The sequence below is a fragment of the Xenopus laevis genome, chromosome 5S, assembly GCF_017654675.1.
Source record: "Xenopus laevis strain J_2021 chromosome 5S, Xenopus_laevis_v10.1, whole genome shotgun sequence".
Taxonomy (NCBI): Eukaryota; Metazoa; Chordata; class Amphibia; order Anura; family Pipidae; genus Xenopus; species Xenopus laevis.
The window spans coordinates 138,451,331-138,595,509 of NC_054380.1; the positions used below are offsets into that span (position 1 = coordinate 138,451,331).

Consider the following 144,179-nt stretch of genomic DNA (forward strand, 5'->3'; position numbering starts at 1 on the left):
AGGAACGGCTTTGATAGAGAGTGAGCTTTAACACGTAGGCACTAAAATTAGGTTTTTTCTGTGGTCAACTAACTTTTACGGTTTCTAAAACCACATTAAACACACACTTAGGGGCAACATTTACTAAGCTCGAGTGAAGGATTCGAAGTAAAAAAACGTAGAATTTCAAATTTTTTTTGGGGGTACTTCGACCATCGAATAAGCTACTATGACCTTCGACTACGACTTCGATTTTTAGTTCAAATCATTTGAATATTTGACCATTCGATAGTCGAAGTACTGTCTCTTTAAAAAAAAACTTTGACTACATACTTCGCCACTTTAAACCTACCGAGCTACAATGTAAGCCTATGGGGACCTTCACCGTCACTTTTTTAGGTTTTTTTGATCGAAGGAAAATCATTCGATCGATCGATTAAAATCCTTCGAATCGTTCGATTCGAAGGATTTTATCATTTGATCGAAGGATTTTTCCTTCGATTGTTCGATCGTAGGATTTGCGGTAAATCCTACGAATTCGATAATTCATAGAATTTTACCTCGAGGGTCGAATTCGAGGGTTTATTAACCCTCGATATTCGACCCTTTGTAAATGTGCCCCTTAGTGTTGAGTTTACATCAGACAAAGTGTCAGCCATTAACATTCATATGAACTATTTAAACTTTGGAGTTTCTTCTATGTACAATGGGTATATTCAAAAGACCCCTGGCATTCATGATTCGGATGTTTTATTTTAGAACCTAATCTGGGAGATGCTGAAAGTGCAAACTTTGAGGCAATTACATTTGGAATTCAACATAGATTTGTGGAAGTGGAAATACTCATTTAGATTTCATAGGAATGTGCACTTTCTAAAAATATATACAATTTTTATTGGTTCTACTTACATCGTATACTTTGGAAATCCATATACTTTGGGAATCCTATGCATATTGGGCATCAGACTTTTCAGAAGACCTTTGCCTTTAACATTCATGATATTTCATAACTGTATCTAATTACGCATGGGCTGTACGATTGTATAAACTGCAAAGCTCTGAGACATATTTTGGGTATATTTTATAAAAACCACAAACATCAGTATCTAATTGCAGTTTGGTAGTTTGAGCAGATAGACCTAGTTACCCATTTTAAATTCATTATAATGAGTTCTTTGTTTTCTGCGGTCAACTATTTTTTAGGTTCTCTTGTAATACATAAAATGCAGACAATGTGTTGCTTTTGCTGTAAACAAGTGTTAGCTATGAAAATTAATATAGATCATTTTAATTTTGGGGTATCTAAATGCCACATTCTTTGGTTATCCTATGCATATTGGGTATCCCACTGTTCAGAAGACCCCTGGCATTTATATTTATGATGTTTTATCTTTACATCGAAAAGACAGTGGTAGATAAGATGCTATAAACTGCCACCTGGTGGTTTTCAATTTTTTTTTTATAAAGTGGTCATTTTAGCAAAGCCTTGACATTTGGTATTTTGGAGAAGAAAGATATAGGTACACATTCTGAAAGGTTAAAAAAAAAAGCTGGCACTGAACATGTTTACTGGCACTTAAAGGGTTACAGATTTTTTATTTTTTTTTAAAATTCCATTTCATGTGGAAAATGAGCCAGCCAAGGCAGCTGGCATGTATCAATACATATTTATCTAAGGATTATTCATTCTTTAATAAGAGTAAGAAATACCCTTCATACCCATCAGATCTGACTTCCAAATAAACACATTTGACTTTATCCTGAGATCAAAAATATGTTTTCGTCCAAGGTAGAAGTAATTGGAACAAATGAGGCTCTAATCTCCATAACCTGTGTGTACAATGCATTGTTGATGTTGGCACCATAATGGAGTTGATGGAGAAGCATGTCAGTGACGCTTTTGCTGGAGATTTTGGTTCTCCAGTTCCAGTTACACAACGACACCACATTCCTTTAGTTCCCGTTAATCTTAACCATTTACCGGCATGTCATCATTACCTGGATCAAGAGCAAGTGAAGCCCCACAAATGTTTCCTGATATTTTGAAATCAATTCATGAGAATTCAAATTTGTGTTGTTTTAGAGGCCTTTTGAACCAAGACTAAACACACATTTTACGAATCTGCTTGTCCGAATATACAAAGCATGAATGAATAAGAATCAGAAAAATAACACAAAAACCTCAAAATCTTTATTTTTGCAAGAATTTTGATGCTAAAGGGCATATTTATCAAGCGTCGAATTCTAATTCAAAAAGACCAACCGAAATTAAGTCAAAGTTTTTTTTAGGTCTAATAGGTCAGTTTTCAATCGAATCGGTCCGTATTCGGCCGAATTTGAATCGAACTAATAGTACAATCAATTGAATTCGATTCAAAGTTTTTCCCAAAAAAAACTTAGATTTTTCAAAGTCCACCAATTTACTCCAAATGGGTTCAAGGAGGTCCCCCCATAGGCTAAAACAGCAATTTGGCAGGTTTTAGATGGCAAATGATCAAAGTCGAATTTTTAAAGAGACAATGCATTATAAATTTCGATATTACAAGTTTTAAAAATGTTTTCAAATTCTAATTGAATTTGACTATTCCGTAGTCACAGTACACAAAAAATAGCTCGAAAGTCAAATTTTTTTCATTCGAAAATTTCGCTTCGACCTTTGATAAATCTGCTCCTAAAATAAAAGGGACTCTACACTTTTACCTGACTTCAGCAATTTTTGATGGAGAAGTTTTGTATTAGAGTTTCTCATGGTTTTTATCCTAGGGGGCAGATTTATCAAGGGTCGAATTTCGAATTTAAAAAATTTCGAAATTCGAATTCAAAAAGACCAACTGAAATTTAATTTAAAAAATATAAGTTTTTTTGCTGGAGAATAGTCCGTATTAGTTCAAATTCGGCCGAATTAATAGCGCATTCCAAAAAGAAAACTTTGATTTTTCAAAGTCCACCAATTGACTACAAATAGGTTCTAGGAGTTTCCCCATAGGCTAAAAAAGGTTTTAGATGATGAATGGTCGAAGTTGAATTTTTAAAGAGACAGTATATTCAAATATTTTTCAAATTGAAATCAAATTTGGACTATTGCCCAGTCGAAGTACACAAAAATTTAAGGATGCACCAAATCCAGAATTCGGTTCGTGATTTGGCCAGGATTTGGCCTTTTTCAGCAGGTTTCGGATTCGGCCGAATCCTTGTGTCAGATTCGGATTCGGTTCGGTATTCGGCCGAATCTTTCACGAAGGATTCGGAGATTCGGCCGAATCCCAAATAGCGGATTCGGTGCATCCCTACAAAAATTTCCTTGAAATTCAAATTTTTTAAATTTGTATTTTCACTTCAACCTTTGATAAATCTGCCGCTTAATGAATATGAAAATTGTTGTGGTTAATAAATGATTTTTACTGCTAAAAAAGTTTGAGTCAGAGAAAGGATGAAAAAATGTAGACATTGGTAAATCCTCCCCTTCCCGTGTTCTCCATCAAACACCCTGCTGAAAGCAGCCAGATATTTATTGGGCAGGTTTCAAATTCCTGTTGTACGAGGACGACATTGACCCCCAACAAAAATGTAAAAAATAATTTTCAGGCCCCTCTCCATAGAATTGTGGGTGAGAAGCAACATGTGACATGGGCCGAGCTCCTTGTGTCCTTCCTTCATCGCCCGTCAGTCGGGGGGGGGGGGGGGCTTAGGCTCGGAATCTTGTTCTGCTCATGTTTATGGCTGAGGAAAAGGGATAAAAGGATTGTGTCCCGGCCTTGGATATTTTTACAATTATAATAACATTTTTGGGTGGGAAGTTGTTGTTTTAGGGATTTATTACTCCTTTTTAGTGATCCGACCTCTGAACTGTTTGTCTGCTCCTGGGGGCCCAGCCCTAATGTTGCCTGGAGCTTTCAGCCTGTCAATGATCCACACTCATACAACACACACTCATACAACACACACTCATACAACACACACTCATACAACACACACTCATACAACACACACACACTCATACAACACACATTCATACAACACACACACTAACACACACACTCATACAACACACACACTAACACAACACACTCATACAACACACACACAATAACACACACACTAATACAACACACACTCATACAACACACACACTAACACACACACTCATACAACACACACTCATACAACACACACACTAACACACACACTCATACAACACACACACTAACACAACACACTCATACAACACACACACAATAACACACACACTAATACAACACACACACTCATACACACAAACACACACTCATACAACACACACACACAATAACACAAACACACATACAACACACACACTCATACAACACACACACTCATACAACAAACACACACTCATACAACACAAACACACTCATACAACACACACACACTTATACAACACACACACACACACACACTCATACAACACAAACACACTCATACAACACAAACACACTCATACAACAAACACACACTCATACAACACACACACACACACTCATACAACACAAACACACTCATACAACACAAACACACTCATACAACACACACACACTTATACAACACACACTCATACAACACACACACTCATACAACAAATACACACTCATACAACACACACTCATACAACACACATACACACTCATACAACACAAACACACTCATACAACACAAACACACTCATACAACACACACACACTCATACAACACACACACACAATAACACACACACTGTACTTTACAGGTATATCCAGATCTCTCTAGACCAGTGATCCCCAACCAGTAGCTCGTGAGTAACATGTTGCTCCCCAACCCCTTGGATGTTGCTCTCAGGGTCCTCAAAGCAGGAGCTTATTTTTGAATTCCAGGCTTGGAGGCAAGTTTTGTTTGTATAAAAAACAGATGTACTGCCAAACAGTCTCCTGTAGACTGTCAGTTCATATAGGGGCTACCAATAGCCAATCACAGTCCTTATTTGGTACCCCAGGAACTTTTTTCATGCTTGTGTTGCTCTCCAACTTTTTTACACTTGAATGTGGCTCACGAGTAAAAAAGTTTGGGGATCCCTGCTCTATACAATCGGCTGCTTTCATACTGGGTCACCTCTATTTCAACCCCCTGGTTTGTTTATGCAGGAGATAATGACCCTCTATAGCAGGTTTTGTTTTCCAGGCAGCTGGAATGAGAGTCACTTATAAAGCACAAGAGTGTGAGGCCCAGGCACTGACTCCCATTACACAATGTTTCCTTGTACCAACAAGACCCCTTGTGCCGATGACAAACAACAGACACATGAATTCTCCCTGGGTTTGCGGCTCCAGGTTATCTCCCAGTTTTCTCTTTCATCTGATCCCATTTGAAATGTGGAAGATTTATGAAGGTTTCCAATTGGTTTCTAGTGCAGCCCAGCTCAGGTGAGCTCCTAATTGCCAGGGGTCAACTCCTTCTTAATGAGAGTTGTACAGAAACACCCAACCTGACTCTACAGGGAATTCCTGCTGTAACATGCAAAGATGGGGAAGAGCCCCCCAACTGTGTCACCTAACAGCCCCTAGGCGACATGAGTATCACTCATGTATTATAAGGGATAATGTACCCCCTACAGTAAATGATAAGGATATTAGAAGTCACTGAGGGGTTGTTCTGTGACCATATAAAGGCACAAGGCTGCAGGCTGAGTTATACAGGGAACTCTGAGTATCACTCATGTATTATAAGGGATAATGTACCTCCTACTGTAAATGATAAGGATATTAGAAGTCACTGAGGGGTTGTTCTGTGACCATATAAAGGCACAAGGCTGCAGGCTGAGTTATACAGGGAACTCTGAGTATCAGTCATGTATTATAAGGGATAATGTACCCCCTACTGTAAATGATAAGGATATTAGAAGTCACTGAGGGGTTGTTCTGTGACCATATAAAGACACAAGGCTGCAGGCTGAGTTATACAGGGAACTCTGAGTATCACTCATGTATTATAAGGGATAATGTACCCCCTACTGTAAATGATAAGGATATTAGAAGTCACTGAGGGGTTGTTCTGTGACCATATAAAGACACAAGGCTGCAGGCTGAGTTATACAGGGAACTCCGAGTATCACTCATGTATTATAAGCGATAATGTACCCCCTACTGTAAATGATAAGGATATTAGAAGTCACTGAGGGGTTGTTCTGTGACCATATAAAGACACAAGGCTGCAGGCTGAGTTATACAGGGAACTCTGAGTATCACTCATGTATTATAAGGGATAATGTACCCCATCTTTAAATAATAAGGATTTTAGAAGTCACTGGGGAGTGTTGAGACCATATAGTGCTTTTATACAAGTTATGAAATTCTTAGGTGAAAAGAATATATTATATATATGGTAATATACAGTAGTGAACATTATTTCTCATAATACACAATGAGACACGCAGCACGTGACTGTTAATAAGGATATTTCTGCAGCTTATTTATCAATGAACATTTAGTTTCAGCTTTCACACTACAGTCAGGTGACCAGTTGGTGCCATGGTTATTGCTCTGGAGTCAAGTCTAGATGTATTGGAGTAAATGTCAGTAAATAAATCTCTGCTACACTTTGTACATACAGTGGTGTGAAAAACTATTTGCCCCCTTCCTGATTTCTTATTCTTTTGCATTTGTCACACAAAATGTTTCTGATCATCAAACACATTTAACTATTAGTCAAAGATAACACAAGTAAACACAAAATGCAGTTTTTAAATGAGGGTTTTTATTATTTAGGGAGAAAAGAAATCCAAACCTGTGTGAAAAAGTAATTGCCCCCTGAACCTAATAACTGGTTGGGCCACCCTTAGCAGCAATAACTGCAATCAAGCGTTTGCGATAACTTGCAACGAGTCTTTTACAGCGCTCTGGAGGAATTTTGGCCCACTCATCTTTGCAGAATTGTTGTAATTCAGCTTTATTTGAGGGTTTTCTAGCATGAACCGCCTTTTTAAGGTCATGCCACAACATCTCAATAGGATTCAGGTCAGGACTTTGACTAGGCCACTCCAAAGTCTTCATTTTGTTTTTCTTCAGCCATTCAGAGGTGGATTTGCTGGTGTGTTTTGGGTCATTGTCCTGCTGCAGCACCAAGATCGCTTCAGCTTGAGTTGACGAACAGATGGCCGGACATTCTCCTTCAGGATTTTTTGGTAGACAGTAGAATTCATGGTTCCATCTATCACAGCAAGTCTTCCAGGTCCTGAAGCAGCAAAACAACCCCAGACCATCACACTACCACCACCATATTTTACTGTTGGTATGATGTTCTTTTTCTGAAATGCTGTGTTACTTTTACGCCAGATGTAACGGGACGCGCACCTTCCAAAAAGTTCAACTTTTGTCTCGTCTGTCCACAAGGTATTTTCCCAAAAGTCTTGGCAATCATTGAGATGTTTTTTAGCAAAATTGAGACGAGCCTTAATGTTCTTTTTGCTTAAAAGTGGTTTGCGCCTTGGAAATGTGCCATGCAGGCCGTTTTTGCCCAGTCTCTTTCTTATGGTGGAGTCGTGAACACTGACCTTAATTGAGGCAAGTGAGGCCTGCAGTTCTTTAGATGTTGTCCTGGGGTCTTTTGTGGCCTCTCGGATGAGTTGTCTCTGCGCTCTTGGGGTCATTTTGGTTGGCCGGCCACTCCTGGGAAGGTTCACCACTGTTCCATGTTTTTGCCATTTGTGGATAATGGCTCTCACTGTGGTTCGCTGGAGTCCCAAAGCTTTAGAAATGGCTTTATAACCTTTGAAATTGAACTCAGGTGTGATAAATCACAGTTAAGTTATTTTTTAACAAGGGGGGCAATCACTTTTTCACACAGGCCCATGTCGATTTGGAGTTTTTTTTTCTCCCTTAATAACGTAAACCTTCATTTAAAAACTGCATTTTGTGTTCAATTATGTTATCTTTGACTAATAGTTAACGGTTTTTGATGAGCAGAAACATTTAAGTGTGACAAACATGCAAAAGAATAAGAAATCAGGAAGGAGGCAAATAGTTTTTCACACCACTGTAAATGGCACCCCACAAGCTTGCTCTGATTAGTTCAGGGACCCAGTTCACCGCCCAGTGATTGCCCGTGCCCAAGGAAAGTGACACTGAGCACCACTTATGCTCCATTTCCCCATCCGTGTAACATTCCATAGGGCAGTGATATCCTCTGAGCCTCCCATAGTATCATATTAAGAGTTGCCGGTAAGACTACTCAATACTGAGCCATTCAGGGCAATTTGTTCAATTTTAATTGCAAATTTCCTTGAACTGTAATTGCCCCAGTACAATGACCCTTCCTCGTCCACCTTCGCACTCTTGGAGTCTCCAGGTTGAGATCTTTTTATTTGGGGCAAAACCCTCTGGAGTGATTTCACTCTCACCTGCCCCCAGTTTATCACATGACCTGTGACCTTTGAAGGTGCCTGAGGGTCATAGAGATAATTGCAAGTTCCTGCTCATACTTGCAGACCCAGGCAATGTTTTTGAAAGACAATATTTGGGTTAAAATATTGATTTTTGTGCAGTTTGATGTGCAGTGTCTTCTTCTCTGGGTATTCATCCTTAGGACTCCATTCATGGACCATGGCGTGGCCTGTATGCAATAGAGGACTGGTAATAACCATCACAGTTGTATATGATGGCAAAGCTTTTATAAAGTTGGCCAAACATGGAAAGGACCTTGTTTAGAAAGGAGCTGAGGACCACCCAAGTGTTGTACTAGGGTATTCCAGTTACCCCTTAGCCCAGAGCTTCTGGTCCACTTATACAAAATCAAACACAGACACCAGTTCCCCTTAACCCAACTGCTCAACCCAGGACCGCCATCAGAAATCGCAGGGCCCCATACGACAAAATTTCCTGGGCCCCCTGGGCTGCGCCCACCACAAGCCCCACCTACAGGTCCACCCTCCCGACCCCACAGGTCCGCCCCCAACCACACAGTAAAAAAAACAAAACAAATTGGTGGCTAGGGTTCCCACATGTTAATAAAAAGATATTGGTGGTCAGGGCCCCCCATAAAAAAACATTTGTGGCCAGGGCCCCCCCATTATAAAATATTGGTGGCTAGGGCCCCTCATGAGAAAAAAAAATTGGTGGCCAGGGCCCCTTAAACGTCCATGCCTTCCCGAAGTCAGCAGCTCTCAGAAAGATGGGGGGCCTGGCTAATCAAGTAAGTGTGGCGTGGCAGGGCCCCCCTTACCCTCGGACCCCCTAAAACCCTCCCCCCTGTCTCCCCCTGATGGCGGCCCTGGCTCAACCATATTGAGGAAATCCTACCAAAGAAATGTCCATCAAAAAAAGGAAAAATGGCAGTTGGATTTGGCGTTTGCATTGTGTGTTTTCATCCTGCGCTCCCAAGGATTCCTTCACACGGCACATCCCGTTTGTCCTACAAACACACAACAGTGAGAGGGATGGAAACAAGTTGTCACATCCCGCACATTATACATCACGGAGTGTTTGCTGTGGGATTACAGTGCGGGTGCTCCCAGCCAGGAATCAATATAAGGACTGGGGGATGGGACCCGGGAGCGAATCCATTCTGATATTCAGTGGAAATGAGCTTCTGTGGGTTTTTTACTCTTTCACTTTATTCTGTCGCTTGTAATCTGTCAGATGGATAAAAAGCACTTTATTGGGATTAGATTGTTATCCAGGCAAATCCATTGCTATACTGTGTTAACCCATTATTGCACTATAATTGATGTTTATTCCATGGTAAGACAGTTGTAAGGGGCTCCCTTGTATCTGATTTCACAAGGCAAATAACTCATTTTACACCACTGGAATCAGGACCCTGATTTGTGGCCCTTAGCGCTCACATACTTGGTTTATCCATGAATTAATGAGCTGCCACCTCTTTCCTTTCCTTCTTCTTCTCTTTGCATTTAAACAAATGGTTGTTTTTTTTTAGCCAGCACAGTATTTTTATAGAAAATTCCTCCTCTGCTGTTCATGTTCAAAAGGCTTTTTCTATAATACAATTGCAGCATCTAAAAATCACATATGATGGAGATGCCTCAACAGTCATGCAACATGGTAGCTTTAGTATAGAAGTACTGATAACAAAGTTATACTTCTAGGTGCGTGTATATTAGGGTGACTGTTACCCCAATGTTTCTATATATCTGTAACCTTGTTATGAGCTAAGGGGGCCCAGTCTGAAGGTCAGTTAGGGGGAGATTTGGGGTGAGTGTTTATTTGTGCCCTGGGTACCCCTGGAACTATAGCAGGGTGACACCCCAATGTTTCTATATATCTGTAACCTTGTTATGAGCTAAGGGGGCCCAGTCTGAAGGCCAGTTAGGGGGAGATTTGGGGTGAGTGCTTATTTGTGCCCTGGGTACCCCTGGAACTATAGCAGGGTGACTGTTACCCCAATGTTTCTATATATCTGTAACCTTGTTATGAGCTAAGGGGGCCCAGTCTGAAGGCCAGTTAGGGGGAGATTTGGGGTGAGTGCTTATTTGTACCCTGGGTACCCCTGGAACTATAGCAGGGTGACACCCCAATGTTTCTATATATGTGTAACCTTGTTATGAGCTAAGGGGGCCCAGTCTGAAGGTCAGTTAGGGGGAGATTTGGGGTGAGTGCTTATTTGTACCCTGGGTACCCCTGGAACTATAGCAGGGTGACTGTTACCCCAATGTTTCTATATATCTGTAACCTTGTTATGAGCTAAGGGGACCCAGTCTGAAGGCCAGTTAGGGGGAGCTTTGGGGGTGAGTGCTTATTTGCACCCTGGGTACCCCTGGAACTATAGCAGGGTGACACCCCAATGTTTCTATATATCTGTAACCTTGTTATGAGCTAAGGGGGCCCAGTCTGAAGGTCAGTTAGGGGGAGATTTGGGGTGAGTGCTTATTTGTACCCTGAGTACCCCTGGAACTAAAACAAAATTCTGTGTGCCCTAAGGGGAATACATATACAATATACTTTCACAGAATTAGAGACTGGAGCGCTCTAACCACCCGCCGTATCGTTAAAATTGCATACTGGAACGCTCTTCTGCTTAGCGGTCTACTATTACACTTAATCCAAGTTTGCTCACCGATGTCTGAAATTGGCTCGGGTGCGTATGCCCCGAGCCCTCCGCTTTAAATATCCCAATGTAATAAAATTGTGGGTCACTCACCGCTCCTGTTTGGTGGTCAGGGTGCTGCGCCCCGAACCCTCAGCATAGGGGAGACATCAAGGTATTGATATATTTATCACTTTGTCTATTCCCTGAATCCGTAAGTAGGCAACATTTCCTTGATTGCATTGGGAAAAATGTCTAGATACTGTGGTAGCACTGCAGTATCTAGACATTTTTCCCAATGCAATCAAGGAAATGTTGCCTACTTACGGATTCAGGGAATAGACAAAGTGATAAATCGAAGTAGAGGGGGAAACAAACAAAAAAACCTTTTGGAATTAGAAGTTAAATGGATTTTTCTATTGGACACACGAGAACCCAAGGGGCTAAATGTAAGATGGGATGTAAGCTGTCATACGTAAATATATACAAGAGAAAAGAAATAGAAAGAATAGATCAACATAACAAAAAATGTAAAAGAAAGATTAACGCGAAAATAATAACCCTCCGCCCCAATAAAAGTTTCAAAATCACCAAATAGGTCTGGAATTCATAAATCTAAAGCTACATAAGATAGTAAAGTGAAAGACTAGCAATTGAAACAAAGTAAATGAATTGATTGAAACAAACTTATTTTTAAAGAGAAAATATGTAAGAGATACATTAAACGATATGACATAATGTTGGTGAAGTTGAGAAAAACATAAATAATTATAGACTGAATAGAAAATAACTTGTAAGAATCTTTTTTATAAACGAAAATTAAAACTTTAGAACACAATCAACAGCTTTGAAAGAGTTAAGAAATTTTTAAGGAGGAAGTACGTCCTAAGTGACGCAAGCTTCCAATGCTTTTTAAACCATGTGATTGTAATTGTCATTAATGCCTATGATTACGTGTGGTAACATACGAAACGCGTTAGGTTGATATTTGTTTGTGCAATAAAGTAATAACCTTTTACCGTTACCTGGAGTCCTGTGGAGTGCGTGCCTAACTGCTGACGAATACATATACAAGACAAAACATAGGTCCTTCTCTATTTCTGAGTCTGTAAGTGATTAATGAGATATATATATATATATATAGAGAGAGAGAGATATAGAGATATATATATATATATAAATAAATAAATATAAATAGTAGAAACTCAGGGCTGAGAGAAACAACAGACAACCCTTCAGGAAGAAATGACATTGCAGAATCGGCTCCTAGGGGATTATTAGGGCAGTGCACCCGGCAATAGTTATGGGTTTAGCAAGTGAAGCAGGATCTCTGTAAGGAGCTTAAGGGATAAGCAGCAGTTACAAGACTCACTGAACCCTAAACATGGAAAGTGATTACTTAGAGCGTATTAACTGCACAGCGCTACTTATAAACTAACCTGCAGTGAGAAAACAGCGCCTGGAAATGAGCTGGGATGGAATTGTTCAGATGTGTTGTACGGGATTAGGTTTCCCAATCAGAATATAATAGAGAATATAATAGAGAATTGAGTGCAATACCTGCTTTTCTTTAGTTGTTATCATGTTCAGGGTGTTCAATGGAGGCTCCGATTTCTGGATTTTATTGCAGTAATTACACTCATTACCGGGATAGTTTCATAGGAGGATTAAAGGGGATGTGGCCTAAAATCCCAAATGTAGCCCGATGAAAGAAAATCTAATTCTAAGCAACTTCTCAAACGACATTCATTAAAAGTTTTCATTGGCTTTCAGGTTATGTGCACATGTAATGGCTACTGAAAGCAGCGTCTGTCTCGCCATTGCTCCACTCATGGCTCTGTCTATTGAGACAAAATTCATCCAAGACGGGTCTGTTACTCAGATGCTTCTGTTACATTGTTTCACTAGGCAAAACCACAATGGCAGAGAATAGCAAGGGACAGAAAGGACGAACATTTACAAACACCTTTAAAACCACTGAACATTTTCAAATCGTGTACGTTGGAAAGTTGCTTAGAATTTCATTTTCTTTTATTATGCAACATTTGACTTTTGGGTTTATATCCCCTTTAATATAGCTTGTATTGATGTGCGGGTCAGGAAAACCTCAATTTACTGTATCCAGCAAATCCTTAACCCACACCCAACCCTAACCTCCCACTGTAGGACTTGCACCCGATCTGTCCCAGCGCCTATTCACTTTTTTTGTACGTCCCTCTGATTACAAGACAGGGAATCTTCAGGAGCAGCAAAGGGGTGACCCCCATCCAGCCCTAACCCACCACAATGGTTGGCCAAATTTCAAGCTGTGGCTTTCTGGTCACCACTAGAAGCAGATAGTTACACGGAGGTGCTGTTTAAGATGGTTGATCCTGAGCTGTTGCAACATCCAACAAAATATTTGCTGCAGCCGGAGAAAAGCCAATCACATATCACATGGGTATTTGGTCCAGGAGAGGGTTACATAACCATACAACTGCTTGGTCTTTTAATTTCTCTTCTTATCAGTCAATACAAATGAGTCTGCCATGATGCCAATGGTATTTATCTCAGCTTTTTAAAAAATAATAAGCAGGAGTCATGTAGGGGTTCACAGAGGTGGTTCAGTATCAACGTTGAGCTGTTCCCTATTCCTGCCAATAGTCCTCATTTCTCTACTGGCTGTGATCAAACGGATTGTGTTGGATAATCATATAAAGGCTCCCAATGGAACATGGCCAAAGAACAAAGAGGATTAGACCCACACTGTAAGGCTAATAATGACAGGAGAACACAAAGTAGGCAGGAGTTTTAAATTGCCGCATTGGTGAATGCTGCCCAGCAAAGGCCTGGGCGCTTATAGTCAGGGTCATTTATTCTTGAGGTGATTAAATATCACTGAGTAGGAAATACACAGATATACACATTAAATGAAATGACAGTTCATAACCAGCAAATAATTTAACATATTTTTAATTTTATTTAAAAAAAAAATATCAAGCCCTCTCTCTAAAATAAAATGTCTACAGATGATCTACATTCCTCGTTACACTCATTGTTAAAGTGCTACCAAATGCTTTTGTTGTAATATTGGACAGATACAGAGGCTGCTCTACTGTAAACAGTTACAGTATAGTCTACAGAGTGCAAATTACAAAAAAAATATCACTTTATCATACGCAGGGACATGTGAAGAGGCAACTAAAGCTCTGGGAAATAGAGAACACTGCAGAGATCATAAAGTAGAAATACAGCTGCTTTATGCTTCCTAGTGTAACCCAACTCTATACAGAAGCCATGTTGTGTATGCGAGAGGACTTGGAGTCTACACAAGCTCCTTGTCATGTTTATCTTCTGAATATGGCAATGTTTGGTCAGGTCTTTAGCTGTCACAATCACAGGGTAACAATCACAAAGACATGGTAAAAAAAATACAAAATCAATACACAGAGCCGGTAATGTAAACAAGTCAATATGTTAAATTGTTCCAGTGTTTTATAATAAAGAACTCAACCCCCTTCTTGTGTAACAGAACTGCAGGGTATACTCAGGGTATAGTCAGGGTATACTCAACAGCTCAACAGGGACTTTCCCTTTTGGCAGAAAAGTGGTCCAACTGTGCTACAAAGTAGCAGACAAAATCAGTAGTTACTAGTTAAAGGGATAGAAAGTACATTCAGCAAAAAAAATGCAATTTTTAAGCCAAATGTACATTTCTTAAGGTGTATACTTGGGGACAGTGGGACGGACAACTAACAGGATTCAATTCAGGGTGTCCCCGAGCACTTGCTCCTTGGGGGTTGTTGCTCTCTACACCATGCACCGAATCCAGCTCTCAGATTGGTTGCACCTCCTGATGCAGTTGACTGATATCGGCAGAAGACTTGGATATCGGTCGGCTCATCGATCGGCCCAGTTGGAAAATTTTGATTGGGTGCCTTTGAAGGCACCTGAACTTCAGCAATTGTTAGTGCTGAATAGTCAGATAGAGATAGAATTCTATTGATTCTATATGTATATCTGACAATTCAGCTCTACACGTGTGTATTGAAACAAACCATCTTTCTTGGAAACATCTTTTCCAGGAAAGATCGTAATTGTGACATCTATGGCCACCTTTAATTGCACACCTCCCCCTGCCATCCCTCTTTGATTTACCGTTGACCCTTTAGAATTTGAATAAAAAGAGCTCAATGTCTTTAATTAAGCGGAACAGCCCATTACAGGGGACGGAGCCTACATTCCCTTTTTTTTTTTTGGTGGGCTCTTGCTCATAACACGAGAATGGAAGAGACCATTACAGTACAGTAAGTTGCCAGTAGTCGGAGTAGGGCATATTTATGGATATAATAATGTCCATTGTCTATGCATGATCGATTTCCTTATATACACATTTACCAAACATTTATTCCTGTACAGACCCATCATCAGGTCAAATTTACCAAGCACGGCTATTCCATAGGAATTATCGTCCATTGCTATTGAAGAGAAAAAAAGAAAAAGAGGCATTCCTGCAAGTTACATTCCAGTCCCTACCATGATACAGTGTTTCTAGACGCCTGGTTCTTTGACCAGTACAAGTCCTGGGCAATGTTTGTGCAAGTCCTTGGGTTGCTGGGAGAAGTTCCATACGGCAACATAATAAAATGCCTGGAAGAGTAACTGAAGATCAAGTAAAGCTTCTGTGGACAACATTGGTGTCCCTGCATTTGCCCGCTGGTCTCTGGATACGTCTTTCTATCCATGAAGGAGAGGACAGGCTCTAAAACCAAGAATATTTTCTCAGCAGCCGCTCGATGCGAGAAGACTTTTTATCCCTTCATTCCAGGTAATAAGTGAGGAAAGTGCAGGATCATTGCTAGTTAAGAGCTTACACGACTCACATGAATAGAATGTAAGAGGCTTATAGGCTTGCCGCCCCCAGCGGGAGACACTATATATGCACAGTATATAGCCAATAAAATTCTACCCTTCTGCTGCTATTAAATTAAACTCCCAACCCCCAGTCAAGAGAAGCTGAGAGTTGTAGATTAACAGCTGCTCGGGGGAAGCGAATTGGCCATAACAGCTCTAAAATGTGGTGTTGGAACGGGAGTGAAAGTAGATCAACAGATCATTGAGTTGCTCTATATACAAAAGATCTAAAAAAAATTTGGGAATGGGAAACCATTATGTAACCTAGGACTAGGACCTTCAGTGTCTTCTCTCTACACAGTTTCATCTTGGGTTAGATCAAGGTTTGGTGTAGACCATAACAACCATGTTCCTGGACCATAAAGAACAGTGTACTGTACATGAAAGGATAAGTAAACCTTAAAAAAATAAGTGAATGTAAAATTTATGAGGGGGCTATTCTAAGCACTTCTGCAATGTACATTCATTATTATTTTTTTACTAAGGAAAAAATGAGAAACCTCAGATAACTTTCACCACATCTTTCCTAAGCAGAAGAACATCAGCCTCTTTCTTTCTCCTGACAACTTCCTTGACTACTTGCTGGTCAGACTGGTGGGAAACTGACCAGCAGGTGGCGCTGTTGTAACAAAATTCATTCATATTAACAGTACATGTATCCCTTAATATCTTGGAATTAAAAGAAAATAAATAATGAATGTACATTGCATAAGTGCTTAGAATAGTCCCCTCATCCATTTTACATTCACTTATTTTAAAGTTTACTTATCCTTTAATGTCCATCTTTGAAAAATCAGTAGATTGTACGCATTCCATGATCCCAACCAGGGACTTTCCAGTAGGCCATGTCAGCTCTTCTAGATGTCAAGAGCAAATGATATATCAGCTCTTCTCAAGCTCTTTGTTTGTTCTACACTCCCATCAGGCACTTGTTGCATCCTCCTCGATGACTCGATTCATGCTGGTTCCATGAGAAATGTGAGCCAGGGGATTGGTCAAGTCTCTAATGCTGCCCTGGTGTGACTGCTCATTCAGTCTGTGAGTGCTACTGTGCCTCGAGTGGTCAGTCAAATGGGATATGCTACAGTGAGGGAGACGTTCTTCTATTCCTCTGTAACTGCACGGGGTGTACCTGCCAGCAAAAAGGATATTAGCATCACCGGCTCAATAATTGGAGATTAGGTGGACATTTCAACCTATCACTGGAAAACTACCCACCATACTCTTGTTGTTTAACAATGGATGCCCTATGCTGGAAAGACAAAGGATTTTCCATATGTCCTAACATTTTGTTTCTGGGCACATTATGGTCTCTGTAGTTCAGGGGTGTCCAAAGAGTAGATCGGGGTGTACCAGTAGAACTGGTGATCAGTAAATCTCAAGACTCAAGTCAAACAGCTTGTCTAAATCGCCCTCCCATTTCATGCTTTTCATTCAGATATTTATTACGTTAAGGTTACATAAGAAATAGTTGTTTGATGAATATAGTATACATTTTCTCATAAAACAATATTAAAGTAATATTTTCCATGGAACAGAATGGCAACAAGGCTTTTACGGATGTAGATCATAAGGAGACAACATCAATAAAAGTAGACCTCACATTAGTAAAGTATGGACACTCCTGCTGAAGTTCATTTAGGCCTGAGAAGGCAGCAATTTTTAAAGCATGGATAATTTAGATCCATAAAGGAAGCTCTCAATGGGAAGATTTATAATCGAATTACTATAGATTAGCAGAGAATGAATGGTAGAACAACTTACCGTCCATCCCGCGAGCGGTGCAAGCTGCCATGATAACTGCTCACTTTACTGTGGACGCTGCCCGCTTTGCTCCTCTGGTCGTCCAACATAGCCAGCTGAGTGGACGAAGCATGAGTAGAGGTTCCCTGAGTGGATGTCCCTCGAGATTTCCTGACAATTGGGGTATTTGGATCCCGGAGGAGCGACTGGGCAAAATCAGGCTCTTGAAACACTTGACGACTCTCATTCACGCCTCTAAAAGTATAAAGAGAATAACAACTCACCAATGAGGCAAATACTCTTGAGCAGATGTTATGAAGACCATAACCACAGCCACCAGATACAGAACATTGCTGCCAGCTCTACAGACCACTTCTCTTTGGTAAGTCTTTTGGAGTTCAACCATTCTTCAGTTACTACCTAGCACTAAGCCAACCCCTCTTCGGTAACTGTACCTGCGCCTTGGCCGACTTTTTTTTTTTTTTTACAACAAAAATGACAATAATGATAGAATAACAACATTTGGCACTTACAAAAAAGACTGGGTGCGGTTGTTACATATCATCAGTGGCTGTCATATGACATTAGAAGGCGCAAGGCCAAGGATCATCACATTGTAGATCGGCTTATACTTAAGGTTCAGTCATCTGGTAGAGGTACCTGGGGGTTGGCATCCAGCCATGGGTGCCATATTTTCCTGAACTTTTCGGGTGTTCCCCGAGCATTATAGGTCAGCTTGAGTAGAGGCAAGGTATAATTTATTAAATAAATCCACTGTTGGGAGTGTAGGGTAATTGGGGCTCATCAATTTCATAATTACCAGCTTTTTTGCGTAATACATGAAAGAGCGTAGTAGCGTTCTAGCTTTTTGTAGGGGCACTAAATCATCTATTACACCCAGTAAGTGGGTTTCAGGAGATCCAAGTCCAGGGAGAGATTCATTGCTATATCAAGTTACTTCTATCCAATACGGTGCTACTCTAGGGCACTCCCATATTAGGTGTAGGAACCCAGCCTCCCCTGTGCCGCATTTAACTCCTTCTAATCTTCCCATGGCTTTGAGCCTTCGGGGTGTGATGTATATTTGGTGGATCATCACTTGGCGTGACATCACTTCCACAAACCAGCCTGGCCCCCTACCCCTCACCACCCCAGCTCTTTCACTGGATTTCCAATGGAAATCCGTGGAAGAGGCTGGGCTATTTTATTTCTTTAAATTTCAAAAAAATTATTTATAGGCAACCGAGGGCCGCCCCCCAAAAACTGCCTCCCTAGGCACAGGCCATTGGGTGCCTTAATATAAATACGGCCCTGCATCCAGCTCCATCATGGCATATATTTATTGTTACCCCCAGACAGCACTCCATATATAGCCTGACCTTTATTAGTCACAACAAGCTTTGACCAGCCAGCAACATCTCTGCTCATTGGCTGGACTGCTACCCAGTTACAGGCTTTTTCCAGACTCTGGAGCTACTACACCTAACATTTTAATTTAATGCATAGGGTAGCAAGGGCATCAAAAAGTATTTCTTTAAAGAGACTCACTATATATATATATATATATATATATATATATATATATATATATATATATATATATATATCACTGTATTGTTTGTAGGGTAGGCACTCAAAGAGCAGATCTTCCAGGCAGTTGTAGTTAAAGTATTTATTGAAGTACATGTATGGATTACAGCCTTACGCGTTTCGTGTTCTCACAACACTTAATCATAGGCTCAGATATGATTAAGCGTTGTGAGAACACAAAACGCATCAGGCTGTAATCCATACTTGTACTTCAATAAATACTATTTTAACTACAACTGCCTGGAGGATCTGCTCTTTGAGTGCCTACCCTACAAACAATAGAGGGAAATAAGGAGTCCAACTACATACTAAGCCACAAAGGGGAACCTAAACCCAGCAGACCACAAATCTCTGGCTAAACACTTGTACTTACGCTGTTTTCTTACGGCCATGGAAAAAGCTGGCCCATTCAAAACACGTCTTCTTGCTTCCGACCCAGAACACAGAAGGTATTCCAACCACAAGCGCCATGAGGTATTTCATCAAAAAGAGAATTAGGTCCGGCCGACTTGTTTGTGTCACCTGCGTAAAATAAACATATCTTTTAGATTCATTAATTAAGCCTGAACGTAGAGGCGCTTGTCTCACTAATACAAAGCTGTAAGTGGTTTTCTTTTTGTAAGGGATTAGAGAAGATTGCATGAATGAAAGCACAACAGTGGAAGGTAAGTCACCTGAAAACGACAAAGCACAAACAGCTTTGGTGCATCCTTTCTACACAACACACACAACGTGTCCCAAACTGCAGACACACAGGCTACGATGCCAGGAGAAGATGGCAATAAACGTTATTGTTTAAACACAACTGAACAGCAAAGGAGAAGCTTTGGCAAAAAAGGGAGACAGTATGTCTCGCTGATGTTTGGTCCGAGTTCTCTTGGAACGGAACCAGATTGTGCTCCTTGAAAGGAGTGAATTGCACTTTCACATTCTTGAAGGCTCCTTGAAACATAGGAGGGTGGCTGTATGAACCATGTTTTCATTATATCGAAAGAGAAAACTTTAGCAGTGCAAGTATTGTGCTTACGGACCCTCGGAGACAATGATCCAATCCCAAGGGTGACAGTTTGCCCACCCAAGCCTCAATGGCAGCAGCTGCTTGGCTGGTTTGCTATTGCAGCTGGTAAAGTTTAAATCTGGATGAGAAAATAAGAGTTTTATGGTGTTTACTGAAGAACTCCCATGGGAAGAGCACAGACGATATCAGATAGTACGAGGTCCCTTCTGTTTCGGCACAACTGTATTCACCCAACAAGTACATTTTACTTTATACTCCTTTCCCTTGGTACATTTATCACCTAATCTTTTCCTCTTTGCGGAATCCCCAATTAAACGGAAACTAGGGGTAGGGTTCAATGGACGTTTTACTTGGCAGTATTTGTCCATATGGATTAAAATCTTTCTGCGCCCATTATTGAATGTTATTGCTTGGTTCAGGGCAGAGACACTTGGTCAGAGTCAGGGAGATTAGTGGCCCAGCGACAAATCTCCTCCTGTTCTTGGGGGGCGACTAATCTCCCCGAACTGCCTTCCCCTCGGCTAGAATGAAAATCGCTGGCAGGATGGCACTTGGCGCACTTCGTTTTCTGAAGTTGCCTCAAGAGGAAACTTCGGGCGACTTCGGAAAACAAAGCGCTCAGATTGCCATCCTGCTGACGATTTTCATTTTAGCTGGCGGGAAGGCAGTTCGGAGAAATTAGTCGCCCCAAAGAAAGGGAGATTTGTCGCTAGGCGACTAATCTCCCCAAATCTGACCGTGTGCCTCTGCCCTAAAACAGGCGAGTATTACAAAATTGTTTTTGGCTCCAGAAGGGCACGGGTTCCATGTTTTTAATACTTTCTCCTCAAAACAACCATTACTTCTAACCTGTTTAAAGGAGAACTCCACCCAAATTGGCTAATTTCATTGTAAGTAACTTCCCAATACACATTCATTACATATTGGTTGGCATCCAGCCATGGGTGCCATATTTTCCTGAACTTTTCAGGTGATCCCCGAGCATTATAGATCAGCTTGAGTAGAGGCAAGGTATAATTTATTAAATAAATCCACTGTTGGAGTGTAGGGGAATTGGGGCTCATCAATTTCATAATTACCAGCTGTTTTGCGTAATACATGATAGAGCGTAGTAGTGTCCTAGCTTTTTGTAGGGGCACTAAATTATCTATTACACCCAGTAAGCGGGTTCCAGGAGATCCAAGTCCAGGGAGAGATTCATTGCTATATTGAGTTACTTCTATCCAATATGGTGCTACTCTAGGGCACTCCCATATTTTCATTCTAGCTGGCAGGGGAAGGCAGTTCAGGGAAATTAGTCGCCCCAAAGAAGAGGAGATTTGTAGCCGGGCGACTAATCTCCCCAAATCTGACCGTTTGCCTCTGCCCTAAGACAGGCGAGTATTACACAATTGTATTTGGCTCCAGAATGGCACGGGTTCCATGTTTTTAATATTTTCTCTTCAAAACAACCATGACTTCTAACCTGTTTAAAGGGGAACTTCAACCAAATTGGCTAATTTCATTGTAAGTAACTTCCCAATACGTATTCACTACATATTGGTTGGCATTTATTACATACTTTCAATGTTTTTATTAGTATTCGTAACTGCCATTGCTATTGAAAGAAGCGTCTGTCTGTCACTTTCTGTTCTCTAAATCCGACTGACAACATTGGTTGCAGAAATCAGGCCTGTTAATCAGCCGGATTCTGCTACATGGTTTCCGGAGTCAGAGAATTTAAACACACACACAGATACTGGTTCAATGGCCATTGCATTTACAAATAACGTTGATTGAATAACTTGAATTCAATTGACCAGTGTTTAGTAGAATTACAATTTCTGTTCTTATGCAGGTCAGAAGTTGGGCAAAGTTACCCTTTTAAGTTAGAATTTCAACTTTGAATGCACGTGTTTTATGATACAGACATTAAATATAAATAAAACACAAAATCTCCTCTGTCAGAGCTGCTAAGGACGAGGGGCACACACTAGGAGAATGGAGTGTTACTCTTGTTTAAAAGGAATTATTCCAAAGTACACAACGTATTGTGTGTTTACTGGTAGAGCTGTACAAACCTGTAAACACAAAGTTCTTAATTGCTGTTGAGTATTCTATTCAATCCTTAATGCAGCCGAACAAATCTACTTGAAACTGCTGCCAGAGTCGTGTTAGTCATGTAACCTGAATCGTCATCTCCTTCATCCCTGACATTATGAACATTTCTACACCTGCAGCATATTCACTTATTATTTTATGGGCATAATATATCCCTAAAGGTTCATCTTTCAGAGATAGTAGCATATAAGCACTCACCCCAAATCTCCTCCTAACTGGCCTTCAGACTGGGCCCCCTTAGCTCATAACAAGGTTACAGATATATAGAAACATTGGGGTGTCACCCTGCTATAGTTCCAGGGGTACCCAGGGTACAAATAAGCACTCACCCCAAATCTCCCCCTAACTGACCTTCAGACTGGGCCCCCTTAGCTCATAACAAGGTTACAGATATATAGAAACATTGGGGTGTCACCCTGCTATAGTTCCAGGGGTACCCAGGCTACAAATAAGCACTCACCCCAAATCTCCTCCTAACTGACCTTCAGACTGGGCCCCCTTAGCTCATAACAAGGTTACAGATATATAGAAACATTGGGGTGTCACCCTGCTATAGTTCCAGGGGTACCCAGGGCACAAATAAACACTCACCCCAAATCTCCCCCTAACTGGCCTTCAGACTGGGCCCCCCTTAGCTCATAACAAGGTTACAGATACTAGTAGAAACATTGGGGTGGTCTACCCTGCTATAGTTCCAGGGGTACCCAGGGTACAATATAACAGCTGCAAGGCCCAATCTCCCCACTAACTAGGCCTTCAGACTGAGGCCCCCTTGAGCTCATAACAAGGTTCCGAAGATATATATAGAAACATTGGGGTGTACACCCTGCTAGTAGGTTCCCAGGGGTATCCCAGGGTACAAAGACTCACCAAATCTAGTTCCAGGGTACCCCAGGGCACAAATAAACCACTCACCCCAAATCTCCCCCTAACTGACCTTCAGACTGGGCCCCCTTAGCTCATTAACAAGGTTACAGATATATAGAAACATGGGTGTCACCCTGCTATAGTTCCAGGGGTACCCAGGGCACAAATAAACACTCACCCCAAATCTCCCCCTAACTGACCTTCAGACTGGGCCCCCTTAGCTCATAACAAGGTTACAGATATATAGAAACATTGGGGTGTCACCCTGCTATAGTTCCAGGGGTACCCAGGGTACAAATAATCACTCACCCCAAATCTCCCCCTAACTGACCTTCAGACTGGGCCCCCTTCGCTCATAACAAGGTTACAGATATATAGAAACATTGGGGTAACAGTCACCCTGCTATAGTTCCAGGGGTGTGTATGGAGAATGCCTTGGTGAAGGTAAGCAACAGATCAGCTTTCATACATAAGCAGAAACAAGACCACATCTCCTATGTACAGATGCAGATTCTATTCTTACAAAAAAAAAATGTAACCTCATATCTGAATCAGATTACATGAGATGAAGTTATGTTTTCCCTTTGTGTATGGCTTGGCAAGTCAAACTGATCATAAATGAAAGAAAACATATGGCAATCAAGAACTTGTTACAGCAACTCTTAGATTTATAGAAAAGAATAGGCTTTAAGTAATATTTGAGCAAACAGAAAGAGATATTTAAAAGATATTGCTCTAAAAAGCAAACAGGTGAGGTAATGTAGTGTAAGCCGGTCCTGGCACAGGTAGCCAAGCACTGGGTACGCAGGTACGAAACAGCAGGGACATTTGGGGGAAAGGGGGGCTTCTTGCGGTTGGTGAGTGCCCTATGGATAATGTTTGGGTTTGTTCACCTTTAATGATGATGATGTTTAGCTTCCCTTTAAGTCAAACCGAGATGGTTCCATTCATTCAGAGCGAGATGGTTCCATTCAATCAGAGCGAGATGGTTCCATTCAATCAGAGCAATTCCATACAATAAGAGCGACGCACTCCATTATTTATAATCAAGCAAAGTGACCTGGCTGTGAGCTGCACTTTGAGCAGGAGCCACACAGAAAGAAGCCATTGTTCCACCAGCGCCAGAGACAACGATGAATTAAATGTTATATCTATCGGGGGCACGAGGGGAAGAGCTTCCCAAGCTCAAGGTCTGGTCAGGCTGTAACCAAACCCTTGAAGAGATGTAAATTACAGGGCTGACAAGCCTTTCACCTTTAAAAACCATTATGGTCTGTAAATAAGCGTTTCTGATAGTGGGTGAAACAGTCGGAGGGCCCTAACAGAAAATGAGTTCTTGATTGAAAACAATCCCTCAATATCATATTGCAGAGAGCACTATCTCGAGGGGAAATGTTCTCTGCTGGAATGAATAGAAATTGCTTTTTTTCTAGAACAGGAATTACAGGTTTGTGACTGACCTCGGAATTGCCTAAACGTAAACTGCATGAGATCCTGCACCGTACAGACCATTCTTCATGCCTCCAACAACCAATTCCAAGCTGATTCTTGCCCTCACTGGAGACAATTGTGGGTTTGTTCCCAGTATAGAGAACTAGACAACACCTCACTGTCTAGAAGGCCTTCTATCTGTAATACATTAGATGTGTCCACTAGTGAAGTGTGGTCAACCCCACTACCAGTTTAAAAAAGTACTGCACTGGCCCAACCTTGACTGACCTGTACAACACTAGTGTCTAGTGTCAAATGTAAATTGGGTCAGACCGGGATACTTTACGCTGACAAGTTCTCTTAAAATTATCCCTGCAGAAGATATTGAAATAAAAAGATATGTGGTAGAGAAGGAGAAGGTAGTGGTGGGAAAAGAATAGGTTCAGTGGGATGGTTAAAGGAGAAGGAAAGCTACGGAGGCATTTTATTTCCAATAGATTAGCTGCAATAGTGCAAGCTAGAATGCTATATTTATTCTGTAGAATATTTTACCATACCTGAGTAAAAAGCTCTAGAAACTCTCTGTTTGTTTAGAATAGGAGCTGCAGTATTAATGTGGGGTGACATCACTTCCTGCCTGAGTCTCTCCCTGCTCTGGGCTCAGATTACAGTAGAGAAGGGAGGGGTGGGGGGAGAGGAGCAAACTGAGCATGTTCTTGCCCAGGGCAATGAGGTTTAAGCTGAAAACAGTTAGTCTGATACAGAAGCCCATGTGTACACAATAGAAGGAAAGAAATGCAGTATTTATTTTGACAGGGGACTCAGAGCAACATTACTTTGGGGGTTACTGGTATATTTAGATTGACCTTTCTGATAAGGCTTACTTAGTTTTAACCTTTCCTTCTCCTTTAAGTTGGACATACAAATAAGATTCACCTGTTTGACTGGGCTGGAAAGCAGAGGTCCAAACTTGGGTGACCCAGTTCTTTGGCACTTGGGCTAATGATAAGGGAAGAGAAGGGCAGACGCCTCAGTCAATGGGATGTTTCAAACCACTGGAAAGTCTTTCAATATTATCAATCAGACACAGGCTTAGCTTTGTGTTTATTCACAGGCCAAGAGGACAAATTACATGGTACTGCTATTAAAAAAAAAAAAAAAAAAGCAGACATAATGTGGGGTCTGGATGCACATGACCCAGATCTTGGGCATGAGAATCATAATCCAGAATGAGCCTTTTGTAAGTGCCTTATGGTATAAAATGCATGAGATTATGTGTATTTTGGTATCCTCCTGTAATAAATAATTTCATTTTTAACACCTGCTCCTGGAGTGCCAGCTCATATTCCTGGTCATGGCATCTACTCTACTCAGTAAAGAGAGAATGATTTGACAACCAATGTTTGCTTGACTAGAGCTCCCCATTGACGCGACAATTCTTCTTGCCGAACGACCGATTTTAGGGAAGCCCGACCAATCCTTCGAAATTATCGTGCGGTTAGTGGGATTCGAACGATCGTACATCTTACGATTTTTCAGCCGACATCTGTCAGGAAATTGATCGGCCAGGTCGAAAAATCTTTGTCGGTCCCAGTGCAATGTATCTATGTCTGCAGGGCCAAGCAGGCAGCTCCCCTTTGTTTTCTTGGCAAATTGGTCTTTTTAGTTGACGGTAAATTCGTACGATCGTTCTGAGAAGATCGTGGTCTCACGATCAGGATCTGATCTTTTAAAAATCTCAACATCTATGGCCAGCTTAGGGCCACTTTTGCTTATCCGGGAATTGTGTACTGCTGTGATTTCTCAGGATTTTAGACTCTATGTACAAAAATTTAAATAATTTATTTGTATACAGGCAAAACAGTAGGGCTTGTTTCTCCTTCACTGGCCTAACAAAGTCAACGTGCGTTTTTTGTGAGTCACAAAATGTGTCAACAATTTAGTCAAGAAATAAAATAAACTGAAAAGAAATATTTTTAAAAAAAGAAAGATATTTTAAGCACAACACTAAACGTTCAACGCAACACAGTAAGAATCGACTGATGGGAGTGCTTTTTATGTTGGTGGGGGGTTGGTACAGGGAGGTCAGGGTCAGCAGGTTTGTGTATCGGAATGGTTAGCAAAGCATGGCCGATTCTTGATTAAGAAGAAAGAAGAGGGGGAATTAAAACATAGGGTCGCAGTAAAATACCTGGGCAAAAATAATTCACTTTTTAGTTGCATGGGGGGTATCACTAAGAGATGATTCTCAATCTCTAGAGACAAATTTGTTTTCCTCGGAGGCAACAAAAGGGATTCATTAATCAGTGCTGAAAGTTATTGTAACTCTTGGAAAGGGAGTGTCCGGCTAGAAATCAATACTCGGCTTTTAAAAATTTTTCCAGTCAACAAAATAAGCAAGAGAAAAATTATATTTTGGGTGAAAAATGTCCTACAATGTGCATCAATATGAATTCTAATAATCCTTTAATTTTGATTACTGTCATGTCTAAGCTCGGACCTACAAGTAGGAGGTAATTATGATAAAATAGCTTTTCCCAAGTGCTTTCTCACCAACACCCAAAGGAGTGGTATCTTGTCATCGGGGCATCTGTTCACTTTCAGCTGGAGAAGGTCTTCAGGTTACAGAACAGTAATGGGGCTTTATGTGGTATGGACTGCAGCCCAGACAATGGAGACATTCAGAGAACATCCGATGATTAATAAATATTTCATTACTTTGGGTCAGCTGCTCCAGCAAAAGCCACAAGCAAACCAAAGCTCGTCTTTCAGTGGGACAATGATCCCAAACACAAGGCCAAAGTGACAATGGAGTGGCTCAAAAACAAAAAAAGTGAATGTCCTGCAGTAGCTCAGTCACTGCTCTAAGATCAGACATATTGAGTGTCATCCGATTAAAGCTGGCCATACAATAACTGATGCTGACTTGGTCCTTTCAGAACAGACCAGTATTAATACTACATCCTTTCAAATGATTTTCTGAACCGGTCAACATATATCTATGTAATATGAATACTATCTGTTCTAAAAGGACTCAGTCAAGCACATATAATGTGGTTCTGTCCTATAATCGTCCCGTACTGGGAAAGAGTATCAACACTTTTGAGTAAAGTGCTTTTCCGGACCATACCACTGGATCCCTGGATGTATATACTGGGTAAACCCCTTGAGGAGAACTCTAACGCAGACCAAAGGTTAATGAACCACATACTCACAGCGGCTCGGAGACTTATATGTTCAAAATGGAAACAAAGATTAGCCCCTACGATGACTGAAGTGCAAGATAAGGTGGAAGATATACGTAGAATGGAATACATGTCGGCTATACATAGCCACAGCAAGTCGGCTTACGATAAGATATGGACAAACTGGATATACCATTTTCCCAACATTTGCACTACAACTTAGTTGCTTCAACTTTTAGGAGGTTTGGGGCCCAGAGCGCCCTCACTACATTTGTGGTTTGTGGCTGTAGAGAATGGACACAATTGCGTTCCTCGAGTAGGGTTGATCTGCGGCTACTTCCTCTCCGTTCCATTTATTCTGGGATGCTGTAGGCCTCCACCTTCAAACTTGATAACCCTTTTTGACTGGTTTGCCCGGATATTACACTCCAAACTCTGCTGTAGGGTGGGTCTGCACCTTGTGAAACCTTATAAAGCTATGACATTGCATTGTATTTAGTCAATCATATCCACAACTATGCATACTTCAGTTTCTCAACTGTGTAATTTTTTTATTTTTTCCTTTTTTATTTTTATTTTTTTCTCTGTTTTCTTATGTCTTTTATTATGTCTTTTATTATGTCTTACTTATTATTTGTGTAAAACTCATAAAACAACTTAAATAAAGAGTTATAAAAAAAAAATAAAAGGACTCAGTCAGCATCAGTTATTGGTCCAAGTTAAGGTGGCCATAAACGATAAGGTTGCCAAACGAGCAGATCTTTCCCCCATATGCCCACCCATGGCAGGGCGATAGTGTGTTAATCTGAACATTCAGCCCTTTGGCCAAACGATCGTATAATACGAAGGAAATGGACGCCAAAAATTCGTAGACCGCATCAACTATCCGATGCGGTCCTTGATTGCAGGAAAAATCAAACCTGCCTGATGGATATCAGGCAGATTTTTGGCCAGATATCGATCGGGGAGACCCGTCAGACGCCCCCACACATGGGCAGATAAGATGCGGAACCAGTCTAAAGGACAGATATTAGCAGATTTAATCTGCCCATGTATGGCCACCTTTAGAAACTTCTTGGCCATGTATGATTTTCCCATCAGCATTTTAATGTGGTCGTCTCCTTACCGCCTGCATTGGCGACTATTAGGATCCAATCATTAGCCCGAGGGCAAGACAATTGTATCAACCCAATATCATCCATCTCATAGGGGAAAGAATGCCAAACAAGTGGACCTTTGGGTGCAAGGACAGCTGAATTTAAGAACCACAATTCTTATCCACCTCCTGCTGTTCCGATCCTTCAGCTGTCAGCCCAAATGATGGCCCCTTGACTATGTCTGTTTGCCATGCTTTTGCAAAGAAGAACAATTATTTTTTCCCCCAATTATTTTTTTCTAACATAAAACAAATGGTCAAAAGAAATTACTTTATTATTCCAAAGTGCAAAATTTTGGTTTTCGATTTGTTATTCAGTAAAATGTGAGAATTGTTAAAGGGTCTAAATTCTTCTGCAAGGCACTGTATATGAATAAAGAGTAATAATAATAATCCTCATATTGTCAACAGAAGTTTTTTTTTTTTGTTAATGAAAACATTTATTAGATCCGTACAAAGCAGTGTGTTTCTGGCACTTGTCGGGGAATGATTTATAGGATTATTATACTGACTTAATGTACGTTCTTTTCTTGCAATCAAAGGATCAGATCAGCTCTGCACAACCTCCTAGGTTGGCTCCTGTCCAAACTCATTAAAATTACACCGGCCTAGGGACAACAGACTCCCTAATAACTGCTCTGTCTGCCCTCCCTCTCTCCCCATCTGAAAGACTCTCATTTTCTCTCTAACACACATTTACAGGTACACACACACACCACTCTCTAAACCACTTAGTCTGCCCATCTTGTCTCCACCATCTCAAAGACTCTTGATACTAAACACACACCGAGGCAGTTACACAGACACATGATATAGACATATACACACGATATACACATACAGCCGTTCATAAATGAACAGATCTCTTGCACAGTCTCTTGAGCACCACTACAGCTGGCCATAAATGTGCAGATTTTATTCTTTGTGCTCGTTCGTTTCAGTCTAACGAACCATTAATCATTCAGATTAAAACAAGTAGGGAAAATAAATCAGACGATGTTATGGCCAGTAATTGACAGACAGCAATGGTACAAAAAGTCATGCCCGACAAATCATAACGACAGTTGCTCACCGATATTGCAATAGATGCAGAGATATAATCGTTATCGGACAGACACTTTCGAACCTGTCCAATCAAATAATCGACCGATTGCCATGGTACAAAAAAATGTCGGGACGTTCCGCACACAGTTCAAAAATCATGTGAACCTTACTTTCGTATGACTGTATCTTTGCGTCTATGGCCAGATTTACTCTTACACAATCACACTCACTCACATATAAACATCAATAACATATTACCTTTCCAAACAGCCAACTAGAACGAAGGAACATATATATACCACTCACCTCTCTTACACAAAGATCATTCACCAACTTGCTCACTACCTCCCCAACCAGCCAACTAGATCTAAAGAACAAACATAGCACTCGTCTCTAACACATACACACACCACTGATGAACCTACCATACCACCTCCCCAACCAGCCAACTAGATCTAAAGAACAAACATAGCACTCGTCTCTAACACATACACACCACTGATGAACCTACCATACCACCTCCCCAACCAGCCAACTAGATATAAAGAACATACATAGCACTCGTCTCTAACACATACACACCACTGATGAACCTACCATACCACCTCCCCAACCAGCCAACTAGATCTAAAGAACAAACCTAGCACTCATCTCTAACACATACACACACCACTGATGAACCTACCATACCACCTCCCCAACCAGCCAACTAGATATAAAGAACATACATAGCACACAAACCTGAGGAACCACCCGCAAATGCCAGGGAAAAGGACACAGACAAACATAAAATAACCAAATAACTTGCTGATTGGTTGCTATGGGTTGATGGAACTTAAGAAAAAATGTGCAACTGTATTTTGGTGACTTCTCATGAGATGACCAACTTCCAGCAACAACAATGACGAAAATGCTCCTGAACCAATCGCTACCAGCCTTTCCAAAACAAAACAGCATGACTGGAGTTACTCAAGGGGCTCCATTCACGGAATTCTTCCAGACACATGTACAGTATGTCACTGATTGGGGCAAAAGCTCCCAACATAGTTGCCCACATAATACCCTAGTTGAGCTGACCTGTGCATATCAGAACAGCACGATAAATATTTCTGTACTGACCATTGGGCACTTACAAAGGGTTATTTTTGGTTGTCTCCAAAAGATAGAATAATTCACCAAAAACAAACATACCTCAACCTTGCACAATCGGGCAAATACACAACAGAAATGGCCACAAAAAAAAATAACCACAAACATTTTGTAGAATAGAGAAAACAATCTTCCAAACCGTTGCAAGTATGTTTGTGTCTATATGTTCATATTCTGTCTCTTCTATTATAACGATAAAAGTGAATCTGGAAGGTATTGTTACATTCTATATATACATACAGAATTTGATCGATGTCTCCACGTATTTGTGCTTATTATATTATCTACGTCAGAGTCACATTAGCCCTGGCCCACGAGTACACGGCAGTGGGACCATAATTACATTCCAGCTCATTCCAGACCCACATGACATATAAAAGACATATAATGACGTTTGCAGGCAATAAATGCCACATCACATGCAGATATTTCTTCCCTGAGTATTTCCATGCAGAGGTAAGTCACCCGTAGGCTCAAATACCAGCTCACAGGACACTTTTTGCCTTTTATCTTTTTCGAAAGAGAGGTTTAATAAGAAACTGTATCTCCATAATATTTCCCTCATTAATCCGCAGACAGTATTGTGAAATTGTGCAAGAGAAACGTGATGAAATAGTGGCAGAGATTTAGTGGTGTAACAGTAACAGATATTGACATAAATGTAGGATTAAGGTACGTGTGGCATTTCAGCTATACTGGTACATGGTAACCCATTACAGAGGATGGGAAGTCACTGGCACGTTTCATTTCCTGGTGAATCGGATTTGTACGGAAGAGCACTGGGGCCAGCAAAAAAAAACAAAAAAAACCCAAAACATTCTGATTTATGACTTTTAAAACTCATAATTCTGACTTTTTAATCTCATAATTCTGAATTTAAAAAGTCGAATGACTTTTAAACTCATAATTCAGATTTTTAATGTCACAATTCTCATTTTAAAATTATGACTTTTAGAGGCCCATTTATCAAAGGTCAAATTTTATTTATTCTAATAAATATGAGTACACTGTACTTAAAATTCGATTGGGAGGTTATTTAAAGGGCACCAATCATGACCAAAATCATTTACTAAGTAAATACACTATGTGAAAGTTCAAGAAATCCGATTTTTAAAACAGTTAGAATTGTTTGTATAATGTAAATCATCAGCTCACTATTCCTTCTGCAAGATCTTCCCTATCTCCACTGCAGTTCTAGCTGAGGCAGCCATCTTGGATTTCACTGGCTCCTCCTACCTATTTTCAAATCAGCCAAACCTGTGTGTTAGCTGCTGTTCAGTAGTGCTGCCCCCTGCTGGAAGTTAGTGTGTGCCCTTCATTTGCATAATGACATCACCAGCAGGGGACAAGGTAGGGAAATCTCCTGATACTTCTAGTGGAGGAGTTTACTAAAACAAGGCATTCTGGGTAGAATACTCAAAGCAGTGTTACAATCTGAGCATGCTCCTGAAATTTGCATATTATAGTCTCAATATGGCCTCCCTCAGTGAAAGAACCCATTTGACAAAGTAAGGGATTTTTTTTAAAACCTGCAGTTTTTTCAAAAAACTATATATGTGGTTTGATTAAACGTGTTTAGCTTGTACTGGTCAGATTGTTAATATGTGTTTGATTTTGGCTGTGATAGGCGCCCTTTAAGAAAATATGTGAACGTCTAAAACTCGAACGAATATTACTGACTCGAATACTTGAACCTAATTAGATTTCGACTAAACTCGAATTGAGGTTTTTCTCCGAAAAAAACTTGAATGTCAGGAAGGCTATTAACATCTTTAAATGGGTCATTGGACCTCTCCAATTGACTTAAGGCGGCCATAGATGCAAAGATCCGCTCGTTTGGCGATGTTGCCAAACGAGCGGATCTTTCCCCGATATGCCATTAACAGGCATGGCTATCTCGGGGGTAATCTGATTGTTCGGCCGTACGGCCGAACGATCAGATTACGATGTGCCATGAGCTCCGGCGGGATCGGTCGGGTCAAAATCAAACCTGACCGATCGACCAAACGACCGATCTCCGCCGGACGAAAGAAGTCGGCACATGCCACACACGATCCGAAAATCGTACGAATCCTCGATTCGTACGATCGGATCTGTGTGTCTATGGCCACCTTTATACATAAACTCGGCAGGTTTTAGGTGGCAAATAGTCGAATTCCAATTATTCCCAGGGTAAAGGTTTGATAAATCTCTATTTTCGAATTCAAATGGAGTTTGGATTATTCCCTATTCGAATTTGTTCAAAAAAACTATTAGAAAATTAGAATTTACTATTTGACCCTTGGTAAATCTGCCCCTTAATCTAATAATTCTAAATTTTAGAAAGTGAAATTATGACTTTTAATCTCATAATTATGACTTTAAAAAGTCCAAATTATGACTTTTAACATTATGCGTTTAAAAGCCATAATAATGATATTAAAAGTCATAATTTAGATTTTTTTAAGTCAGAATTAGGAGATAAAAATCAGAATTATGAATTTTAAAAGTCATAAATCATCAGAATGTGTTTTCTTTTGCTGACCCAAGGGCTCTTGTGTACATTTGGGAAATCTCCTGGGCCAATGTTTCCCACTCCTTACCGATTCAGTGTAATGGGAACCTCTCTCTTCTCCAACAATCATGATTGTAGATTCTACTACTTCAGAAAAATCTATGTGAATGTAAAAATAACTGTTCCTTTGTAAGAAACCTTCAAAGCATAGGGTCAAAAAAGGACCAAAAACAAAATCTTTTTCAAGGGGATAATGACCAATAAAATTTACATACATGACATCATGCAATGCCTTATACAATCAAGCTAAGGCTCAATACATAGTTGTGAACCAATAGAAATGAATTACAGAGGTCACATCACACATATTAGCCAATCAAAAATGAGGGGGCGTTATCAAAAAGCTTAAGCCAATGGAAAGAATCAATGAGTGGAGAAAAATATTTGAGCAAGAACAACAACAACAACATTCTCTGTGACTGTGTAGAACTTAGAGTGCATGTATGGTGGAAGGCTATTGACTGATATTGGCAAAAGACTTGGATATTGGTCGTCTCATTGATTGGCCAAGATAGAAATTTTTTATTGGGGCGCCTTTGATGGCACCCCAGAGAATGTCAGATAGAGTTCGAATTCTATTGTTTCTACCTGTATATCTGACAAAGCAACACTTTTGTATATTACGCATTTGTAATGAAAACAAAAATCTTTCCTGCGACCTTGTCTGATCGATAAAAGTGGCCATAGATGTAACAATTACGATCGTTTTCAATACAAATGTGTTAAGAGCTGAATCGTCAGATATATGGGTAGGAATTCTACATGTATCTAACGATTCAGCGCTAACAGTGGCTGATGTTTGGGTGCCTTCAAAGGTGACCGATAAAAATTTTCCTGCCTGCCCGATCCACAAAGGCAAGTCTTCTGACGATCTCGGTCTGCTCGTCTCCCGTCATACACGCACTGAATATCGTACGAAACGAAGTTTGGTACGATATTATCACTGCATATATGGCCACCTTCAGTCTCACCAACCCAATAGGGTGTCTTCTATCAAAGCTGCAACATAGCTCAAGTCTCGCCTACCAGACTTCAATTTACAGAAGTTAAAAATGTTAAGGTTGATATGTGTTAACATGGGGCGGATTTTGGCCAAAAAAACATGCAATTTTGGTTTTTCGGGTCAAAAATGCATGCTGTAAAATTTTTAGGTCGACATTCACCCCAAGTGAGCATTGACAAGTCTATAAGTTACCGAGTGACTCCTGGTGCAGACATACCAGAGAGCAGAGGGGCAGTTTCTTGACTTGTGCTTATTTGCAGGCTGAGAAACTTCCCAGTGTGGCACTAGGCTTAAGCACCTTCCATGAACCCATATGGCCTTTATCATACACATTGAAGCTGTTTGCGGAAAGATGTCCGCATTGCATAGAAGCAAAGATCAGTTTAATGAATTAAGGAGGAATTTTAAAGGAGTACAGTTGGCTTTGGTCATTGAATGGCAAAGTACAGGAAAAGCAACAGTCTTACTGAAGGTAAGAAACATGAAGATTTGTGCTGCCATCCTATTGTAAATCATAATGAGAGTCTAAATTAAGCTGCCTGCAGATCAATTTAGATCAGCCTTAGTCTATAGTTTAACAACACCTCTAGGTCCTTGTAATTGTAATTCATAATTGCCCAAGGAACAACAACTTCCCAAAAGAAACAGCAAACATCATTTCTAAGGAGAGGCTGAGTTTACAGTACTAGCAGCGCACAGATAGTTATGAATGGTGGAAAATTAACCATGAAAGGAAAGAGGTTGGCTCAGTTTGATGGCATCATGTTCAGGTACATTTTTTCTTGGAATATTTGCATGCTGGATAAAGTGGGGGTTTCATTCATCTCTCTCTGGTTCAGTTACACTGTTCTCTGCCAAATCCTTTTGCAGAAAATGCCGTCCGGCACCTGGGCACAGAAACAATCCTTCCTTTCTACTTAATTACCTCCTCGGTGCAGGGAACTGGCCAAATCTATTTAGAGCTCGCTAGGTATTTTGTTGCACAGCAGGATCTTTGTCCTATAAAAATTAAGCGAAAGGCTGACGAGGTTATTTGCAGATTGGAAATAAGTGGCAGAGGAGCTGCTTCTCATATCTACACCGATTATGTTGTGTCGATGTGAAACATACATTCAAATAGAACGATTGAGAACTACAGTTGTAGACCCCACGGCAGAAGAGGTCCTGAGATACAGACGTGTGATTCGTTGGCCAGTGGCGTAACTAGATATTACTGGGCCCCACAGCAAATTATTTTTCAGGCCCCCAAAATGTTTAGAGGTTGACTTGTTTCTCCAATATTTATTGAAATTGTATATGAATTAGGGCCTCATGGGGCCCCTATACCTCCTGGGCCCCCCTGCAGCCGCAGGGTCTGCTTCCTCTATAGTTACGCCCCTGTCGTTGGCCACTAAGGGGATGGGGCTTGTGGGGAGTGGGCACTGTTCGGTAGACTATGGGCAGGGTTTTTATAGGGCAGTGGATGAGGGAACCATGTGTGTGTAACCATTTATTTTCATTGGGGCCCCATTCAGCTTGTTGCCATGGCCTCCACCCATGGAGCCCAGGTGACTTATGGGCTAAAAATGAGGGATCCCTTGGGTGGGAGAGCCCTGCTAACTTACTAGTATGGAAAACAGATTAGTGATGGTGACTCTGCCTTTACTACTTAGTTCTTTAGTCTACTGTTGCACCCCCAGTAAGCTCAGAGGTGATTAAAAGGTGGCTGTACACTGGCCAACCCATATGAAAAACTGACCGATCAGCCAGCAGGCCAAATGTGAATATACCATACAACCGATAACACACTGGTATGGTTACCTTTGCATTTTTAGGTTTGTTTGGGCTTATTGCAGAGCCACAGCTCGCCTTCACTTTCTTTTGGCTGACAGATGGAAATTTTCAGTATGGACAGATATTTCTCCAGGACTGCAGGATTATCGATTTTAAACCCCCCCCCCCCCAGAACTGGTCATAAATCAGGTGGTTGAGCAAACTGCCAGCTTAAAGGGTAATTTTCCTATGAATATTGAAAAGATGGCCAAACCCACTATAGCAGAAGGTTTCTAAGTAGCCTACTAGCATCATAGAAGAAATGGTGTATAAGTATGATATTAAAAATATCACTCACCTTATATGGACACGGAATGTGATATTCTCTGCAGCGCTCTTGTACCCAAGTTGTCTCCCACACCCCTCGGTAGGCTTGCTCATAGAAATAGCAGCCAATCAACACCAAGAGTGGCACAAGATAAAGAATGCTAAATACTCCAATGCGGATCATAAATTTCACTAGTTTGTCTTGGTTTTCCTTCTCCAAGGGGATTTCAATCCGGACTCGGTTCAGGGAAATAATTCCAGCGAGCAACAGAGAAACACCAACAACAACATCCAGGCAGAGAGGGGCAAGGACAAAGTATCTCAAGGCATGGACATCATAGAGTCCAACAAAGCACACACCGCTTATGTTGTCTCCTTCAATTTTGTTCATAGCGAGCAGGATGATTGTTAGGGTCCCAGGAATGCCCCATGCACTGGCATGAAACAGTAGTGCCTTCTTCTCAATGGCTTCACTCCCCCATTTCGGAACTGCTGCTAGGAACCAAGTAATGGTAAGGATGACCCACCACACACTGCCAGCCATGGTAAAGAAGTAAAGCACCATAAAGAGCATCGTACAGGCTTTGTTATGGGACCCCTGGGTTACAGTGGAAGCCTTGTACTGGCTAGGGTTTGCACCATTGCATGCCACTTTGTCCTCTAGTAAAAACCCAATAAAGAAAATCAAGGACACCATCATGTAACAGACAGCATAGAATATGATTGGCCGCTCTGGGTAACGGAATCTTGTGACATCGATAAGAAACGTCAGGAAGGTAAATAAGGTGGCAGAGAGGCAAACTATTGAAATGACACCGATGAAGTATCTGGCAAAGGAGAGCTCTTCTCTACGGAAGTACATGTGCGGGCAGGGTGGAGAACAGTCTCGTACTCCAAAAAAGGAGTAACCTAATTCAGGGTCAGTTTTAAGTTCCCTGGGGCACCAGAAGCCATAGTCCCTTTGCACAGCTAAAGGGGTTTCTTCGGATGGTTCTCCAGACAGGCCGATATCCACTATTCGGGGGTATGGCTCATCACAGTCTGGAAACCTGTTTGAAACAACAACAAAAAATATGAACTGCAAACCCAAACACCTGTACACAAATAATGTTCAATCACACAAACACTCATAGGATGACCATGACAGAGTTGGCATTTTACTAAACTACGTATGCAACCAAAAACATTGCCTCTTCTTGAATCAACATATGACTGAGGCTCACTGAGATATTGATCAGAGAACCTGGAAGGTCCTCTCAGCCATGACTGTATCAAGTCATACATGAGGAGCACTGCTGGGGACTGAAAGATCTAATCAGTCCAATTTGAACCATCTTGGATGGCCAAGTTGGGATGTTGGTTTACATATTTTACTGTGTGCTTGATTTGATGTCTGCACTTGTGTTTCATTAAACTAAGGCCCCTCACCCAGGTTGCACAACTGGCCATAAACATGGAAGGTTAAGCGTTCTGTTCTTTTGGACTGAACGCTCAACACTTGTAATGCCAGGTGAGTATCAGTCTAAATCCAAACTAGGCAATTACAAATATCTAAAAAAAAAAAAAAAACTAACTTGTGACAACAAATACTTACTGAGTCTAAAAATATTACCATGAGGTAATGCTTTGCAAGCTATGATGCAAGAGTAGCCATGAAACCAACTAACAAGTTAGAACACAATTAATTGTCTCTGGCTCTTCACCTCCACCAGATATACAATTATAAAGCTAACAAGATGCTGTAAATTTGAAGAAGAAATAAGATTTACTTATAATGCACAAGACACAGATGTGGGGATGAAAGCCTACCAATCATATATGGCTTCATTTATTATTTAGAACTTTGTCAATTCTGATCACGTTAATATATTGTAAATGGACATCACTTGAACAGGATTAAAGAACAACTCACCGGCTACATTCCATCTCTTCCGGCCAAGGCACGCCAAACATCTCCATAAGTTTGAAGCACTCATTATAGGCTCTTTGGCATAACTTGCGGCAGGGCAGTGTCACGCGTCCGTATTCCGTGCACACTGGTGCGTAGAGAGCACACAGGAAAGGGCGAAAATCCCGGGAACATTCCAGGTTCACCATGGGGTGGAAAGGCTGCAATAACAAATATGTTCAAAAAATGACTTTTTAGTGATGTTACAAAGGAAATGCTCCCTTTTACACACATTCAACATTTATATATGAACAACATGGCCGCTAGAATATGTCTCTCCAGCTATAACAAACAGATTGAAAAAAGGTTAAAAGCTAGAATAATCCCAACCCTAAAGATAAATAATGAAATGTATTGCTGAAGTGGTGAAATAAGTGGCCTAAGGGTATAATTCCAAAGCTTGCAGAGTGAGTAATTAATGTAATAAAACAATGTAAATCAAAACGTATCACAGTTATAATTTATGGCACCTCAAACAAATGTTTTTTTGCGAGAGAGGGGGATCATGTCAATGTAAAGGCTGAACCAATTTATTCTGAGTACACGCACTTCTTCTTGGTGTATGAACCAGAGGAATGTCACACGTGAAACATTAAGTCATATACGGGCAACTGCCTACACAGTAAATCATTATTATTACTTCTACATCGCATGTATTTCCTAGAGATCTCGTCTGTGTTTGAATGGGAAAACTTGGAATAAAGGTTTTGAGGTTTGGTTAGAAAATGACAGACACAGCCTAAAATGCTTTCCGAGATGCAGAAGCTCAAATGAACTCCCGACATATAGGTGCTGACAGAGGTGAGGAGGTTACATGCCATGCGGACCTATTCACTTTTGTTGACAAACAAGGAAATGTGGATAATACTCTGGCCAGAGCGGAACTATTTATGGTGTAACCAGTTATGTAAGTGCTGGGGCCCAAAGAGAGAACGCATGGCAGGCGAGGCTTTCCAGCAGGATATTTGTGCACAGATACTCACCTTGGGATCAGGCACAATGAGCTTTTAGCAAGGGAATGTGGGTACTGGGCTCTATACAGCAGTGAATGACTAGGGACCTGCATATAGTTGGGCTCCAAAGAGCTGCTGAAAAGAAAATTGTTGATCCAGTAGCAGGGCAAGATGGCAACAGTTCTGCCAAACCCATATCTATCAACAACCAAAGCTGCTGGGATATATAGTCAACAACATTGTGATTCATTGGGTCAGTAAAGGGATGGGACAGGAAAAAGGTGGGCTTGGGTGGGATTTTGGCATAATTGGGGAGTGAAATGGGATTGTTTGGAGACCCATCTTACTTGTTGACCGGGTCCACAACCTAGGAAGTGAAGGTGACCAATAGGCTAAAAATTGGGGCCCCTGTGGTGAGGGTCCGACTAACTAAGTAGCATTGGACCTCATCACTTGCCTCCCCAAGCACTCCGCAATTATACCAAAAGCCCACTCAAGCCCCACCTATTTCCTATCCCATCCCTTAAGAGACCCAATGAATCACAATGTTCCATCTCAGGGCCCCCCCTATGGTACTGGGCCCCTGATTGCAGTAGACCCCTAATGGCAGCCGTGCCCTCAGGTTAGAGAGTGCTAGGTCGTGTGAATAATGTGGCCCTAGAAAGTCTGTTTTGCCTAAGGCCCTGTGTGTGTGTTGCTGCCTTTGGGATAGACACGCACCTTTCTTTTCTGCTTGAAAGACGTTGTTTCAGTGCTTATCCAACAGCAAGTACATGCTCTGCCAACCATAATACATTTATTTTCACTTAGTGCTACGAACAATGCTTGCAGTCAAGTGGGTCTCACGTGAAAGGGCAAGTCCAGACACTCGTGGATATGAATGCAGAACATGCCCAGAACCTGATCCAATAAAAAAAATATCAATCCCTGATTAAGATCCTTTTCAGCAGCCTTTAAATGGATCATTTCCATGGGGGGGGGGGCCCAATTGGAGGGGATGGATGAGAAGTGGGTGAAAAACAGAACTTGGTGGTGAAAGGGAAAAGCCATCAATAGCAAAATGAATAGAAAAAGCAATAAAGCAGGGGCAGCACATTAAAGGTCTACATAGTTCAAGTCCTATGGGTGCAGGTGCTGGATCACTATGAGCCCTAAAACAGAATATGAGGCCTTGCACCAGAGTTAAAGTCTGGCTTAAAGGAGAAGTAAAGCCTAACCAAAGAAGCAGCTAGATATGTTGTACATTATATTATGGGCTTCTGTACCAGCCCAAGGCAACCACCTCTTTAGCCGGGAAGATATGTGTCTCCAAAGATGCCCCAGTAGCTCCCCATCTTCTTTTCTGCTGATTCACTGATTCACATGCTCTATGCTGCTGTCACTTACTGAGCTTAGGGAGCCACTCACAATATACAGTACACATAGAATAGAAATGTCACAATATAAGGCTGATTAGTAATTAATAAACATAATTACTACATGGCAGCACAGAAACCAGTGCAATTAGCATCAGAATTGAATAATCAGCAAACCTGTAGCATCAGCTTATATTACAGCCAGGGAAGCTCATTTTCTGCTGGATAATTAGTGACGAGCCCTAAGCTTAGCTTCTCAACAGCCAATCAGAGCCCACTGAGCATGTGAGTGTCACAGACACTTTCCAAGATGGTGACCCCCTGTGACAAGTTTGAAGTCCTGGATCATTGCTGCTATTGACAAGCTCAAACTTTAGCCTTGTGCAATAAGTTCACTATATAAAATAGGACATTTTTAGCCACATTCATTTTTAGGGTTTTGTTCTCCTTTAAAAAACAATGTTCATAGACGAGAGCCATAGGATCCCAAGGGATTATGGGATAAAGGTACAGTCAAAGTCCTTGCACCCCACCATAAAAAGGGGTAATTTTGCAGAGAATATGCCTAGATATAAGGAACAAGTAAAACTACTTGCCACCTCCAAGGCAACCATCAGAGATGAGGAGTCCCTGACCACCTCCTGTCACTTTAAAGGGATACTGTCATGGGAAAAAAAAAAAATTTCAGAATGAATCAGTTAATAGTGCTGCTCCAGCAGAATTCTGCACTGAAATCCATTTCTCAAAAGAGCAAACACATTTTTTTTTAAATTCAATTTTGAAATCTGACATGGGGCTAGACATATTGTCAATTTCCCAGCTGCCCCAAGTCATGTGACTTGTGCTCTGATAAACTTCAATCACTCTTTACAGCAAGTTGAAGTGATATCAGCCCCCTCCCCCCCAGCAGCCAAAAAAAGAACAATGGGAAGGTAACAGGGTCGGACTGGGGGGCCCGGGGCCCACCGGGACTGCTGGTCCAGGGCCCCCGCCCCCCACTGCGCCGCACCGAATTCGGCCGCTGGAACGCCGCCATGCGCATGCGCGATCGGCGCTTCTCGTGCGCATGCGCGAGCGGCGCTTCTTGTGCGCATGCGCGAGCGGCGATGCGCATCGGCGAAAACTTTTTTTTTCCGAAAATTTCTATATGTACGGGGGTCTGGCCCGGCGGGGGCCCACGAGGTTCGGGGCCCACCGGGTTTTTTCCCGGTGTCCCGCCGGGCCAGTCCGACACTGGAAGGTAACGAGATAGCAGCTCCCCAACACAAGATAACAGCTGCCTGGTAGATCTAAGAACAACACTCAATAGTAAAAACCCATGTCCCACTGAGACACATTCAGTTACATTGAGAAGGAAAAACAGCAGCCTGCCAGAAAGCATTTCTCTGCTAAAGTGCAGGCACAAGTCACATGTCCAGGGGCAGCTGGGAAATTGACAATATGTCTAGCCCCATGTCAGATTTCAAAATGTAATATAAAAAAAAATCTGTTTGCTCTTTTGAGAAATGGATTTCAGTGCAGAAGTCTGCTGGAGTAGTACTATTAACTGGTGCATTTTGAAAAAAAAAACATGTTTTCTGATGACAGGATCCCTTTAAGCAAGGCATCATAGATGTCCAGCCTTTAACTGTACAAACTACTACTTCCAGCATTCCCAATTGGCCATTATAGGGATGCGGCTATTTTTCCAACAACCAGTTTTTTTTAAGATACACTCCCCTCCCAGCTCTTTGTCCCACACAAGCACAGGGTAAATATTGGCACAGAATATTAAACAAGCCTTGGCCATTCTAAGAGGAATAAAGGGGAAAGAAAACTGAGCAGCCAGCGAGCAGAACTGGGCTGACACTTAGAATTCACTCACGGATAATAAAATAGGGGCAGAGGGGGGAAAAAAATGACTTGTATGAAAATGTGCAGATAAAGGTTTCTTGTTTTCAGACTCGTTAATCTTGTCAACTTTTGTCTGTTAGCGGAAAGAACGGCCATTGCTAAAGCTCATCTAATTTTCCACTGTAGAATTTTGGGTTGCAGAAAAGCTAAGGGAACATGCAGCCAGCACTGGGAGTGTTCAAATTCAAATTAACAGGGGTCTTTGTTCTTCCGCTTACATCCTCCTCCTCTTACATTGCCATCTTGGTAACCATGGGAACCTCCCCATGGGAACCCCCCCCACTGACACCCCTTCAAGCGTTGCAGCAGGCCAAGTTTAGCGAAGGGCGTGAAAAGGGTACCAAGTCAAAAGGGCAGATTTGGTTCCTGAGAATCCAAATGGCAGCCTTTGTCAGGCCACAAAACGATCGGTAACCATGGTAACACCTTTCTGTGGGGGGGGGCTGAAAAGATTTGCGGCACAAAAGGATTCCCCCCTTTACAAGTGGCCGGGGGGGGAGCTCAGCTACTTTTGTCTCATCTAGAATGAGAGAGAGAATGAAGGCGGCAGGGTTTTATTTGGGAATATACAGAATTATATCATTTTAAGGTTTTCTATTACATGAAAATTAGCTTTTTTTTTTCTTCTTTTATGTACAAACATTCCTGGCGGATATTAAAGGATTTTTAATAATGTATTGATAAAATATGTATAATTGTGGCAGAGGGGGTTATCCATGAAAAATGCATGAGCTGTATGGCTAGATAAAGGGGAAGTACTACTTATGTATTGTTTAATAGCTATAAATAAGCAGACATTACTAATCTCCCGGGGCAACAAGGCCTACGCTATAGGAAGCAATTTTGGCACTTTTGCCCGTTGTATTTTCCAAGCTCAAAACATGTTATCAAAATGCCTTAATCCCCCCCCCCCCCCCAAACCGCAACCAGTTGGTGTTCTGGAAGGGCAACAGTCACAATACACAGGCATTTAATATCTTCTCTGCTGTATTATTGTATAATCATAATCATTATCAAATTTTATGAGCGGTCCACAAAATCCCTACCAGAAAAAACAATGCGGATGTACGTAAATGTTCTTGTTTCCATTTCATGACGTTATGTCCCTTTAAGATTAAAGACACCTCTTTTGCTAAAGCACAAAAAGCTATATTTGTTCTAGGTTCAGGGTTAATATTTACACAGTGGATGGTCATGCAAATATCCCTTTCAAATATATCTGAATATATTCAGTGTAAGGTTCCAATGTCTGTTTAATGTAATCGCGTGCCTAAGCAATCAGTCCCTGGTGTTTAGTGCCTAGTGTGGTAACAACTCATTCGGCAATGCAACAGCAAACAATATTCTATATTGAAACAGCTGATAGCCAAAATGAGCAGATATTTGCCAGATTTCACCACCCATATGTTGGGCCCCAGACCTGCCAATGGAGGACCAGATCAACCAGCTAAAGAGGTTCTTGACATCATGGGTTTTCCATCCTGATAGATAGCTGGCTGATTTTTAACAGTCAGGTGCTCAGACAATAAACGGCCAATTAAATCTGGAGTCTGCGGCTTATCACAATCTTGCAAACCTTAAATACATTTAAAGGAGATATAAAGGCAGAATCACTAGTGGGGGAGCCATGGGGCACCCCATTATGGTTCTAGCAGCTTACTTCAAACCCTGGGCCATCACACCTCTTAATTCCAAAAATGCACTGGGCCTGGGATACTTTTGCTTTTGTTTTACACCGCCATACAATTCTGTCACTCCTGCTGCCCTGTGCATGTCCATTATAGGAATTCTTTGCCAAAGATTATTACGGCACAGCACTCAGGAAAGGAAAAAAAAAAGTACTCTGGACAGGTGCATTTTTGGAAGAACCGGCCCAGGTTCTGAAGAAAGTGACTACGACTGATGGTGCCTAACTACCCCCCAGCCATTCTTTCTTTCCTTATCATTTAAAAAAAGATTAAAACGTTTTTTTTCTCTAGCCAGGAAACAGGTTTGGGTAGGTCCGCACCCACAGCCATATGGGGAAGCCGTACCCTGTCTGGGAAAGGTGGGTGTTCGTCTCCAGCATTATCAGTGGCCACGTTCTAATGATATTGATATACACAATGGTTGCCTTGGGCAAAAGCCTTTACCGTACACAGCCCTGAGTCAGTCCAACAGTCTATACTCACGCCACCTGTGATCTAATTCATTAAGTCATTAGCAGGTGTATGGACGGGAGGGCTACCAAGGTGTCTGACAGGTGCACAAATACAGCTTAGGTTATTTGGCTGTGGAAGAACAATGTAATAAATCTAACGGAATATTCAAACAACTCTGTTGTCAGAAGACACACTCAAGGGTGTACATAAACCAACATCAATGGGCCATTTTCTTTCACGCATGTAGCGTTAGTTGCCTGTAAACTTCCTACTACTTTGTAGTAAAGCATTCATGTAATGAGATTGTAAAATAATGATCTACTCATGTACAATAACACTTGCAGATATATTTTTATTGGCTTATACAATAGAGAGGTTAAAGAAAGGGCTGGATACCTTTAGAGCAGAATCAGTGACTAATGAGCAACATGTTCCTCACCAACCCCTTGGATGTTGTTCCCAGTGGCATCAAGCAGGTTCTTATTCTTGAGTTCCAGGCTAAGGTTTTAGTTGCATAAAAACCAGGTGTAGTGCCAAGTAGAGCCCACTGTAGATGCCAGTCCAAACTGGGGCTACCAATCACAGCCCTTATCTGGCACCCCAGGAACTTTTTCATGCTAGTGTTGCTCCCCAACTATTTTTATATTTGAATGTGGTTCAAAGGTAAAAAAAAACAAAAAAACACAAGGTTGGGGTCCCTGCATTAGAGAAACACAAGGCTACTACTGATATAGTGAAATGTTCATCGTAGCGAAGAGGATTTTTTTTCTTCAAATATTAGTATGATTAGAATGGGCAGAAAAGTAGTTATGGTAAGAGACTCTGTCTCCGTGATTTTGATATACCTCTGATGTCTGCGCCTTCCAGACGATGTAGTTTCTGCTTCCATTCAACATGTTTCAGGGCGGTACAACAGATTTTAGATAAAGGATAGAAAAAAAGGGAACTCCGAATTTCCATTTACATAATAATGGATGAACAAAGCCAGGTCGAAGAAAGAAGGAAGTCTGTCATTGATAGAGAGGACAATCAAGTGGCAAAATGGAGCAGCTGAAGGTATCTGGCTGAAACCATATTGTGAAGCTATAAGTATAAGGGCAAAGACAACCTATTGTTCTGACCTGCAGCTCCTCTTCACTGGTGCACATGCCCTGACCAACATGGTATGTCAATAGATGAGCCTACGCCTACCAATCAACTGTCCAATGACCATAGTTACTTTGGGTTGAAATAAGACCATTAAGTTCAACGTCTCCAAACAAATCCTAGTTCACATAGGTACAAAGATACTGACTGTATCACCAACATACATGTATGGGATATTGTAACATCCACTGTTAGGGGCAAATTCACTAAGCGCCGAACGCTAGCGTCAATTCGCTAGCGTTGGGCATTTTCGTTACTTCGCAAATTCACTAACGAACACTGGCGTAAATTCGCTAGTGTTACTTCGCACCCTTACGCCAGGCGAATTTTCGCTACGGATGTAACTACGCAAATTCACTAACGCGCGTAGTGTACTGAACGCTACCTTTTACGCTAGACTTCCTTCGCCACCTCAGACCAGGCGAAGCGCAATAGAGTAGATAGGGATCGCTTCAAAAAAAGTTCAAATTTTTTCTAAGTCCCAAAAAACGCTGGCGTTTTTTCTATATCATGGGTGATAGGCTGAAAAAGATCGAAAAATTTTTTGGGGCTCCCCTCCTTCCCCCCTACATTTCCTGACTCATGGCAACTTACCTATACAGTGGGCACATGTGTAGGGCAAAATAAAATTTTATTTGATGTTTTGAAGGTTTCCCAGGCATTTGTAGTGATTCTACGTATTCCTCCATTGAAATTTGAATTTGGCGCCGTATGCAAATTAACCATCGCTAGCGTAACTTCGCTACGCTTAGTGAATCAACGCTAGCGCAACTTCGCAACCTTACGCTACCCCTGTGCGCAACTTCGGATTTTAGTGAATTTGCGGAGCGCTGGCGAAACTACGCCTGGCGAAGTGCGGCGAAGTTGCGCCTGGCGCAACTACGAATCTTAGTGAATTTGCCCCTAGTGTCTGGCCAGCTTTAGGGCAGAGACACACATGGAGATTCAGGGAGATTAAGTCACCCGGTGACAAATCACCTCTTCTTTGGGCGACTTCGGAAAGCTAAGTGCTCAGAGTGCCACCCCGCGTTGATTTAGATTCTAGCCGGCGGGAAGGCAGTTCGGGGAGATAAGTCGCCCGAATAAGAGTTGATAAATCCCCGGGCGACTAATCTCTCCGAATATCCATGTATGTCTCTGCCCTAAAGCTGGCCAGACACAAATGGTGGATGTTACAATATCCCGTACATGTATGTTGGTGGTACAGTCAGTATCTATGTACCTACCGGTATGTGAACTGGGGTTTGTTTGGAGAGGTTGAACTAAATGGTCTTATTTCAACCCAAAGTAACTATGGTCATTGGACAGTTGATTGGTAGGCATAGGCTCATCTCTTGGCATACGGTACCATGTTGGTCAGGGCATGTGCACCAGTGAAAAACAATAGGTTGTCTCCGAGTACATTGCCACTCATATATACATCCATTCAGCCATTATGACATACTGTTCTGGATCAACCAATGTATGGCCACCTTAAGTATATACACGGGGCCTGTGCACATAAAATCAAGGCTATTAGAATATTTCGCTCTAAAAACTATAACTAAACCACATGGGGCATCACACACCAAAGTCATTGGAAAATGGGAAGTAGGGAAGGCAAGTTTTTGGGCCCATATAAACGCAATTTAGCTACTAATGTGGTCAAGAGAAGATAAGTTAATGTATGTTGTGCACAGGCACTATGGGAAGATCATCTGTTTTATCTAAAATGATTTATGTGACAGATGGTCGGCCTGTGTGCATTTTAGTGAACAAAGGTCTCCACAGAGAGCTTCCAGGCACAAGCAATCCTTCACTAGCATGAGATCCCCCACATTGGGAGTGGGCATGACCTACATTTCTGGTGTGATGAAGCCCCAGTGCACCATAATCCTAATGCACCAGCTGTATTGGTAGGAATGAAGTACAGAATCCATAAGTTGTCCTTCAATATCTTCTGCCAACATTTCTGGTGTGATGAAGCCCCCCAGTGCACCATAATCCTAATGCACCAGCCTTATTGGTAGGAATGAAGAACAGAATCCATTACTTGTCATTCAATATCTTCTGCCAAAATGCAAAGGTTTCAAAGTAAAAATTCAGTTTGAAAAGGTAAATGTCCAATGGAACATGATATTTGCTTTCAAAACAAGTGTCAGTGTGAAAGATTTACAAGGTACTAAACAGGTAATTCATGTTTTCAGAAGGATTACCTGTGCAAATTGTTTTATGGCTTTATCCAAATACAGTAGAAAACCTTTTTATTGCCCCCCCCCCCCTTTGCTGGAAGGGATTGTACAGGCTGAGCTTCATGCAAATAGCTGGACTGGCTCCTTTGCAACGGAGATAAGGGTTATACCCAAAAAATAATGACATGTTTGGTGTGTAGTAGACTAGATTCAGTGTACGTCAATGGCCATTTTCACTAGCGGATGTATTGGCTTGCAAACTTGTTGTACCCATAGGGCAGATACAAAAGGAAATGCTGAATATTTCCGGGCAACATTAACATTGTCATTAGCCTTTGTCATTATCCTTTGAAGTGAGAATTCCCTCGGTGTAGTATCACAAGATGATGAGTGGGTAATCATTACTGAGCAGCTGTATAGTATAGGTCAAATGTTGATGATGGTTTCTTGCACCGGGATTAGTAGAATAATAATAAAGGGAAACTACTGCTAAAATAAAGAGTTTTCGCCTCCTTTTTGCATCTTCTTTGGGACTGTCCCCCAATTCAACAATACTGGGTAGAGGTACTTGACTATATGGTGGGCAACCTAGAGTTCCCAAATGTACGTAACCCGGAGGTATGTTTATGGAGTCTTGTAGATGATCTCCTCCCACTGAATAAATCTAGATCTCTGGCCAGGACTTTGCTCTTTTATGCCAAAAAAATTATTGTGATGACATGGATGGGAAACAAACAACCCAAACTGGAGCACTGGATCAACCTGGTTAATAAAACACTCCCTTCTATCAGACTAACATATGACTCTCGAGGCTCCCCTGCGAAATTTGAGAAAGTGTGGGCTCCCTGGCTTGATATTCATATTATCGAGGAATAGCTCTGCTTACATACTTAGATACATTTGAATTGTAGTTAGGCTGAATGTAAATTGTTCGTAGCGAGTTGAGCGTAATTTTATGGTGCTGAAGCATTTCCTTATGTACTATGATAAACGCTGTGCATTTTTTTTTTTTTCTTCCTCTATACCTCCTTTTTTCCTTCTCTCCCTTCCCTTCCTTGTTTATATACAAAATGAAAATAAAAACTTTTAAAAAAAAATAAAGAGTTTTAGCAAAAGCATTCAACATAATCATTTGTTGTGAAGCTAGAGACAACAAGGTAAAACAGAATAAGAACACAGGAGATGGCGCCTTAGCTTTTATGGGATATATCTCCCATCACTGGTGTCTCTATTGGAAAAAAACTTACTTTCTACACATTTGAGCCAAAACAAGGGGTGTTGACTCCGGACAAAAGAGTGACTTATTTAACCAAGGAATGCTTTGGATACAAAGCCTTATTCTCCCACGTTAAAAAGAGATGAATCCTCACTCCCACTGAAAGAGAGACCCCTGACTAGGCACAGCAGGACTGCTCAAATCTGTCCACCCTGTAGGGAGGAAAGGGGACAACAAAAGCCTTCCTTCTAGCACTCTCTCTCTCTCTCTCTCTGCACAACAGGCCTTTCACTGGAGACAGAGGAGTCTTGCTTTGTACAAGTCTAAATTCCACTTGAATAAAAGCCACCAGACCTTAATAAACCCATTGTTGTCCAATGAAAATCCAGTGCAGAAAGAACCCACTTTATCTGTGCGTGTCAATCTTTTCAAGGGAACATCCAGTAAAAGGAATAGATATTTTTTTAAAAGAAAGTTTTAGCCCCCTACTGTAAACTATAAACCACACAACCCATTGTGTTCACAGAAAAATTCCACCAGTCTATACTCATCCCATGTCTAAGCCAAAAGCATTTGGCCAAGGAGATGGGATTTACTTTAGCTTTAATGCCAATCTTTACAGTTCTCTGTAGACAAAGTCTGACCAGGTCTACATGGAAACATTTTTTTTTAAAATGTTTGTAGAATGTACTCAGAGATTATAAGGTCCAGTTTGCAATGGCATTTGGTGCATTTGCCAGCAAGACATTATTGAGATATTTGTGGTGAGGGATGAATGTGTACAATGAATTGGAAAATACCTTTTTTTTAAAGGAAGTATCATCCCAAATTTCCTGTTCAGAAGCTGTGCCAAACAATGTCAGATAACACAAATGTCCTCTTTCCTGTGAGTGTTAAGCCATGAAGAGAACAGTATGAAAGACAATGGGGAGATAAAGCACTAATAAGCGACAATGCAATTGGTTATTAACTAAAAGAGTGGGCAAGTGTTGTGTGATTAGGTAAAGGTTCCCATACTCTGGCCACACATGCAGGGAACAGTTATCCAATTAACTGATTTGCAAACAACTGGTCTATATAGGCCCCTGGCCATCGTCTACTGGTCCAAATGCAGCACCGTTGTCCCAATGAAAAATATGGGAATCGGGTTGAGTGCAAAGGGTATGTATGTGTATTGGATCCAAAAAAAATGTTGTGTAGTTGCCCCGACAAGTAGGGTTGATGAAGTTGATTATGTACCATGACCTAGCAAGTCCATGTCTTTGTCTAGCTGGCTGCTATAGTCAGAAATGCATAGCAACTGCCAATAACTGGACTGTCAGAATATATTGGCTGGCAGTGACTATGTAACTTTTATCATATCGACCAGGAGAAAGAGCCAAGAGAATGGGAGATGGGACCTCTTATCCAGAATGCTCAGGAACTTTTGGGATAATGAATCTTTCGGTTATTTGGATCTTCGTACCTTAAGTCTACTAGAAAACATGTAAACATTAAATAAACCCAATAGGTTTTTTTTGCTTCCAATTAAGGATTAATTACTGGATATCTTAGTTTGGATCAAGTAAAAGGTACGGTTTTATTATTACAGAGAGGAAGGAAATAATTTTTTTAAAAATTTGGATTATTTGGATAAAATGGAGCCTATGGGAGACAACCGTTCTGTAATTCAGAGCTTTCTAGATAATTGGTTTCCAGATCCCTTGAGACCCTCAATCAAATGTATCAAACAATACTCAGTATGGTTTTTATTTGCATGGGACTTTCCATTCAGAGCATTTGGGACTATCTATATTGTTGCATTTTAAATCCCACTTGTGTCAATTGGTTACCCAATTATATTGTTTATTAAAGGGGGGAAAAACGGAGCAAAACTTGGGTAGCTTTTTAAAGTAAAAAAGTAAACAGTGCCAGCAAAAATGATAAAATAATTCATCCAAAATGGTTTGAAGAATTAACGCGTACCAAGAAGGCAATCTCTATGATAAATGACTAGAAGAAATTTGGTTTGTGAAGTCCTCCTTCACACTACGCAGCAATTAAGGTGCAATTAATTATGTTCAACGTGGGTACAATTCACATTATCATGGTTGGCTGAAGCTTTAAAAAAAGAGTAAACCGCCTATTTCCAAACAGTCATGTAAGATGAAGCCTGGGAAGTGGGAATTTATCTTCAGTTGGAGCTAGAGAAAGAAAATTGGGATGGTTTAGTAATTTCTAATAAATGACCTAATTTCCTTAAACACAGTTAAACACACACAGCAATGCAAGGGAGAGATTACTGGGAATGTTAAACTTCACAAAAAGTCACTCATTGTTAATGCCTCTTATTTAAATCGTAAGGTTTAATTTACAAAAAAAATTTTTTTATTGGTTCATGTGTAGCTGCTCTCACTTTCCAAGTTGGCAGCCATTACGATTTCTGATAAAAATCGACTGGATATCAATAGGGAAGGTCAGAAAACCCAAATGGACAATGACCACATCGGAGTGTAAGTCCACTTTCACAGAGTCTTCCTAGGACCCCATTATGATTTCACTGGACAGAACAATGGATCATCTCAATTTGGTGGTCAAATCAGGTAAAGATCCACTGTTGGAAGACTTTGCCCAAATTAAAGGCCATGTAGCCATCTTCATTTGAAAGGCATGTAGAGAGGCACTTGATGCCTGCACTGCCCTCACAGATATGGTGCTGTGATAAGTAGAATTGACTATAAAACACAGGGTAGCAATGCTCAGGGCCGGATTTACATAGTGGGTGCCCCTAGGCCCACTGTAGTTTGTAGCCCCTGTCCCCTCCTCTTTATTCATGGAAATTTTCATCATCTGGACTGGAGCAATGGGTATTGGCGCACAGGAAATTTAAAAAAATGATTGTATCTCCAGTGCATGCCCAGTGTTTTTGAACCAATGTGGGTGTGGTTGGGCAGCATGCCGCCCTCCTAAAATCCTGCCGCCCTAGGCCCGGGCCTAGGTGGCTTTAAACATATCCGGGCCTGGCAATGTTGTCAGAAAGGGAGAGTGTAGGGAACAAGGCATCTAATCAATGCTACTTTTAAAGATGGGGGACCCTAGGGGGCCCCTCGTGCGTGTGCGCACATTGACATGCCTGGTAGTAGAGTTCTGCAGCGGGTAGGGTAAAAAAAGCGGGAACCTTGCGGGATAAGGGTGGGATAGTTATAGATGCGGGGCTGATCTAGATTTATTATCTGATATTATATTGTCTATATTTTAGAACACTTCTTTATGTGGGACTGGGTAGCAGATCCAAGCGGGTAAATATGCAGGTTTCGGTCACGTTTGGGTCTCAAATACTGGTTCTGCGACGGACTCTACCTGGTAGTGAAACTGGCACAGGGACTGATGTGAATGACTAAACATAAAATAATATGTTGGCATCTGCTTTTCTGCAAGGCATCCTAAACAGATATCACCAATAAACAGACCATTGTATCACTTTTTTTCTAAATGACTAAAGATTTGACATCTAAGACCCTTAAAGGCAACGAGTGATCCAGAACTAGCCACCCCCAGTTCTTTGATCTTGTGAGGCAGTGGAATGTGTTCTTTGCTCTTCAGTACCTATCACACGTGCATAATAATATCTTATTGAGCTCCGACATCCTTGTTACACCAGTCCAGTGAGGATTCAGTGCTCCCTATTATGATCTGCTCGCCGGCTGTTTCTTCATGGCCACACCCAGCTCAGCGTTCCCACCGTCACAGCTGCAGGGATGCTCCGATTTCCATTAGCCTCTTTTCCCCCTTCCCCTGGGAACAATATTGGCTGGCAAATATGAAGGCCTGTAAATACTGCAAGCTCTGAACAGAATCCCTCTGTCCTTGCCTGCACTTATGAGCACGCTCATTATGAGCAGGTTCCTTTTCACCCAGTTGAGATACTTAAAATAAAAAAAGAAATTACAAGTTACAGTGGAGTTTCATGACCATAAAAAAAAACACGAGGCGAAGGTGTGTAAGTTATTTTGCTACCAAAAAATATTTGTCTAGCTATATATTCTGTGCAGTGCTGGTTCTGATTCCAGAAACAATGTAGTAGAAGCCAGCTGATTAACAGAACGGACCTCTACTACAATTATTTCAGTGAATCCTAAATAACACACCTCTAGTATCTACACTAGTATCTAAGTGAAATGAGCAGCTTTGCATCTGGTCTACATTTTTTGGGAATGATCTGCATTTCTATTCTCTGCATTTCTATTCTGATACTCACCACCAATATAAAATGTTCCCTTAAGAGGCTAAGGAAACCATAATCATTTCTATTTTTTTTTTTTTTTTTTGGAATTTTGAAAATTGTGGGTGGCAGATTCTTCAATTTGCTTTGGACCTTTGGATTTCTGCTCTGGCCCAAGCCTTTTTGGTAGCTTACTGCTAGTTCTGCTAATTCCCAGTGCTCCATGTTGTTCTCAGTGACTTATACTTTTTTATTGCAACTCTCTGAATGCTGAAAATTCCATAAATTTGGACTGTGAAGTTCATAGCTGCTGTCTTGACCTATGAGCAAGTTTAGCATTGGGTGACTTGGTCCATAAACTCATCCTACTTGAGGGCTGAGTAAACACAAAGCTTTCTATGTATCCCTGGGGATCGTAAAGTTCATTTTGTCCATCTGTCTTTGACTAATGAGCAGGTTATGCATTGGCTAACTGCACCCTGGTCTGGGGTTATGCAAACACAATATTTTCTATGCATCGCTCCACATGTTTATCAAAGGTTGAGGTTGGAGATCCAACGTGGTGCACAATCACAAAGTCACAATTTTTAAAGACTTATGTCATAGTGAACTCATATCGATTAGTATTTAATTTCTTCAGTACAGATTTTACGAGCTATTGTTGAAATCACGGGATACCCTTGGGATTCGGATAGTCGATTTATTTTGGGGGTTTTTTTTTTGGAGAAATCAGTTATTTCAGTCTTTTCAAGATGTCAAATTGGATGGAGTCCGATTTGAACAAATTGGAGAATACCTTATCAACCAGCGCAAGGGAAGATTACTTAAGATTATGCATGATAACTCAAGGCGACTATATGACATTAATATATATGTCCCTACGTGTCTTTTATATAGATATAGCAGCATGCCAGGCTTGGGTCACTACAGAAGAAATGTTAAGAGAAGGGCAATTCTGCCCTGGAGCAATAGCAAAAAGTTGCAGATCAACCACATTGCAAAACAAGATATCAGTGGGTCTAACATGGAATGGTATTTAACCCAAACGAAAGACTCGGCTAACAGTCCATAACAGAAAAAATATCTACATGAAGGTCCAGCTTCAAAGGACAGACGCCCTAATGCCGGTTTCACTAATGGTCTGACAATCACCAGCAGACTGGCTTCAAAGCTGGGAATGTCACCTGACTGGTTTCATTGACACTTTGATGGCCGGAGGGGATAGACAACCGTTGACAATAATGAACTCTGCAAAAATTTACAAAAAAAAAAAAGCATAAAAGTCATATTTTGGAAGTTCTGATAATTGGTGCCTCCAGGCTCCAAAGCCAGTCTAGTGGAATCAAAAAGGTTTCAGAATTTGTTCTATGCATGACCATAAGACATGATCATAACTAAAGGGGAACTATCGCTTCAGTATGAGCTTCCTCATACTGAAGTAAGAAACTTTCTAAATACAATCAATTAAAAATTCTGTACCGTTTCTTAAATGATCAATTTTACCTTCGCCATTGCTCTCTCAGCATCAGCATTTCTGTTCATTCTCTCTTCATGCAGCAGTTGGGTGTCATTGACAGTTAGATCCAATATATCTTATAGGGGGAATTCCTTTTCAAGCAGATATATTAAGAGCTGATTCCAGTACAAACTACCTACCTTTTGCACAGATTCTGCATGTAGAGAGACATGATTTCTATAGATTTTAATAGAGTGAGCTCTAATACATCTTCTAGGCAAAAGGAGCCCCCTATAAGATATATATTGGATCATTCATCTGACATCCAACACCTGAATGAAGACAGAATGAGGAGAAACAGCCAAAAGTGTGCACTACAATAAACAAGGTTAGATGTCTGGGCGCAGCAGTCTGTAGATTATACAAACATCATATTACACCACATTCACGGGTCTTTGGTGATGAACAAAAAAAAAAAAAAAAAAAAAATTATATATATATATATATATATATGGAACATGGAGGAGCACTCACCAAACAAAAACACTGCATGCCTGGGTAAAATGTGTACAAAATAGCAAAAAAATACCGCACTCAACAGGCTCAATTAGAGTAACTGATTTTAATAGAAAAACAAAAGAAATTCCAAGGTGAAGATTAAGATATATCATAAATGGAAATATGATGCGATCACTCCCAAAGTTTTTGACATGCCATTACTCTATAGCAAGGACAAGGAATGTCCAAGCAATGGCCTTCACCAGAGACATAGGGGTATATTTATCAAAGAGTGAAGTTAATAGTGAAGTTCCGCCACTAGAGTGAAATTCCGCCACTCTCCATTAATTTCTATGGGATTTTTATAGGCGTTTTTATCAAAGGGTGAACTTTCACTTTCACCCATTGATAAATACGCCTTTCAAAATCCCATAGAAATGAATTGAGCGCTGCGGAATTTCACTCTAGTGGCGGAACTTCACTCTTTGATAAATTTACCCCATACACTTAAAGGGGAAGGAAACCTAGTCGGCGCAAACCCCCCACCCCCCTCCCGTGTGTTGCCCACCCTCCCTCCTCCCCCCTGGCCTACCCGTCCCGCTGGGCAAATGGCCCTAACTTGTTACTTACCCTTCTGCGCAGGTCCAGTCCAGGGAGTTCACAGACACCATCTTCTTCCACGCGATCTTCTTCCTGCTTTGAACGGCGTTTGGCGCATGCGCAGTAGGAGCATTTCGCCGGTACGGATCTACTGCGCATGCGCCAAAAGTCACAATGTACTTTTGGCGCATGCACAGTAGATCGTACCGGCGAAATGCCCCTACTGCGCATGCGCCGGTCAAAGCAGGAAGAAGATCGCGTGGAAGAAGATGTCGTCTGTGAACTCCCTGGACTGGACCTGCGCAGAAGGGTAACAAGTTAGGGCCATTTGCCCAGCGGGACGGGTAGGCCAGGGGGGAGGAGGGAGGGTGGGCAACACACGGGAGGGGGGGTGGAGGGTTTGCGCCGACTAGGTTTCCTTCCCCTTTAAGGCCATATTGGTCTGCGACTGATTTTTATGGTTCACTAGAGGTGGAACAATATTTGTTTATGCTTTAAAATCATTCTGTTCATTAAAATGATTATATAATCGATATTAGGTCCAATGAGCAGATCAGACGGCACTCCGGATAAAATTAGGAGAAGTTTATTGCAAAATTAGGGTAACAACATCGCCTTACACGTTTTGGGAAACATTCCCTTAATCATAGGCATACAGAGAGATATTCATCACTTCCTTAAATTTTATCCGGAGTGCCGTCTGATCTGCTCATTGGACCTATATTACAGGTGGCTGAGCACGTGGAGCTGATTGGAGGGATACGGAGTGGTGGGTCTAGAGCGGTCACATTCTATTTGACTTCCATATAATCAATATTAGTTTGATAACTAGTATCAATGCTGTATTTGTCAGGTACAGTATACAGTAACTTCCCTTTATTATACCTCCCTTTCTCATAAAAGTTCTATCTTTTGGTTCTTGTTCTCTAAATAAAAAAAACGGCCAATACAAAAGCTACAAACCGGAACCAAAGGCTTTAGTCTAATCTCGAGGAGGAACACGTTATCTGCAAAGGTGCAGGATAGAGCACGATTGTCTGCACGCTGGTAAATAATACCGGGTTACATTGGGACAATATTCATTTACAATAGATGGAGTTTCAGGATGTGCCGTCCCCTCCTTTGAGTCTAAAGCAACACATGAAATTAAATCTGATGACTTTCTGAATACGTCTAAAGACAATTCACTTTGGTTCTCAAAGACGGTAGAGATCCTACAAGATAAAAATGTATTCTAAATAAATATATTATTCTTATTATGTGTGTTGCTTTTGGCTATTTGCACAGCACATTAAAGAAGGCTAATTGGAGAAATAATATGCTGTGTTGTACAGAGACCTGTGTGAATGTGTTTGAAAAGGGATAAAGCAGATTTTTTGATGAGAATTATTACAAATGATAGGCACTTACCTCCATTGCTAAAGCCGCAGTTTGCTGGTCATAATGATTCAGAAGGTTTGGCATGAAGGTGGAATTATAAGGAAGGTCCTGACACATTCTTAATGTGATTGGTTCACAGGCGAACAGACTGTGCCCCATGCTTTTCTGGGCAAGTACCACAGATAACCAGACACAGGAGATTAAGTAGGCAGCCATGATAAGCACACACAATGCCACATGTACCTCTTAAATGCCGATGTCTTGCCTCCAAAGCACCAATTGCTCTAAAATCTATGAGGTTTCCAAGTTTCATCGACAAGAGAGATTTTGTTTAGCCCTGTGCAGGAGAACGGACATTAGGAATATGCACATTTCTTTTGTTTTCTTCACCCCTACCATGGGCTTCACCTTGTTGCTATACAGTAGCCAGAGAACTGAATGTAAGCTCCATTGCCTGCTCCGTTAGCCGTACTCCCAAACAACTGTCTCCATTGTAAAGTCCGAAAGTCTTATAAGCTGTAAAAACATAAAACACAAAAACTGTATTAAATAACTAACGATATCAGAATAACATAACCTCAAATTATGGTAAAGACATTAAAGGGATTCATGATTTTTATGATGTATTTTTTTTTATTTCTGAATGACACTGTAAATAATTCACTCTACAATATAACATTTCATTTCTGAACCAGCAAGTGTATTTTTTTAGTTGTAATATTGGTGTGTAGGTGCATCTCATTTAGCCTGGTCATGTGCTTTCAGATAGAGCCAGTGCTGCACTATGGAACTGCTTTAAGGCAGGCTGTTTATCCTACTCAATGTAACGGAATGTGTCTCAGTGGGACATGGATTTTTACTATTGAGTGCTGTTCTTATATTTACCAGACAGCTGTTATCTGGCTACCTTCTCATTGTTCTGCTGATGGAGGAAGGGAGTGATATCACTCCAACTTGCAGTACAGCAGTAAAGAGTGACTGAAGTTTACCAGAGCACAAGTCACATGACTGGGGGCAGCTGGGAAACTGACAATATGCCTAGCCCCATGTAAGAATTCTGCTGGAGCAGCACTATTAACTGATGTGTTTTGAATATAACAGTATCCTTGGTTATGCTTTATTCACAGAACTAAATTGGCACGAATATGCATTATACATAATGAGCACCATAAAAATCAGAATATCCCTTATACCGCTAAGGCTTTAAGACAAACCTATGTCCCCCAAATGGTTAGGAGTCACCAGTGAATCTTACAGGTTTTTTAATAAACGTTTTTCACCAATGAGTGAAATACACACATGTAGACACAACTGACTACAGCTAGCCTAGGCCTTAGGCTTACCTGTCCATTTTAATATCTGTCCATTTAAATGCTATGTGGCATATCTGTATTACAGGAAAACCTGAGGCTCCAATTGTTTAATAATATGCTAAACATCTGAATTACAGCTCATCTGACGCTCACTTGTGCATGTCCCAGCATTCTCACTTAAAGGGATACTGTCATGGGAAAAAAAATTTTTTTTCAAAATGAATCAGTTAATAGTGCTGCTCCAGCAGAATTCTGCACTGAAATCCATTTCTCAAAAGAGCAAACAGATTTTTTTATATTCAATTTTGAAATCTGACATGGGGCTAGACATATTGTCAATTTCCCAGCTGCCCCAAGTCATGTGACTTGTTCTCTGATAAACTTCAATCACTCTTTACTGCAAGTTGGAGTGATATCACCCCCCTCCCTTTTCCCCCCAGCAGCCAAACAAAAGAACAATGGGAAGGTAACCAGATAGCAGCTCCCTAACACAAGATAACAGCTGCCTGGTAGATCTAAGAACAACACTCAATAGTAAAATCTAGGTCCCACTGAGACACATTCAGTTACATTGAGAAGGAAAAACAGCAGCCTGCCAGAAAGCATTTCTCTCCTAAAGTGCAGGCACAAGTCACATGACCTGGGGCAGATGGGAAATTGACAAAATGTCTAGCCCCATGTCAGATTTCAAAATTGAATATAAAAAAATCTGTTTGCTCTTTTGAGAAATGGATTTCAGTGCAGAATTCTGCTGGAGTAGCACTATTAACTGATGTGTTTTGAAAAAAACATGTTTTCCGATGACAGGATCCCTTTAATAAAAAGGAACCATCACCCTTGTGCCCTGTAGAGATTTAAAGGATCCTAAATACACGAATGCTACAGTAAAAAGGGAAAGGACGTCTCTAATTTTCTCTGTATTCTGAACATTCTGATGAGGATTCGGTGTTCTTGAACGCAAGGCACAAGAATGAAATAGGTAGTGCAAGACGCAGGCTGAGAACAGCATAGTCTATGTTCTTGCAAGGGATGGAAACTATTGCATTCAAACAAAAATATGTGCTTTTCGCAAACTTGCACATACACGTCGCGAAAAGATGTGGTTTGGAAGCAGAGCAACAAAGGGTGAAAGATGATTAATACACATCCATGAAAAATCTATTTAAGTGCCAGAGGGCCGTGTAAAGGAATGTGACAACCATGTGAAACAGTTAATAAAAAAAACACACACAGACTAAAAGGTTCTTATATCAGCCCGTAAGGAATAAGAGTGGCCATAGATGCACCGATAATATTATACAAAACAAATTTAGTACCATATTCAGTGTGTCTATGGTGGGAGACGAGCCGACCAAGACTTGGATATCGGTTGGCTCGTCGATCGGGCACCTTTGAAGGTACCCGAACATCGACCACTGTTAGTGCTGAATCATCAGATACAAGTAGAATTCTATTGTTTTTATCTGTATATCTGACCATTCAGCTCTATACGTGTGCGTTAAAAAGAACAACCTTTCTTGGAAACATTTTTTTTCCAGGAAAGTTTGTAATTGTAACGTCTATGGCCACCTTAAAGGGATACTGTCATGGGAAAAAAAAAATTTTTCAAAATGAATCAGTTAATAGTGCTGCTCCAGCAGAATTCTGCACTGAAATCCATTTCTAAAAAGAGCAAACAGATTTTTTTATATTCAATTTTGAAATCTGACATGGGGCTAGACATATTGTCAATTTCCCAGCTGCCCCAAGTCATGTGACTTGTGCTCTGATAAACTTCAATAACTCTTTACTGCTGTACTGCAAGTTGGAGTGATATCACCCCCCTCCCTTTCCCCCCCCAGCAGCCAAACAAAAGAACAATGGGAAGGTAACCAGATAACAGCTCCCTAACACAAGATAACAGCTGCCTGGTAGATCTAAGAACAACATTCAATAGTAAAATCCCATGTCTCACTGAGACACATTCAGTTACATTGAGAAGGAAAAACAGCAGCCTGCCAGAAAGCATTTCTCTCCTAAAGTGCAGGCACAAGTCACATGACCTGGGGAAGCTGGGAAATTAACAAAATGTCTAGCCCCATGTCAGATCTCAAAATTGAATATAAAAAAATCTGTTTGCTCTTTTGAGAAATGGATTTCAGTGCAGAATTCTGCTGGAGTAGCACTATTAACTGATGCGTTTTGAAAAAAAAACATGATTTCCGATTACAGGATCCCTTTAAGTGTGTGGATTCTATGCTGATACAGAACCAGCACCTGAAGTCACATATTAGGTTAACGTGAGGTGAAGCTGCTCTTCATCGGCTGGAGATAGTGTAGGTCAACAACAGGATTACCATGTAAGGGCTAACCGTGCACATTACACCAGCCATTGTGTTCTTAGCATGGCATCATGCTTTTCTCTGATTTAAAGTGAGATGTTTTTTCTCATATGTAGTTGGCATTTTGCTTTGTGCTGCCTACTAGACTCTATATATCGCTTGTGCCTACAGAAAAGGGCAGCTGGTGAAATGAAAACTTGACCAAAGTGTCATTTTTACTCCAAGACGAGGCTCGTCAATTTCTGAAATGACAGGTGGTATAAAGGAGTCGGAGAGAACAAAAGAAATGTCAGAAAGTTTGTTTTGTAGCGTATATAATTTTTGTCTGCCTTACTTTGCTGCTAATTGCACGCAACTGTTTGAATATTTAAGGAAAAGCTGTACCACTGTATGAGCCCTTGTCATTGAGCCAAGGGCTATAATTCCAAATGTCTAAGGTTACATGTGTTCTTTTAAGCCATAAAACATGACACACCGTGCAAACGCCACACTCCAGGCAACATACTGTGTGTACTGCCCTGGCCACACAAGCATCCCCTGCACTTATCAGAGACAAAAACAAGAGATGTGTTCCAAGAGCTAGCAATTCAATATATCGTCTCATAAAGTACTTGGTTATGTTGGCCGACACATGTAGACTTCAGATCACATCCCCCTCGGTATCACTGTATCTGCAGTAACGACTTATATTAACATGGCCTCACAATTGTACAGCCCTGCAGATAAATATAATAATTACCTAAAAACTGACAGCTAGAGCCTGGGTTCATGGTTATTACGTGACAGAGTAAAGATGGCCACAGATGTACAGATTTGGCTACGGGATAATCTTCAAACCTGCCACTAACCATCCAGATTAAATAAAGTAGTAAAAGAACAAACCAGATGATGTTCTGCCCTTGACAGCAACCGTAGGAAAGTGATGTCCGACAAATAGAAGTGACAGTCACTCATTGATATGCAGAGAAATTATCGTTAGCCGACAGAAATCTTCTAATCTCTCCCAACAACTAAACGACTGATCACCAGGGTACGAAAATTGCCGGGTCCGAAAATCATACAAACCTTCGATTCATATGACATTAACTTTGGCCACCAGAAATAAAGACTTTTTTTCAATTGCTTTCCATTTCTCTTTTGTTATCGTTTGTCCACAACTGAAGTTTAAAGGAGAAGGAAACCCAGTCGGCGCAAAACCTTCCCCCCCTCCCGTGTGTTGCCCACCCTCCCTCATCCCCCCTGGCCTACCTGTCACCCGCTGGGCAAATGCCCCTAACTTGTTACTTACCCTTCTGCGCAGGTCCAGTCCACCGACGGCATCTTCTTCCACGCGATCTTCTTCCTGCTGTGACCGACGTTTTGGCGCATGCGCAGTAGATCGTACCGGCGAAATGCTCCTACTGCGCATGCGCCGTTCAAAGCAGGAAGAAGATCGCTTGGAAGAAGATGGCGTCGGTGAACTCCCTGGACTGGACCTGCGCAGAAGGGTAAGTAACAAGATAGGGGCATTTGCCCAGCGGGACAGGTAGGCCAGGGGGGAGGAGGGAGGGTGGGCAACACACGGGAGGGGGGGGGGGTTTTTGCGCCGACTAGGTTTCCTTCTCCTTTAAAGTTGAATGTTGGCGTCTCTGGTGTTTCAGTCTGGCGGCTCAGTGATCCAGGAGAATCTGAACTGTTATCATTTGCTACATTTAGTTGATACAATTAGTTGCTACATGTCTCAGCAGTATTTGTGGAATATCAGCAACTATTGTATCAATTATGACAGCTGCCTTTAATGAAACTCAGGGATTCTGTTCCGCAGGAACAAACATAACAAATGTTTCAACTAAATGTATAAATTTAGAATAGTTACAGAGTCGGCGACCTCCTTCCCAGAAGGTGAAAAAGTAAACTTTACACTTCAATATTAGAAAAACGATCACAAATAGAAACTAATTGCAAACAGTCTATTTCTGCTGAACTGTCGGAAAACAACTAAACTGCAAAAAGTGTTTGAAGGTGAACAAGCCCTTTAAGATCACATGACAATGAGTTCTAAAGAAGACAAGCGTTACTTTGACATGACACCTGTAATTTGGGGGGTGAAAATGTAGACACTGGATATGGAGTATTTTGACTCAATAAATATAGGAGTATTTAAAATATCCTTTATCTAGTCATACTATTTATAGTAGTTCACAAAAAAAACTCATACAAGAATACAGCACATAAACACATTGTTATGGGGTTAACTGTACCATTATTACAGCCACATCCAGATCTTTATTCTTGCACTAGTTACACTACACAAATTATACCCAAAGCCAATTGAATAAAAAACATATGGATTAAGAATTTCAACTCAACTCTCATCAGCACACTGAATGGGGATGGCGATTCTCAGGTTCTACTTGGTCTCAAGTTGCCAAGACCTAGTCGAACTGTAAAGCTTTAGTGATGCAGCCCTCCAGCAGGTGGCCAAGGTCATTGAGGACCTAATATAGGGCAGTCGGCTGACCATGTACACAAGACAAATAATTCAATTGCAAACCACCACCAAATTACCTTGACAGAAACATGGAGTAAAAGGAAAGTAATTCACATTGCAACAGCATGGCCTGGATGGGCATATTATATACCAAAAGGGGTGGTTCATCTTTAAGCTAAATTTTAGTATGTTATAATAAGGCCAATTGGTCTTCATTTCTTTTATAGCTTTATTTGCCTTTTTCTAGTGACTCTTTCCAGCTTTCAAACAGGGGTCACTGACCCCCATCTAAAAAAAACAAGTGCTACACACTTATTGTTATTGCTACTTTTGATTACATCTTCCTCCTTAGGCCCTCTCCTATTCGTATTTCAGTCTCATTCATATCAATGCATTAATTGCTAAAGTATTTTTAGAACCTTGCAACTAGGGATGGTTCGTCTTGGGATTCAGCCGACTCCATGAGCCTGGTCGAAAACTAATTCTAATTTGCATATGTAAATTAGATACAGGAAGGGAAATCACTTGACTTTTCATCACAAAACAAGGACGTAAAAAGATTTTTCCCACTTTTTATTTTCCAGACCCTCAATTGTATATAGGGTTGACAGCTGGCAGGTATTTTACTGGCCTGGCCAGTAAAAATTGATGGTTGATCCCAACGTTATTAATAGGGAAAAAAGATAAATATATAGGAAGGTCAGTGATCCCAATGTTATTAATAGGGAATAAAGATAAATATATAGGAAGGTCAGTGATCCCAATGTTATTAATAGGGAATAAAGATAAATATATAGGAAGGTCAGTGATCCCAATGTTATTAATAGGGAATAAAGATAAATATATAGGAAGGTCAGTGATCCCAATGTTATTAATAGGGAATAAAGATAAATATATAGGAAGGTCAGTGATCCCAATGTTATTAATAGGGAAAAAAGATAAATATATAGGGAGGCCGGTATTTTTTCCAGAAAAGGTGGCAACCCTATTTGTATATGCAATTTAGAATTTGGATTTGGTTTGGTAGTCAGCTAAATCTTTCACGAAAGATTTGGCCGAATCCCAAATTGCGGATTTGGCGCATCCCTATTTGCAACCAGACTGTTGAAATTGCAAACTGGAGAGCTGCTGAATAAAAAATACATCAAAAAAGCACAAATAATAAAAAATGAAAACCAAATGCAAATTGTCTCAGAATACCACCCTCTACATCATACTAACAGTTAACTCAAATGTGAACAACCCTTTTAACAATATTCCTTGTATAGGGAGGACCAGACTGGCCCTTTATTAAAAGAGAACCATAGATAGTTTCAGATTGCCTGGTACACAAACATGCAGAGTAATGAGTGTGACCTACAGTGGGCACTGAGCAATGATGGACCCAAAAGGAAGATTGCTGTATTTTCTTATAGCTGAGAACAGAGAACAGCCAGGCCCATCAAATTCTTTTTCTGCCACCAGCACGGATGGAATTCCCAGAAGCAAAGTGTTAAGGAATAGAACATATAAAATCAACGTTCACTGAGCCGTGCAATGATAACACAACAACACTGTTTATCCTTTTGCGGTGAAACATTTGGCAGTTTAAATAAATGTACAGCTGAAATGGTGCAATACACTTAGGTCGGCGGCCCTCTGATCCTGTATCCCAATCACTCAGAGTTTAATAAACAGCAGCAGCAGCAGAATACACACACAACGTGGGCCTGAAAAAGCAGCCAGTTTCTCTAATGAAAGAAAGGCAATGGGGAATGTCACACAGAAGCATAAAATGCCTGTTACACATACAGGTCTGTACACATTGTGTCTGACACGGCCAGTTGTCCTCATAGTATATTTAAATAAAATAAGCTACAGTTGACACAGTAGCAATCTAGGATAGATAGATAGATAGATAGATAGATAGATAGATAGATAGATAGATAGATAGATAGATAGATAGATAGATATTCCTGGAGGTGATATGAGGCCCATGACCAGACAGCAGAATCAGTGTCAGAGGATGTGATGCACATGAAGGCAACATGGGAGCAATGAGACTATGGGTTAAATAAAAGCAGGGTGAGTAAGGGGCCGACATTGTAGCAATGATATCAGTATTACTGTTCTACACACAGGCCTCTGGGCAGCTCCAGAGATCCCACAGATCCCACAGATCTAATGAATGCTGTACTGTAAGTCATACAGGAGTTGTTACTGCTGGACATTGAGTCACTGTCATAAGCCGATTAATTTTGCTACACGTGGCTTCCTGCCTCATGTCTCTATATACACGCTCCATATACACGCTCCATATACACGCTCCATATACACGCTCCATATACACGCTCCATATACACGCTCCATATACACGCTCCATATACACGCTCCAAATACACGCTCCATATACACGCTCCATATACACGCTCCATATACACGCTCCATATACACGCTCCATATACTCTCTAAATAAACTCTCCATATATACTCTCTGTATGAAAATACTTCCATTCATGCCATGATATACAGTTATCTATACTGACAATAGGGAAGAGAGGGACCATGAGAAATCAATGCAACTGTCTTCTGCCCAATGGCACATGTGATTCTAATAGCCCAGAATGTCACATGGACTTACACTAATGACAAGTTTCATTGCCAAATGCACATTCTAATCATCTAATGCCTCATTTTATTACATGGAAATTCAATACTCAACAGTGGCCAATGATATCTCATGCAATGCCAGTGCCCAATAATGCCAAGTGCAGTGCCAGTGAGTAATGAAGGCAAGAGCAGTGAGTGGGAGCAGTGAGTGGGAGCAGTGAGTGAGACTCCAGTGAGTGAGAGTCCAGTGAGTGGGAGCAGTGAGTGAGAGAGCAGTGAGTGGGAGAGCAGTGAGTCCAGTGAGTGGGAGCAGTGAGTGAGTCCAGTGAGTGAGAGAGCAGTGAGTGGGAGAGTAGTGAGTGAAAGCCCAGTGAGTGAGTAGTGAGTGAGTGGGAGAGCAGTGAGTGCAGTGAGAGTCCAGTGAGTGGGAGCCCAGTGAGTGAGTGAGTGGGAGAGTAGTGAGTGAGAGTCAACTGAGTGAGTAGTGAGTAGTGAGAGCAGTGAGTACAATCCAGGCAGTAGATTCCAATTTCCCAGAATGCCCGGGGCCGGTTACATTGAGTAAAAGCGGGACAGTGAGTAAAGAAGAAGAAGAAGTAGATAGTAGATGTAATATAATAGGCAGAGTCTCGGGCAGGGGGAGAAAGATCTTGTGATTAGAAGAGACAGGGGGTCGGCCGTTCAGCCCACACGCTAAATACATTGATTATTCAGCAATTACTGAGAAGCAGCAGCTCCAGTCCTGCCTCAGCCCCTCACCCGCCCACAGCGTCTCTTCCATCTGTTCCTACATCTGCTGCTGCCGCTATTCCTCCGCCCGTTACACCTGCACCTACCGTCACTCCCTCGCCTCCCTCAGCGCTGACACGTTTCCCTCTCACACGGAGCAGCAGAGACGCCACACGCACCGGCCACTGACTCTCACCCAACTGCAACGCATCGACCCGCCCACTCGCAGCGCTGAACCAGCCCCGCCCACACAACACGCCCACCTCTGAGCTCCGCCCTACCAGCGATTCCATTCACTAAAAGCAGAGGGGAGACCGAGAACCCTCCACCGCCCCTTTCGCTCTTGCACTACTTCACCCCATCTGTTTTATCTCAGCACTAATTACCTCTTCCACCAACGTTAACTTAGTTCAGGCGATGGCAGAGGCGAGCATTACCTTTACTGATACAAAAGAGGCTAGAGATGGAGCAGGTGCGAGCGAGCTGACCTATCAGGGCTCGGGATAGGGGTTGCCGCAGCAACCGTGAAATGCTAGTAACCTCTAAGGCGTGAGGTGATTGGTTGGAGGCTGTGACGGTGGGGCGGGGGTTAGTGCAGTTTCTATAGCGACGCGCTGTGCCGCTCTGTGGTACTGACAGTCTGGTAATTGTTTCTCCTGTAGACAGGGGCGTTGTTATTGTACATTGTGATTATAATAGTCTTCTATATGACAGGTTATATATTATATCTCTCCGTGTGGGGCATTAGAGAGTTACACTTGCTGCTCCATTTATACTGTCTGTGCTGTACTATAGACTGTTAGTGCTGAGGGGCCACAGCTCGACACATACTGACTAATAATTCACCTTTAGCTTCATGTACAGACTCTGAGGCTTTCATTTGTTATTATTTGTGCTGTTTGACTTATTTAGCTTTTTATTCAGCAGCTCTTTAATTTGCAGTTCCAGCCATCTGGTTGCTATGGTCCAAATTACCCTAGCAACCATGCACTGATTTGAATAAGAGACAGGAATATGAATAGGAGAGGTCTGAATAGAAAGATGAGGAATAAAAAGCAGCAATAACAATACATTTGTAGCCTTACAGAGTATTTGTTTTCAAGATGGGGTCAGTGACCCCCATTTGAAAGCTGGAACAATTCAGAAGAAGAAGGCAAATAACTCCAAACAATAACAAATAACAAAACGAAGGCCAATTAAAAAGTTGATGAGAATTGGCCATTCTATAACTAATTGAAAGTTAATGGTCATGGGTGGATTTTAATGAAGGCTCCCCAAACCAGCACCCAGCACGGTAAATATCATTAAAACTGGGGGATTTGAAAGACTGATTCTAGCAATACCTTGCAATAGAAATCAGTAACTTTGTTTCACTTGCAGCTCCCGTAGTCTCACACGGGCTGAGAGATCAGCTGACTGAGGAACGGGAGGGGGCGGGACCTGCACAGATCAGAGCTGATCTCCCTGGAAGAAGTGGCAGTGCTGTATGCTAAATGGAAGCTCAGGTTTAGCCATGTGCAGCATCTCCAGGACTACAGTGAGTTAAAAAGATGCCAAGTAGTTATAGATATTTATTTATTCCACAAACCAGGTTGCCAGTTGCTCATATATATTTATATTTATTTATTATATCACTGAAAGATTGCATATACATTCAGAGACTAAAGGTGGCCATACACGGATAGATCCGCTCGTTTGGCGATGTCGCCAAACGAGCGGATCTCCCTCCGATATGCCCACCTTGAGGTGGGCAATATCGGGCTGATCCGATCGTGGGCCCTAGGGCCCAACGATCGGATCCTAGCGTTCGCCAAACGGGCGGTCGGATCGCGGGACCGCATCAACGAACAGATGCGGCCGCGATCCGACGGGATTTTTAACCCCATCCGATCGAGAACTGGCCGACTTTCGGCCAGATCTCGATCGGGAAGCCCGTCGGGGCCCCCATACACGGGCCAATAAGCTGCCGACTTGGTCTGTCGGCAGCTTTTATCGGCCCGTGTATGGCCACCTTTAGGCAATGAGAAGGGAACAATTATTTGTGTATTGTGTATAACTATTTGTAGCTCCCTTTATCCCATGGTTAGAAATATGTATTTAATCTGAGTCAACTTGCTGCAGGTTTACCCCTTCCTGACCTGACTGACATGCCAAGATGTGCTTCTCACATGGAATTCTGCTGACAAAACTAAAGTACAGGGAGGAGGACAGTGGGTGAAATTGAGCAGGGAAACACTGGTGTGTGTGTGTTTTTATTTAGAGAGACTAACCTCTGTATCTGTCTGTCTGTATCTGCTCCATTTAATCACATGACCTTACATTTTGGGGAAATATATTTTCTGAGGTGAAGGCTTCCACTAGGTTCACAAAATGTATTTGTGACATACTATGTTATTATACTTGATGTTTACTCTGCATTTAATTTGCTGCGTTTGTCAGGGATGTTATACACTATACACAACACTGTTTTATCTCTGCTCTTACTGGATTGTATAATGTATAAAAGTTGGTATACAAAACACACATATATATATAATTGTTCAAGAGTGTATTCAAGAATATTTATTGCAGCATCACTGTGCTTTTATGGAAGCACAGTGATGTTGCAATAAATATTTGGTGAATTTAAAAAAATTGGTGTGCTGGTCCCTCTTCAACAATTATATACATTTACTTGGCCAAGCACCCGTAAAGTGGAAGTCAAAGACAGAGTGCGGGTACCTTCCGTATTAATATATAGAGAGAGAGAGAGAGAATTCATGCAGGGATACTGACTATAGCTTTGGTTTAAATGATGCCTATAATCTAAAAAGTGTTTCACCAACTATAGATACATTCCAGATGGGGCACACAATAATATTTGTTTTAAAGGAGAACTAAAGCTAAACTAAAGAAGTTGGGCAGAAATGTTGTACATTATGTTTTGGGCTTGTGTACCAGCCGAAGGCAACCACAGCCCTTTAGTGGGGAAGATATTTGCCTTCAAAGATGCCCCAGTTCCCTGTCATCTTTGTTTATTCACTGCACATGCTTTAGACTTAAGGTGGCCATACATGGAGAGATCCGCTCGTTTGGCAATGTCGCCAAACAAGCGGATCTCCCTCCGATATGCCCACAATATCGGGCTGATCCGATCGTGGGCCCTAGGGCCCAACGATCGGATCCTAGCGAACGGGCGGTCGGATCGCGGGACGGCATCAACGAACAGATGCAGCCGGGATCCGATGGGATTTTTAGTCCCATCCGATCGAGATCTGGCCCACTTTCGGCCAGATCTCGATCAGGGAAGCCCGTCGGGGGCCCCCATACACGGAGCCAATAAGCTGCCGACTCGGTCTGTCTCCAGCTTTTATCGGCCCGTGTATGGCCACCTTGTGGCAAAGACACACAATATACTATAAATATATATATTACAAAATAAGGCTGATTAGTACGTAATTCGGATTATTGGTACATAGCAGCACAGAAACCAGCACAATTAGCATCATAATTTATTCATCAGCTTCGTAATAAAACAGGCTTACCTATTTTCTGATTTGCAAAAACTCCTAAGCTTAGCTAAACAGCTGCTCAAAGCTCACTGAGCATCTGCGTGTAAAAGACTCTCTTAACAAAATCCAAGATAGGAAGTGCCTGTGACCAGGGCCGGACTGGGAGTAAAAAGCAGCCCGGGCAAAAAAAATCAAAGCAGCCCACATGTAAACACACAATGGTTTTGTACTCATTCACACATATATTGGGGTAAAACTGCAAAAATTATGTGCATAAAGAGCTGCCTTTCTCGCTTAACGGTACTTAATGTAAAATATTACAGTCATTAACAAACTATTATTATTACATTATAGTACAGTAACATTTTTTACGAATTTTCGCTAGCGATGTAACTACGCAAATTCACTAACTTGCGCAGTGTACTGAACGCTACCTTTTACGCTACACTTCCTTCGCCACCTCAGACCAGGCGAAGCGCAATAGAGTAGATAGGGATTGTTTCAAAAAAAGTAAATTTTTTTTCTAAGTCCCAAAAACGCTGGCGTGTTTTCTACATGATGGGTGATAGGCTGAAAAAGATCAAAAATTTTTTTGGGGCTCCCCTTCCTCCCCCCTACATTTCCTGACTCATGGCAACTTACCTAGACAGTGGGCACATGTGTAGGGCAAAATAATTTTTTTATTTGCAGATTTGAAGGTTTTCTAGGCATTTGTAGTGCTGATACGTATTCCTCCATTGAAATTTGAATTTCGCGCCGTATGCAAATTAGCCTTCGCTAGCGTAACTTCGCTATACATAGCGAATCAACGCTAGCGCAACTTCGCAACCTTACGCTAGCCCTGTGCGCAACTTCGGATTTTAGTGAATTTGCGGAGCGCTGGCGAAACTACGCCTGGCGAAGTGCGGCGAAGTTGCGCGCGGCGCAACTTCGCATCTTAGTGAATTTGCCCCTAAGTGCTGTAGTTCCATGAGAATCCAGAACAGTAAATAAGTAATCACCTAAAGGACACAGTGCCAGTTCCAGCAGTTTAACACATGTATGATTCCCAGCCGAGTGGGTGGCAAAATGTTCAAATGTGATTTTTAATAGACACAGTAATGTTCTGATTCACTATTCAGCCCACCCAAGCCCCACACCCTTTTCGTTGTATTGCCAACTTGTAATTTTCAGTACTCTGAGAAATGCCCCAGCAAGTCCCCTTCCCTCACCCTTTTCACTCACTGTGTGAAGCAGTGAAACAGACCTTTCTGCAGTCGTGCTGTTTGCCCTAAGCATACCCCCCACCCTGAAAGTATACCAATCCTTAACTGCAACTGTCTTTTATTATCAGTACAGAAACTGTCCTTGTACTTCTAACTGATCAATCATTGGCACTAGGATTGGATCATCTATTGTGGCCTGTGGAGAACCATCGTATTACAGACAGAACAAATCAATAGAAGAATCGCCAGTTTAATGTCATTAAATTAAATGTGAAGCAGTGAAACAGACCTTTCTGCAGCCGTGCTGTCTCCTGTACTTCTCCTAATAATCAGCTCTCTGCTGGCAGGCTGCAAACAGCACACCGTTTCTAATTGATGCTCACTCTGCAATCCACTGATCATGTCTGCTGTCTGCAGCCTGCAGACTTGCCAGCAGAGAGCGGATTATTAGGAGAAATACAACAGGAGACAGCACGGCTGCAGAGAGGTCTGTTTTACTGCTCCACACAGTCAGGGAAAAGGGCGAGGGAAGGGGACTTGCATCAGTGACTCCCGGACAGCAGATCAGGAGCGCCCCGGCCCACTTAGCTAGAAACAGAGCGGCCCCTCGGGCAATTGCCCGTATGGGCACATGGTCAGTCCGGGCCTGCCTGTGACAAGTTTGAAGTCCTGGATTATTACTGCTATAGAGATGCTGAACCTTTAGGCTGGTTCAATAAGTTCAGTATATAAAATATGGCATTTTTAGCCATATTAAGTGTTAGGGTTCAGTTCTCTTTTAAGAAAATACCCCTATCAAGCACTGTGGCTTGTTCACTAGGAGGGACCTCCTGGTATGGAAGGCCTCATTGGGGCACACACATTTTCTTACTGAGTGAGGTAACTATAGTACTCTATAGGGGACTTTTCTTAAAAAATGCTATTGTTTCCCCCATCTGCACTGAAGGCACTGTTAGTCTGCACCTCCGGTAGGTGAAACAATTTTTTGGTGATCTTTGATTAGCCTTCCCAAACTCAAAAGTCAACCTCCGCCTATGTTAATGGTGAACTACCCCTTTAAAGTGCATGTGTGCTGCAGATTACGCTGAATTCCCGGGAGCCATGCAGAGTGCACCCAAATACTGATACCCCTCATCCAACCCAGGGAACTGAACCTCAGCTCTGAATGTGCAACTAGAGTGACATCCGGCTGCACGTCTGGATTGTATCCTACTCACTAAAGGTGGCCATAGACGTACAGATCCACTTGTTTGGCGATGTCGGCGAGTGAACGGATCTCTCCCCAATATGCCCTCATTGAAGTGGCCGATAGGCTGATCTGATCGTGGGGCCCTAAGGCCCAACAATCGGATCCTAATGGATACGATACGGGTGGTCGGATCGCGGGACCACATAAACGCACAGATGCAGCCACGATCCAACAGGATTTTTTAACCTGCCCAATCGAGATCTGCCTGACTTTTGGGCAGATATAGATCGGGAAAGGCCATCGGATGGCCCCACACACGGGCCAATAACCTGCCGACTTGTTCTGGCTGCAACTTTTATTGGCCCGTGTATCAGGGCCCACCGGGGCTGCCACATCAGGGCCTCCACAACCCCCAAGGGCCCCCCTCCGCAGTCACAGGCCCCCCTCTGTCCTCTCCCGCCTCCCCTCGCGGTGCATACCTACATCTGGCTTGTTTGTGGACGGGACAAGTGGGCAGGGCAAGAGGGCGGATCAGGAGGATCGGGCGGGGCAACCAGGCGGAGCCAGGCACTATGTGGAATGGGTCTGGGCCGGTGGGGCCCACAAGGGCTGGGGCCCACCGGGTTTTTTCCCGGCATCCCGTCGGCCCAGTCCGACGCTGGAGTAAAACGGAGCAATGGTTTTGGAACAGTCTATTTGTTAAAGCGCAGGGCCAGTGGTGTTACTAGCAGAATCATTTTAGAATCCCACTAAGACATCTTATAAACATATAATAAAACCCAGGGTCAGACTGGGCCAACGGGATACCGGGAAAGAAGCCCTGGGTCCCAGGGCGGCTGGAGCAGGGGCCCATGGAGGTGGCAGGAGGCCCAGTGGGGGTGTTTGTGGAGCCCCTGATGCCACGGCTAAACTGGGCCCAGACACCCCCCCCCCACACCTGTCCTGTGCCCCTTTGCAGTAGCAGGGTCTGTTTACTTTAGTTACTCCCCTGTTTATACTGTGTCAACTCAGGGACCATGGGGGTCATTTACAGTGCAAGAGCACTTAGGGGTGCAACATTGGGCCCCAAGGGTTAATTTGACCTAGCTTCGAGTAAAATGAATCTCCATACTGGATCCCAGTGGCATTAAAGCCCAGTAGTAAATTATCCACAGGATGACTAGTCTGGATTTGAATACCATCAGGGGTATATTTATATTTATCAAAGAGTGAAGTTAGAGATCACCCCAGTCTGTTAGACTGAAATTCCACCACTCTCCATTCATTTATATGGGAATTTCACTCTAACAGACTGGGGTGTTCTCTAACTTCACTGTAATAAAATTACCTGGTGGTCTAGTGGTGCGGCGGCGTGGACGGCCGCCACGCCGCCGTGCTCCTTCTCCTGTCTCCAGCGCCGGCGCCATCTTGGTTTCCTAGGGCGCGCGCCTGCGCGCCTCTTAAAGGTACAGGCGCGCTGGCGTGATTACGCCAGCGCACATTGGCGCACGTTTTGGCGCGAAATTTGAAAGTATTTAAGGCCCATTCATACTCCCAGCCAGTGCCCGTGATAGAACTTGTTTCTAGTGGTTTCCTGAGCCTTGTGCATCTGATCTGAATCTCGTCTGTCTGATTATCCGTGTTTGACCTTGCCTGTATCCTGACTATTCTGAAATCTGTATCCTGACCCTCGCCTGCCTACGACAACTCTTCCTGCTTAACCCCTTGATTGACAACCCGGTTTGACCCTTGCCTGCCTGACGATTCTGATATCCGCCTGCCTCGACTCTGCTTGTCTGACGATTCTCTTGCCTGCTCCATTTGTACCGTGACCTTCGGCTCAAAAGACCCTGCTAACTGCCGTGCCCCTTCGCCAGCCAGAACATCTTGCCTTGCACCCCTCGTTAAGTCCAGGTGGCACCCAAGTAAGCTGAGGGCTCCTCCCGCAGCCCAACAGTGGTCACACTACTGGTGAAGCCGAGCCAGAGACCAGGGTGCTTGGCATTTGTTCTGGTATCGGGTGCCGGTCGTGACATTATCACGGGCCATGGAGGTCGAAAGTCATGACGATGTTGCTGCTGCTTCTCCTACCGCTTCAGTTTCCCCAACTTCCACCGAAGCGCTTCTTTCCACCTTGTTACAGCGCTTGGAGGACCACGAGCGGAAGCAGAACTTCCTTCTGCAGGGTTATCATGATCTAACCCATCAGCTGGAGACTCCGCAAACTCCGCAGCAGCTGCCAGTCCTCGATCCTGCTCCTCCTGTGGGTTCTTCTGCCATGTGGGGCAACACTACTAGGCCCCATGAACCCAAAATCGTATTCCCCGAGAAATTTAGCGGGGACAGGACTAAATTTTTTGTCTTTAAAGAGGCATGTAAATTGTACCTTAGTTTCCATCCAACCGATTCGTAAGTTGCGCCAGGGGAAAAGGGATGCGGAGGTGTATTGCACCGAGTTCCGCCGGTGGGCAGTGGAAACGGGGTGGAATGATTTGGCTCTACGGAGTCAGTTTCGTTTGGGGTTATCTGACTCAGTAAAGGATAGTCTTGTAAATTACACCCTATCTTCCAACCTGGACGATCTTATGTCTCTGGCCATCCAGGTAGATAGGAGACAAAGGGAGAGAAGGGGTGAGAGGGGTGTTTCTACTTATTCTGGGGTTACTAATGTTAAGTCTAATATGGTGACCAATGTTAAGTTTTCAGACCTCTCTGTGCCTCTACCTCAGGAGGAACCTATGCAGTTAGGCATTTTTCATCTAACTCCTGAGGAAAAGGCACGCAGGCGCTCCCAAGGTTTATGTATTTATTGTGGGGAGAAGGGTCATTTCTTGAACCTATGTCCTAGGAGGAAAGGGAGGCTCCCTAACCTAAATGGAGAAGTGGAGCTCCATTTGGGCGCAGGAGTTTCCTCTCCCCAATCTTCCTCTAAGGTTTTATTACCAGTTAAACTAACCTGGCCTACGGGCTCTGTTAAGGTGTCCGCATTTTTGGACTCAGGGGCGGAGGGTAATTTTTTGGATACTGCTTTTGCAGCTAAATTCTGTATTCCTGTAGTTCCTCTAAATGCTCCCATGAGAATAATGGCTGTGGACAGAAGACCCTTAGGGTCAGGTGTAATCTCTTAGGAGACGGTAATTCTTTCCATGTGTGTTAATAACTTGCATTGTGAGGAGATAGCTTTTTACCTCATAGAGGGTGCTTCCTCTCCTCTTATTTTGGGGTTACCGTGGCTCCAGAGGCATAACCCTCTGATTGACTGGGTCTCAAGGGAGGTGGTTCAATGGGGTACTCTGTGTGGTGGGGTATGCTTTCCCTCTGTATTAGCAACTACATCTCTTGAGGGGTTACCTGCTGCATATGCAAAATTTGCTGGTGTCTTTTCTAAAAAGGCAGCAGAAACTTTACCCCCACACCGGCAGTATGACTGCCCTATAGATCTTGTCCCTGGGTCAACTCTTCCTCGTGGTAGAACCTATCCTCTTTCATTGCCCGAAGCCCAGTAAATGAAAGAGTATATAAAAGAGAACCTAGAAAGGGGTTTCATCAGACCTTCTAGTTCCCCTGCGGGGGCGGGCTTCTTTTTCGTTGGGAAAAAAGATGGTGATCATCGCCCCTGTATTGATTATAGGGGGCTCAATAAGATTACCATAAAAAATCGCTATCCTCTCCCTCTAATTTCTGAACTTTTCGATCAAGTTAAAAATGCAAAAGTCTTTACCAAGCTTGATCTTAGGGGGGCTTATAACTTGATTTGAATCAGGGAGGGGGATGAGTGGAAAACAGCGTTCAACACCAGGGATGGCCACTACGAGTATTTGGTAATGCCATTCGGTCTTTGTAACGCCCCCGCAGTGTTCCAGGAATTTGTCAATGACATCTTTCGGGACCTGCTGGGGATATTCGTAGTGGTCTATCTTGATGACATTCTTATTTTCTCTTCTAATCTAGTTGAACACAGGAATCATGTATGTGAGGTTTTACGTAGACTGAGAGAGAATAATCTGTATGCAAAACTTGAGAAGTGTACTTTTGAAGTTACCTCTGTTAAATTTTTGGGTTTTAACATTTCTAACAGGGGTCTTGAAATGGATCCAGGGAAGGTGAGAGCTGTCCTGGAATGGACCCAACCCCTTTCTTTACGAGCAACCCAAAGATTCCTCGGTTTTGCAAATTATTACCGCCAATTCATCAAGAATTTTTCCCTGGTAGTTGCTCCAATCACCAACTTGACCAAGAAGGGTGCTGACCCTAGTATTTGGCCCCCAGAGGCAGTTCAAGCTTTCGAACGCCTCAAAAAAGAGTTCAGTTCTGCCCCTATTTTGCAGCATCCTGATACTGCTTTACCATTCATTGTGGAGGTAGATGCCTCTGAAGTGGGTGCTGGGGCAGTCCTTTCCCAAAGGCACCCGATTACCAACAAGTTACATCCCTGCGCCTTTTTCTCTAGGAAGTTTTCGCCTGCAGAGGCAAACTATGATATTGGGAACAGGGAATTGTTGGCTATCAAGTGGGCCTTTGAGGAATGGCAGCATCTACTTGAAGGTGCTAAACATATGGTAACCGTATATACAGACCATAAAAACCTGCTTTACATTGAATCAGCCACACGGCTAAACCCTAGGCAAGCTAGATGGGCATTGTTCTTCACCAGGTTTAATTTTTCTTTAACATATAGGCCTGGATCTAAAAACACCAAAGCTGATGCACTCTCTAGGAGTTTTGAATCTACCTCTTCTGACTCTAGTGAGTGCATCCCCATCATTCCTAGGGAGTTGATTGTCGCCGCATTGGATTCTGACCTCTCCACCTAGTTGTCCCCTGTCCAATCTTCTGCTCCTGCAGACACTCCTTCTGGGAGAATGTTTGTGCCTGAGGAGTTGAGGGAACAAGTTCTCGAAGAGGTTCATAACTCCAAAATGGCTGGGCATCCTGGCATTTCCAAAACTATTTCTTTGTTAGCCCGTCATGTGTGGTGGCCTTCTTTTAAACAGGATGCTAAGGTTTTTGTAAATTCTTGTCCAATTTGTCAAAGGTCTAAATCCTCTCGTCAATTGTCACAAGGTCTGTTGAATCCGTTACCAATCCCTGAGAAGCCATGGTCCCATCTTTCGATGGATTTCATTGTAGATCTGCCTCCTTCCCAGGGTAAAACTGTAATTTGGGTGGTGGTGGATAGGTTTAGTAAGATGAGCCATTTTTTTTCCCTTCCACACCTCCCTTCTGCCAAAACCTTAGCCGATCTGTTTATCTCTCATATTTTCAGGTTACATGGGTTCCCTGTTAATATTGTATCTGACAGAGGAGTTCAGTTTGTCTCAAAGTTTTGGAGAGCTTTTTGTTCGTTAGTTGGGATTGATTTATCCTTCTCAACTGCTTACCATCCCCAAACCAACGGACAAACGGAAAGAGTGAATCAATCCCTTGAGCAATATCTCAGGTGTTACGTTTCTGATAACCAGTCCTCTTGGGCTGAATTGTTGCCTTGGGCAGAGTTTGCCTACAATAATGCCACTCACTCCTCCTCTGGGGAGTCTCCTTTCTTTATTGTAAATGGGCTACATCCAAAAGCATTTTCTTTTTCTGGTTTAGATTCCTCTGTACCCTCTGCTAATTCCTCTGTCAATCATTTTTCTAAGGTTTGGGCCCAAGTTCATCATTCTCTTTCTGCAGCTTCCTCTGCTCAAAAGAAAGCTGCAGATAGATCTCGTAGAGTGGCTCCTCAATACAAGGTGGGAGATTCTGTTTGGCTATCTACCAAAAATATTAAGTTGAAGGTCCCCTCTCTCAAACTGGGGCCCAGGTTTATTGGTCCATACCCAATAACTGAAATAATCAATTCTTCTTCTGTTCGTCTCCAATTACCTGCAGAATTTAAAATATCTAATTCTTTTCATGTTTCTCTTCTCAAACCAGCCACTCAAGTTCATCATATTCCTGTTCCTCTCCCAGTGTTAGTTGAAGGTCAGCCTGAATTTGAGCTCCAGGAGTTCCTCGATTCTCGTCTGGTACGGGGTAAGCTCCAGTATCTTATTAAATGGAAGGGCTATGGCTCTGAGGAGAACTCCTGGTTCTCAGTCGATGATATCAAAGCTGATCAACTCAGAAAGAAATTCCATAAGAAATTTCCTGGGAAGCCTGGGGGTCCAGTGGCCCCCCCTAGAGGGGGGTAATGTAATAAAATTACCTGGTGGTCTAGTGGTGCGGCGGCGTGGACGGCCGCCACGCTGCCGTGCTCCTTCTCCTGTCTCCAGCGCCGGCGCCATCTTGGTTTCCTAGGGCGCGCGCGGCGCGCCTGCGCGCCTCTTAAAGGTACAGGCGCGCATTGGCGCACGTTTTGGCGCGAAATTTGAAAGTATTTAAGGCCCATTCATACTCCCAGCCAGTGCCCGTGATAGAACTTGTTTCTAGTGGTTTCCTGAGCCTTGTGCATCTGATTTGAATCTCGTCTGTCTGATTATCCGTGTTTGACCTTGCCTGTATCCTGACTATTCTGAAATCTGTATCCGGACCCTCGCCTGCCTACGACAACTCTTCCTGCTTAACCCCTTGATTGACAACCCGGTTTGACCCTTGCCTGCCTGACTATTCTGATATCCGCCTGCCTCGACTCTGCTTGTCTGACGATTCTCTTGCCTGCTCCATTTGTACCGTGACCTTCGGCTCAAAAGACTCTGCTAACTGCCGTGCCCCTTCGCTAGCCAGAACATCTCGCCTTGCACCCCTCGTTAAGTCCAGGTGGCACCCAAGTAAACTGAGGGCTCCTCCCGAACCCTCACACTACTGGTGAAGCCGAGCCGAGACCAGGGTGCTTGGCATTTGTTCTGGTATCGTGTGCCGGTCGTGACATTCACTCTTTGATAAATATACCCCCTTGTGTGTCCTACACAAAATAGCTGAGCAACCTATGCAATATGTGATATGGTATAAGACGAGTACTGCTATTGTTACTACTATCTGTCCTGGGCTTAATATGGAGGGGGCCAGGAATATTGATGGTTGAATGGGAATCCTGGCAGAATTGGAATGGCCCAGCAGGATAACAACTCCCATTGGACCTTGGTATCAGTAGGCCCTCCTGCTCAACCAATCATTTTCCTTGTATATTAGGATCATGGCCTTTCTTTAGGAAAACAAAGAAAACACAACATTTTGTATCAATTCTGACCTGAACACACAGTTTTTAAAAACTGCCCACACACAGGGCCGCCATCAGGGGGGGACAGGGGGGACAAGCGTACCGGGCCCGGGCATGAAGGGGGGCCCGGCAGCGCTGCATTTTTTTGAAGATCCGGGCCCCCCTTACGAGCGCCCGAGCCGTACGTCTTGCCTCTTCAGTGCCGAATGCGGAAGTGCCGAAAAGCCGAAGCCGATGCGACGAAAAGACCCGAAGTCACGGAAAAAGCCGAAGTCCCGAAGTCACGAAGCGCCGAAAAGACCCGAAGTCACGAAAACAGCCGAAGCCGAAGTCCTGAAGCAGCGCAAAGACCCGAAGTCACGAAAACAGCCGAAGCCGAAGTCCTGAAGCAGCGCAAAGACCCGAAGTCACGAAAACAGCCGAAGCCGAAGTCCTGAAGCGGTGAAAAGACCCGAAGTCACGAAAGGAGGCGAAGTTGAAGTACTGAAGCCATGAGTTCAATTCTACTGAACACCAGTTTGTGTTTTTTTTTTTTTTTAATCCCCTGGCCACCAATGTATTATTTTAATATTCTATAGGCCCCTGCCACCAATCTTTTTTTAAAACTTTTGTTTTTGGGGCCCCAATTTTTTTTTTAACTCGTAAGGGGCCCCTTGCCACCATTGTTTTTTTTGGGGTTTTTTTTTTTTTAAAAAAAAAATTAATTTTCTTTTTGGTGGCCCCAAATTTTTTTAACTTGTAAGGGGGCCCCTGCCACCAGTTTTTTTCAAAAAAAAATTTTTTTTTTTTTAAATTTTTTTTGGGGCCCCAATTTGTTTTTAACTTGTAAGGGGGCCCCTGCCACCATTTTTTTTTTTTTCAAAAAAATTTTTTTTTCTCCAAATTTTTTTTTTGGGGCCCCAATTTGTTTTTAACTTATAAGGGGGCCCCTGCCGCCAATGTTTTTTTTTTTTTTTTCAAAAAAAATTTTTTTTTCAAATTTTTTTTTGGGGCCCCAATTTGTTTTTAATTTATAAGGGGGCCCCTGCCGCCAATGTTTTTTTTTTTTTTCAAAAAAAAATTAATTTTTTTTCAAATTTTTTTTTGGGGCCCCAATTTGTTTTTAACTTAGAAGGGGGCCCCTGCCACCAATGTTTGTTTATTTTTTAGTTTTTTTTACATTTTTTTTTGTTGGGGCCCCAAGTTTTTTTTAACAGGGGGCCCCTGCCACCAATGTTTTTAAAAAAAAAAAAATTTTAATTTTTTTTTTTTGGGGCCCCAATTTTTTTATAAGGGGGCCCTGACCATCAATAGCTTTTTACAACTTGTGTGGGGGGGGGGTTACTTTTTTAGCGCTGATGTCTGTGTGGTCTTTTAACTGCGATGTGGGCGGGATATGGGGCGGAGCTTGGTCGTCAGTGTGGGCGGGGCCCAGGGGGCCCCAAAAATTTTGTTGTACGGGGCCCCGTGATTTCTAATGGCGGCCCTGCCCACACACATTGGAAAAATAATGTTTTGGCACATATAGCTGAGAAGGAATTAGAGGAAACACCCTGAGTGTTCTGTAGCCCAAGTCTATTGCACTTTGGAACCCTGGAATTTCAGCCACATTCAGGTGGTAGCATTAAAAAAACAACTACTCTTGGGAATTTACATTTTGGGTCCACAAAGGTTCCAGTACAGCGATTCCCACGGAGCGAATGAGAATCAGCTTTTCTCAGATCTTTTCCTCAAAATACACACAAATCAGCGCTTGTGACATCGCCCTAAAGGCTAAAAGGCGCTTCAGACATTTTCAGGAAATTCTTTGCAGAATTTATGACATTAAATCTTTGTGGATGAAGGTTTTGCAGTTGTGGAGGTGACATCTGTACGGATGCTGTGGGTGTAAATCTTGCGCTTGCAATGAAACTTACACTCACCTAACTTACTTAGAACATGTCATAGTGACTTTATCTCCTGTGCAGCCTGCATTTTACTTTGAAGTCCACTTCAAAACTGGTGTTTCCTTTGATGTCAAGGTCTTGCTATGGTTTCGGCATATTTGTACTCATTTAGTTCCCAGGCAGGTCACTGTAACTGCAATGTGATCAATCAGTTTGCTCTTTCCTCTGGAGATCAAATATTCTGCAATTTATACAAAAATCCCTTTCTGTTATAATAGATTTCTTATTGTAAATGAATAGTTAATGTGCATTAAGGCAGAAATTTACATGCAGATGGTTAAAGGTATTTCAGTACACTAACAGAAAATGTTTTGTCACCCAAAGAGCTACAAATAGAATTTCATAGCATCTGGTGAAACCTACAATACTCATGGGAGCTGCCATACTCTAAATTAGAATAAAATTAGAATTAGAGTTATACTGGAAACTCCGAGTATCACTCTTGTATTACAAGGGATAATGTACCCCCTACTGTAAATGATAAGGATATTAGAAGTCACTGAGGGGTTGTTCTGTGACCATATAAAGACACAAGGCTGCAGGCTGAGTTATACAGGGAACTCTGAGTATCACTCATGTATTATAAGGGATAATGTACCCCCTACTGTAAATGATAAGGATATTAGAAGTCACTGAGGGGTTGTTCTGTGACCATATAAAGACACAAGGCTGCAGGCTGAGTTATACAGGGAACTCTGAGTATCACTCATGTATTATAAGGGATAATGTACCCCCTACTGTAAATGATAAGGATATTAGAAGTCACTGAGGGGTTGTTCTGTGACCATATAAAGGCACAAGGCTGCAGGCTGAGTTATACAGGGAACTCTGAGTATCACTCATGTATTATAAGGGATAATGTACCCCCTACTGTAAATGATAAGGATATTAGAAGTCACTGAGGGGTTGTTCTGTGACCATATAAAGGCACAAGGCTGCAGGCTGAGTTATACAGGGAACTCTGAGTATCACTCATGTATTATAAGGGATAATGTACCCCCTACTGTAAATGATAAGGATATTAGAAGTCACTGAGGGGTTGTTCTGTGACCATATAAAGGCACAAGGCTGCAGGATGAGTTATACAGGGAACTCTGAGTATCACTCATGTATTATAAGGGATAATGTACCTCCTACTGTAAATGATAAGGATATTAGAAGTCACTGAGGGGTTGTTCTGTGACCATATAAAGGCACAAGGCTGCAGGATGAGTTATACAGGGAACTCTGAGTATCACTCATGTATTATAAGGGATAATGTACCCCCTACTGTAAATGATAAGGATATTACAAATCATTGAGGGGTTGTTCTGTGACCATATGAAGGCACAATGCTGCAGGTTGAGTTATACAGGGAACTCTGAGTATCACTCATGTATTATAAGGGGTAATGTACCCCCTACTGTAAATGATAAGGATATTAGAAGTCACTGAGGGGTTGTTCTGTGACCATATAAAGGCACAAGGCTGCAGTCTGAGTTATACAGGGAACTCTGAGTATCACTCATGTATTATAAGGAATAATGTACCCCCTACTGTAAATGATAAGGATATTAGAAGTCACTGAGGGGTTGTTCTGTGACCATATAAAGGCACAAGGCTGCAGGCTGAGTTATACAGGGAACTCTGAGTATCACTCATGTATTATAAGGGATAATGTACCCCCTACTGTAGATGATAAGGATATTAGAAGTCACTGAGGGGTTGTTCTGTGACCATATAAAGGCACAAGGCTACAGGCTGAGTTATACAGGGAACTCTGAGTATCACTCATGTATTATAAGGGATAATGTACCCCCTACTGTAAATGATAAGGATATTAGAAGTCACTGAGGGGTTCTGTTAGAGGCCTTGATAAATGTTTCTAAAACATATTCTCCCATTGCCTGGATGGCTTTATATGACTGTCGAATCTTTTTAATTTTGAAAGAATATATTTATTATATTTCTGTTGTCATGTCATTTGTAAATGGACTACACAATGGTGAAGTTACATTACCTCAGTCCATAATATGTCTCACATGTCATATTTGTGAAAACGTTGGTTAAACCAACTGTTTTAGAAGTCAGACTTGCTTTAATTACACAGTGGAATGAGGCAGAGAGATCCCATTTGTGTCTGTGCAGATCTAAAACAAACAGTAGACTGTGTGAATTTCAGTCTTACAGACAGGACTGCAATTAGAACTCTAGGGGCCCCATTCTACCTACCATTGTCCACTCCAAGGGCCCAGATTATTAGCCCACTTGGTCCCCTATGGGCCCTGCCATCTATGTGCTAAGTGCTATGGGGCTCTAATTTTGGGTATGAACTAAATAGACCATGCCCAACCACACCTCTGATCTGCTCTGAACACACCCCATTATCACTAATTATCCCCAATTCTGGCCGTACCTTGCCTGTCCTGCTCCTTTTAGGGCAGAGGCACAAGGGACTGCAATTCATGTACCTCTACCCTCAGGGTTTGTGATTCTGGACCATTGGCCGCTATCGGCCCATGATAGTATTCACCCCTGTGTTCAACAATGGATTTCATACTGAATCTCTATTCTATTTCTTTTCAGATCACTGCAGCCTACCTGCCATTTAAGGGTCATGGCTTTTGCGGCCCCAAAGCACATGGAGGGCCCCAAATTACAAACCAAAATGAGTACATGGACCCCATTAAACCACCAGCTCATGAATGACAGAGTAAGTTCATTCAGCCTTTACATGACAGAGGATTGTGTGAGTTGTTTTTAGTTTATACAGGGGATGCAGTGCTTTATAGAGACAATGGGAGGACACCAAACTCTTACAGGGGTTTAATGTATAGAAAGGGTTCCTGCCCAAAAACTGCTAAATCTGTGATGGAAACACACAGAGCCGCAACAAGAGGGTTAGAGATTCATCATGGCTGGACTTGTACTGTACCTAAACACATGTATTAGCTGGTTGCTCCTCAGAACAAACACATCGCGGCACATTTATTAAGGGTCGAATTTTGAATTCATGTCAGTTTTTATAAACTCCCATGAACTCGAAAATCGACCAATCGAAATTCATTAAAAAACTCGGATGAATAGAATCGGCCCGAAAACTCGAATCGACTTTGAATCGAATTCGATTCTAATTTAAAAAACTTGATTCAAGTTTTTTTCTCCAAAAAAAACTCGAAGCTGCAAACAACTGAAAATTGATCCTTGGGCCTCACCCATTGACTTAAACAGCAATTCAGCAGGTTTTACTGTAGGTGATGGTGAATAGTTGAATTCGAGTTCTTAAAGGGCCAGAGTATGATGAAACTTGAAAATCACATTTTTTTAAAAACTCAAATCAAATTTGAATAACTACCTAGTCAAATTTGATAGTTTTGACCATAAACGTGAAAATTTTAATTTTCAATTCGACCCTTGATAAATGTGCCCCATCATGCAGGGCCGAAATCAGGGGTGCACAGGGGGAACAAGTGTTCCAGGGCCATAAGGGGTCCTCCTTAACAGTGCCAAAGCCGTGCCGCCTCCTTCCGAAGCCCTGAACATGCGAATGTGGAAGTGCCGAAAAATCCGAAGCGGCGAAAAGACCAAAAGCCACAAAAACAGCCGAAATTGAAAAGACCCAAAGTCACAAAAGGAGGCGAAGTTGAAGTCCCGAAGCCACGAGTTCAATTCCTCTGAACACCAATGTTTGGGTTTTTTTAGTCCACTGGCCACCAATGTATTATTTTATTATTTTATATACCCTAACCCTATAGGCCCCTGCCACCAATGTTTTTTTAAAAAATATTCTTTGGGGCACCAATTTTTTTTTACTTGTAAGGGGGGCCCTGGTGCCAATGTTTTTTAAAAAAAAATATTCTCTGGGCCCCAATTTTTTTTAACTTGTAAGGGGGGCCCTGGTCTTATAATGTGTTTGTGGGGGGTTATCTTTTTTAGCGTCTGTGCGGTCTTTTAACTGTGATGTGGAGTGGGCGGGATCTGGGGCGGGGCTTGGGGTCGGGGTTATAACAAGCCCCGTGATTTTCTAACGGCGGCCCTGCCATCATATATAATGTATCATGTATAATGTATATGGAAGTATTAAGTGCGAATATACACTGAAGCTTCCTTATCAAATGACTAGAAATCAGTTTACCTCTTGGCACAACAAAATGGCCCATTTGTTTTGAACAAATGAATTCTAATGGGAATATCATTGAAGGCACCAGTGTATGTTTTGGAGGCTTATTTCAGATTTTAGAGGTTTTGAATTTATTAGAAGTTCCTATTATAAAAAGTACGAATGAAAAAAGTGCCGAACAATAAGGGAAAAAAAAGCTCTAAAAATTAGTTCTTCAATAATTCGTAGCGAAGAAAAATCCAAAAACCTCTTAATATTCTGATTGGTTTAAAAATGGTCCAATCATGATCCAATGGGATCAATTCTCCTCCCATTGACGTCTACAGCACCTCAACAACTTTCACTTGGCGAACTTTGGCTTGAAAGGCTTTTCGTGTGTTTTTTTTCAGAAAAATAGGAAAACAACACATTTTTTGTGATTCATGAACAAAATAGCAATTTGATTATTGGAAAAGGGCTACTTAGGGGCAGATTTATCAAAGGTCAAGATGAATTTTCAAATGTAAAAAAATGTCGAAACAACATGTTAAATAGAAAAACCAGAAAAAATCTCGAATTATTACAGCTTTTTTTTTTAGAAAAATAGGAAAACAACAAATTTTTTATGATTCATGAACAAAATAGCAATTTGATTGTTGGTAAAGGGCTACTTAGGGGCAGATTTATCAAAGGTCGAGGTGAATTTTCGAATGTAAAAAAATGTCGAAAAAACATTTTAAAAAAATTGTAAAAGTTATAATTTTACTGGCTAAGGTGACAGTTTTAGTATTTTTCAGGTTACTTTAGATCCAAGTGGTTGGAGGAATTTTTAGGGTCTGGCCACACGGGCAAATTCGTGGAGATTAGTCGCCAGGTGACAAATCTCCTCTTCTTCGTGGCGACTAATCTCCCTGATCTGCGTTGCCCTGCCTTTCGCCAGCTAAAAGTTAAATTGTCTGGGGCAGTCACACGGAGCGATTCATTTTCCGAAGTTGCCTGAAGTTTCCTCGCGAGGCAATTACGGGCGACTTCAGCGTTCCGCGTGCCTGCCCCCAGGCGATTTAAATTTTAGCAGACTAATCTCCCCCAATCTCCCTGTGTGGCCAGACCTTTAGACCAAATTTCAAAGACTTTTAGACAAAACAGAATACATTATAATATAAATTCATTCCTGTGGGTTGTCTTGTTCCTAAAAAGAAAATCCATTTTGCTTCTTGTTTTAACAGTCTGTCTACAGTATTTCCGCCTCTAATGTGCAGTGAAATTTGTTCTACACCAATGACTGAGAAACAATTGAGGGACCTATTTTTACAGCCACTGTAGTTGTGCTGTTTTCATTTTTAATGTTCAGAATACGCGTAAGGCCACCCTCTGAGATGTTCCTTTTTGCGTAATAAATCATTTTTTATTTGCATTGTATTTTGGAGTGAAGTCCAGTTTTTGTGCCAGCCAACCATTGAATTGAGACTACATCAATAATGTAAGGGTACTTATTTATGGAAAATTATAAGCTTATGAAACGCTGACCCCTAGTGGTAGCAACATAAAAAGTAATGGCATTATTTTAGGCTGTGCACTAATTCTAAAGGTAATTTACATTATTCATTGGTAGGATTTTTTTTCCGTTAATCCATTCCAAAATATATCAATCTTTTTTTGAACATGGTGCCAGTGTGTCCAGCATATAGCTATACTCGCTTTCAATGCATAGTCCTAGTTGCAGCTCCTTGTCCCGATTCTATTCAGAACATTCTTTCACTCAATATTTAGAAATGTATTTTGTTATATTTACAGGTGAGGGCTGTCATATCGTTTCCCCTAGATGGTATATTAGATGGTATAATTTACTGAATACATTGAAAAAGGTGAGGATGAAGGTAATTTTGAAAAACATTACCTAGAGAGCTGTCGTTTTGCTGAGAGAATTAAGCGAGAGGAGAATCCATTCTTTGCAGTCAAATAGTGGAAGTTAAAGGAGAACCAAACCCTTTTTTATTAAAATCCCCTATCCCCACGGAAATAGCCGAAGTGCTGGAAGAAGACCTGAAGATTACTGAAGAGAAGAAGATGGCACCCGTGAACTCTGATGCCCTGAATCTGCAACGAAGAGTAAGTAAAGAGTAAGGGGCATTTACACAGGGTAACAGCTAGGCTGGGGGGGCAGGGAGGGGGTCTATGTAGTATAGGGGGGTAGGGGATTTTAATAAAAAGGGTTTGGTTCTCCTTTTACTTAGGTTCAGCAGCCCTTTAACAGTAATGATGCAGGCCTTCAAAGTTGTCTCCCACAGCTCCCCATCTTCTGATTTTACATAGTAACAAACATAGCAAGTCAGGTTGAAAGACACAGGTCCATCAAGTTCAACCTTTTAAAGGAGAACTAAACCCTAAAAATGAATGTGGCTAAAAATTTCATATTTTATATAGTGAACTTATTGCACGAGGCTAAAGTTTGAGCTTGTCAATAGCAGCAATGATCCAGGACTTCAAACTTGTCACAGGGGGTCACCATCTTGGAAAGTGTCTGTGACACTCACATGCTCAGTGGGCTCTGATTGGCTGTTGAGAAGCTAAGCTTAGGGCTCGTCACTAATTATCCAGCAGAAAATGAGCTTCCCTGGCTGTAATATAAGCTGATGCTACAGGTTTGCTGATTATTAAATTCTGATGCTAATTGCACTGGTTTCTGTGCTGCCATGTAGTAATTATGTGTATTAATTACTAATCAGCCTTATATTGTGACATTTCTATTCTATGTGTACTGTATATTGTGAGTGGCTCCCTAAGCTCAGTAAGTGACAGCAGCACAGAGCATGTGCAGTGAATCAGCAGAAAAGAAGATGGGGAGCTACTGGGGCATCTTTGGAGACACAGATCTTTACTGCTAAAGGGCTGTGGTTGCCTTGGGCTGGTACTGAAGCACAAAACATCATGTACAACATTTCTACCTACTTTTTTAGTTAACTTTCCTTGTCCTTTAAGTCTACATATAACCTGCCTAACTGTCAGTTGATCCAGAGGAAGGCAAAAAACCCTATTTGAAGCCTCTCCAATTGAAGCCTCTCCAATTTGCCTCAGAGCCCGAAAAAATTCCTTCCTGACTCCAAGATGCAATCGGAGTAGTCCCTGGATCAACTGTGTGCTCTGAGCTGCAGTTGGGAAGCTAAACTTAGGGGTTGTGGGAAACATGAAAACATTAGCAGAAAGCAGGATTCGTTTTTCATAAAAGCTGATAGTACAGGGCTGATTATTAATTAAATCTTGACACCGAATGAACTGGTTTCTATGCTGCCATATAATGTGAATTAGAATGAATTACTTGCATTGTGTGGTTTATATTGTAATTATACTGTAAATTGTAAGGCCAGACAGTAGCCCAGAGCATGTGCTGTGCATCAGAAGAAAAGATGGGGCAGCTTCAGAAGCACAGACCTTCCATGTTAACAGATAGTAGGGGCAGCATCTGTAATGTCACTATTTGCTTAACTATAACTAACTAAAAGATTTAGTTCCCTTTTATGGTGGTGGGTCCTGGGGCAAAATACTTTGTGCCTTTTTGAGATCTCATTATTTATAGTAGATACCTTTCATTACGGTTTTTTTTTATAAAAATCCAAATTTATCTCATTATTTTCTAAAATATATTCTGACCAAAGCCACACAGGTTATTTCTGCTTATTTATTAATCCAGTTCGGAACATAACTCGAAAAGTTTACGGATTTTCCGCTTGAAAAATAATTTTTTTGCACTAAAAGAATGAAATCTTCAGATTATTGCACGAAACCCAGCGCAGATCCAGATAACTTCGGGACTTCTCCCATTGACTTATATACAACCTCGGCAGGTCTGAGATGCTGGATTTTCGGATTCTGACTTTTTCCTTCCTCGGTGTGTAGTAAATCCCGAAATATTCAATTTTTTTCACAAAAAATTTGGATTTTATAGTCAAAAAAACTCAAATTTTTTAAGTTCTTGGCATTCAGACTTTAATAAATAATCCCCTAACTATAACCCCCAACAATTAATGAAGAAACTCTTAAAAGTTTTTATTATAATGAGATATTAGCCACTGGCTGTTTGTAATGGACACAACGTAAAAAGAATCACTTATCTTCCTATTTAGCCCTTACATTTTCTCTCCATTGTCTCATTCTGATCTTTATCTCACTGTAAAATAATAGAAAACACATTTCTAGACAAACCTTCACACTTCCATTGTTGGCTGCTGCGTGTTGACTTCATTCTGACAGTTGTGAAGATGCTGGCGACCCCGAGTCTGGCCAGATAGATGATATCACTGGGATGACAGCACGAAGGCTTTGTAACATATATTTCTGCACTTGTTTATAAAAACTTTAGTAGTACTAAGATGGATCAGTATTATGGTGCAGCTAGAGAAGGATGGGAATTATGGTGCAGCTAAAGATGGATCAGTGTTATGGTGGATCTAGAGATGGATGAGTATTATGGTGCAGCTAGAGATGGATCAATATCATGGTGCAACTAGAGAAGGATGGGAATTATGGTGCAGCTAGAGAAGGATCAGTTTTATGGTGCAGCTAGAGATGGATGAGTATTATGGTGCAGCTAGAGATGGATCAGTATTATGGTGCAGCTAGAGAAGGATGGGAATTATGGTGCAGCTAGAGATGGATCAGTTTTATGGTGCAGCTAGAGAAGGATGAGTATTTTGGTCCAACAAGAGAAGGATCAGTGTTATGGTGGAGCTAGAGATGGGTAAGTATTATGGTGCAGCTAGAGAAGGATGTGTATTATGGTGCAGCTAGAGATGGATCAGTATTACAGTGCAGCTAGAGATGGATGAGTATTATGGTGCAGCTAGAGATGGATGAGTATTATGGTGTAGCTAGTGATGGATCAGTATTATTGTGCGGCCATATAGCTTTACTCCAGAGCCACAGTTGTGGTGTAAGGTAATGTACTATTTGCCTCTCACCCCAGACACACTCAGGTTCTATTATGGCAGAATTACATGTCAAATATTCCCAGATGGATTGTTTTCCTGCAGCTTCATTAAAATAATACAACATTTTCCCAGCAAGTGTATCCAAGTCTTTAACTAGAAAGGTGAAAGGTGCCCTTCATGTTGTGCTGCAGGTGTCATTCTGGCCTTTGTAAATGAGCACTTAATCATATGATTGCCCCTTGCAGGTTACTTTGTCTTCATTTTTCTTTCTTCTAATGTTCTTTTGTACGTGTTACCCAGGAACTCATAGGAAATAGTGCAGCATACTGGACCACATAACAACTTTCCCTTTTTTGCCTTTACCCTTCGACCTCAGGATAATCAGATGGATTGGCATTGTTAATTAAATCTTTATGTTTTGTCTGAAACTTTTTGTCATTTTTAGTTCAGATGACTTCAGGTAAATCTTTGAAAAAATGATAGTCAGTTGCTTCAATAGGATAATCAGACTGTTAAACAGCCCTGTCCTGCTTAATGGCTGAGATTCTAGCTATCTGTATAACAGAACATTCTGTCCCAGTGATCCTATCTGATCCCCATTGTAAGCAGCAGTCCTGTCCTGCTGTATGGCAGCTGAGATTCTAGCTATCTGTATAACAGAACATTCTGTCCCAGTGGCTGCACAGATCTTATCTGATCCCCATTGTAAGCAACAGTCCTGTCCTGCTTTATGGCAGCTGAGATTCTAGCTATCTGTATAACAGAACATTCTGTCCCAGTGGCTGCACAGATCCTATCTGATCCCCATTGTAAGCAACGGTCCTGTCCTGCTTTATGGCAGCTGAGATTCTAGCTATCTGTATAACAGAACATTCTGTCCCAGTGGCTGCACAGATCCTATCTGATCCCCATTGTAAGCAGCAGTCCTGTCCTGCTTTATGGCAGCTGAGATTCTAGCTATCTGTATAACAGAACATTCTGTCCCAGTGGCTGTACAGATCCTATCTGATCCCCATTGTAAGCAGCAGTCCTGTCCTGCTTTATGGCAGCTGAGATTCTAGCTATCTGTATAACAGAATATTCTGTCCCAGTGGCTGCACAGATCCTATCTGATCCCCATTGTAAGCAGCAGTCCTGTCCTGCTTTATGGCAGCTGAGATTCTAGCTATCTGTATAACAGAGCATTCTGTCCCAGTGGCTGCACAGATCCTATCTGATCCCCATTGTAAGCAGCAGTCCTGTCCTGCTTTATGGCAACTGAAATTCTAGCTATCTGTATAACAGAACATTCTGTCCCAGTGGCTGCACAGATCCTATCTGATCCCCATTGTAAGCAGCAGTCCTGTCCTGCTTTATGGCAGCTGAGATTCTAGCTATCTGTATAACAGAACATTCTGTCCCAGTGGCTGCACAGATCCTATCTGATCCCCATTGTAAGCAGCAGTCCTGTCCTGCTTTATGGCAACTGAAATTCTAGCTATCTGTATAACAGAACATTCTGTCCCAGTGGCTGCACAGATCCTATTTGATATGAATAATTGCTCATCTTTTGATTCTGGCCATACCCTATAGCAGCCTCCTTACTGTTTCGTGCTTGAGGGGAACATAGGGATACAGTGAAGGATGAGTGATCATTACAAGGTTTCCTATAAAACATTCAGACTATTTAGGGCAGGTGAGAAGCTGCTCTTTGCAACTACCCTGGATATTTGTTGACACTTAAAATGAAGAAAACCAATTAGGGGTATTTATGAGCAGAGATATCCTCAAGCACTCCTAATTGCTCCAGCCGTAGGCCACTATATTATCTTCACAAAGGTGAATCACCTTGAAACCAGACTCAATTGCTGCAAATTTTTCTGTAATTACTGCAGATTTTTTTGTAATTGCTGCAAATTTTTCTCCTCGTCCCCTGAGGTGTTTGGCCGGGGGAAGGGATGCTGGGAGATGTAGTTCTATAAGAGTTCGCTTTATGGCACAGCATGCTGGGACAACTGCCCTGGCAATGGAAATGTACATTGCCTAAACCAATGGAAGAAGCGGCTAAGGGATTCCAGTTTTATGGAGAACAGTAGAAGCATGGGGAATATGTTCAAGTCTAAGCAAGTATTCCATCAAGGTTCTAAAATAATATATATATATATATATACTGTATATGTCATACTGAGCAGCCAGTGCTTTATTAGGAGACATTGATACTCACCTGTACATGATCACTGCTCTGTCCTCAGTATGTGGGGTTTGCAATTACTCATGTAATATTGCCTGTATAAAAGCTTTTATTTGCCTTACATCACACATATTCCTTTGAGTGTTACTTCTAATAAATATACAGTGCTGGGGAATGTCAAGTCTTTATGATCAATGGATTGTATGAAAGGAACCAGCCGATTGCAGGCAGTTCCCTACATTTACCATAGGAAATGCAGAAATCTATCAGCTTGGTGGGACAATTTCTAACATCCTCCTCTCAGGCACAACATGGCTCTTCTGCTGCATTAAAGGGATTCTGTCGTAGTTTTTTTATAGTGTTGCTTTTTATTCCTAAATGACACTGTTTACACTGCAAATAATTCACTGTACAATATAAAATGTCATTCCTGAACCAACAAGTGTATTTAGTTGTAATATTGGTGTGTAGGTGCATCTCAGGTCATTTTGCCTGGTCATGTGATTTCAGAAAGAGCCAGCACTGCACTATGGAACTGCTTTCTGGCAGGCTGCTGCGCTCTCTGCACTAGTGATGTGGCCCCCCCGACCCCCGTCTGGCGCTGAAGGTGAGTGCCGTGGGGAGGCAGAAAAATACGAATGCCGCCTCGGGCTGTAAATTGGGCAGGATCGCCCTGTACGGAAGAATCAGATCCATGCCAGCAACCTAACTCCAGCTGGGCTAGGTCAGGACCTGGAGGTAGGTTGCTGGCATGGATCAGCTGCTGTGTAGCCATGGGGGCCGCCATTGAAGCACAGGATACACAGTAGATAACAGATAAGTACTACTATAGTTTATATAAACAAGCTGCTGTGTAGCCATGGGGGTAGCCATTCAAGCACAGGATACACAGTAGATAACAGATAAGTACTACTATAGTTTATATAAACAAGCTGCTGTGTAGCCATGGGGGCAGCCATTCAAGCACAGGATACACAGTAGATAACAGATAAGTACTACTATAGTTTATATAAACAAGCTGCCGTGTAGCCATGGGGTCGCCATTGAAGCACAGGATACACAGTAGATAACAGATAAGTACTACTATAGTTTATATAAACAAGCTGCTGTGTAGCCATGGGGGCAGCCATTCAAGCACAGGATACACAGTAGATAACAGATAAGTACTACTATAGTTTATATAAACAAGCTGCTGTGTAGCCATGGGGGCAGCCATTCAAGCACAGGATACACAGTAGATAACAGATAAGTACTACTATAGTTTATATAAACAAGCTGCTGTGTAGCCATGGGGGCAGCCATTCAAGCACAGGATACACAGTAGATAACAGATAAGTACTACTATAGTTTATATAAACAAGCTGCTGTGTAGCCATGGGGGCAGCCATTCAAGCACAGGATACACAGTAGATAACAGATAAGTACTACTATAGTTTATATAAACAAGCTGCTGTGTAGCCATGGGGGCAGCCATTCAAGCACAGGATACACAGTAGATAACAGATAAGTACTACTATAGTTTATATAAACAAGCTGCTGTGTAGCCATGGGGGCAGCCATTCAAGCACGCCGATGACACAACTGTGTTGGGGCTCATCAACCACAATGACGAGTCGGGGTACAGAGATGAGATTCAGCAGCTGGCAGTCTGGTGCAGTGAGAACAACCTGTCACTGAATGTGGATAAAACTAAAGAGATGATCGTCGACTTCAGGAGAACTCGTCCTGCTCACACACTACTCAACATCAACGGCTCCACAGTAGAGACAGTAAAGAACACCACATTCCTGGGACTCCACATCTCGGATGACCTCACCTGGACCACCAACACCGACTCCATCACCAAAAAGGCTCAGCAGTGTCTTCACTTCCTAAGACGACTGAAACGGGCCAGCCTTCTGCCTCCCACCCTCACAGTGTTCTACAGGGGCACCATAGAGAGCGTCCTGATGAGCTGCATCTCCATCTGGTACAGAAGTGCCAGCTCTGCTGACCGGAAAAGTCTACAGGGGACTGTCAGAGCAGCTGGCAACATCATTGGAGCGGCTCTTCCATCACTGCAGGACATGTTCCACAAGCGCTGTGTAAGAAAGGTCTCCTGCACTGGACTCCACACACCCCTCACATGGACTGTTCATGCTGCTCCCACCCGGCAGACGCTTTTGCAGCATTAAAGCCCAAACAACCAGGCTGAGCGAAAGCTTTTTTCCACAAGCGATCAGACTCCTCAACTCACTGCCTGTCCTCCCACTACATTCCACACTCACCTGAATTGTGAACTGAACTTTGTCAACTGTTAATTTATTTGCACAATTCTAAAGGTTTACACTTGTATTTATCCAATCTCTGCCAATATATTGCACATTTCATGTTTACATATTTATTGTGTATTTTTAAGTCCCTGTTTGTGATATGTACTAGCTGGAGCCACGTCGTCTCGTCTCACTGTGTATTCGTATACTGCTCAGATGACAAGTTTACTTTGACTTTGATCAGGCAAAGGTCCGATGGACCTGTATATAGGCAGCTTTCTATCAGAGCACCCAGCCTGATCTTTGTTTTCTCATCAAAAGTGGGGGAGATAAGAAAACAAACGTTTAATTATAGTTTCCCTTTACTTGATCGCATCCTCCCAGGCTTAATATAATTACAGGTTTAGCTAAGGATCAGTGATCCTGCTACAGCTCCAATCCTATTGCTGGAAGGGGTAGAATGAAATAGATTTCCTTATAAATACAGAGATAAAGAGACATCGGCTTTCAGTGTTACTATAGATATAGAACAGAAGCACACATTCTCATGTTTAAGATAATTGTTGTGCGAGAGAGATTCACTTCATTTTAGGTAAACTTACCCTTTAACTGGTAATGTAAATAGGGATGCACCGAAAACACTATTTGAGATTCAGCCAAATCCCCATATTCTTCATGAAAGATTTGTCCGAATACCAAACTGAATTTGCATATGCAAATTAGGGGCAGGAAAAAGTGTAAAAAATGTTGTGATAAAAACTTATGTGATTTTCCTACTAGCCCCTAATTTCCCTATGTAAATGAGGATTCGGATTAGGATTCGGTTTGGCCAGGCAAAAGGAAAAGGCTGAATCCAAATCCTGATAAAAAAGGCACAAAACATGAAAAAGGCAGAATCCCAAACTGAAATCTTAACTCTACGCATCCCTAGTTATTAAAGGACCAGTAACGTCAAATTTGTTTTAAAAAACAAAAATGTGTTTGTATAGAACAAAAAAATGACACCAAGACATATGTAACTTTAAAATAGCCAAGTCTTTATTAAGAAATAACTTACAGAAACTCCACTTGCGCAACTCTTCAGAAAAGGCGACGATCCATCGTGCGGTGCTTCGATTTCTCCTCCCCGCCTTCTATAGGAGAGAGCCAGAGAGGAGAAATCGAGCGCCGCACGATGGATTGTCACCCTGACGGCTTTTCTGAAGAGGAGCACAATCGGAGAATCATTAAGTTAATTTTTAATAAAGACCTTGAGATTTTAAAGTTACTTATGGCTCTGTGTTTTTTTCCATCAATACAAATGGATTTTTTTTTTTTTAAAATGGCGTTACTGGTCCTTTAACACCAGTAAGAGCATTGTGCTCATGTTCTAACTTGCAGAAGCCTGTTTCAAGCATATTGCTGTTTGGTTGCTATTGGCAACTGCACTGGTGCAATTTAGCATCTGTGTTTATAAATCATCAACTATGGCTTTAATAGGGTGTCTGATTATTTCCTCTTTCATTTCAGATTTTCAGCCGAATAGCATTTCTATAATGGGTCAGCGAGTCGGCTGCTTATCGCTTTATGTGCGGCGAAATAAAGACACACAGATATTCTTGCTACAACAGATGCCTAAGATTCCTTATTGCATGGCTGCAGAAGGTGCAGGTTCCCAGGTGATAATAAGCCAATATGCCTGAATTAAAATAAAAATACACTTTGCACTTTTTTTCTGTCATTTTCTGAAACTTTCATGGTGGCAATGTGAATTATTGCCCAGTTCTTGTAACCCACGGCAACCAATCACCCTTTTCTGGTGGTTAATTAGTCAATTAAGTGCTGTGATTGGCCATTTGGTGGAGTTCCAGACTACAGCCAAAAAGCTGTTTTGAGTACAGGTATGGGATCCATTATCTGGAAACCCATTATCTAGGAAGCTCTGAGTTACGGAAAGGCATCTCCCATAGACTCCATTATAATCAAATAATTCAAATTTTAAAAAATGATTCCCTTTTTCTGTGTAATAATAAAACAGTCGCTTGTACTTGATCCCAACTAAGATATAATTAATCCTTATTGGAAGCAAAACCAGCCTGTTGGGTTTATTTCATGTTTATATGATTTCCTAGCTGAATAAGAAGGGTTTCAGATAGATCACCAGAAATAAAGACTTTTTCCAATTATTTTCTATTTTCTATGTTTTTCTAATATTGAAGTGTAAAGTGTCATTTTCACCACCTTAGGGTCAGGGTCACCCGGCGACAAATCTCCCTGAATCTGCCTGTGTGCCCTGACCCTAAAGCAGCTCTGGGAAGGGGTCGCCGACCATGTAAACTGTTTATACATTTAGTTGAACCATTTCTTATCTTTGTCCCTGCTGAGCAGAATCCATGGGTTTCATTACAGGCAGCTGTTAGACTTGATACAATAGTTGCTGATATTCCACAAATACTGCTGAGCCATGGAGCAACTAATTGTTGCAAAATTGTAACCGATGAAAGTTTGCGCCTGAATTACTGAGCTGTCAGAGTGAAACACCAGACACAAGAATATTAAACTTAAAACTTAGATTTTGGAAAAAACTGTGAAAAAATTAAAAATGGAAGGTAATAGAAAAAGTCTTTATTTCTGGGGAACAATCTAAAAAAACAAATGAACTGAAAAAGGTGTTTGGAAGGTGAACAACCCCTTTAAAGTATGATGTTCCAAAGGACAGAAAGATCCTGTATCTAGAAAATCCCAGGTCCCGAGAATTCTGTATAACAGGTCCCATACCTGTAGTGAAATGTCTGGGTTTGCAGTCAGCTGATAAGATTAAGTGTGGGTGAGAATGCTCTGGGCTTGTTTTGGGGAGAATGTGCCCATAAATACTACATGAGTCTCAGATCAAATCAGGAAGCCTGTGAGTAATGCTGTGAGTAAAGCCTGTGAGTAATGCTGTGAGTAAAGCCTGTGAGTAATGCTGTGAGTAAAGCCTGTGAGTAATGCTGTGAGTAAAGCCTGAGAGTAATGCTGTGAGTAAAGCCTGTGAGTAATGCTGTGAGTAAAGCCTGTGAGTAATGCTGTGAGTAAAGCCTGAGAGTAATGCTGTGAGTAAAGCCTGTGAGTAATGCTGTGAGTAAAGCCTGTGAGTAATGCTGTGAGTAAAGCCTGTGAGTAATGCTGTGAGTAAAGCCTGAGAGTAATGCTGTGAGTAAAGCCTGTGAGTAATGCTGTGAGTAAAGCCTGTGAGTAATGCTGTGAGTAAAGCCTGTGAGTAATGCTGTGAGTAAAGCCTGAGAGTAATGCTGTGAGTAAAGCCTGTGAGTAATGCTGTGAGTAAAGCCTGTGAGTAATGCTGTGAGTAAAGCCTGTGAGTAATGCTGTGAGTAAAGCCTGAGAGTAATGCTGTGAGTAAAGCCTGTGAGTAATGCTGTGAGTAAAGCCTGAGAGTAATGCTGTGAGTAAAGCCTGTGAGTAATGCTGCTAAAATCCTATTCATTCCACCGGCCATTTGTCTGTGTAATCAGGAAGAAAAGCAGCCGCATCCATTTATTATCATAGGCTAAAGCGGCGATGTGGTGAAAGGATGAATCAGCCGGATGTTGGGCAGTTAAATGTGGGAATATTGCTGAAATCTCCACTCACACAGCGAAATCCCCAAACGAGCAGATATTTAGGGGAATGGTTTCAGGCCTTGAGGGAACTCGTGCAAAGGCTGCATATGTCTTGTCTGCCACTAGATGGCGGCATTGCCCAGGAGACAAATAGTGTGACATATTCAGAGTACAGAAACATGCACAAGCAATACCAGCCCCTGGACCAAAGAGCTTGCAGTCTGTTCTGTGCAGTCTGAGACACAGGTAGAGAAAGGAAATTACCCAAAGTGGATGGCATAGAATTTGAATGCAGATAAATACAGACTGTTGGAATCTGTGTTACTGTGTCAGGAACATGAGTTTATTAACACTGTCTGTTGTTCCCATTTAGATCGCTGTGGTCGCTGTTATGTGTAAACCCCACAGATGCCCCCACATTCATTTTTACTGGGAATATCTGTGTGTGAGTACTGCTTGTGTCTGGGGTGTTAGTACCTCCTGTGCTCATGTCTGGGGTGTTAGTACCTCCTGTGCTCATGTCTGGGGTGTTAGTACTGCCCATGCTTGTGTCTGGGGTGTTAGTACCAACTGTGCTTGCGTTTTGGGTGTTAGTGCCGCCTGTGCTTGTGTCTGGGGTGTTAGTGGCACCTGTGCTTGTGTCTGGGGTGTTTGTACCGCCTTTGCTTGTGTCTTGGGTGTTAGTGCTGCCTGTGCTTATGTCTGGGGTGTTAGTACTGCCCATGCTTGTGTCTGGGGTGTTAGTACCACCTGTGCTTGTGTCTGGGGTGTTAGTACCGCCTTTGCTTGTGTCTGGGGTGTTAGTGCTGCCTGTGCTTGTGTCTGGGGTGTTAGTACTGTCTGTGCTTGTGTCTGGGGCCTATGGGGGTGTCTTTATATTTGCAGCATTTTATAATGCTACAATATACTTTATACAGAATTGGGCACAATTGGGAATGGTGGGGTGGGGTTGGGGTATAAATCAGCTCAGGAGAGTGGGGGCTGCTCAGAGGTGTCTCCCCATTTACAGCAGCGTTTCCATTTCCCCAGGTACTGCCCCGGGGCCCCGATTCTGATTTTGAATACTCGACAGTCATACACAGGATACGAGGTAATAAATCAGTGGGATTGTTCTACAGAGATAGGAAACTAATTAATGGAACAGTAACTGCTCTTCAGGTTGCTTGGTGCTTGATTTAAATACTTCCTGTACATTAAAGAAAGGCATTAGGTATTGTGTAAACTGTATTTTGGGGGGAGCCAATAAAGAACAAAGGGGCAACAAGATCAACCTTCGTATTAGAACAGCTTAGACATGGATGAAACATTTCAGTGTTACTGTGCCTTTAATTCAGCTTGTTCAGATTTACTCTATAGGCCAGTTTGTAAGACAAATTTGATCTTCCAGGACTTTTTATAACTGCCGTAAAGTTTCACAGACTGCTTGAGTGAATCCCAAAGGGTGCAGGGAGTCGGAGTTGTATCTTAACAGGATTATCTTGGGTTCTTAATGGGTCAGGCTTATGCCCAAAAGGAGGTGTCACTTTACTATGTCACCTTGCTTTGTTAGCCAACATCAATGAGAGCCATCTGTGCTCAATACGACCCCTCTCTACAGACCAGACATCATGTGGAACAGGTACATCATTGTGTTTGTTTAATTTAATATGTATCGCTCATGTATTATAAGGGATAATGTACCCCCTACTGTAAATGATAAGGATATTAGAAGTCACTGAGGGGTTGTTCTGTGACCATATAAAGGCACAAGGCTGCAGGCTGAGTTATACAGGGAACTCTGAGTATCACTCATGTATTATAAGGGATAATGTACCCCCTACTGTAAATGATAAGGATATTAGAAGGGATTGATCAGCCTCCTTGTATTTAGATTCATGTTCCCCTACACTGGGATTGGGACAATTTTGGGGGGCAGGGGGTGTGATTGTGCTGAAACTCTGCAGATAAAAGAGAATCTTTCTGGAATAAGTTTCCCTAAATTCTGAGATTCCTTGGCCAATAGCAGTTGGTCTAGAAGTTCCCATGGGTTGGTCTGGGGCGGGTGAAATCTGATTGCAGCTCAGGGGACCAGTCATTTTGGGTCTGTAGGAGGAATAGAAGGAAAGTGACCCCATTTAGTCAGTTCAGATCTGATTCATTTGCCCAGAGAATCAGATATAGACACAAATAAACAGAAATAGGAACCCGCTGAGCAGAACTGATGACGGTTAATTGGCAGCGTCACCTACTGTGAAACTTCTTTTCCGTCTCTTTTTTTTGTCATTTATTTTACTGAGTCATAAAATGTCATTTCTGAGTGTTCGGGTGTTGGGATTCAGCCAATCCACATTCAGCAGCTTTAGGAGGAAGAAAATCATCCACTGCTTTAAAGGGATATTGTCGCGGTAAAACCGTTTGTTGAAAACACATCAGTTAATAATAGTAGTGCTCTGGCGGAATTCTGCACTGAAAGCTGCTTTTCAAAAGAGAAAATAGATTTTTTTTTTATATTTACATATTGTCAGTTCCCCAGGTGCCCCCAGTCATGTGACTTGTGCTCTGATAAACTTCAGTCACTCTTTACTGCTGTACTGCAAGTTGGAGTGATATCACCCCCCCCCAGCAGCCAAACAACAGAACAATGGGAAGGTAACCAGATAGCAGCTCCCTAACTCAAGATAACAGCTGCCTGGTAGATCTAAGAACAACACTCAATAGTAACATTGAGTAGGAGAAACAACAGCCTGACAAAAAGCAGTTCCATCCTAAAGTGCTGGCTCTTTCTGAAATCACATGACCAGGCAAAATGAGCTGAGATGCACCTACACACCAATATTACAACTAAATACACTTGTTGGTTCAGGAATGACATTTTATATTGTACAGTGAATTATTTGCAGTTTAAAACTACACCATAAAAATCATGACAGAATCCCTTTAAGTACTTGTTACAGGCCCCTCCTACTTGCCCGTCATGATGTCCCTATGTGTCACATGGTATAACCGAATCAGTAAAGGCAAAGCACCCGTAGATATTTAGAACACGTCATTAGAACTACTTACCAACTGCCATATGATGTAGGTGCCAACTATGCCCTCACATAAAGGGGTAGAGCAAACACATTGCAGCTGGTTTTCATTTTTTTATTTGTAGTTTTTTTTAGTTATTTAGCTTTTTATTCAAAGGAATACATTTATTAAAGTAATCTGGTTGCTAGGGTCGAAATGATCCTAGCAACCATGCATTGATTTGAATAAGAGACTGGAATATTAATAAGAGAGGCCCAAATAGAACAGCGAGCATTTAAAAAAAAGTTTGCTTCAGAAACACTACTATAATTTATATAAACAAGCTGCTGTGTAGCCATGGGGGCAGCCATTCAAGCACAGGATACACAGTAGATAACAGATAAGTACTACTATAGTTTATATAAACAAGCTGCTGTGTAGCCATGGGGGCGGCCATTCAAGCACAGGATACACAGTAGATAACAGATAAGTACTACTATAGTTTATATAAACAAGCTGTTGTGTAGCCATGGGGGCAGCCATTCAAGCACAGGATACACAGTAGATAACAGATAAGTACTACTATAGTTTATATAAACAAGCTGCTGTGTAGCCTTGGTTCAGCCATATGGAACAGAACATTGGTTTCCGGTCATAAGATTGCTAAAATTAATCTTTAAAAAAATATATGCAGATGAAAAGGGTGAAATCCCGGGATATGCCCCTTTTTCAGGTTGGAACCTGAGCTCCACTAGGGGGCAGTAGACACTGGACTGTTGAGTGGAGTGAGAGCTGAATATGGAATTGTGTAATTGTCAGTAACTGGTAGTAATACATTAAGGATAAGTAAACCTTTAAAATAAGTGAATGTAAAATTGATGAGGGGGCTATTCTAAGCACTTCTGCAATGTACATTCATTGTTTATTTTCTTTTAATTGCAAGATATTAAGGGATACATGTACTGTTAATATGAATGAATTTTGTTACAACAGCGCCACCTGCTGGTCATTTTCCCACCAGTCTGACCAGCAAGTAGTCAAGGAAGTTGTCAGGAGAAAGAAAGAAGCTGCTCTTTCTCCCCTTCTTGGCTCACAGGTTAGTGTCAGGCGAGTGCTTTGCTTGTAACCAGGTACAACATGCGTGTGCCCCAGTGAGTGCACTAATTCTAATCACCACTGACTGTGCCGAGAGAATGGATTGGCCAGGGCTGGACGTGGGCCCAGTGAGGCTTTGGGAAAGAATAAAAGGGCTGCTTATCTCCGTGCTTCATCATTATGGCCAATAAAAAGCTCTTATCTCTGGCACATGCGTCTCCCAGATAAACGTGCCAATTCCTCTTGTCAAGAGAAACAGACTGTGCCACAGTGATCGACTGCAAGCTCCCGGGGAAACAACCCCCTAATAACCCATTCTGTGCCACATTCTAAATGCCAAGCTCCCGAGGAAACAGCCCCATAATAACCGATTCTGTGCCACATTCTAAATGCCCCCCCCCCCTTGCATGGCCCTTGGGCAGACAGGCACAGACTCTCAGCGGGACCAGCACTAACAGGGAATGACCCAAAGCATTCGGAGCAATCAGCAGAAAATACTTGAATTCAGCCGGCCTTTAATTTGTCCTTTAATTTCAGATGCATAAATAATAGCTGCATTCAGCTGCAAATTGTCCCCATGTAAGTGGCAACTCCTGGAAATCCCCATTAGCAGCAAAGTGCGGCGCTGTCTCCTGCCAGGTGATTGGCTGCCAGTAAGCGTCCGGGCTGTCTCTGGCACAAACAGTTAAATTAGCAATTGAAGGTTTCTAAATCAGGGAAGAGGTTCTTTGTGGGTCATCAGAAGTCGCTTATCTACGTGACAAATTAATTCCCATGTCGTTAGAAAGACTGGATGAACTTGGAGGAAGGACAGACAGGATTATCTCTCGGTGCCGCACAGATCCAGAGCCAGTCTGATTCATACTGCATCTTACACACAACTACGTAACCCGCTGCAACACTCTAACTGGGGGTCCCTGTGCTCTGGCTTCTCATCTGTTGTTTCTGTGCCATTGCTTAAAGGAGAAGGAAAGCTACCGAAGCAGTTTATTGTCAATAGATTAGCCACAATAGTGCAAACTATAACACTTTATTTATTCTGCCGAATGCTTTACCACACCCGAGTAACAGCTGTAGAAGCTCACTGTTTGTTTAGTATAGCAGCTGCCATATTAGCTTGGTGTGACATCACTTCCTGCCTGAGTCTCTCCCTGCTCACTCATAGCTCTGGGCTCAGATTACAGCAGGGAGGGGAGAGAGGAGCAAACTGAGCATGCTCAAGCCCTAGCCCTGGAGGTTTAAGCTGAAAACAGGAAGTCTGATACAGAAGCCCATGAGTACACAATAGAAGGAAAGAAATGTGATGTTTCTTTTGACAGAGGACTCAGAGCAACATTACTTTGAGGGGTTACTGGTGTATTTATATAGACCTTTCTGATAAAGTTACTTACTTTTAGCCTTTCCTTCTGCTTTAAGGTACCCGGCACAACATAGGGCAGGTGATGGTTGCAGGGTGCAGTGCAGAAGGAAGCAGGTTGGATCCCTAGGGTGCAATGGGGAGATGTAGTGGCAGCCTATTTTAGGCATCATTTGCTGTTGATCAGAGGGTGCTGGTTTTCATGTAATTTTCTGCTTTCAAAATCACATCCGTGTATTACATAAGGCATCAATGTGCTCCTATGGGATCTGAGAGACCCCTGAGCCATGAAACGCAGCAATATTCCGGGTCACGGACAGGACCAGTTTAATAAAATGGGGTCGTTACTGTTTTACATCCACGCACCACGGATCTGAATGATAACTGGAGCAACGTGCAACTGTAATATTGGCCAATAAGTGCAATTTCAGGGTCACCAGACCTACCCTATCATTGTATTTTTATTTCAGGCTTTTTATGGAAACCTTTTTACGTGAAAGCAATTTATAGTGAGCCTATAATAATAATAGCTGCCGGTGCAACAGCTGTACCCATAAAGCACAGGGGTCTCTTCATACTCTGCTTGATGGTGGTAACACTTTATATCCACATTGCACCAGCCCCGCAGCTGATATTGAACTGTAACATTCACTCCTCCCCGTGCTCAAGTGTCATCTGTTCAACAGTCCTGCCCGAGGCACTGGCCTAAACAATGTGTGTGAGTAGATGGCTACACTGACTTGGGTGTCTTTAACTAATAACAAGGTGACAGAGATAAGAAAATACTCCTGTATTCAGCCATTGTCCCAAGCAGGGCTGTCATTAGAAATCACGGGGCCACGCAAACCCCAACCCCCAAGCCCCACCCCATACCCCGCCCACTCCACACCACAGTTAAAAGACCACACAGACATCAGCGCTAAAAAAGGTAACCCCCCACACACACTAGTTATAAAAGCTATTGATGGGCAGGGCCCCCTTATAAGTTTAAAAAAATGGGGCCCCAGCAGGCCCGGATTTGCGGCAAGGCCGCATAGGCCCGGGCCTAGGGCGGCAAAAAAATAGGGGCGGCATGCCGCCCAGCCGCACTATGGGGACGCGCGCGTCCCCATTCAATTACAGCAGCTGCGCCGGCGAAAAAACGCCGGCGCGCTGGGAAGGGGAGGTGAGGTGGGCGCTAGGACCGCGCGGCCGCCTGGTCGGACCGCGAGGCCTAGGGGCGCCGCACATTGAAATCTGGCGCTGGGCCCCAGAGAATATTTTTTAAAAAAACATTGGTGGCAGGGGCCTATAGAGTATTAAAATAATACATTGGTGGCCAGGGGATTAAAAAACACACATTGGTGTTCAGTAGAATTGAACTCGTGGCTTCAGGACTTCAACTTCGCCTCCTATCGTGACTTTGGGTCTTTTCGTACTTCGGGACTTTGTCTGTTTGGCTTTTCGGCACTTCCGCATTTTGGGACTTTGGAAGGGCAGCACGGCATAGGCGCTGTCAAGGGGGCCCGGCTCTTTGAAAAAGTTCAGCGCTGCCAGGCCCCCCTTTCAGGCCTGGAACACTTGTACCCCCTGTGCCCCCCTGTTGGCGGCCCTGGTCCCAAGGATATCTAAAGCTTACGTTTCATTCCACCCCACAGACTCACTGCTAGGGAGACATTTTTCAAGTCACTCTTATCTTTCTACACATTCAACCTCTTGCCTGTCTAACTAAAGGTGGCCATAGACCTAGATAAAAGCTTATTGCCCGTGTGTGGGGCCCTCCGACAGGCTTCCCTGAACAATATCTGTCCCAAAGTCGGCCAGATGTCGATCAGATAGGGGCTAAAAATCTGTTTTATTTGATTTTAAAAAATCTGTTCATTGATGCCGTCCCACTTTCCGACCGTATTGCCTGCATTAAAATCCAATTTTTAGGCCCTAGGGATCAGCCCGATATTGTGCACCTCAAATTTACGCAAGCGGATCTCTATGTGTACGGCTACCTTAAATCAGGGAATAGGTGTCCAGATCTCAGCCTGACTGACCTTGAAGCTCAAAGAGACCTATTTTTTAAAAATATTTTTGCAACTGGCCCTCAATTTGAGCCCCCAGCCAGTACTGCCATCTGAATTTGCAGGGCTCTCCCCAGAGCCCACCCCACTGATGGCCAGGGCTCCCTGTACATGTTAAAAAACAGGGTCAGGGCCCCTACACATTCAAAAAAACATTGGTGACCAGTCCCCTCCCTGTATAAGTTAAAAAAATGTTGGTTGCCAGGGCCCCTACATTTAAAAAAAAAAAAAGAAGACATTGGTGGCCAAGCCCCTCCCCACAAGTTAAAAAAAATTGGTGGCCAGGGAGCTGAAAAAAAAAATGAACATTGGTGTTCAGTGGAACTTAAACTTAATTTTTTAATTTTGTCAGGTGGCCTCCATCCTCCTCGGCGATCGGTCTTCTTCGTTCTTTTCCATTGCAGATTCCTTGTTCTTTTCCATCGTGGCATCTTCGTTCTTTTCCATCGCGGCATCTTCGTTCTTTTCCATCGCGGCATCTTCGCTCTTTTCCATCGCGGCCTCTTCGTCCTTTTCCATCGTGGCTTTTTTGTTCTTTTCCATGGCGGCATCTTCGTTCTTTTCCATCGCGGCCTCTTCGTTCTTTTCCATCGCGGCATCTTCGTTCTTTTCCATCGCGGCCTCTTCGTTCTTCTTCCTCTCTGACATTTCCTCTGCAGCATTCAAGGAAAAAAACAGCAGCACACCGGATCCAATTGAAGTAATGTGCAAAATTCAAACTTTTATTAAGCCCATATGCAAAGGCAACGTTTCGAGCCCAACCGGCCCTTTATCAAGCCTTGATAAAGGGCCGGTTGGGCTCGAAACGTTGCCTTTGCATATGGGCTTAATAAAAGTTTGAATTTTGCACATTACTTCAATTGGATCCGGTGTGCTGCTGTTTTTTTCCTTGAATGATATTTTGGTCCAAGGACAGGAGTGGGTCTCACAGTTCAGCACCTGGCACTGCGAAAGCGGATACTGGAGGGGTGAGCACTCTAATTTCGTGATTGATTTCCTCTGCAGCATGGCCGGGCACTTTATTAGAATCTGAAATCGCCCTGGAAAACAGTCACCCCTGTGCCCCCCAAATGGTGGCCCAGCCCCCAGCCATTGCTGTAGCCCAATTAGGTGGCCAACTCTACAGGTTTGGCACCACTGCATTAAGGCATGGACCATACAGGCAACTATAAGACCAGACATTGTCTTCTCTGGGTGTCCAGCAAGAGTGACAACATATCTAGTGTATAGGAGTGCTGGGTTGGGGCTAAATGAACTGGAGCCTGTAGGCAGGTGAGCTATTGTCCTGGGATGATACTTCTCACCCTCTAACTGGGATCCACTTGATATATCATGGTGCAGTTGGAACACTGCTGAAGCATTTACCTTTACACATCTTTGCTGCTCATCCAGGGTTTTTAAGCAGTGAAACTTACTGTCAATTCCTCATTATTGCTTTTCCAGTAGCTTTTGTTGGGCCAGTTATTACTGTTTCATCCTGTAATGACTATAATCACAGCACACGATAGCAAATCTCTAAAGAAAATGAATTATCCAATTCAGAAGTGGGTTGTTTCTATTGGGCATTCCATGGGCTGCTAGAAAGTGGCTGCCATGAGCAATGATCTCTCGTACGGTCGTCATGTAGAGCGGAATGCTCCCCCATTATGTGCCATTGTCTATAAATCACACCCATTGTTACGCTTGGGAATGTTGGGGTCCTTTGTAGAAATGACTGTGCAGAAAAGAGCGGAGGATATAGATTTCCAATTGAAGCTCTCAACTCGATGAAGAATAAAGAAAACGTTCTGTTCTTTTGATGTTGCCTCCTTTTCTGGCAAAAGTTGTTTTTTGAAAACAATCACAGCGACGGCCTCTTTTCAACTCAGCTTTTTGGCTTTTACAATGGTTTCCTTTATTTTGTGCTCATTCAAATAGACTTACCTAACTGCCACCCAAAACAAGGAAGGCCTAACCCATAACTGGCAGTTTTGAACTGTGTGTAAGTGGTTTTTATACGTTGGACAAAGGATCCTTATTCCAGCAGGTGGACTTGCCTTCAGCTGAATTCGCCTGTAGAATATGCATCTGCATTATTTGGTGGTCCATGAGGAACACACTTGGGAACTTCAGTGATCGAGGAGATGCTACTCCTCAAATTGCATCTGTCCCATTGATGGGATATTCTTCTGTTCAATATAACATAACTGGTTGGGAGCAGATAGCACTGCTCGTCCAAACAGACTGATGTTGCATATAAACTTGCTAAACCAAGAGTTAGGGCCCCCTATGTTGGAATAGCTATTGACGCACTTAGTGCTAAAGAAGGGATGGAGCAGTGATGGTGGTACAGTATGTGATATCATTTGCTCTCAAGCAAAAGTGGATGGGGTCATAGAGCTGGAAGCTGGAACTTACCTGTTCCCAAACTTAACTTAGAATATGTTGAGCTGGGATCCATACTTGCCTCAATTCTTGGCCTGATAAAGAGTTGATCTAGGGAGTAATTGCTTGTGTTTACATGGAGAGTATCTGAAAGAGTTCTTTGTGGTCTCTGGGTGAATGATAATTGGACAAAATGATCTGCAGTGTTGAATCTCTTGCTGGTTAGCAGGTTGGAGATACAGGTGTTTGCCACCATATGGAGGTGTGTAACTCTGCATCCATTGCTGTATTTTCATGTGATATCACCCCAACTGGCAGTACAGCAGTAAAGAGTGACTGAAGTTTATCAGAGCACAAGTCACATGACTGGGGGCAGCTGGGAAACTGACAATATGTCTAGCCCCATGTCAAATTTCAAAATTAAATAGAAAAAAATCTATTTGCTCTTTTGCAGAATTCTGCTGGAGCAGCACTATTAACCGTGACATTTTGAAAAAAAAACATGCTTTCCCATGACAGTATCCCTTTAACATGGATATAATAAAAAAAATATTAAAAATATCAAAGAAGAAGCATCTTCCTGGTGCTCCATGAATATTCTATACATGTTGGTGCAACTCGCTTGATCCAGAGGCGTTGGTCACGTGAAAGCGCTGGAAGGAGCCGGCTTTGGCAGAATTTGGGTGAGCGTTCTCCATGTAATCATAATCACCTGTGATACCTATTCCGATGAATGAATCCCTGGTTACATGTGTATATTTTTTAAGAGCCATTAATGACGTGATCCCTTTACATAAAGGTCCTGGTTTCATTTGTTTTCAGTGATGATTTATGCAGTTTCATGTTTTAACGTTTCCTCGCTGCAGAATCACAAATAATTGCGGATTACAGAGAGTCCGATGAGTCAGTTAGATGCTTCCTACTAATTATGTCTCAGATCTGAACAAATTGGGAAGTAATTGAATTCCTCCTCTTTGCTCTTCGAGTGCTGCTGTGGCCCTTCTAGTCCCGTCAAAGTGAAAAATTCTCACTTTTCGATATCTCATTTCCCACGCTATCGGTGTTTCTACATTTAGTATATATGTATTTTATCATTCTAGATATTCTGAAAGGAGCAATACCAAGTGCGTGGGCATCACCATTGAAACCAGGCCAGATATTGCCTAAAGCGCCATCTGAGTGAGTTATGGTTGCACCAGACTTGAGATCGACGTGCAAAGTGTATATGAAGATGTGGCCAGAGATACAAACAGGTGAGTGGACGGACATCAGATCATTGTGCTGTTTTCTTAGAGTTGTTCTCCAATAATCTACTTGACTTCTACAACTTTTTTACCCATTGTCATCATGGCATTGTATAGTGATGTCACAACACAAATTACAGAGACTCACTTTTATCCAAATAATCCAAATTTATAAAAATGATTTCCTTTTTCTGTGTAATAATAAAACAGTAGCTTGTACTTGATCCCAACTAAGATATAATAAATCCTTATTGGAAGCAAAACCAGCCTATTTACTTTATTTAATGTTTATATGATTTTCTAGTAGATTAAGGCATGAAGACCCAAATTATGAAAAGATCTGTTAAAACTCCAGGTCCCGAGAATTCTGGATAACAGGTCCCATACCTGTATTAGATAGTAGTACACTACCTCTAAATGTATACTTGTACATCAGCCAATGTTGGAACCAAAGGGGGAGTCAAGAAAGCTCCTGGTAGGGCCCAGCATCAGGACAACCATCTATAAACCCAACATTTTGCCCTCTATCTATTTGCAAACATCTTCCCCCTTGCTGTATAAAGAAGGGAAAGGGACAAAAAGTAAAAGGGATGGAAAGACACGGTCAATGGAAATGAAAAAAATGTGGTAGGATGGAAGAAGGAGATTATTAAGATTGGAAGAAGAGGGGGAAAAAAGGACAGACCCAATACATGGACTAAGGTTTACAAGTAGGTCACTCCTTCCTCAATCCAATAATATCAGCCCTATGACACATGTACAGTACCTGCCCATCCAAGATCATTTTGTAATAAACCTTCCTTTTAGTAAGGGTCAGGGTACACAGGCATTCGGGGAGATTAGTTGCCCGGTGACAAATCACCTCTTCCTTGGAGGGACTAATCTCCCCGAACTTCCTTCCTCTGCCTATAATGGAAATCACCGGTGGGAAGGCACTCGAATCGATTCGTTTTCCGAAGTTGCCCGAAGTTTCCTCGTGAGGCGACTTTGGATTCGAGTGCCTTCCCGCCGACGATTTTCATTATAGGCAGAGGAAGGAAGTTCGGGGAGATCAGCCGGGCTGATTGTCGCCGGGCGACTAATCTCCCCGAATCTGCCTGTTTGCCCTGACCCTAAATCAAAAAACAGAATTTCCACCAGAAAGACAGTGGGCCGTGGTGTGTTCCTCCAGCGGTGGCTTCAGAAAAGTATATTTTGCTGACAGTCTTCATAATTCCACCCAAAACCTTTATGAAATCTGCTAACAAGTCAGTGAGTGGGTGGGATGTTATGGGAGATAATCAACCTGCCAAGGGTTTCACACAGGATAATCAATAAATCTTTTCACTATAATAATGATAATCTCACTTTCCCTCGACCTCTATTATATTCATGGACGTCCTTGGCAGCCCAAGATAAAAGCTCATTCTACCTCCCTGCACTGAGCCGACCGAGCCGACGTGGGGACCCCTAGCCGTTTATTCCAATCTTGTTATAATGGAGGAAACATTATTCTCCTATTTCTTCTCTAGATTTAAGTTGTGATTTCTTTGTGTCAGGTTTCCTTTCAATGCCCAAGTTTGTATAAGTCACAGTGAGGGTTGACAGGGTTAGATAAGATTCTGAGCCGCACAGATTGTATGGGGGCTGCACATTAACTGCACCTCAAAATGTTACTCTTACTTTGGTCACATCCTTCCAAAATACCTGAGTGTAGAGGCACTTTCTTATTCACTCGGCAAGGATTCAAAAAAATGCAAACTCTGTTCCTTAATTCCTCACCATTTAATATATTTAGTTGTCAGGAGTTTTCAGTGCTTATTTGTGCCCTGGGTACCCCTGGAACTATAGCAGAGTGACACCCCAATGTTTCTATATATCTGTAACCTTGTTATGAGCTAAGGGGGCCCAGTCTGAAGGTCAGTTAGGGGGAGATTTGGGGTGAGTGCTTATTTGTACCCTGGGTACCCCTGGAACTATAGCAGGGTGACACCCCAATGTTTCTATATATCTGTAACCTTGTTATGAGCTAAGGGGGCCCAGTCTGAAGGTCAGTTAGGGGGAGATTTGGGGTGAGTGCTTATTTGTACCCTGGGTACCCCTGGAACTATAGCAGGGTGACACCCCAATGTTTCTATATATCTGTAACCTTGTTATGAGCTAAGGGGGCCCAGTCTGAAGGTCAGTTAGGGGGAGATTCGGGGTGAGTGTTTATTTGTACCCTGGGTACCCCTGGAACTATAGCAGGGTGACACCCCAATGTTTCTATATATCTGTAACCTTGTTATGAGCTAAGGGGGCCCAGCCTGAAGGTCAGTTAGGGGGAGATTTGGGGTGAGTGTTTATTTGTACCCTGGGTACCCCTGGAACTATAGCAGGGTGACACCCCAATGTTTCTATATATCTGTAACCTTGTTATGAGCTAAGGGGTCCCAGTCTGAAGGTCAGTTAGGGGGAGATTTGGGGTGAGTGCTTATTTGTGCCCTGGGTACCCCTGGAACTATAGCAGGGTGACACCCCAATGTTTCTATATATCTGTAACCTTGTTATGAGCTAAGGGGGCCCAGTCTGAAGGTCAGTTAGGGGGAGATTTGGGGTGAGTGATTATTTGTACCCTGGGTACCCCTGGAACTATAGCAGGGTGACACCCCAATGTTTCTATATATCTGTAACCTTGTTATGAGCTAAGGGGGCCCAGTCTGAAGGTCAGTTAGGGGGAGATTTGGGGTGAGTGCTTATTTGTGCCCTGGGTACCCCTGGAACTATAGCAGGGTGACACCCCAATGTTTCTATATATCTGTAAACTTGTTATGAGCTAAGGGGGCCCAGTCTGAAGGTCAGTTAGGGGGAGATTTGGGGTGAGTGTTTATTTGTACCCTGGGTACCCCTGGAACTATAGCAGGGTGACACCCCAATGTTTCTATATATCTGTAACCTTGTTATGAGCTAAGGGGGCCCAGTCTGAAGGTCAGTTAGGGGGAGATTTGGGGTGAGTGCTTATTTGTACCCTGGGTACCCCTGGAACTATAGCAGGGTGACACCCCAATGTTTCTATATATCTGTAACCTTGTTATGAGCTAAGGGGGCCCAGTCTGAAGGTCAGTTAGGGGGAGATTTGGGGTGAGTGCTTATTTGTGCCCTGGGTACCCCTGGAACTATAGCAGGGTGACACCCCAATGTTTCTATATATCTGTAACCTTGTTATGAGCTAAGGGGGCCCAGTCTGAAGGTCAGTTAGGGGAGATTTGGGGTGAGTGATTATTTGTACCCTGGGTACCCCTGGAACTATAGCAGGGTGACACCCCAATGTTTCTATATATCTGTAACCTTGTTATGAGCTAAGGGGGCCCAGTCTGAAGGTCAGTTAGGGGGAGATTTGGGGTGAGTGCTTATTTGTGCCCTGGGTACCCCTGGAACTATAGCAGGGTGACACCCAATGTTTCTATATATCTGTAACCTTGTTATGAGCTAAGGGGGCCCAGTCTGAAGGTCAGTTAGGGGGAGATTTGGGGTGAGTGTTTATTTGTACCCTGGGTACCCCTGGAACTATAGCAGGGTGACACCCCAATGTTTCTATATATCTGTAACCTTGTTATGAGCTAAGGGGGCCCAGTCTGAAGGTCAGTTAGGGGGAGATTTGGGGTGAGTGCTTATTTGTACCCTGGGTACCCCTGGAACTATAGCAGGGTGACACCCCAATGTTTCTATATATCTGTAACCTTGTTATGAGCTAAGGGGGCCCAGTCTGAAGGCCAGTTAGGGGGAGATTTGGGGTGAGTGTTTATTTGTACCCTGGGTACCCCTGGAACTATAGCAGGGTGACACCCCAATCTTTCTATATATCTGTAACCTTGTTATGAGCTAAGGGGGCCCAGTCTGAAGGTCAGTTAGGGGGAGATTAGGGTGAGAGTTTATTTGTACAATGGATAACTATATAGAAAAACAAAAAGCTTGGTTTTTGCACAGATATTACATTCACATGAACCTTCCCATCAGCCCAAGTGCTTCAGTGTTACCTCCTGAAACTGACAAACAGATGTAATTGAAACCCTCTTTATCTGGAATTGGCATCTTCATTAGCGCAGTGATACAGGGAATACATAAGTGCAGCATCAGTGACCCTTATTCAGACAACGAAGAGATCATTATTCCATCGGCCAAAAATAATTTCTTTGTCTGGCTGATCGATTAGGCCCCATTGTGCTGCTGCTGTAGTATGGGAGACATTCATTTTAAATGTCAAGCACCCCTCATGTAAATTGCAAGAAGGGAGAAGAAGAAGAAGAAAAAGAGCGATATGAGATCTCGGCATCTTGAACGGCACGTGAACCCGGGATTGTGGTGACACCTGTGATTCCATTTGAGTCACTTTCCTTTCTACACACTACATTATATTATTTCTGAGTATTACTGAGAATTAATGCTTCAACTGCATGAATAAAGCAGGACAGGACTGCTGCTTACAATGGGGATCTGATAGGATCTGTGCAGCCACTGGGACAGAATGCTCTGTTATACAGATAGCTAGAATCTCAGCTGCCATAAAGCAGGACAGGACTGCTGCTTACAATGGGGATCAGATAGGATCTGTGCAGCCACTGGGACAGAATGTTCTGTTATACAGATAGCTAGAATCTCAGCTGCCATAAAGCAGGACAGGACTGCTGCTTACAATGAGGATCAGATAGGATCTGTGCAGCCACTGGGACAGAATGCTCTGTTATACAGATAGCTAGAATCTCAGCTGCCATAAAGCAGGACAGGACTGCTGCTTACAATGGGGATCAGATAGGATCTGTGCAGCCACTGGGACAGAATGTTCTGTTATACAGATAGCTAGAATCTCAGCTGCCATAAAGCAGGACAGGACTGCTGCTTACAATGGGGATCAGATAGGATCTGTGCAGCCACTGGGACAGAATGCTCTGTTATACAGATAGCTAGAATCTCAGCTGCCATAAAGCAGGACAGGACTGCTGCTTACAATGGGGATCAGATAAGATCTGTGCAGCCACTGGGACAGAATGATCTGTTATACAGATAGCTAGAATCTCAGCTGCCATAAAGCAGGACCAGTGTCGGACTGGGGGGCCCGGGGCCCACCGGGACTTCTGTCCAGGGCCCCCCTTGCTGCGCCGCACCTTACCCTGCAGTGCGCTCCCTTCCTTCTGTGCAGTGCGCATGCGCAGACGGTGCGGTGCTGGCGCGCATGCGCAGACGGCGCGGCGCTCCGGTTTTTTTATTTATTTTACATAACACGATTGGGGTCTGGCCCGGCGGGGGCCCATGACGGGTCGGGGCCCACCGGGTTTTTTCCCGGTTTCCCGCCGGGCCAGTCCGACCCTGAGCAGGACAGGACTGCTGCTTCCAATGGGGATCAGATAGGATCTGTGCAGCCACTGGGACAGAATGTTCTGTTATACAGATAGCTAGAATCTCAGCTGCCATAAAGCAGGACAGGGCTGCTGCTTACAATGGGGATCAGATAGGATCTGTGCAGCCACTGGGACAGAATGTTCTGTTATACAGATAGCTAGAATATCAGCTGCCATAAAGCAGGACAGGACTGTTGCTTACAATGGGGATCAGATAGGATCTGTGCAGCCACTGGGACAGAATGTTCTGTTATACAGATAGCTAGAATCTCAGCTGCCATAAAGCAGGACAGGACTGCTGCTTACAATGGGATCAGATAGGATCTGTGCAGCCACTGGGACAGAATGTTCTGTTATACAGATAGCTAGAATCTCAGCTGCCATAAAGCAGGACAGGACTGCTGCTTACAATGGGGATCAGATGGGATCTGTGCAGCCACTGGGACAGAATGTTCTGTTATACAGATAGCTAGAATCTCAGCTGCCATAAAGCAGGACAGGACTGCTGCTTATAGTGGGGATCAGATAGGATCTGTGCAGCCACTGGGACAGAATGTTCTGTTATACAGATAGCTAGAATCTCAGCTGCCATAAAGCAGGACAGGACTGCTGCTTACAATGGGGATCAGATAGGATCTGTGCAGCCACTGGGACAGAATGTTCTGTTATACAGATAGCTAGAATCTCAGCTGCCATAAAGCAGGACAGGACTGCTGCTTACAGTGGGGATCAGAGAGGATCTGTGCAGCCACTGGGACAGAATGTTCTGTTATACAGATAGCTAGAATCTCAGCTGCCATAAAGCAGGACAGGACTGCTGCTTACAGTGGGGATCAAATAGAATCTGTGCAGCCACTGGGACAGAATGTTCTGTTATACAGATAGCTAGAATCTCAGCTGCCATAAAGCAGGACAGGACTGCTGCTTACAGTGGGGATCAGAGAGGATCTGTGCAGCCACTGGGACAGAATGTTCTGTTATACAGATAGCTAGAATCTCAGCTGCCATAAAGCAGGACAGGACTGCTGCTTACAGTGGGGATCAGATAGAATCTGTGCAGCCACTGGGACAGAATGTTCTGTTATACAGATAGCTAGAATCTCAGCTGCCATAAAGCAGGACAGGACTGCTGCTTACAATGGGGATCAGATAGGATCTGTGCAGCCACTGGGACAGAATGTTCTGTTATACAGATAGCTAGAATCTCAGCTGCCATAAAGCAGGACAGGACTGCTGCTTACAGTGGGGATCAGAGAGGATCTGTGCAGCCACTGGGACAGAATGTTCTGTTATACAGATAGCTAGAATCTCAGCTGCCATAAAGCAGGACAGGACTGCTGCTTACAGTGGGGATCAGATAGGATCTGTGCAGCCACTGGGACAGAATGTTCTGTTATACAGATAGCTAGAATCTCAGGGTATTTTTCGTATATAGCCTGTGTAATTGAGAGTTCATTTTTTGTTTCTTAGACCTGCAAGACACTGCTTTGTTAGCTGTTTCTTTTTCAACCCACTTTCTATTACAGTTACTTAAATTGTCCCATTTCCATATGATTACTCGCTGTCAAATCTGTATTTAAAGCTCAGCCCAGAATCACTGACTGTTAATCTCGTGTGATTCTCCTCTGCGCTGTTTCAGTTTGTTATTGTTAAATGTGCGTTTAGCATTAGATTAGTTACTAGGGATAACGGTGAGAAGGAAGGGGCTCCCCAATCTCATGAGATCCCCCAGAGGTGGGTGGGAGGGAGGTAGAGGTGTCTCATGTTATATTTATACATAAAGACAATGGGGAATGAGCGCTGGGAGTAATTGGGCTGTGGGAGGGGATAATGTTATTGTGGAACTGGTTGTTCTGTATATAAAAACTCTGCTGTGCCCGTATCTGTTCTCAGACAATCAGACACTCTGAGGGGCCCATTTACTTCGCTCGAGTGAAGGAATAGAGGAAAAATACTTCGAATTTCAATGTTTTTTTTGGCTACTTCGACCATCGAATGGGCTACTTCGACCTTCGACTATGACCTCTGACTTCGAAACGAACGATTTGAACTAAAAATCCTTTGACTATTCGATAGTCGAAGTACCGTCTCTTTAAAAAATTCTTTGAACTCCTAGTTCGCCACCTAAAACCTACCGAGGCCAATGTTAGCCTATGGGGAAGATCCCCATAGGCTTCCTAACAATCTGATCGAAGGAATATCCTTTGTTCGATTCAAAGGATTTAATCGTTCGATGAAACGATCATTCCTTCGATTGTAGGAATATCGATAAATCCTTCAAATTCGATATTCGAATTCGAAGGATTTTACTTCGACAGTCGAATATCGAGGGTTAATTAACCCTTGATATTCGACCCTAGGTTAATGTGCCCCTTACTGTCTCTTTTGTCTCGCAAGCAACATTCTGCACAAACATCAATGCAATGGGCGTAATTAGTGAAATGGAATCGTTCTTCCCCAGTTCAGGTTTAATTTCCCAAAGTTTGTCCACAAAGGAGAATGCGCTCTTGTGTTTTACACACATGTTGCACACATTACGCTGGACACTGCAGGGAACCTTATCACTACAGGTATGGGACCTGTTATCCAGAATGCTCGGGAGTTTTTCAGATAATGGATCTTTCCATAATTTGGATCTCCATAGTATAAGTCTGCTAAAATAACATTTAAACATTGATTAAACCCAGTAGGATTGTTTGGCCAACAATAAGGATTAATTATATCTTAGTTTGGATCAAGTATGAGAACTGTTATCCAGAATGCTTGACACCAGGAATTTTTCCAAATAACGGATCTATCCATAATGTGGGTCTTCTTAAAAATCATATAAACATGAAATAAACCCAATAGGCTGGTTTTGCCTCCAATAAGGATTAATTATATCTTAGTTGGGATCAAGTACAAGCGACTGTTTTATTATTACAGAGAAAAGGGAAATTCATTTTTAGAAAATTTCGGTAAAAAATCATCATCATCATCATTTATTTATATAGCGCTGTCAAGATACGCAGTGCTTTACTGCAGTTATAGCAAACGGAATAAATGGTGGATAACAGACAAGGATTACAGAGTACAATAGGGTTTACAAACTAAAAGGTTAGGGTACAATTGAGACATTAGGATTATATAAACAATGCTCAGAACCTGGGGTTTTATTGATAAGGGATCTTTCCGTAGTTTGGATCTTCATGTCTTAAGTCTACCAGAAAATCATATAAACATGAAATAAACCCAACAGGCTGGTTTTGCTTCCAATAAGGATTAATTATATCTTAGTTGGGATCAAGTACAAGCGACTGTTTTATTATTACACAGAAAAAAAATAAATTTTGATTATTTGCAAAACACTGAGTCTATGGGAGACGGCCTTCCCATAATTCAGTACAAGCTATTGTTTTATTATTACAGAGAAAATCGTTTTTACAAATTTGGATTGTTTAATTATAATGGAGTGTATAGGAGACAGCCTTTCGGTAATTTGGAGCTTTCTGGATAACAGGTTTCTGGATAATGGATCCAATACCTGTACTGCTGTTTACGACTCATATCTATTGTCTTGAACTGCTCTGGACCCATTCCCTTAAACATCAGATGCTTACTGGAATGTCATTCGGAATATTAGGAGCAATGCAATTATGAATAAGCCCAATATCATTGCTACTACTCACAGGTTGTTCCTCCTTGACTTCTGCCTTCTCCTCTTGCACAAATACACCTGCTGTCTCTTTTCCCTGCTGCTCCTTTTCTACAAACACACAAAGGGGCCCATTTACTTAGCTCGAGTGAAGGAATAGAATAAAAAAAACTTCGAATTTCGAATGTTTTTTCTTGGCTACTTCGACCATCAAATTGGCTACTTCGACCTTCGACTGCGACTTCGAATAGAACGATTCGAACTACAAATCGTTTGAATATTCGACCATTCGATAGTCGAAGTACTGTCTCTTTAAAAAAAACTTCGACCACCTACTTCGCCACCTAAAACCTACCGAATATCAATGTTAGCCTATGGGGAAGGTCCCCATAGGCTTTCCTATGTTTTTTTGGTCGTAAAAAAATCGTTCGATTGATGGATTAAAATCCTTCGAATCGTTCGATTCGAAGGATTTAATCGTTCAATGGAACGATTCTTCATTCGATCGTTCGATCAAACTAATTGCGGTAAATCCTTCGACTTCGATATTCGAAGTCGAAGGATTTACATTCGGCAGTCGAATATCAAGGGTTAATTAACCCTCGATATCCGACCATATGTAAATCTGCCCCTAAATGTCACTGCTAACTGCCTGCTTCTCTTGTCTCACAGACACACCAACCATTTCTTCTGCAGGTCCTCCTTTACCATTCACACCAGCTGTCACTGCTAACTGCCAGCTCGTCCTCTTGTTTAGGGATGTAGCGAACGTCGGAAAAAAAGTTCGCGAACATATTCGCGAACTTGCGCAAAAATGCGAGCGGTTCGCGAACGGTTCGCGAACCCCATAGACTTCAATGGGAAGGCGAACTTTAACATCTAGAAAAGACATTTCTGGCCAGAAAAATGATTTTAAAGTTGTTTAAAGGGTGCAACGACCTGGACAGTGGCATGCCAGAGGGGGATCAAGGGCAAAAATGTATCTGAAAAATCTGCCTGTGTGTGCTTGGAAGAGATAGTGTAGGGGGAGAGCTGTTAGTGATTTCAGGGACAGATGATAGTAAGCTTGCTGGCTAGTAATCTGCTTGATACTGCTCTGTATTGGAGGGACAGAAGTCTGCAGGGATTTGAGGGACATTTTAGCTTAGGTAGCTTTGCTGGCTAGTAATCTACTGTTCTCTTTAAACAACTGCCATACGTTGACCTTGTAGGCATTGTTTGCCCAGTTTTTTGGACGCAGCCACTGAAGCACAGTTGCCATAAAAAATATGCCATATAAATGCTGAAAATAGTAATTTTTCGCCATACGTTGACCTTGTAGACATTGTTTGCCCAGTTTTTTTGGTTGCAGCCACTGAAGCACAGTTGCCAGAAAAAATATGCCATATAAATGCTGAAAATAGTCATTTTTTGCCATACGTTGACCTTGTAGGCATTGTTTGCCCAGTTTTTTTGGTCGCAGCCACTGAAGCACAGTTGCCAGAAAAAATATGCCATATAAATGCTGAAAATAGTAATTTTTTGCCATATACGTTGAGTCAACGTATGGCAAAAAATGACTATTTTCAGCATTTATATGGCATATTTTTTCTGGCCTCTGTGCTTCAGTGGCTGCGGCCAAAAAAAACTGGGCAAACAATGCCTACAAGGTCAACGTATACACTACTACAGCGGTGGATACGGATTACGTAAAATATATTATGGCTGCTTGAAAAAAGTCACTCCGGTGTTTTTTCTGGAGACGGTAATATTATGGATATTTAGACAGAATGTGAACAAGGTCACACAGCTAGATGGCGGGTTGAAGAAAACAGTGTGCAAATAATGCCTACAAGGTCAACGTATACACTACTACAGCGGTGGATACGGATTACGTAAAATATATGAATGCTGCTTGAAAAAAAGTAACTCAAGTGGTTTTTCTAGAGACGATAATATTATCAATATTTAGACAAAATGTGAACAAGCTCACACAGCTAGATGGCGGGTTGAAGAAAACACTGTGCAAATAATGCCTACAAGGTCAACGTATACACTACTACAGCGGTGGATACGGATTACGTAAAATATATTATGGCTGCTTGAAAAAAGTCACTCCGGTGTTTTTTCTGGAGACGGTAATATTATGGATATTTAGACAGAATGTGAACAAGGTCACACAGCTAGATGGCGGGTTGAAGAAAACAGTGTGCAAATAATGCCTACAGGGCAAATAATGCCTAAAAGGTCAACTTATACACTACTACAGCGGTAGTAAAATAAAAAAAGTAAAATAAAAAAAAATGAATATTAAAAAAAAAAATTAAAGTTGGTGCTGCTGAACTACTAGGAGCAGCAGATTAGCACACCAGTCCCACTCCCCAACACTGCTAGACTAATAGCACTGGGCTCTTATAGTAGTAGTAGTAGTAGTAGTAAAACAACAAAAAAATAAATAAAAGCAGTCCTTACAAGGACTACTGTTATTGCAGCAGTCAGCAGATGAGATCAGAAGCAGGACAGCTGCCCACTGCAGCTACATACAGAGCACTGCAGTAGAAGGTAGATTACTAGCCAGCAAAGCTACCTAAGCTAAAATGTCCCTCAAACCCCTGCAGACTTCTGTCCCTCCAATAACAGAGCAGTATCAAAACGATTACTAGCCAGCAAACTTTCAACTGTCCCTGAAATCACTAACAGGCAGCAGCTCTCTCCCTACACTATCTCTTCAGCACACACAGGCAGAGTGAAAAAACGCTGCAGGGCTTCGGTTTTTATAGGGAAGGGGAGTGGTCCAGGGGAGAGCTTCCTGATTGGCTGCCATGTACCTGCTGGTCTGGGGTGAGAGGGCAAAAAAAAGCGCCAACAATGGCGAACCCAAAATGGCGAACGTCGCGCGACGTTCGCGAACTTCTGGCGAGCGCGAACACCCGATGTTCGCGCGAACAAGTTCGCCGGCGAACAGTTCGCGACATCTCTACTCTTGTTTAGTAAAATGGATTTCTTGTAACTCATCTGACAGTCTCTACTTCCTTCCTGGATATAACTGCAGTGCTGTTTTGCTTTATGGCAGGGATTTTAGCTATACCCTCAGCTATACAGTCTCACAAGACTTACAACAAACAACCCCCATAGCTTTTAAAGCCCACAAATGGGTGAAATATACTGAAATGTACTGATTGGATGTGGCAGATAATAGAGAACTGTGTAAGACTGTGCAGAAAATGGAATGGCTTTAATAAATAAGGTGGTGTTTTCTGCAAATAGCAGTGACCTGTAAGAGCTGAATTTAATGGGCAGACAAGAATGCGGCACCCAGAACTGGCATTTAGCAAGTGCTGTGCTTTATTGTTATGGTTTCCTTCAACTTTCTCCTTTCAGAAGTCTGTGAGTCGGCAATCCAGCCAGGACTTCCAGTATCCGGTGGAAATGGAGATTAGGCAGTGAAATGTGTGCGATGCCACCGATAAGATAATTAAAGTAATAGTTCTAATAAATCAAAAGCTCCCACAGACACGATTAATGGGATTAATAGGGGCTCCTGCTGGACCTGACACCTCATTCTGCAGATGAAATAAACTGGGCTTGGGCTTTGTTGTATTGAGAGAGGGACACAAGGTGCAGGCTCATTAATCACCTTTCCTGCACAATTAGAGTTAAGGGAGGGGGGTCAATGAAACTAGAGGGGTCCACAGACGATTTGCTATTGTCCAATATCCCACCGTGAGACCAGGAGAACATTCCAGATATTGTAGAATCAGCCACAGAGAAGCTTCACTTAGAGGCGCAATAGGCTGGTTTTGCCTCCAATGAGGATTAATTAGTTGGGATCAAGTACAGCTATGGGACCTGTTATACAGAATGCTCGGGACCTGGGGTTTTTTTCTTTTGCAGCCTATCACCCAGTAAAAAGTAAAAAACGCCAGCATTTCTTCAACTATTTTTGAAGAAACTCCGATCTACTCTATTGCACTTCCATGGTCTGAGCTGGCGAAGTCAAGTCTGGCGCAAGAGGTAACGCTCAGTAAAATCCGCAAATTAGTGAATTAGCATAGTTACGTCCATTCACCAGAGCGCAACTTTGCCTGGCGTTAGGGTGCGAAGTAGCGCTAGAGTATATCTACTTCGCTAGCGAATTTACGGCAGCACCCATTAGTAAATCAGCTAAGTGGCAAAATGACGTCAAGTTAAAATTCCATTTCGAATTTTCCAACTCTCAAATTCGAATTCTGAATTATCCAAACTCGATTTGAGTTCTTATTTGAATTTCGAGATTTATCCCTTTAAGAACTCAAATTTGACTATTCGCCACCTAAAACCTGCCGAATTACTGTAAAATTCTCATTCCGAAAAAGACTCAAATCGAGTTTATTAAATTCCAATCGAGTTTATTAAATTCAAATTGAGTTTATTCAATTTGAATCAAGTTTATTCAATTTGAATCGAGATTTATCCCTTTAAGAACTCGAATTTGACTATTCGCCACCTAAAACCTGCCGAATTACTGTAAAATTCTCATTCCGAAAAAGACTCAAATCGAGTTTATTAAATTCCAATCGAGTTTATTAAATTCCAATTTAGTTTATTCAATTCAAATCGAGTTTATTCAATTTGAATCAAGTTTATTCAATTTGAATTGAGATTTATCCCTTTAAGAACTCGAATTTGACTATTCGCCACCTAAAACCTGCCGAATTACTGTAAAATTCTCATTCTGAAAAAGACTCAAATCGAGTTTATTAAATTCCAATCGAGTTTATTAAATTCAAATCGAGTTTATTAAATTCCAATCGAGTTTATTAAATTCAAATCGAGTATATTAAATTTGAATCGAGTTTTTTCAATTCTCAAATTCGAATTGTGAATAATCCAAACTCGATTTGAGTTTTAATTTGAATTCAAATTTGAATTTCGAGATTTATCCCTTTAAGAACTCAAATTTGACTATTCGCCACCTAAAACCTGCCGAATTACCGTAAAATTCTCATTCTGAAAAAGACTCAAATCGAGTTTATTAAATTCCAAATGAGTTTATTAAATTCAAATCGAGTTTATTAAATTCCAATCGAGTTTATTAAATTGAAATCGAGTTTATTAAATTCTAATCGAGTTTATTAAATTCAAATCGAGTTTATTCAATTCGAATCGAGTTTATTCAATTCGAATCGAGTTTATTCAATTCGAATCGAGTTTATTCAATTCGAATCAAGGTTATTCAATTCGAATCAAGTTTTCCTAATTCAAATTGAATTTGATCCGGGTTTTCAGGTTGATTCAATTCATCCGAGCCGAGAAAATAATATAATAATACATTTCAATTGGTTGAATTTCTAGTTTTTAAAAAACTCACATGAATTCGAAATTCAAACCCTTGATAAATGTGCCTGTAAGTGTAGATTTGAGTTTGTCTCTGTAGAACATGTTGTTCATTATCCAGCCATTAGCTGTTGCACGTACCGTGCGTAGGAGACCACTAAATGCCATCTTGATAGTTATTTATATGGGTAAGGGCACAGAGGCCGCCTGACAGTTAGTGAGGTAGAGCTCCCCTTACTATGAGGAACACACAAAACACAACTTCTATCTCCCAGGGATCTTTATGTTAAATCAGAACCTTTGCTGAACCCGCATTTCTCTCTTCTCCTGAGACTCTTCTCCTCCAAGCAAGTCTGCACTTCAGTTGACTTATATTGGCTGCAAATCATTTTGTGTTCTTTTTTGCTGTAAGAAAACGGCTTCTGTTGACTCTACTAGTCCTGTGAAAAATACTGTTAAAGTTCCGCATAGCTGGAAATCGATTTGTCAGAAGATTTTTATCCAAATAGTCCCTATTTCCACCTCACCTTTAGGGCAATGGCACATAGGACAGTTGACGTCTGCAGAAACTGCCCCGTGAAATCACGTGTTCCTATTGGAAGGACAATTATGTTGTTTATCTGGCTAGAAACTGGGAATTTCAAGGATTCTCAGCTCACAGATAATATTGGGTGTGTCGCCCATTTCCCAGGGGTGAGAAAATGCCCCATGTGTAATTACCCTTAATCAAAGTCACATATACTATTGGCTGAGCATCATTCTATTAAGTCAATCATTAAGTCAACATTGTTGTTTGGCTTCTGAATGGCACTTTTGGAAGATTCATAAGGAAACACTTTACCATAGAATAGTAAATGTTGAACAGCGTTGGAACATCAACAATTCGCTGCCTGAAAGGGAAAGATTCAGCTTAGGAAAACTGCTTCTAGATCCTCTGCTCTTTCTTGGATCCATCACTTATTGTCTGACAGACCCTTGTCACTGCGTAGGCTTTTTGGAGTTGTGTGTAGGCTCCTGCTTGATTGCAGCCTGTGGGTCATAGGTATGGGATCCGTTATCTGGAAACCTGTTATCCAGAAAATTACGGAAAGGCCGTCTCCCATTGACTCCATTTTATCAAAATAATCCATTATTTTGATAAAACCATTTCCTTTTTCTCAGTAATAATAAAACAGTGGCTTGTTCTTGATCCCAACTAAGATATAATTAATCCTTATTGGAAGCAAAACCAGCCTATTGGGTTTATTTAATGTTTATATGATTTTCTAGTAGACTTAAAGGGATCCTGTCATCGGAAAACATGTTTTTTTTTCAAAACACATCAGTTAATAGAGCTACTCCAGCAGAATTCTGCACTGAAATCCATTTCTCAAAAGAGCAAACTGATTTTTTAATATTCAATTTTGAAATCTGACATGGGGCTAGACATATTGTCAATTTCCCAGCTGCCCCTGGTCATGTGACTTGTGCCAGCACTTTAGGAGAGAAATGCTTTCTGGCAGGCTGCTGTTTTTCCTTCTCAATGTAACTGAATGTGTCTCAGTGGGACCTGGATTTTACTATTGAGTGCTGTTCTTAGATCTACCAGGCAGCTGTTATCTTGTGTTAGGGAGCTGCTATCTGGTTACCTTCCCATTGTTCTTTTGTTTGGCTGCTGGGGGGGGGGAGGGGGTGATATCAGTCCAACTTGCAGTACAGCAGTAAAGAGTGATTGAAGTTTATCAGAGCACAAGTCACATGACTTGGGGCAGCTGGGAAATTGACAATATGTCTAGCCCCATGTCAGATTTCAAAATTGAATATAAAAAAATCTGTTCTTTTGAGAAATGGATTTCAGTGCAGAATTCTGCTGGAGCAGCACTATTAACAGATTCATTTTGAATTTTTTTTTCCCATGACAGTATCCCTTTAAGGTATGTGGATCCACATTATGGAGAGATCTGTTATTTGGAAAAATCCCTGGTGTCAAACATTCTGGATAACAGGTCCCATACCTATACTTGATCCAAAATAAGATAGATTTAATCCTTATTATTAGCCAAGCAATCCTAATGGGTTAAATCAATGTTTAAATAATTTTTTAGTAGACTTATAGAATGGAGATCCAAATTATGGAAAGATCCGTTTTCTGAAAACCCCCAAATCCCAGCAACTAAATTGCCTTGAATGACATGCTGAACTGATAACTAAGCAGAGTGTTTATCAGACTGAGCAATATTATTATTTACTAGTGTTTGCTAATCCGGTGTTTCTCACAGGTAAATGCCTTGATTTTAACAATATTTGGATTTACAATATAACAAAGCAAAGCAAATCCATTTCATCAACTTGCCATGAAAAAATACAGTCATTGTCCATAGACTTCTATGGGATTAGACATTTTAGGGCAGTGGTCCTACTGGTTAGCCTGGAATAATGAATCCTGAAGACTCAGACAAAGATAAATGTTGATGATTAACAATCAAACTGGTCTATTGAATTGATGAGCCAGTAGGACTCCATCAATATTCCAGAACGTCTGGGAATTCTGCAGGATTCCCATATTGAGTACGGATTTCTTGGACACGTAGAGATGAATAAAATGCTTCTTTATTAGGGATGCACCGAATCCAGGATTTGGTTAGGGATTCGGTTCGGGATTCGGCCTTTTTCAGCAGGATTCGGATTTGGCTGAATCCTTCTGCCTGGCCGAATGCTAATTTGCATATGCAAATTAGGGGCAGAGAGGGAAATTGTGTGACTTTTTGTCACAAAACAAGGAAGTAAAAAATGTTTTCCCCTTCCCACAACTAATTTGCATATGCAAATTAGGATTCGGTTCTCGCCCGAATCTCTCGCGAAGGATTCGGGGGTTCAGCCGAATCCATAATAGTGAATTCGGTGCATCCCTATTCTTTATTTATAAACAATTAGCAGTGCATAATGTCCATTATTACTGACGCGTTTCGTGCCACATACTCTGAGGAAGTATCACGTGGCACGAAATGCGTCAGTAGTAATGGACATTATGCACTGCTAATTGTTTATAAATAAAGAAGCATTTTATTCATCTCTACGTGTCCAAGAAATCCGTATTTAGGATTTTGTGAAGAAGTTTTGTTGCCAGGGAATACGAGTTGGACATGTGACTGTTTAGAACCAATCGGGGAAGCTCTGAGAGACTTGTGATCCCATATTGAGCTCTGCTAAATTTGCCCCTTTGTCTACAAGCGCTACACTGTGGGGGTTATTTATCAAAGGTCGAATCTCGAATTTATGTAAACTGTTTTTTACTCTAATAAATTTGATTATACTCACAACTTGAATGGGAGGTTATTTATGAAAAAAATCAAATTTTTAATTGAATTCGAATTGAGTTTTCCTCTTAGAATAAACTCGAATGTCAGGAAGGCAATTACATTTTCAAACGGTTAAACGGATCTCCGCCATTGATTTGTGCATGAACTCGGCAGGTTTTAGATGGCGAATATTCCAATTAGAACTGTTTCCAGGGTCGAGGCGTAATAAATCTCACATTCAAATTTACATTCCAGTTGGTGCTTTTAAATTCGAATTTGTGAGTTTTGACACAACATTTTTTTTCCAAAATTTGAATTAATCATTCGATCCTTAATAAATGTGCCCCTGTGTGTATTTAAATGAATGGTTGCCCTGTATCATCAGCAGCTTCATGAACTCTGCCAGAACCTGAATGGAAAACACTGTTTGAAGGAAGACTTTAGTGTTTGTCAAAGTGCACTAAATAGAGGATAAACCATAGATGATATTTCTGTATGGCGTATATATGTGTATGCCGTGTATATGTGTATGCCGTATATATGTGTATGCCGTGTATATGTGTATGGCGTATATATGTCTATGCCGTATATATGTCTATGCCGTATATATGTGTATGCCGTGTATATGTGTATGCCGTATATATGTGTATGCCGTGTATATGTGTATGGCGTATATATGTCTATGCCGTATATATGTCTATGCCGTATATATGTGTATGCCGTGTATATGTGTATGCCGTGTATATGTGTATGCCGTGTATATGTGTATGCCGTGTATATGTGTATGCCGTATACATGTGTATGCCGTGTATATGTGTATGGCGTATATATGTCTATGCCGTATATATGTCTATGCCGTATATATGTGTATGCCGTGTATATGTGTATGCCGTGTATATGTGTATGGCGTATATATGTCTATGCCGTATATATGTGTATGCCGTGTATATGTGTATGGCGTATATATGTCTATGCCGTGTATATGTGTATGGCGTATATATGTGTATGCCGTATATATGTGTATGCCGTGTATATGTGTATGCCGTGTATATGTGTATGGCGTATATATGTCTATGCCGTATATATGTCTATGCCGTATATATGTGTATGCCGTGTATATGTGTATGCCGTGTATATGTGTATGCCGTGTATATGTGTATGGCGTATATATGTCTATGCCGTATATATGTGTATGCCGTGTATATGTGTATGGCGTATATATGTCTATGCCGTGTATATGTGTATGGCGTATATATGTGTATGCCGTATATATGTGTATGCCGTGTATATGTGTATGCCGTGTATATGTGTATGGCGTATATATGTCTATGCCGTATATATGTCTATGCCGTATATATGTGTATGCCGTGTATATGTGTATGGCGTATATATGTCTATGCCGTGTATATGTGTATGGCGTATATATGTGTATGCCGTATATATGTGTATGGTGTATATATGTCTATGCCGTATATATGTGTATAGCGTATATATGTCTATGCCGTATATATGTGTATGCCGTATAAATGTGTATGCCGTATAAATGTGTATGCCGTATAAATGTGTATGCCGTATATATGTGTATGCCGTGTATATGTGTATGCCGTGTATATGTGTATGCCGTGTATATGTGTATGCCGTATATATGTGTATGGCGTATATATGTCTATGCCGTATATATGTGTATGGCGTATATATGTGTATGCCGTATATATGTCTATGCCGTATGCCGTATGCCGTATATATGTGTATGCCGTATATATGTCTATGCCGTATATATGTGTATGCCGTATATATGTGTATGCCGTATATATGTGTATGCCGTATATATGTCTATGCCGTATATATGTGTATGCCGTATAAATGTGTATGCCGTATAAATGTGTATGCCGTATAAATGTGTATGCCGTATATATGTGTATGCCGTGTATATGTGTATGCCGTGTATATGTGTATGCCGTATAAATGTGTATGCCGTATATATGTGTATGCCGTATATATGTGTATGCCGTGTATATGTGTATGCCGTGTATATGTGTATGCCGTGTATATGTGTATGGCGTATATATGTGTATGGCGTATATATGTCTATGCCGTATATATGTGTATGGCGTATATATGTGTATGGCGTATATATGTGTATGCCGTATATATGTGTATGCCGTATATATGTGTATGCCGTGTATATGTGTATGCCGTGTATATGTGTATGCCGTATATATGTGTATGGCGTATATATGTGTATGGCGTATATATGTGTATGCCGTATATATGTGTATGGCGTATATATATGTGTATGGCGTATATATGTCTATGCCGTATATATGTGTATGCCGTATATATGTGTATGCCGTATATATGTCTATGCCGTATATATGTCTATGCCGTATATATGTCTATGCCGTATATATGTCTATGCCGTATATATGTGTATGCCGTATATGTGTCTATGCCGTATATATGTCTATGCCGTATATATGTGTATGCCGTATATGTGTGTATGCCGTATATATGTGTATGCCATGATGCAGAAACATTACAAATAACACAATCTGTTCTGCTTAAATTAGGCTCACAAACTCCTTAAAGGAGAATTCAACCCCTTTTTTTTAAAAAAACCCCGACCCTACACAGACCCCCTCCCTCCCCCCCAGCCTAGCTGCTACGTCGGGTAAATGCCCCTAACTTTTTACTTACCCCTCTGTGCAGATTCAGGGCATTGGACTTCATGGCAGCCATGTTCGTAGGTTTTTTTTTAAATAAGGGGTTGAATTCTCCTTTAATCCGTGTTGTTGTGTAAAAGAAGGAAAGTATCATAATAGAAGCTCGGTTCTTGGAAAATAAAAAAATCATTTCAGCAGTTTCCTCTATTGTCGGATGATTTAATACCACGCAGGGAGATTTACAGATGATTGGTGACTCGCGGTGAAAAGAATAAAGCCCAGCAAAGCCACCGACCATAACGTTCATTTCTCCTGTGATTGAAAGTACAGACAATACGGGGGAATTCTGAGTGATGGTTTTTAGCCATTCAGAACCGGGACCCTCCTCCCCCCCAGTAATGTTGGGGCGATGATAGACAGAAAAGTATAACTATTACGATTTTTATTTGATTTTTTTTTCAATTGCTCAGCTGAAAGAAGTTTTCCTATGACAGATATTGCTGTAGGTGACTTCTGGGATCTGCGTGAGACATTAACACATGGCCAGTAGGCTGAAAATGTCACACCATGTCTGTCTCTGCCCCATCCCATTTATCCACCAGTGTCGGACTGGGATACCAGGGGCCCACCAGAAAACCTTAGACCTTGGGCCCACCGGAAAACTTAGACTGTGGGCCCACCGGAAAACCTTAGACTGGTGGACCACTTTTCAAATTATTATTCCTCCTCTCTCAAACTCTTTATTCTCTTAAGGTGGCCATACATGCAGAGATCCGCTCGTTTGGCGATGTCGCCAAACGAGCGGATCTCCCTCCGATATGCCCACCTTGAGGTGGGCAATATCGGGCTGATCCGATCGTGGGCCCTAGGGCCCAACGATCGAATCCTAGCGAACGCAGACGGGCGGTCGGATCGCGGGACCGCATCAACGAACAGATGCGGCCGCGATCTGACGGGATTTTTAGTCCCATCCATTATTAAGCATTTTTTCCCCATAAAGAAATAGGGAATGACCATGAAATAGGCTAAATGGTTGGAAGCAAGAGGCCACTGACACCTGGGCCCACCAGAGTTTTCCTGGTATCCCGGTGGGCCAGTCTGACACTGATATCCACTATTATTCAGCCTTATGCTATGTACATGGGCTTATTAGGTATTTTAGTCATGTAGACTTGTAAGGGAAACTGTAATCTCTATTATATTTTTAGAGCCATCATAAATGTTGTGTCATTGGCTATGATCCTACCATAGGCAATGCTGGATGACTTTGCCGGGGAATGCATTAGGGCAATTGGACAGCTCAACAGGTGGCTCCATGTTGTTGATTCATGTATGAGCAACTGAGCACCCCCATGGGTGTGTAGAACTCACAGATGTGTCAAACCCCAGGCTGAACAGTTGAAGGAAAAAGGTTATGAACAGGACATCATCAGGCATGCCAGATATGACGCCTAAATGTCTGATCAGTTGGAATGCTCTCATCCATCTTCATGAATGTGGAATGAAAATTTGTTACCAGATAAACCCATAATGCCCTTGCCCTCTTCACCTTAACCTCTATGGTTCTTCTGTTTGGTTGCTCTCCAGGTCTTGCATGTTCCATGTATCTTGAGTTGATGAGATCTAAAGAGATTGAAACAAGTTGGAATTGATTTGTATTATAAGACTATTGAACCATCAATGGATTCCTAGTTGGCCGCAGGGACATAAACAAGTAATTTGCTTAAGGGAGAGTTAAGGCCTCTCATTTGTGGTGTTATAGCAGAGCTATGGGTGTAGCATGAGGCTGTAATAAAATTACCTGTCCCTGGTAGTCTAGTGGTGCTAGAATACTTTTTGCATTGCCCGTGATAGGATTTGTTCCTGGTGCTGTTCGCTATTGCTATTCCATTTGAATCTGATCCTGATTATCTGTTTTGACCCCTGCCTGCCTGTTTGACTATTCTGATCTCTGGAACCTGACCCTTGCCTGCCTTCGACAACTCTTCCTGCTAAATCCCTTGATTGACAACCCGGTTTGACCCTTGCCTGCCTGACGATTCTCGATATCTGCCTGCCTCGATCCTGCCTGTCTGACGATTCTCTTTGCCTGCTCCATTTGTACCGTGACCATCGGCCTAACTGACTTTTACAACAGTCGTGCCCCTTTGCTTGCCAGAACTCCTCGCTTTGCTCCTCTCGAAAAGTCCAGGTGGCATCTGAGTACGCTGAGGGCTCCTCCCGAAGCCAAAGGCGGTCACACTACTGGTGAAGCCGAGCCGAGACCAGGGAGCTTGGCATTAGTTCTGGTTTAGGGTGCCGGCCGTGACAGAGGCATGGGAATAACATCTATTCTTAGAAGGCTTTCACGTCATTTTTTGCCCACACAAAGCCGTACCCTCTGTGGTTTTTCTGTATAAATATTTCCAAAAATATCCATTCATAAATTTGACTTGCTTGTGTTTCCTTACACTGCCTCATTATCTTCACTTTTCAGAATCTTGTTTGTGCACCAGAATGGGGGACCTGATGTCCATCCCCATGTCCTGGTTACACAATTAAATGGTGAAGAGAACAGGGGAATGTGGGGAGAGCAGTGACATGTAGGAAGTGCTGAATGGAAAGTGCCTAAGGCATAGAGGAGGGGCAGGCAATATTTGATTGATAGCTAAGATTCTTAAATGAGTTTAAGCTATGAATGCTTTAATAAAAAAAAAGAATTTTAATTTCATGTTTAATTTGAAAAGGACTTTTATTATACAGTGGGTGACAGGTCCACTTTAATTTCTGGTTTGAACCGCTCCCCTTGCTGAAGGCTTAGGGAGGTTCATTACTTGGTGAGTTACTATTTGATGTTGGACTATTATTCTCTGTCTACCAGAGTTCGTAACCCAGTAAATATACCAACCATGCCATCTGTTATTATTTTCTTGGAGTTCTATGAAAAAACCCTGCTTACCGCCCAGATGGCATGAAGCTGTATCCAACACTGGTGATCCGCGGCACTGGTTTTTACGAGCTCTGGAAAACAGGACGACATAGGAGTTACTCCCCGTGCTCCCTGGTGAATTTGGTGGCAATGATCTTGGTCCTTGCACCTCCATGGACATGAGTTTACAGAGTCCAGAGGTAAAGAAGTGTTATTGTTCAATTTAAAGTAATGTTAGTGAGTCAAGGTCGGAAGAGTTTCAGAAGGTATCAAGCCAACCTGGTTCCAGACAATGGCATAAGGCCAACGTCCACCTCAAATATCCTTCCCCTCTTTCCTCCTTTTAGATATTATTTATATTATGCTACATCAGTGATTGTCTTCACATATGTGTATCGGGCATCACTGAAACTCTACAATGCACTGGTATCACTTGCTGCCAATCCGCTGTGCTGCTTATGGTTTTATTTTGCTCATGTGCTCAAGTAAGGCATCAGCACAGCCCCCATGGTGCTTTATAAAGCTGCCAAATTACTCTGTTAGTTTTCTGCATTTCAATGGGTTTTAAAGAAAGGCTCCAGGTATCTGTACAGTAATATCCCACTGTGTTTATTGCAACTTTGTAGAATGGATTGAATGTAAGAGAACCCTTCAGATATTGCGAGTCTTTGCACCACGCACAGAAATGCTATTGTGGATCAAGTCACTGAATCAGAGTCAAGATTTGACAAGAAAATATGACACCCCCCCCCCCGATCCAAAATGTCAATAAGGAAACCCACCAGTTTTATGAAACATAATAATAATTGCACCGCTACACAGTTATACTTCCATTTGCTGCTAATAATGAATGACAGAGTAAAGAGAGTCATGAAGCCCATTATTTCCTTCAATTAATGTTGGATTTTACTGTTAAAGAATTATCATCTAGAAGGCCTAGTGTGGTAGTTGCTTTTAATATAAACAAACACTTTCACCATGGCCTCAGATACTTTTCAGCCTTCTAATCCATTGGAAACAATCCTACTGCAATTCTAGTTGGGGTTAAGGGTGTCTGCAAACATCACTGCTAATTGCCCTTTTTGCATTGAAACCATATAAACAAGTTACCAGGGTTTATCCTATAGATTTAAATATCTTGTGCACTGAAAGTTTAGAAGTTTCACTGCAGGGGATGAGGCATTAGTCATAATCCCAATAACATCTAACTATGCTTCCCTCATCTTCATCATACTCCTCCCAAACAATCAGCCAAGATCCTGTCCTACAATATCTTATCCATTGCCATTTCCATCTCTCTCCAGATGTACCGACCTCTAGTCTTTCTCGACTCCTTACAGGAGCCTCTACCTTCTCTTTACCTAATTCATTAGGCTCTTGCCCAAAACATTATCTTCTGACAAGTCCTCAGCTTCGCTCTCTCCTCAAATACATCAGGAGGTTTTGCTCTTTCCTCTCCACTTTGCATGGATTATAAGCCTGTTTGTACACACAAGGTTACACAAGTCTACACGTTGACCACTCCAAATCAGCCTTCTTGTGGGCAGGATTAGTTAAAGGGAAACATACACCCTTTTTAATATAAGCTTTTTTAGTTGGGCTTAAATTGCTAAATGCAACTGTCTATAGATTTTTTTTACAGATATACCTGATTCTTCAGATTGAGAGGAACCCATGATAGTCTGCCTCTGACTTGCAGGGACCATTGCATCCCACCCACTTAGAACATTCAACCCTTTGAGCTGATGGATTCTACAACTTGAAGTCCCTCTGCTTTCCAGAGATTCTTTCACCCCCCACCATGGAATACAGGGGTACTTCACATTCCTGAATCACTTCAGTATGGAACAGGGTGCAGAAGGGGTTGAATGACTGGCAGCCTGAGAGGAGCAGGAGAAATGGTCCCTGCAAATAATTGAAGGTCATTTTAATAGATTTTGCAGATAAATTCTCAAGTTTTTCATAAGGAACCCCTCCTCTCCTCTGTGTAGGAGATCAGTAGCTAGAACTGCTTTTTATTAAAGGACAACAAAACGTCCCCCTACCCTATCTGAAACAGTGACACCCCCACACAGATTCCTCAACAGCATAAACCTTTCCCTATAGACTGCCCCTTTGCCATGTTGGGGAGGGAGTAGGAGAAGAAATACAAAGGCCACCGTCTGAAGGGGGATTCACTATCCTTAAATATATATTAAATCAGAGCTGCATGAATTGCTGGTACTCTATGTTCTTTTATTCTCAAGTTAGGAAAACAAATCACAGACTATTTAAAAAATAAATGCTTAGCAATAATTTGGAGTGTTTAGCCAAGTTGCCATTATCTTTGCACCCCTGGATACCCTTTACTGATAGTGGCAAGTACTGTTATCAATGACCGTACTCCAGGCCAGTGCATTTCTTTCTTCTGTTCCTGACGATAAGAGGAGGTTGAATAGATTTTCCCCAGGATGGCGCCACAGACAGTTGTGCATGAACTCACCTATTGTCTAAGGCACATTGATGCCACATTGTTTGTTTCCTCCGTGTAAAGACAGAATGACTTGTGTTGGTAACACTGATCATCACCATCATCTTCTGTCTACCAGGGGGGCCTCCAGTCTTTCAGTGGAGGGAAATCTTGCAAGGAAAGATCAATTATACTCGAACTGGGTTTTCAGTGTAGAACTTATTCATGAGAAACTTCTATCTCTTATGTTTAATCATAAACCCTAAGAGGCTCAGTTTACCTTGTGTCTGTATAATTAATGGGTGTTTTAATTCAGACAAATGTACAACAATGCCAACCCATAAATATTCTGTAGTATAAGCAGAGGGAAATGGTGAGGGGTACATACAGAATAGGGAACCACAGATGGAGCCTGCCCAGACAAAAGGGAAGGTGAGTGGTACATACAGAATAAGGAACCACAGATGGACCCTGTCCAGACAGAGGGGAAGGTGAGGGGCACATACAGAATGAGGAACCACAGATGGACCCTGCCCAGACAGAGGGGAAGGTGAGGGGCACATACAGAATGAAGAACCACAGATGGACCTGCCCAGACAGAGGGGAAGGTGAGGGACACATACAGAATGAGGAACAACAGATGGACCCTGCCCAGACAGAGGGGAAGGTGATGGGCACATACAGAATAGGGAACCACAGATGGAGCCTGCCCAGACAAAAGGGAAGGTGAGTGGTACATACAGAATAAGGAACCACAGATGGACCCTGTCCAGACAGAGGGGAAGGTGAGGGACACATACAGAATGAGGAGAAACAGATATATTCTGGCCAGAAGTTTGTACTATAAATTGTATATAATGTATTCCAAACTGTACTATACAATGATCTTAGAATGTTCTCTCTTTTTGTTAAACATGTTTCTTGCTGAACAATCCTTGTTTTTTTTAGGGATATACCCATGCCACTAGTAAGCTCTGGGGGTGGAGCATGGTAACCTTAGGGAATTGGCATTAGGGAGAATGAAAAATTTGGGCACAGAGGTAATGATTCCTGATATGTTATTAAAAAATATACTAAAATGAGGGGAGTTTTCTAAAATTTGCTATTAAAGGAGATGGAAAGGCTAAAATTAAGTAAGCTTTATCAGAAAGGTCTATATAAATACACCAGTAAAGCCTCAAAGTAATGCTGCTCTGAGTCCTCTGTCAAAAGAAACAGCACATTTCTTTCCTTCTATTGTGTACTCATGGGCTTCTGTATCAGACTTCCTGTTTTCAGCTTAATCCTCCAGGGCTTGGGCTTGAGCATGCTCAGTTTGTTCCTCTCTCCCCTCCCTGCTGTAATCTGAGCCCAGAGCTATGAGTGAGCAGGGAGAGACTCAGGCAGGAAGTGATGTCACACCAAGCTAATATGGCAGCTGCTATCCTAAACAAACAGAGAGAGCTTCTAGAGCTTTTAAGTCAGGTATGGTAAAACATTATACAGGATAAATATAGCATTCTAGCTTGCACTATTGCAGCAAATCTATTGGCAATAAAATCCCTCCGTAGCTTTTCGTAGCTCCGAGCTTGTACCTCTGTTTGAACTTGTAGTGCCAGGATTTAAGAACACGAGAAGTGGGGATCCAGGAAATTCATCACAAAGTCAGACCTGATCAGGTAAGTACCGTGCAAAGATAGAAATAAGTGGTCGTCCATCACTCCATGGGGCAGTTCCCTGGCCACTGATATGTGCCTGGCATCAGAGTCATTCTTATATAGGAATGTCAGTAGCCACAAGTCTGTAAATATTAAAGTTCCCTTTCATTGTGTAAAGGCAAACGATGTCTCTTTGTTCCCAGTCCATTACAACTCACATGATAAAAGGGGTAAACTGGGGCTCCGCCCTGAGCGTATTTGCTGTGAGTGTAGCATGGAAAAGCAATCCAAATACATTCCTTCCTCGTCCCATTAGCGAGGGGGGCAAATAATGAAATAAATGAGCGGCAGTTAATAAAATCAACTGTCAGTTTTGCTTTCATGTTTACTTTGCGTTTGGCATTTCAGACAGGTTTATATGGCGTGTATATGCCTTCCATTGCCTGGATACCTGGGGATGTGTATAAATGAATATTCATACGAGTGACATTAAATAGGTGCCGGGATACAGAATGTGAATGTCGTATCTCATACACAAATAACCATTGTTTGGAGAAAAGGCAGCTCTTAAAGGCCCTTTGTACTTTCATCTTTTATTTTCCTGTTGACTAATGCAAATAGTGTATCATTGTTTTGCTTTTGTGACTCAGATGGCAGTTTCAGTCTTGTATAAACTGCCATTGTCTTACGTTTCCTTATTACTGATTTAATCCCGATGCAACAGCCTAACAGGGAATGAGCCAGTGTCACACATGGTGAGTTGTAGTTCTCTAAAACTGGTTGGAAATGACTTTCCATAGGCAAAGCCTGAACAAACCGAGAGAAACAACCTAAAACTATGCCAGTTTAACACCTGTGAGTTTGCTCATAGTCTGTGAGAGACCCCATAAAACTGGCAGCATAGGTATTCCCTGTACTAAGCACAATTCAGCAGGAACAGTCCCCTAAGTTTGCTCATAGTCTGTACAGAGAGATCCCATAAAACTATGGCAGCATAGGTATTCCCCTGTACTAAGCACAATTCAGCAGGAACAGCCCCTAAGTTTGCTCATAGTCTGTACAGAGAGATCCCATAAAACTGGCAGCATAGGTATTCCCTGTACTAAGCACAATTCAGCAGGAACAGTCCCCTAAGTTTGCTCATAGTCTGTACAGAGAGATCCCATAAAACTATGGCAGCATAGGTATTCCCTGTACTAAGCACAATTCAGCAGGAACAGCCCCTAAATTTGCTCATAGTCTGTACAGAGAGATCCCATAAACTATGGCAGCATAGGTATTCCCCTGTAATAAGCACAATTCAGCAGGAACAGCCCCTAAGTTTGCTCATAGTCTGTACAGAGAGATCCCATAAAACTATGGCAGCATAGGTATTCCCCTGTACTAAGCACAATTCAGCAGGAACAGCCCCTAAGTTTGCTCATAGTCTGTACAGAGAGATCCCATAAAACTATGGCAGCATAGGTATTCCCTGTACTTAGCACAATTCAGCAGGAACAGCCCCTAAGTTTGCTCATAGTCTGTACTGAGAGATCCCATAAAACTATGGCAGCATAGGTATTCCCTGTACTAAGCACAATTCAGCAGGAACAGTCCCTAAGTTTGCTCATAGTCTGTACAGAGAGATCCCATATAAATTAGGATTCGGTTCGGCCAGGCAAAAGTATTCGGCAGAATCCTGGATTCGGTGCATCCCTAATACCATTTAATTGCAATATTTAGTATTTTACAAGAACGGGTGCCGGGGTTCTTATAACTTTACCAGAACTTGTTTATTGAGAACAAACCACAAAGGAGATCACAGATATACTCACGATACTCTACAGAACATTTAGAAAGGAACAGGTCTATTCCCTTAAAGTTCTCTTTCCTTCTTGAGGAGCGCCTCTTAGTGTGGAACCCTGCTAGAACTCTCTATTCAGGCCTTGAGAGCTGCTGAAAAATGAAAACCAATTGTCTCAGAATATCACTCTCTACATCATACTAAAAGTTAATTTAAGAGCAGTGACACACATTCAGATTCGAGGAGATTACTTGCCCGGCGACTAATCTCCCTGAATCTGAGTGTGTCACTGCCCTAAAGGACAAACAACCCCTTTCATCCCTCTCTAGGCAACAATGCCACTGGGAAACTAGTCTCTTTAATACCCTTTGGTGGAGCCCAAAGCAGCTCAGATAAGTAGCCCCAAGCCTATCTCTCCTAGAGATACGTATAATAAGAGATAGCTCACACTCACTAGATTCTGGGACCCAAATCTGAGGGGAACATGTTTATTGATTTTATTATTTCCAACTTGTGAACCTCCGTCTTTTTTAAATTACCAGTTCCTTCCTTTGGAAGGTTAGCGATATTGTAGTTTTTTTTGTTCTTATCCATTTCACCCTACACAGCTGGACGCAGCCCATTTGATTATTCATCTGTGATTGGCCACTTTGCAGGTCAGTTGGGATGCTGGGTGCAACAGTAATACTTATTCCAAATTCTGCTATGAAGAGTGTTGAGTTTCTGGATATGTGCCTCGATCAGCTCATGTTATAGTCATGTTGAATGAAGTAGCAAAACGGCAAGGTCTTGCAGCTCAGTGGCCGTCCAATATATCTTATAGGAGGGCTCCTTTCCTAGCAGACAAATTAGAGCTCACTCAAATAACTGATTCCAGTACAAACAAAATCTAACAAAATAACTGCCTTTTGCACAAATCCTGCATGTAGAGAGACATGATGTCTGGTGAGTTTAATAGAGTGAGCTCTAATACATCTTCTAGGCAAAAGGAGCCCCCCTATAAGATATATTGGATCTAACTGTCAGTGAATATCTGACACCCAACTGCTGCATGAAGAGAGAATGAAGAGAAACAGATGCTGAAGAGGAATAGTGAAAATAAACTTGATTATTTCAGAATCAATGCAGAATATTTAATTGACTGTATTTAGAAAAATTCTTATTTTAGTGTGATGAAGCTTATATTTAGTGATGGGTGAATAAATTCGCCAGGCACAAATTTGCGCGTTTTGCTGCCGGCGTATAAATCCGCGAATCTCCAGTGAAAATTTGGCGGCGTCAATTTCTGATTCTTTTTCCGTGAAAACACTTGATTTGCTCGATTTTTTAAGTGAAAACATTCGATTTGCTCAATTTTATTTAGTGAAAATGTTCGAATTTCTCGATTTTTCTTGTGAAAATGTTCGAATTGCTTGATTTTTTTTAGTGAAAACGTTCGAATTGCTCAATTTTATTTAGTGAAATCTCGATTTTTCTTGTGAAAATGTTCGAATTGCTCGATTTTTTTAGTGAAAACGTTCGAATTGCTCAATTTTTAAGTGAAAACATTCGAATTGCTTGATTTTTTTTAGTGAAAACGCTCGAATTGCGCGATTTTTTTAGTGAAAACGTTCGAATTGCTCGATTTTAGTGAAACTTTTGAATTGCTCGGTTTTCCCGTGAAAACATTCAAATTTCATGATTTTTTCATGAACTTTCCAATTTCACGGTTTATCGAAGTTTTGTGAATTTTTCGGCGAAACGGGAGAAATTCGCCAATCACTACTTATTTCCAATTTTCATTTTTGTGATACTTTTTCACTTTACATTTCACTTAAAGGTGAACTGTTCAGAATGAGATGCTGAGAATTGGACAGTGAAGATAAACTTGATTATTTCAGAAACGGTACAGAATATTTAATTGATTGTATTTAGAAAACGTCTTATTTCACTAGGCTCATAAATGGTATGGTTTCATAAATGGTCCGTTTAAATTTATATTTGCAAAACAGAAAGTTGTAATTTGTCACAGATCCCGTTAAACAGAATTAGTCGCTTTTCTCTATCCTTCCTTGGATTGTGCAAAATAAAGATCTCCTCTTCTTGAATATAGAATTAGGATTGATTTTTGTTGGCAAATGAAAATAAGTGGTTTGGGTTTTGAGGTCCTCGAGGTTAATGAACCATTTTTGGAGCAGCTGTTCCAGTTAAAGGCCTGTTTGCGGTTTAGGTTCTGCTCCGTGACATTGGGCATCGCGGGGTGCGACCGTTCATTCATTAGCAAAGTATTCGCTTCTCTCTGGGAGATCAATGAGATGTAATCACACCATCTGGAGATGGGCTGCCGTTATGAGCGAATATAAATAGATTCCTGATATAATGGATGTCGTTTCTACATTCAAGACAAGAAATGGATTATGGAATAATTGGATCATAAATTTTGTCATTTGTTTGGAATAAAAGTTTGCATCGATTGGCTCTGCTCTCGGCTTTCCATTCTCCTTCTTGATTATTATATTCTGTGTGAATTGTCTCAATGACATGGAAGCGAAAGGCTGCTCTAGCGTACGCCATTGTTTTTTTCTATAAGCCACCAGGTTTTTATTTTTCAAACAATTTCTCAATTGCTCTCCGTTTCGCAGGAGCAGCCACTAGCTCACACTCTAATCCATTTCTCCAATATCTAAGCAGCTTCTACTGAGCATGCTCCCCGGCTTTACCAGCAACTTATGCATCAAATTGTAACTGATTTCTGAACTGAGAGAGAGAGAAGGGTATGAAACTTGTTAGAACAACAGTAAAATACATTTGTGGTATAAAAAAAACAAGAGCTTTTAAAGGGATGTTTCACCTCTTATAGAATGGCTTATTATTTTTAAAGGAACAGTAACGTCAAAAAATAAGTGTTTTAAAGTAATGAAAATATAATGCAGTGTTGCCCTGCACTGGTAAAACTGGTGTGTTTGCTTAAGAAACACTACTATAGTTTATATAAACAAGCTGCTGTGTAGCAATGGGGGCAGCCATTCAAGCACAGGATACACAGTAGATAACAGATAAGTACTACTATAGTTTATATAAACAAGCTGCTGTGTAGCCATGGGGGCAGCCATTCAAGCACAGGACACACAGTAGATAACAGATAAGTACTACTATAGTTTATATAAACAAGCTGCTGTGTAGCAATGGGGGCAGCCATTCAAGCACAGGATACACAGTAGATAACAGATAAGTACTACTATAGTTTATATAAACAAGCTGCTGTGTAGCAATGGGGGCAGCCATTCAAGCACAGGATACACAGTAGATAACAGATAAGTACTACTATAGTTTATATAAACAAGCTGCTGTGTAGCAATGGGGGCAGCCATTCAAGCACAGGATACACAGTAGATAACAGATAAGTACTACTATAGTTTATATAAACAAGCTGCTGTGTAGCCATGGGGCAGCCATTCAAGCATAGGATACACAGTAGATAACAGATAAGTACTACTATAGTTTATATAAACAAGCTGCTGTGTAGCCATGGGGGCAGCCATTCAAAGGAGAAAAGGCTCAGGTTACACAGCAGATAGCAAATAAGCTCTGTCTGTCGAATGGTGTTATCTGTTATCCATTAGTTAACCTGTGCCATATAGCAGTTTTTCAATTTCCGCCATTGCTCCACAGCAGCTTGTTTATATGAACTATAGTAGAGTTTCTGAAGCAAACATCAGTTTTACCAGTGCAGGGAAACACTACATTATATTTTCATTACTTTAAAACAATTAAATTTTTTGGTGTTACTGTTCCTTTAATAGTTTTTTAATTATTTTCTTATGACTCTTTCCAGCTTTTAAATGGGGGTCACTGACCCCAACTAAAAAAAAAACAAATGCTAGGGTTATTTGGACCTCAGCAACCAGATTGCAGAAATTGCAAACCGGAGAGCTACAGCTTAAATATCAAAAATAATAAAAAGTTAAAACCAATTGGAAATGGCCTCAGAACATCCCTCTTTACATCGAAAGGAAATTGAATTTAAAGGTGAACAAGCCATTTACAGGGCTATAGTGGAGAGTTGACATGTGAAGAGTAATGCTACGTCTCAGAGAAGTAATTCAGGATGCTGTAACGCAAGAGCAGTATCTTTCAATCCAGACAATCTGGAACAGACTTTCTTAATTAGAATCTATGACTATCGTTGTACAATGCATCTGCTTTAGCTGGCGGCTCCCATCCATACTCATTATCTGCACTTCTGCATCATTTTTTAAATGAAGTCATTGATGTATTTTCACTGTTAAAGCTTTATTCCTTTAACCCTTAAAATTGAACTAAAACGAATGTGGCTAAAAATTTCACCATCTTGGAAAGTGTCTGTGACACTCACATGCTCAGTGGGCTCTGATTGGCTGTTGAGAAGCTAAGCTTAGGGCTCGTCACTAATTATCCAGCAGAAAATGAGCTTCCCTGGCTGTAATATAAACTGATGCTACAGGTTTGCTGATTATTCAATTCTGATGCTAATTGCACTGGTTTCTGTGCTGCCATGTAGTAATTATGTGTATTAATTACTAATCAGCCTTATATTGTGACATTTCTATTCTATGTGTACTGTATATTGTGAGTGGCTCCCTAAGCTCAGTAAGTGACAGCAGCACAGAGCATGTGCAGTGAATCAGCAGAAAAGAAGATGGGGAGCTACTGGGGCATCTTTGGAGACACAGATCTTTACTGCTAAAGGGCTGTGGTTGCCTTGGGCTGGTACAGAGGCACAAAACATCATGTACAACATTTCTACCTACTTCTTTAGTTAGGCTTTAGTTCTCCTTTAAAGGAGAATTCAACCCATTTGTAAAAAACCAAGTACCCCCCACCCCAGGTAGAACCCCCTCCCTCCTCTCCCCAGGTTAACTGCCCCATACAATATACTTAACCCCTCGGCGCAGATTCTGCCAGCGGAGTTCC

At 41.9% G+C, this 144,179-nt stretch overlaps 1 protein-coding gene and 1 long non-coding RNA gene across 7 annotated transcripts; one reads left to right on the forward strand and one right to left on the reverse strand.

The window, feature by feature from the left end:
- Positions 1-16,569: 16,569 nt before the first annotated feature.
- fzd3.S (frizzled class receptor 3 S homeolog) lies at positions 16,570-72,224 on the reverse strand. Of its 5 annotated transcripts, none has more exons than XM_041565105.1 (8): positions 72,203-72,224; positions 57,826-58,311; positions 38,750-38,946; positions 36,869-37,886; positions 25,604-25,666; positions 19,625-19,773; positions 17,683-17,916; positions 16,570-17,050 (listed from the first exon to the last, which is right to left on the reverse strand). In XM_041565105.1, exons 2-8 carry the CDS (start codon positions 58,009-58,011, stop codon positions 16,840-16,842), a joined length of 2,058 nt encoding a protein of 685 aa, XP_041421039.1. In that variant the 5' UTR covers positions 58,012-58,311; positions 72,203-72,224; the 3' UTR covers positions 16,570-16,839. The 5 variants fall into 5 exon arrangements, with proteins under 5 accessions (XP_041421039.1, XP_041421040.1, XP_041421041.1 ...); XM_041565106.1 differs by lacking the exon at positions 72,203-72,224 and adding an exon at positions 67,604-67,625; XM_041565107.1 differs by lacking the exon at positions 72,203-72,224 and adding an exon at positions 67,325-67,463 and having other exon boundaries at positions 58,039-58,311.
- LOC121394327 lies at positions 68,512-97,318 on the forward strand. 2 transcript variants are annotated; one of them, XR_005961667.1, is made up of 4 exons: positions 68,512-68,754; positions 84,710-84,836; positions 88,017-88,087; positions 97,079-97,317. It is a non-coding gene; the product is annotated as an uncharacterized LOC121394327 (long non-coding RNA). The 2 variants fall into 2 exon arrangements; XR_005961668.1 differs by lacking the exon at positions 68,512-68,754 and adding an exon at positions 71,636-72,400 and having other exon boundaries at positions 97,079-97,318.
- Positions 97,319-144,179: the final 46,861 nt, after the last annotated feature.

Coding starts and splice junctions, on each gene's coding strand:
- fzd3.S (XM_041565105.1), bottom strand. CDS start 58,011: ATGGCTGCCTACTTAATCTCCTGTGTCTGGTTATCTGTGGTACTTGCC. Junction 25,667..36,868: donor ACATTCCGTGTCCATATAAG/GTGAGTGATATT, acceptor CCTTATCATTAG/CCCAAGTGCCAAAGAACTGG. Junction 19,774..25,603: donor TTTCCAGCCCAGTCAAACAG/GTGAATCTTATT, acceptor TATTTTACGCAG/GTGACACAAACAAGTCGGCC.